Here is a 144,179-nt window from a genome sequence, read left to right on the forward strand (position 1 = left end):
GAAGACAGTCTGTTTTTTTGTTTTTTTTTTAAGCATTTTAAAAAGCAGTGATTTTTTCCAAGTTGACATGAAGAAATCACCGAACCTGCACAAACAAACAGGTTTCCGTCCACACAAAGAAGCTGATAGTCGGCCGACTTTGAGTGTTGGACCCAATGAGAGGATAACCATGTTGCCAGGTTTCTGAAATTACCCCCTTTTGTAGTGTTGCACATCAAATTATAATGAAGCAAACATCAAATATCTGATTTGAATTAAAGCTGCGCTGCCTTTCAAATTTCACAAAACTGAGCAAATTTAGTTTCTACAAAAATCCAAGCATTATTATTGTTGTAAAGTGTTGCAAAATTACAGTTCATTTTAATGAAGCGAACATGTTTACCTGGGGGGATTTTTTAGTGAATATTTTGTTTCTTTTAACGCTGCCTGCAGGAGGAAGTGTGTGGGCGTGCGTGAGGTTTTGAGATTACATATGACGTGATGCACTTGTGTGTAATCTGTATAGGTCACAATAAAGTCATGCAGACTATGCAGCAACATAAAGATAAGTACTTCATAATGCCAACTTGCAAGCTCCTGCAGCCAGATGCAGAATTTAACACTTATTAAGGCATTAAATTTTTAACCCACTGGGAGCATTATTCACGTCTCCGGTTTAAAACATTAAACGTTCGTAAAATAGGTTTTTACGAAACTGCCAGGTTGGGTTTGAACCGTTGACCTTCTAACTATGCTGCAGCACTGCCGATGATCTGCAAACAGGAACTCGTGTGTTCACTTAAAGCTGCACTGTGTAGAATTCAGGATGCATTTATTTTCAGAAATGGAATATAGCATTGACAGCTATGTGTTCATTAGTGCATAATTACTTACTTCGTAAGCTTGGAATGAGCCCTTCGTATCTAGATGGGAGCTGACCTCCTCACAGAGGCTGCCATGGTACCTGTAGCCCAAAAGGGTCATGCATACTGGACCCTTTGTTTTTTTTTTTTTTTTTTTTTTTTTTTTTTGTTGTTTTTTGTTGTTTTTTTCAGGGTGGTAGAAAGCCTGAAGAAAAAAAGAGAAACCATTGATCGTTCCTCGAAACATTGCCTACTGGCTGTTAATGCAGGCTAACAAATTTGAAGACACTCATTTTATGAAATAGAGCTTGAATCCTCATCAAAGAAGCAAAAACATGAAGGGAAACAATCATGACTAATAATAACATAATGCAATGCCCAACCTCGCCACTAGATGTCTCTAAATCCTACAGAATGTAGCTTTAAAGTAGCACACGCATAGAGGTGAAGTAACACTGTAATGTCACACCAGTGTGGTGGGAATCTGGTTGAAATTAACAGCAGCTCCTGAACACTCAACACCAGAATGTGAGTTTGCTGACCCTGAGGTCCATCTGTGTCTGTGCTGGTCCTTAGATTCTGTGACATGAAGCGGATGAGCGTCTGCAACTCTCCAAGGATGGAATGCCAATCTTATGTAGGTTACTTTACTTCTCAAGACAAGTTTGCCCGTTTGCAGGTGGGCAGGTCAAGTGTCTTGCCAAGGACGTAGACGGGAATCGAACCCAGTTTGACATTATTGGAGCCCAACTCATATTCACTGTCAAAATATATATGCAAAATGATTTTAAAAATCATATCGTGTAGTATGAAGGCTGCTGGTTGACCACCTGTCACTGCACTAAGAGAAACATAACCTTGCATTCATTTGTAAAATAACTAACGGATTCCGAGCGAATCTGGCAACTCGGGGGACGCGATCTGTGTCAATTGCGACGTAGCGCGTATAAAGGCCGTGCACTATTTCTGATGATCCCGTTTTCTTTGTAAACGTGCGACGTCGCCTTCTAGCTCCCTTTTCCTCCTCATTGATGGAATAGTTGGTTTGCGCGTTGCCTGTTTGCGCTGCGCCTCGATCATCTTTGCGCCGTTGAAGCAGGTGCGCAGAATGACGCGCGCTCGGTGCGATCCTAGGTGAATCAGACAGCTCTTTTGTTTTCATAGCGTTGATGCAAAACGCTAAAAGCGTCGGCACAAGTGTAAAATGTGACTTTATCTATTTCCAGACGGTGTCATTAATTGGCGGCGGGGTGTTAATTGTTGGTCGAGGAGTTTAACTGCACGCACCGGCGCCGTGATTCCCGCGATGGATCGTGTTTTGTAGCGACGCGCAGCCACGTTAAATGAGAAGATGGAGTTCCGAAGTGAGGAGATGTGTCTGGCCCAGTTGTTCCTGCAGTCTGGTTCGGAATATGACTGCATTAGTGAGCTCGGGGAGCTGGGACTGGTCGAGTTTCGAGATGTGAGTATGAGCCGATGATGCACGAGTCTTTGTGTTTCATTGTTTTATTTTGTGCAGTCTGACAGAAGGGAATGCGTGTATCCCAGCTTTGTGTGTCCACCACAGGGGTGTAGCCAGGAATCCCCCCCCCCCCTTTTTGTGGGGGTTACTGTCCACTTAATGTTAACATTATGGCATTTTTATCATTACAAAGCACTGAATCTTTTTCTGAATCAGCTTTCCCCATTTAGCTTTTTGACCTTTTCAACCCCAGTGTATGACTTTTTACACAGTGATATTCCCCAATTATCACAATGGGCCCTATCTTGACAATCCAGTGCATGAACGAATGCCTGGCTCACAAGGCAAGATTTTAAAATTGTCAGTAGGTTTTCAATACCTGAGAGACCACACACTGTAATTAAAAAAAACATAGAAATAACAGTTTTGGTCGTACAGTGTGAGATGTGGAGCTACATGGTAAAGACGACACACCATCAGAGCTGGTTTAAAAAAAAAAAGAAAAGAAAAATTGACTTTTTTTCTATAAATGATTTTTTTCGATTTAAATCAACTTTTCTCATTTTCATTTATTTCACTCTTCTAAATGAGACAGAAATAATATCTTTATTGACATGTTAAAACATAAAGGTGCACATACAACATGTGCAAGTACCATTAATTAATGGTACTGATTTCATATTTTGGTGATGCTGTACTGAGTTCTAAAAACAAAACAAAACAAAAAAAAGTTGAATTTTTTTGATTTATTTTTTTAATTATTATTATTATTTATTTTTTAATAGCAATTTCAATCATCTGATTTCAATCATACCAGCCCTGCATACCAAATTCAAATTTATTAATTTTTATAGCGCCAATTTGCGATGAGATTGCCTCAAGGCGCTTCACACAACATAACAAAAACAGAGAAAACTGAATTAAAAACTTAAAAACCGAATAAAAAGACAAAACCATAAAAAACCCCCACAAGAATTAAAAACACATCATAACACAATAAAACTAATGATAAAACAAGGAAAACAAATAAGTCTTTAAACGTGATTTAAAAGTCTCCGACCGTCGAATGTGTGCCGGGAGATCATTCCACAGAACTACCGCACAGACAAACAGATTTCACTCACAAACATTCCCAAGTCAGACGGGAAGTCTCACTAAACCTCTCGAGATCAAACGTGAGTTTGGAGTAAACAATTGTGGATTCCCCTCCATACTTCCGTCACCTCGCTTTCTGATTGGCTATACGTCACATTCAACAGGCTGCGTGCTCGTTTGTGCTCGGGGCACACCCCACACGCTGGGATATCGGGCAAAGACAATCCAATATCTTGAGTACTTTGAGTTCTGAGCAATCTCAACGTCCTTCTGAGCAGACTAGAGCACTCTTAACACATCAGACAGAGCAGGAATATTTGATAAGACTATCTTTAGCACCATCATGATAGTCAGAGCTTCCTTAGGATTGTCGGAAGGGAAAGATCGGGCTAGAAATCGGCATAATTATCTTACCGTGTGAACCAAGCATAAGATGATGTGGGGCGTGTCCAAGTTCACATTACTAGTATTTATGTTCCCTGTAGTTTGCAAACCAGGACCAACTCTGATTGCCTTGCACCCCCTGAATTTGACCACAAGTTCTGATGGGTGTTGGGCGTTTCTGTTGTTGCACTTCCAGTGTTGAACGAGGCTGTAAACTTGGCATCTCAGTTGCCTAGAAACATCTGGATTATGATTCAGTTTCATTGTATTTATTATGATAAGTGGAACATTTTGTGCATATTCCTATGAATATAAATGTGCGTGTGCATTTAACTTTTGCTTTTTTAATAGAAAATATTTCGGCTAATTTTTGTCTACATCTTCACCACCTGTAGGCTGATGAATATGTGGCTTATATATGTATATGAATTTTTGTGGATTTTTTTTATCCATTTTTATTTGTGTGTGTGTTGACTAATAATTGCAGTGAAATGCATAAGATGCTTGGAATGTTGAAGAATACTTCCACTTCTGGACCCCAGCTTTGCCCACTTGGGGATGTCTTGCACAGTAGCAGCATTCAGATATGGTCCATGTCCTATTCTAGAATATTTCTGATTTGTAAACTGTGCAGAACATTTACACAGCACAAATGATGGTGCAAACAGTTTACATTTAATCTCATAACTAGTGATGGCATGGGTTTGTTTTGGGCAATACATGAAATAATCCAATCAGAGTGACGTCTGTTTGCCAGGCACACAGCAGTTTAAAAAGCCTATTCACGTCAGGGCTTTGGGTATTCTGGTGACTTAACAGATCTGTGCCAACTTATCACAGCATGCCAGCAGAGCGTGGCCGCCAAATCTCCCTGAGGTGAAGCATTAGGGTGAAGTTTTAAACCATTGCATACCACTGTCTGTTTAGCTTTCAGTTCAGTTTCATTCTGCATACAAGAACATGTATCACGAACCAGTTTTTTTGTAAGATGTGTCTGAATATAGCACCATGTAAGTGCCACAGATAAGCTGCGTATGAAATAATAGCCACGTCTGAAGATGCTAGGGGGTACTGCGGTAGGTCGCTTGTGTGCATGCACCACCAACCTAGCAACAGCCCTGGCCGGGTACATCAAACTGCAACACCATTTGGAATCTATGTTTAGGTCGTTGAAGTAGCGCCATGGCCGAAAAATGCACGATTAGAGTATTTAAAAGATAAGAATGTTTCAACCACATGTTACAGAAAGCTTGCGCTATTAGATTTGGTGGAGACAGCGGGCAAGATTGGCCTGCCGACGAGAGATGACTATCATGAATTGGAATACCAACGACATAGAACTGTTGTCGACAATGGCAAGTTGTTCATATGTAAGTTGGCTCTTTTTTGTGGGCTCTATGACACATCTTCACCCACTGATGTTGTAATTTAGCTTGACGAGTTTTGTGTGGAAATGGGTAAAATGTAACGCCTTGAAGCCATCCATGCTTCGGGAGGCCTGTTTTTGTGTTGATCTTTTTTTTTTTTTTTTTTTTTGGTTCCTTGTGTCCAGTTTGCAGTTAGATGCCCAACAGTTACACCCAGTTATACCCAGGCATGTCTACAATCTAATTCTTTCTAAAGATTGATCAAATTTAAACGTAATCTGTAATTGCAGCAACAAAAATGTCCCACAGCAACAACAAGGACTTCCGAGCTCTGGATAGTCTAAAGCTGCCCAGGTCTCAACTTTTATATCTGGGTATCACAAAAGCTGCACGTGCGCACAAGCGGCCTATGGATCTTCGAATGTGCCAAATCACACCTTGTTTTTAGAACAAAAGAGTGCTGAATATGAAAAGTGCAGCTGTTGGGGTAGAATCTGTGCTGCTTTATGTTGGGTGGAAGATGGGACCAGATTGTACTGTTTTGACCTTTTCAAAAACATGGAAAGCAGTAGGTTCATAGGTTCTGAGTGTTTCAAAATGCTACATCAGTATTTGAACAGAAGATTTTCCTTCTATCTACTGCATAGTAATTGTAATAATTTTGATTGTTTCAAAACACATTTTTAAAGCAGTTGGCTTATTTCCTATCTGAACACATTTCTTGTTATCAACTAGATACTGTGACTGATTATACTGTTTTGATTGTTTCAAAGCTTTAAATCTTTTTTGAAGCAATTGGTTTGTTTAGGATTTTGAACGTTTCAAATCGGTGAGTCTTTTTACAAACAAAGGAATGCCACTAGTCACTTGATGTCATCAATAAAGTGGTTTGACCATTTTGAAACAGTGACTTATTTTCTGAAGCAGTTGGTTTATTTGGTTCAAAGTTTCAAAAAGCCTTTAAAAAATAGCATGTTACTGTGTGTAGTAATTCCAGACACAGGCCTAATGTTACTGTGCCATTTCAATGACGTTATTATTGTTATCATGGTGAACTTTGTTAGTGCACGTGTCCATGGATGCAATATTTTGCTGACCTTGATGCTTCCTTGGTTTCAGCTTAACCCAAGTGTCAGCTCGTTCCAGCGACGCTTCGTCAGCGAAATCAAGAGATGCGAGGAGATGGAAAGAATTCTGGGTAAGCTGTTAGTGCAGCCTGCACCTGGAAACCACCCCATGATTTATCGTTTCATGAAGGACCACCCTGCTTATGTTGATGGAGAAAGTCTGCTTAGTGGCTTAGGCCTCACTGTGGCTCCGCCTTTCTAGGTAGCACTCACAGTAATGGTGATTGAGATAGGAGCACGGAAGCAAAGGTGCATTTCAGGGCATGTAGGTGTAACCACAGACTGTAGGGCATTAACACGGAGCGTTGCCATTTTGAGACACAGAAACAACACTGCACAGAGCGTCAGAGGTAGAAAAACGGGATGCTATAAAATAGGAATAATGCCTGATGGCTGGTACTGTTGTGAAAGTGTAGGAACACGGACCCACAACAGGGGGCGCAATGAACAGACAATGGAGGAAGGGAATAACAAGGCTTACTATTGTGGAATGAGCACAATGAATACAACAATCACAATTTGGGGTTGAATCCGCTGGTGTCGTGTGGGCAGGCTCGAAGGTAGGAGACGTCTGTCTCAGTCGAACCGGAACCACCCAGATCTCCTCTGCCACCGAACCCTGGAAATACTGGAACCGCCAAGTCCCGAATTCCCAGGTGGCCACTGCCTCCGCTCATCGGATCCGGTACTGCTGGCGGGAGAGATCAACAACACACAGGTGTGGATGCGACAGCACCCAGTAACGGAGAGGGGAGAAGCCGCCTCCACCTCTTGTCAATGTATAGCAGGAAGGTGAGTACTTATCCAAGCAATGTAGCTACCAGTAGTCAACAGTCCTGAAAAGGTTTAACAAGCTTTAGCTGGTTGTTCAGAATATGCATGCAGAGAATATTACCTCAGTCTTAGGCGATATCTCGGCACTGAGGTGGAGACGCCGTCCTCCTGATATACCTCTGTGCTGAGTGGAACAGCTGTGTCCGGTGATGGGTGACAGCTGTCACCCCGGCTGCTCCCATAAGGCGGCAGCGCCCTCTGGTGCCTGGAGCCCGCACTCCAGGCAGGGCGCCCTCTGGTGGTGGTGGGCCAGCAGTACCTCCTCTTCAGCGGCCCACACAACAGGACCCCCCCCTTAACGGGCGCCTCCTGGCGCACGGCCGGGCTTGTCCGGATGGCGACGGTAGAAGTCGGCCAGGAGGGCCGGGTCCAGGATGAAGCCCTTCTTCACCCAGGAGCGTTCCTCAGGACCGTACCCCTCCCAGTCCACCAGATACTGAAAACCCCGGCCCATCCGACGGACATCAAGGAGCCGGCGTACAGTCCAAACCGGTTCCCCGTCGATGATCCGGGCAGGAGGCGGCGCCGGGCCCGGGGTGCAGAGGGGTGAGGTGTGAAGGGGCTTGATCCGGGAAACATGAAAAACTGGATGGATCCGCAGTGAGGCCGGAAGCTGAAGCCTCACTGCGGCGGGGTTGATGACCTTGAGGATCTTGTAAGGTCCGATGTACCGTTCTTGAAGTTTCGGCGAGTCTGCCTGCAGAGGAATGTCCTTGGTGGACAACCAGACCTCCTGCCCAGGACGATACTTGGGGGCCGGGGCCCGCCGCCGGTCTGCATGTGTCTTCGCCCTCGTCCGGGCCTTCAACAAAGCAGAGCGGGCGGCACGCCACACCCGACGGCACTTCCGTAGGTGGGCCTGGACCGAGGGCACACCGACCTCTCCCTCAACCACTGGAAACAAGGGGGGCTGATACCCCAAGCACACCTCAAACGGGGAGAGGCCGGTGGCAGATGACACTTGGCTGTTGTGGGCGTACTCGATCCAGGCCAGATGGGTACTCCAGGCCGTCGGGTGCGCGGCTGTCACACAGCGTAGCGTCTGCTCCAGTTCCTGATTCGCCCGCTCTGCCTGCCCGTTGGTCTGGGGGTGGTACCCAGACGAGAGGCTGACCGTGGCCCCCAGTTCCCGGCAGAAGCTCCTCCAGACGTGCGAGGTGAACTGGGGACCGCGATCGGAGACGATGTCTGATGGTATGCCATGCAGACGGACGACGTGGTGGACCAGGAGGTCCGCTGTCTCCTGGGCCGTTGGGAGCTTCGGGAGGGCCACGAAGTGGGCCGCCTTGGAGAAACGGTCCACTATCGTGAAGATGACGGTGTGTCCCTGGGACGGCGGGAGACCCGTGACAAAGTCCAGGCCGATGTGGGACCAGGGGCGATGAGGCACGGGCAGTGGCTGTAGCTGCCCTGAGGTCTTTCTATGGTCGGCCTTGCCCCTGGCGCAGGTGGTACAGGCCTGGACGTAGTCCCGGACGTCGGCCTCCAGGGATGCCCACCAGAAGCGTTGCCGGACGACTGTCACGGTCCTTCGCACCCCAGGGTGACAGGAGAGTTTAGAACCGTGACAGAAGTCCAGGACTGCAGCCCTAGCCTCTGGTGGGACGTATAGTCTGTCCTTTGGTCCGTTTCCGGGGTCCGGGTCACGGGTCAGGGCCTCCCGGACGGTCTTCTCTACGTCCCAGGTGAGGGCGGCCATGATAGCGGACTCCGGGATGATGGGATCCGGGGGATCCGACGGTTCCGTTTTGACTTCGTCTTCGTGCACCCGGGACAATGCATCCGATCTTTGATTCTTGGTCCCGGGACGGTAGGTGATCCGGAAGTCAAAACGGCCAAAGAACAGTGACCAGCGGGCTTGCCTGGGGTTCAGCCGCTTGGCGGTCCTGATGTACTCCAGGTTCCGATGGTCAGTGAAAACCATGAATGGCACGGCTGTTCCCTCCAACAGATGTCTCCACTCTTCGAGGGCCTCTTTCACAGCAAGGAGTTCCCGATTGCCGACGTCATAGTTCCGTTCAGCGGGGGTCAACCTGCGGGAAAAATAGGCACACGGGTGAAGGACCTTATCGGTCTTCCCGCTCTGGGAGAGCACCGCTCCTATCCCTGAGTCCGAGGCATCCACTTCAACCACTAACTGGCGGCTAGGATCGGGCTGCACCAGAACTGGTGCAGACGAGAAGCGCCGTTTCAACTCCTTGAACGCGGCTTCGCACCGATCCGACCAGGTGAAGGGGACTTTTGGGGAGGTCAGGGCTGTCAGGGGGCTAACTACCTGACTGTAGCCCTTAATGAACCTCCTGTAGAAATGAGCAAAGCCGAGGAACTGTTGCAGCTTCCTACGGCTTGTTGGTTGGGGCCAGTCTCTCACCGCCGCAACCTTGGCCGGATCAGGGGCGACGGAGTTGGAGGAGATGATGAACCCCAGGAAGGACAAAGAGGTGCGGTGGAACTCACACTTCTCGCCCTTCACAAACAGGCGGTTCTCCAACAACCGCTGCAGGACCTGACGGACATGCCGGACATGTGTCTCAGGATCCGGGGAAAAGATGAGTATATCGTCTAGATACACGAAGACGAACCGGTGCAGGAAGTCCCGCAAGACATCGTTTACCAATGCTTGGAAAGTCGCGGGAGCATTAGTGAGACCGAACGGCATGACCAGGTACTCAAAATGACCTAAGGGGGTGTTAAATGCCGTCTTCCATTCGTCTCCCTTCCGGATCCGAACCAAATGATACGCATTCCTAAGATCCAGCTTGGTGAAGATTTTGGCTCCATGCAAGGGGGTGAACACTGAATCCAACAAGGGCAACGGGTATCGGTTGCGAACCGTGATTTCGTTCAACCCCCTGTAATCAATGCATGGACGAAGCCCGCCATCTTTTTTACCCACAAAAAAGAAACCTGCACCCATCGGAGAGGTGGAATTCCGGATCAATCCGGCAGCTAATGAGTCCCGGATGTAGGTCTCCATTGATTCACGCTCCGGCCGTGAGAGGTTGTACAGCCTACTGGACGGGAACTCACTGCCTGGAACCAAATCAATGGCACAATCATACGGGCGGTGGGGAGGAAGCGTGAGAGCCAGATCCTTGCTGAACACGTCAGCGAGGTCATGGTACTCCGCCGGCACCGCCTTCAGATTGGGCGGGACTCGGACCTCCTCCTTAGCTTGGGAGCCGGGAGGAACCGAGGAACCTAGACACTCCCGATGGCAGGTTTCGCTCCACTGAACCACTACCCCGGACGGCCAATCGATCCGGGGATTGTGCTTTAGCATCCAGGGAAAACCCAAAACCACACGGGAGGTGGCCTGAGTCACAAAGAACTCGATCACCTCCCGGTGGTTACCTGACACCACCAGAGTTACTGGAGGTGTCTTATGCGTGATTGGTGGGAGTAGGGAGCCATCTAGTGCCCGAACCTGCACAGGCGAGGTAAGAGCCACCAGAGGGAGCCCTATCTCCCTGGCCCATCTACTGTCAAGCAGATTCCCCTCAGAGCCCGTGTCCACCAGTGCTGGGGCCTTCAGGGTTGAATCCTCAAACAGGATCGTGACTGGGAGTCGTGTAGCAATGTGGGTGTGTCCCACGTGAATGTTTTGGCCCACCCCTGGCCCAGTCTCTAGGGGCGGGCGTTTGGCGTTTGACCGCTCGGGGCAGTCTCTCACATGGTGCTCACTCGAGCCACAAACATAACAAGCTCCGTGGGCCCGCCTCCTTTGTGCTCCAGGTGCCCTAAATGTTGCCCTGCTCGTGTCCATAGCTTCGTCAGCAGGGGGAGCCATAGGCGCACGGAGCGCAGGAACAGAGGAGCGTGGGGTGGGCGGAGCTCGATCGGACCCGGAAGGGAGAGGGACGACGCGTGCCTGGCCACGCCCTTCGCCTCGTTCCCGACGGCGTTCTTCTAACCGGTTGTCGAGTCGTATGACTAGATCGATGAGCCCGTCTAAATCCCGTGGTTCGTCCTTAGCCACCAGGTGCTCTTTTAGGACCAGTGACAGTCCGTTTACAAAGGCAGCGCGGAGGGCAGTGCTATTCCAGCCGGATCTCGCCGCCGCGATGCGGAAGGCGACTGCATAGGCAGCTGCGCTCCGACGCCCCTGTCTTATTGACAGTAGTGCGGTTGAAGCGGACTCTCCTCTGTTGGGATGATCGAACACCGTTCTGAGCTCCCGTACAAACCCATCGTACGTATGAAGGAGCCGTGAGTTCTGCTCCCAGAGCGCTGTAGCCCAAGCGCGTGCCTCCCCGCGAAGCAGATTTATCACATAAGCTACTTTGCTAGCATCAGTCGCGTACATCACGGGACGCTGTGCGAAGACGAGCGAACACTGCATCAGGAAATCCGCGCACGTCTCCACACAGCCTCCGTACGGCTCTGGAGGGCGTATGTATGCTTCTGGGGACGGAGGAAGGGACCGTTGAACGACCAGTGGAACGTCACTTTCACACGCAGGGTCCTCAGGAGGGAGAGCCGCAGCGGCGCCCGGAGGGCGCGCCTCCACTTGTGCGGCGAGAGCCTCCACCCTGCGGTTTAGGAGAACGTGCTGCTCGGTCATTAAATCGATCCGAGAGGTGAAAGCGGTGAGGATCCGCTGCAACTCACCGATTACCCCTCCCGAAGCCGCCGACGCGCCTTGGTCTTCCATTGGCCGTTCAACAGCCGGTTGACGCCCCTCGGGGTCCATGACGCTGGCCGAGATATCCTGTTGTGAAAGTGTAGGAACACGGACCCACAACAGGGGGCGCAATGAACGGACAATGGAGGAAGGGAATAACAAGGTTTGCTATTGTGGAATGAGCACAATGAATACAACAATCACAATTTGGGGTCGAATCCGCTGGTGTCGTGTGGGCAGGCTCGAAGGTAGGAGACGTCTGTCTCAGTCGAACCGGAACCACCCAGATCTCCTCTGCCACCGAACCCTGGAAATACTGGAACCGCCAAGTCCCGAATTCCCAGGTGGCCACTGCCTCCGCTCGTCGGATCCGGTACTGCTGGCGGGAGAGAGCAACAACACACAGGTGTGGATGCGACAGCACCCAGTAACGGAGAGGGGAGAAGCCGCCTCCACCTCTTGTCAGTGTATAGCAGGAAGGTGAGTACTTATCCAAGCAATGTAGCTACCAGTAGTCAACAGTCCTGAAAAGGTTTAACAAGCTTTAGCTGGTTGTTCAGAATATGCATGCAGAGAATATTACCTCAGTCTTAGGCGATATCTCGGCACTGAGGTGGAGATGCCGTCCTCCTGATATACCTCTGTGCTGAGTGGAACAGCTGTGTCCGGTGATGGGTGACAGCTGTCACCCCGGCTGCTCCCATAAGGCGGCAGCGCCCTCTGGTGCCTGGAGCCCGCACTCCAGGCAGGGCGTCCTCTGGTGGTGGTGGGCCAGCAGTACCTCCTCTTCAGCGGCCCACACAACAGGTACATTCAGTTGTATAAATTACAAATGAAGTTTCTGCGCCATACGCAGCCCTGTCTTACAGCGGGAGTTCATCATAATGCTGCGATGACATCGTGATGCTGCTGTTGCATTCTTGTTGTTTTAAAGCTCACAGTGGCTGCCACTTTGTTGGTAACGGAGCAGGAACTACCAAAATGTGCAGATGTGTAGACGATCCTAATGAATTATGGTTGTGAACCCAAATTTTAACTCAGTTTTAATCTCTCTCTTTTTGGGGGGGGGGGGGCAGGCTACCTTCTCAGAGAAGTCCAGAAGGCTCATATAGCCATTCCAGATGAAGACGAGAGTCCATTTGCTCCTCCCCCGAGACAAGTCCTTGAAATCATGGTATGTATTAGGTCTGACTGACTACATCTGTCTCCAACCATCCCCGAACATTTACTTAATTTTTTTTTTTTTTAAGATGAATGCTTTATATTTGCATGCGTCCTCTGAATTGAATTGACCTACATTTCCCACTCTCCTGCTCCACACCAGTGTATGTAAGAAAGTCTGAGCAATCCGCCCCTCCCAAAAAAGAATAAACTGATTTAGCCACCCCACACACACACTCAGACACACTTTTTGGGGGGAAAAATTACCATACCATATTTTCCGGAGTATAAGACACGCATGAGTATAAGTTGCACCTTTTTTCTGTATTTTCAGCTCTTTAATTTGGGATTTTTGTGCATTGCTGTCATGTACTTTTCATTATTGGCATTTATTGTTTTATTATTACTTTATTTTGTTTAGTGCTCTGATTCCTGGGAAAGTCCAACATAAATAGTCATTATTATAGTTATTATCAATAATGAATATGTGTTACAGTGCATCCAGAAAGTATTCACAGCGCTTTACTTTTTCCATATTTTATGTTAGTCTTTGTCCAAAATGGATGAGATTAATTTTTTCCTCAAAATTCTACACAATATACCCCATAATGACAATATGAAAAAAGTTTTTTTTTAAGACTTTTGCAAATTTCTATACCCTTTATAAACCCCAACCCTTTATATATGAAAGTTCCACTGGACTATAAGTCACAGGAGCGCTAAAAAAGTGATGTATACGCCAGAAAATATAGTAGTTTCCCCTCTTTGCTTCATCCAGTGTTATTATTTTTTATTTTTTTACCTAAAATAATTTTGATTGTTCAGCAAGTATATTATTATGACATTAATTAACGTGCATGTTTAAACCCCCCCCCCCCCCCCCCCCCCCCGCACACACACACATACACACAAACACACCCCTGAGAGGTGTTTGGGAACGAGGGCTTTAGAAGACCAGTCCTATTCAAACATTTAATTTGTAAAGTACGTTAACCAGTAATTGCCACAATTGCACCGGCTATACAGTGGGGTAAAAAAGTATTTAGTCAGCCCCTGATTGTGCAAGTTTTCCTACTTAGAAAGATGAGAGAGGTCTGTAATTTTCATCATAGGTACACTTCAACTATGAGAGACAAAATGAGAAAAAAAATCCAGGAAATCATATTGTAGGATTTTTAAAGAATTTATTTGTAAATTATGGTGGAAAATAAGTATTTGGTCAATAACAAAAGTTCAGTTCAATACTTTGTAACATAATCTTTGTTGGCAATGACAGAGGTCAAACGTTTCCTGTAAGGCTTCACCAGGTTTGCACGCACTGTAGCTCGTATTTTGGCCCATTCCTCCATGCAGATCTCCTCTAGAGCTGTGATGTTTTGGGGCTGTCACTGGGCAACATGGACTTTCAACTCTCTCAACAAATTTTCTATGGGGTTGACATCTGGAGACTGGCTTGGCCACTCCAGGACCTTGAAATGCTTTTTTAGGGAGCCACTCCTTCATTGCCCGAGCAGTGTGTTTGGGATCATTGTCATGCTGGAAAACCCAGCCACGTTGCATCTTCAATGCTCTCACTGATGGAAGGAGGTTTTGGCTTAAAATATCACGATACATGGCCATGTTCATTCTTCCCTTACCGTGGATCAGTCATCCTGTCCCCTTTGCAGAAAAACAGCCCCAAAGCATGATGTTTCCACCCCCATGCTTCACAGTAGATATGTTCTTGGAATGCAACTTGGCATTCTTCTTCCTCCAAACACGACGAGTTGAGTTTTTACTAAAAAGTTCTATTTTGGTTTCATCTGACCACATGATATACTCCCAATCCTTTTCTGGATCATCCATATGCTCTCTGGCAAATTTCAGATGGGCCTGGACATGTACTGTCTTAAGCAGGGGTACACGCCTGGCACTGCAGGATTTGAGTCCCTCTCTGCGTAGTGTGTAGCCTTTGTTACTTTGGTCCCAGCTCTCTGCATGTCATTCATCAGGTCCCTCTGTGTAGTTCTGGGATTTTTGTTCACCATTTTCATGATCATTTTGACCCCACAGGATGAGATCTTGTGTGGAGCCCCAGATCGAGGGAGATTATCAATGGTCTTGTATGTCTTCCATTTTCTTACAATTGTTCCCACAGTTGATTTATTCACACCAGTCTGCTTGACTATTGTAGATTCACTCTTCCCAGGCTGGTGCACATCTGCAATTTTCTTCCTGGTGTCCTTTGACAGCTCTTTGGTCTTGGCCATGGTTGAGTTTGGAGTCTGACTGTTTGAGGCTGTGGACAGGTGTCTTTTATACAGATGAGTTCAAACAGGTGCCATTAGTACAGGTAACAGGTGGAGGACAGAAAAGCTTGTTAAAACACATGTAATATCAACATCAGTGCTCAGATGACAGTAGCTTGTGGGAAAGGTGCAAATTGCAATAAACTGTGATGCCAAGCGCTAAGGATACATGCTATCCAGTCACAGCAGATGAAACATTTTTTTACTACTGAGCAACCATCATTGTTAGACTTTTTTAGGTTCAATGATTCCACGGCGTGTAAATGTTATGGCGTCAGTGACCCCATGGCCTTGGCTGAGGTTTGCACTCTCTGAGTGCTTCTAGTTAAACATAAAATCGTCAATGTGCTTAACGTCACAATGCAAGCACCATGGTGTGACGCATACACAACAGCATGTATGATGGCACGTAAAGAGCAACAAACAAATCACCTTCCCAGACAAAAACCCCTCTGAAGTGTTCAAACCACAGCGGTCGACTTACTGCATCCCCACAAACATCAGTTATTATTAATTCAGTAGGTGGTAAAAGTTATTCCTATGGAAGGCTAAAGCCGGAGCTGACTCATGTCCTCGCTGGTGACCGAGCCCCTTAGATGATAACCAGGTCACACGCGATTCAATTTCCTGTTATTATCTATATTAAATCCTTTGTTTCTACATTTTATGCATGCACCCGGCTCTTACTGAGGCAAAAAGCAGCTTGTGCTCCCTTTTTATATTAGTACCCAAATCAAACTATCCAGTGTCCAACACAGTATGTCCATCAGGCACCAGTGCGATTAGTGCAGCAGATAATAGAATATTTATAGAGGAATCTTTCAAATGGTGATGCAAGCACCAAAGTCGACACAAATACTCCTTAGACATTATGCTTTTGAAAAAGCAGATGGACCACTTGAAATTTCAAAAGGTGGCCAGGTAGGGGTCAGTGAAAAAATGCTCCAGTCCTTTTGAAAATATACCACATTATTTGACTGATCATAAAGATTCCAAAAAGGTGTAGTTTGGACTATCTATGATGGAATTCTATGGAGTTATGGGGTAAAAACAGTAAAAATGGTGACGAAAGTAAATTTCAGTTTATACAGGGGTCAAAAGTTAAAGTTGCTCCAATTTTATAAAAGTGGTGCAAATTATTGGTTAATAGGGTATTAAAAAGGAATAGTTTGCACCAAATGTCATGCTGAGTTACCATGTTACAGGGCAACATATGTCATAGAATCCAGTGGATGTCAACCTTGGTTGACCTTTACTTTGGACACCAAGGATTCAACACAGTCAAAACTATTCCATTTTTTAAACCTGTTAGCTGAATTCAAAGTTGAACTGGTGGTCGATGTGACGTATAGGAGCAGCTCCAGAGGTTGGAGATGGAGCTCAGCGAGGTAGCTCGGAACAAAGAGAAGCTGCAGAGGAACCTGTTGGAGCTGACGGAGTACACGCACATGCTGAAGATCACGCGGACCTTCATGCACAGCCGCTCAAGAGTGAGTGCGATATTTCTCTCACTTGCTCTCACCTTATTTATTTACTTCTTATTTCCACTACGGTCAGATTAGCTGCAAATGAGGGCAACAAGAAGTTGGCATTTGGTGCTTTCTGGGTGTGGTCAACTCGTATTTATTTGTGGAGATTGTTTGATGAAACCCGACACTGTCGCTATGAGTTTTTTCTCCACGCCTCCCTGCTTAACACAACCAAAGCCCACTTGATTTGTTTCAGTCTGTCTGTCATAGACATTTCTGTATCGCCAGTTAGCATGCTAGCATCTCTGTAAAATGTGTTGTAAATTACTTCAGAGGTGTTACCTGGTTACAAAAACAGCATTTTTAAATTTACAAGCCTTTATTTCTCTAACTTTTATTTTGGCCGGTGTCATAGGGACTGTGGCTATTGTCACGGCAGAACGCCCGCTATGATTGAAAATGAATGCCCCCTCTGTCATGTGTGGTTGCTTGTAGCTAATCTGACCATAGGGTTAGCAAAAATGCTAAGCATTTGTCACATAGTGCCTTTTCAAATCCCAGTCTGTTTATGTCATAAGCAAGATGTTTCTCTCAGCAGAAAAATGGTGTTTTCTTGTCACTGACCTATTTTTTTTTTTATTTTTTTTTGTGGGTGACAAAGGTGGAAGCACCACTGACGTAAATAGGCCATTGTTACATTGTTTTTCGCATGCGCACTGAGTACTCCGCAAGTCGCTCATGTAGAACACCGTGGGGAGCAGAGACTTTTAATGCCGGTGTAGCAGACCGAACGGTCTGCCCCTAAAAATCTATCTGCCTTTTGCATCTGCGCATGCGCCATTTCGGACCACAGGAGCACGTCTGAGACGGCGTCTCTTCACCCAAAGCAATCAAATGGATTAATGGGATTATTAACCATCAGATGATAAAGTTAAAACCTCTTAAATCATTCTAAAGTCAGTTTTAAGCAGAAACAAGGCTGTTTTAAGCAGAAACTAGGCGAAATTCTGTGACGCTTTGAAATGTCTGACGCGCGGTGAACGCATCAGCTAGCAGCTTGTTTAGCTGCGGCGCTCTGATCGCTTCCGCTGCCTTTTATGATGAAATAATGTTGAATTTATGTGGAAATGATTGTCGTACAAAAGCTTCAGATGTCTGTCGCTGAGATAGATGATGACTGGAGTGCAGTTTGAAGCAGAAACGAGGTGTTAATCCGTGAACTGCGTCATCAGCGGGGATGATTTTTAGGGGTACCATTCGATCTGCGACACCAGCATGCGGCCTCCGGACATGACTGAATCTGTGGATAACACTGTGACAAATACCTGCCTGAAGAAAGGTGGATGAAGTCCCTTAAACATGTCCCAGTTGTGACAATCAGAACAATAAGACAATATTTAATAGATAATAGAGAAGCTTGAATCTTCGACTGGACTGGGTTGCTTGACGTGAGGACATTTCGCTTCATATCACAGAAGCTTCCTCAGCTAAAATTCTTGCTCTGGTAGTCTGACTTCTGTCTTGACTCTTGTAGAGAAGAATAAACCAGAAGCCAACAAAAGATGGAGTTTTTAACCTAACCAGACCCCTCCTACCGAGAGGCCGACTGCTATAGGCTAGTGACTAAACAATAGCTCTAATTAGCACCTATTGTGCACTCTCCTAATGATGGGATGGAAGCCTCCCCTGATGGCTCCCTTGACGACTCTCCTGATGACGTGAATGACTCATTACCATGAACAAAAGACTGAAACTGCTTAGACCTGAGTACCCCATTGTAAACAGGGGACAAAGCGTGTCTGAGACCCGCCCCCCGGTTAAGGCTGGGTTTCAACTGTTTTACAAAGAATGCTTCCTTGACACCTCTCTCAAACCATTTCTTCTCTCTGGCTAAGATTTTAACTTCCTTGTCCTCAAACGTGTGGTTAGTGTCTTTCAGGTGGAGATGAACTGCAGACTGAGGTCCACTGGTGACCTCTCTGCGGTGCTGGTATAGCCTCTTGTTTAAAGGTTGCTTAGTCTCACCTATGTAGTGTTCATTACAGTTTTCCTGACATCTGATATAATACACTACATTGCTCTGTTTGTAACTAGGGATCCTGTCCTTAGGGTGAACTAATTTCTGTCTCAGGGTGTTAACCAGTTTAAAGTAAACTGGGATTTTGTGCTGTCTGAAGATCCTCTGTAGTTTTTCCCCTACTCCTGTAGGGTAGAGACACATCCTCCAGCAGTCTCTGCCTCACAGCTGAGATGGCCTCAGCGGTGGGGATGCAGGTGAACAATGAAGTCACATCAAATTGGAGAGAACAGGCAGCTCCAGACAGAGGTTTACAGAAAACCCACTCACACTGACCAATATCTGCTCTTTGGCTCAAACCACCCCCTTGAACACAAGCTCAGGGTGATCAGGACTGTTCAACACAGAGCCCTACAGGTGCCCACAACTGCAGAGGGAAGGGCTAAAGAACAACAACTTGTACGGAAAGCCCTCACAGTATATGGGTACCCACGATGGTCCCTGGACAAAGTGCAGAAGTCCCAGAAAACAAAGAGACCAGATAGACAGGAGAGGGAGACAAGAAGAAGAGGAGTGTCTCTCCCTTATTTAGCAGGAGTAGGGGAAAAACTACAGAGGATCTTCAGACAGCACAAAATCCCACTTTACTTTAAACCGTTTAACACCTTGAGACAGAAATTAGTTTAATTAACAAGATCCCTAGTTACAAACAGAGCAATGTAGTGTATTATATCAGATGTCAGGAAAACTGTAAAGAACACTACATAGGTGAGACTAAGCAACCTTTAAACAAGAGGCTATACCAGCACCGCAGAGAGGTCGCCAGTGGACCTCAGTCTGCAGTTCATCTCCACCTGAAAGACACTAACCACACGTTTGAGGACAAGGAAGTTAAAATCTTAGCCAGAGAGAAGAAATGGTTTGAGAGAGGTGTCAAGGAAGCATTCTTTGTGAAACAGTTGAAACCCAGCCTTAACCGGGGGGCGGGTCTCAGACACGCTTTGTCCCCTGTTTACAATGGGATACTCAGGTCTAAGCAGTTTCAGTCTTTTGTTCATGATAATGAGTCATTCACGTCATCAGGAGAGTCGTCAAGGGAGCCATCAGGGGAGGCTTCCACCCCATCATTAGGAGAGTGCACAATAGGTGCTAATTAGAGCTATTGTTTAGTCACTAGCCTATAACAGTCGGCCTCTCGGTAGGAGGGGTCTGGTTAGGTTAAAAACTCCAGCTTTTGTTGGCTTCTGGTTTATTCTTCTCTACAAGAGTCAAGACAGAAGTCAGACTACCAGAGTAAGAATTTTAGCTGAGGAAGCTTCTGTGATATGAAGCGAAAGGTCCTCACATCAAGCAAACCAGTCCAGTTGAAGATTCAAGCTTCTCTACTATGGAAACCACCTGGACAACTGAGAGCCTACACAGAAACAATTTAATAGATAACTTGGCACCATCAGCTGTAATCCTGTACACACTGCACACATTTTTGTCACGGCTTCATTCATAAAAATCATTTAGTATTACATCAGTAAAACTACTTTGTGTGAAACTACATTTAATGTCTTGATTCAAACGTGCTTTGCACAAATGATAGCTGTACTTGGAGAGTAAAGCCAGAAAAACAACTGACTTTTACATCAGGAAGCGTTGTCAGGGAGATTGCAAAATGCTATAAAAATGCAGTGTTCCATTCATTCATCAAAAACTTTAGTGTACTGCTCCAGTTGTCATGAAAAGAAAACATGAACTTGATATTTTGCAAGTGTTTAGAAACAGTGAAACATGCACTGAAAGCAACTGAAAGTCTGCCTGTGGTAGCAGTTTTCTTTCATTTTGAGGCGGGTCACCAGATCTGCACTTTATAAACCAGCCTGTTAGGAGGCAAGCCGGATTAAGCCATTTTAGCACTCTCTTGGATCATAGGCGATCATAGTACAACAGCGCCTTGTGGAATAAGCTGCGAGAGCTGCTACCCGTTCGTGTTTTGGACGACTAGTCGATTCACTCCCCCATGCTGACAGCAGAGGTGGGCGCTCACGCTTAGTGACCATGTGCATTGAGAATGTACCAACAGTCTATTAAAGCTACAGTGTGTTGGATTTAGTGCCATGTAGTGGTGAGGTTGTGGATTGCATTATACAGTGAAAAGAAAGTGTGGCTTAAGTATGTAAATCAGTTGCACATGAACAGAAATCACATAATTTTCTTCGGTTTCTCATTTATAAGTAAGACCCTTCGGCTGCTCCCTTGTTTTTACTTGGGGTTGCCACAGCAGATCCAAGGTGGATCTACATGTTGATTTGGCACGTTTGACGCCGGATGCCCTTCCTGATGCAACTTCACATTACATGGAGAAATGTGGCATGGACGGGGTTGGAACCAGAAACCTTCCACACTGAATCCACTTGGTCACTACCCCTGGCAACAGAAAATTATTTGGACACGTTCTGTTCATGTGCAGCTGATGTAGATCTTTAAATTGTATAAATCCAGGAGACTTTTCTCAGTGTGTCGTCATTGACCACAGTTTCATTTCAGGTTTTCACTTCTTTGGCTCGGAGTATTTACCGTATGTTGCCTTATCGTGTCGTTCCATGAACCTGTAGGTTCTCAAACTTGTTAGCCTGCACTACCAATCAGTAGACTGTTTAAAGGGGCACAACCAGTGGTTCATTTTCTTCATCAGTCTTCCACCCACACTGCGAAATACAAAAGGTAGCATAATTATGTCCCTTTTGGGCTACTGTATCAGCATTCTGTTGCAATATAGTGGCCTCCACGAGGGGGTACGCTCCTATATAAATATGAAGGATACATTCTAAGCTTATGAAAGCACATTGATTCATACATTAATGAACAGATGTTATGAATGCTGTGTTCCATTTAAATTAATAAGCGCCACTGAATCCTACACACTGTAGCTTTAATGTCAGGATCACAATGCAGCGCTTTACAAGAAGCAGCTGAGTCATCAGGACTGCAACATTTAAACAGGCTACAGTGAAGATCAGCAGATGTCAACAATAAGACAGGTAATAAAATAAGCATCACAAACCAATTCATGAATATCATATGAGGTTTTTGGGTACAAGTTTTTCAGGAACAGCTAATGCAAACTTACAAATGAAACATGCTCTTTCCATAATTAGCATGAGGCTCTTGGTCCCCAGTATGAAGAATTTCCCACGATGGAGACAGACTCTGTGACAGGGAGCACCGGTATGCAAAGACTTGGAGCCAAGCTTGGGTGAGCCACAAGATGCCTCATTCAGTCATGAACCAGGAAGATGCTTTGTAGCCAGTGCCTTTAAGATATGAATTATAACCTGCATCCTGTCCTCCTTGTAGTTTTGTTTCAGGTCTTATCCAACGGGTGAAGGTGGAGGCGTTTGAGCGCATGCTGTGGAGAGTGTGTAAGGGTTACACTATCCTCAGCTATGCAGAAGTTGACGAGAACCTCACTGATCTTGACACAGTAAGGGGAATTCACGACTCAGAAATGACAAAAAATAGATTTTATGCTTAAGTTTGTGTAAAAGCCAAAAGCTGGAAATTGAAGGTGTGTTGATAAATGTCATCAGTACATATGCCCTGCAAGTGGAGTGTGAGTTAGATGAGGTGGTGGACAGTCTACCTCAGGAAGAAAGAATAGTGACTGGAGCAGACTTCAGTGGGCATGTTGGGAAATTAAACACAGCTGACAAGTTGGTACGATGTCAAGGAGAAGTAGAAGGGTAGCTGCTGGTGGATTTTGCAAAAAGGATAGAAATGGCTGTGTTGAACAAATTAAGAGAAAGGAAGAGCACATGGTGACATTTAAGAGTGGAGAAAGGCACTCACAGGTGGAATATGTCCAAAGCAGCACATGCAACCTGAAACATTGTAGAGTGGATGGTGGTGTCACGGAGAATGTAGTTATAAAGCTGCCCACGACAATTAAAGCTGTATGGTTTTCCAGTTTTACAAAACTGGCAAAATGTACTTTGTACTGAAATCCAAGCATTATAAATTACATTTATTTTTGTACCTTGTTGCAAAGTCACAGCTCATTTTAATGGAGAGAACTTTTTTGGGGGGGGGGCGAAGTTCCATAGAGAATATTGTCTTTTCCTTCTAAGGCCATCATTCAGCCAAATTGCAGGAGGAAGCGCGTGTGCACATGCATGAGGTTTTGAGATTACCTGTGACCTGACCCACTTGCTTTGTGTACCTTCCATGTGAACATCCGTTAGATGTCACTTCAGAGGTGGTATCTGGTTAAGCCGTGGTCACAACCCGCCGTACTTGCACGTGCGTGTAGTCTACTTCCAAAAACGTGTGCTAAATTTGGAGATCCGTACTTCGAAAGTACTGCCTCAGTACGAATTTAGGAGCACGCAGAAACACGCAGACACGCCGTAGAGGTTTTAGTGCATGCAGAACTTTCGCTGCGGTCAGGCTGCGGATTCACCAGCAGTACAGATGACGCACGTTGTGAGTACTGCCTCAGTACGGATTCAAAGCAGCATATTTTCATTCAATTACTATTGAATTAACCAAATCCGTACGTAGGCAGTACGGATTTGGAGGCCGACAGACTTGCATGCACAACGCAGCTTCTCACTTTAACTTGGACTTTATTTCCAAACGTCAGCAACACACACTCCACAGCTTCAGTCTGTTAACTAGCTGTAACTTTTCGAGACAAGTAAACACTCGTACAACTGACCGCTGCAGGCTGAACATGCTCATGCATCGCCGACGCCGAAAAACACCTGCCGCTCCGGTCCCGCTCATAAAAAAAGAAAAGCGACACACACACACACACACACACACTGCATTACTGTCATCTCTCTTTATCGTTACACTCCTAGAGACGTGCGTTGAACGTACTCCCTCCCTCCTCTTGCTGCTGCCTCCGTACGTTTTCACAAAAACGTAGTGGCCGTGGCATCCGCAGAAAACGTACGGCGAAAAAAAACGCACGGTGGGTTGTGACCGGGGCTTTACAAAAACAAAGTTTTTAGATTTTGAAGTGTTTCTTTCTAGCTGATCTTTAAAAAATATATGAGAAGCATATTAGATTTTTACAGAAATAAGCTGTTTCAGAGCTTTTTTCATCATCTTGGTTCATTGTGTTTGAAGCAAGCAGCCAGATGATGTCACACTGCCTTTCTTTACTCCAAATGGCAGCTGCTGTGTCCTTCCCAGTGCCCCTTGTGCAGCTCAGGAGAAGCACCCATGTGATCTATAACATCACTACCAAATGTAGGTCATGGCATCTGATTGCTTGAATTTCTACCCATCAGGGGTTGAAATAATAAAAAAAATTTCAGACAGCACAAATTTTGGTATACTGGCAATATCATATTATGAAACCCTTATTTAAATGTTAAAGAATAAAATTAGTGTTGCCAAAGAAAATTATTTTTATGATTTAAATCTTTAAAAACCCAAAGGCCGTACACCTTTAATCTGCAATTTTGGTAATCAGTGAATAGTTTTGCATCTTTTTTTATTCATTTAATTATTTAAAATTCTCTATCAGCTTCTTAAATGTGATGATCTTTTTAACAGCAAGCTGGTTATCTTCGGGTTGTGTACAACACATGATGTCAGAGGATGTCATCTTAGCCTTTAATAAACAGTAACTGATGTTTTTCACCATTTTATGGACCAAACTAATGGATTATTACAGAAAGTAATCAACATATTTATTGATGATGAAAGTAACTGTTAGCTGCAGCCATTGCTACACTGTCTACAGTTGCCTTAAACACCGTCAAAAAACCATATACCTCACCCTCCATGGAACACACCTGGTTATCGTTCCTGTCCAAATGCTGTCACATTATCAGTCACTGCCTCCTAGTGCACATAAAGTGTATTACACCAAACTAACATGAAGGCACTGAGACAATTGCACTGCCTCAATGTTGGTATTTTTTGACTTCCCTTGTTGACGTCATTGGTATCAGAGGTCTGATACAATTGTTAGCGCCAGGAGAGCAGAAGTCTGCCAAAAATGTTGCAACATCTCACGTAGTTCCTGAACTATCAAATCATTAATATATTTGAGATGATGACATCTGATTTGAGGTTGACCTTAACATTGCAATTGTTATAAGAGTACAATCCACAGAGTTGATCCTTCAAGTTTGATTGAAGTTGCATTTTGAAGATACTGTCACAGACTTAAAGTCTAAGTGACTTAAAGTTAAAACCTGTTCTAAAGCCATGTAGTTGAACATGTCGTGTAAGAGTTGCTTTATTTTGGTTGTGCTAACTAGGTTAGCATGCAGGGTGGTTAGTGTCCTTGCTTCCAAAGCAGAAAGTTCCAGGTTCAAGACCACTCTCACAATGAAAAATTGGAGTTGAATCTGGTGTAGAACCTGTGCCAAATAAGCATATGGCTGCTTACGCTGTTGTTAGCTAGGTTAGCATGTAGCTGGCTCTGACATTAGCCTATTCAGATTGTTTGAATGTTAATGTGTGGTCACTGAGTAATATTAAGCTGATTTTCAATTAGCGTCTTTACTAAACAATTTAACCTTTAATATTATGCATATGCTTGTATGATTGATGCCATACTGCAAAAAAGTAATGTTATTTTCTTTTATTGTGGTGAGTGATCTGAAGAATTGGACAGGAAATGGACTTCAAAGTTTAGATGTATTAAAAAAAGTTCAAACCCTGATACAGAGAGCCATGTAACAGCGCTGGGTCTTTGAACCAGCTCACATGCAGACACCTAGGACAAAGAGCCCAGATCTCCTTTCTCCTCTAACTTTTATTTCTGTGCCTAAGCCAGCCCCCGTGTGGGCGGTCCTTAGCCTGTCGTGAATCATTGTCTATGTGATTGGCTGCAAAGTGAGGTGAAGTAGACGGGTGTTAGCGGGTGTCTGCTCACATTGCGTTCAAGGTTGTTATGTAAAAATCTTATAATGTTTGTGTATGTCTACAATATAGTGTAGTGTCACGCAATAACTGAGTGTTCCATCATGATGTCCAAATAGATGTGAATACTTTGGTTTTATCAATTAGACAGCTCTAAAAATATTAGATGGTTTTATTAATTAGAAAGCTTATAAAAGGATCAGCCATTTTGGAAACCAGTTAGGTTAAGATCAGATGGTTACACGGACATTTTGGATGTGCGTCGGCCATTGTGATGTGCATCATGGAACACTCTGACAGTAACATTAACATCAACCTTCCAGCACCACTAATTTCAATAAAACAGTACTTCTATTATTGCTGTAAGCTTTGCTAATAATAATATGTCTGGTTTTGTCTTATTTTAGGGGGAGAGCAGTAAAAACGTTGTCTTTCTTATCTCTTTCTGGGGAGACCAGATTGGACAGAAAGTTCAAAAGATCTGTGATTGGTAAGAGCTTTTTTCATTTTTGTTATTTTGTTTCTTTTTTCCCTCTTCTAGCTGCTGATCATCATCCTGTTTGACTTTGTTTCTCAATCCTTCAGCTACCACTGCCATCTTTACCCGCACCCAGAGAATGACGAGGAGAGGGCAGACGTGCTGGATAGCTTAAAGACGCGCGTTCAAGACCTTAACAATGTAGGGCCGATAAGGCTGACGAAGTGGAAAAGCATAGATTACCTCCCTACATAATGAATGAGTTAGTAATAACTGGTCTTTTTTCCAGGTGCTGCACCGCACTGAGGACTATCTAAGACAGGTTCTGCAGAAGGCCTCCGAGTCGGCCTATACTTGGGTGATGCAAGTGAAGAAGATGAAGGCTATCTACCACATCCTCAATCTCTGCAGCTTCGATGTCACAAACAAGTGTCTGATTGCTGAGGTGTGGTGTCCTGTCAGTGACCTCGCAAACTTACGGGTGGCACTAGAAGAAGGCTCCGTAAGTATAAAGTGCAGGAGGAAACCTACCAGCACTGGCTATTTTGATAATGGCATCCAGTTTACAGCCTGCATACATTACAACTTAAACAGTGACATTAGCTACATTGAAAGCCCCCCCGTGCAAACAACGTTGTAACAGACTAAATTTATTATGCAGAATGGATTTATGGATTGTTGCTGCTGTTGTTTGAATATAGCAAATGATAAAGGTTTTCAAATTTGCCATTTTCTTCATTATGGCTCAGGATTTGCAAACTAGTCACATCAACGTAACCACATCTGCTATACATAGTGGTAGAAGTGACATCCAGAAACCCAGTACTTCTTGGGAAATTTTTCTCTTGTCTATTCATGTGCATAGATTCTTGATTTTTATTTACTCAGTTTGATTCCGCTGATTGCATGTTGAAACATTACCCTTCTTAATTTTTATGCTGCAGTTGAATGTGAAATTCTTGTTGTTGGCACCTTACTGCGACACACGAATGCACCATCCAGAATCATGCACGCATCACTCCACAGTTTAAGCTTGATTAAACACTGTTTTTAGGTTGACAGGAATGTGCACAATCCTTTATCCCAACAATGGTTTGAGCATCTGGTAAGATAATGTGGAAATTGTACATACAGAACTCAACTATGAAATAGTTGGTATGGTCCTTTAACCCTTAAACACAAGTGTGTTGCTAAATATAAGGGTAAACCCTGTTCACACATAATTTTTTGGTTTTTATAATATCAGCTGGTTTGTATGTTTTATTTGCATATGTTTGGTTTTAATTGGTAGGCATGCAGTTTTTGTTTTTTTTTTGTTGCCTCTGTTTTATTATGTACAGCATTTTGTAGATTTTTTTTCTACTTAAAAGTGCAAAATAAAATTATGGGTGTAAGTCACACCTGTTAAAAAAGCCTGTTGAAGAGGAAAAACCCATATATGTCACCTTTTTTATATTATCAGCTCTTTAATTTGGGACTTTTGTACATTGTTTTAATGTACTTTTTATTAATATTATTATTTTTGGTTAGTGCTTTGATTCCTGGGAAAACTCTAGATAAATTCTCTTTGTTATTATTCGTATTATTATTAAGGAATGTGTGATTATAAGTCACAGGACGTCCCAAGTTAGCTTAAAAAAATGTGATTTATATTCTGGAAAATAGTCTATGATATGCATTTAAGGGTTAAAATGGCATAATGGCCGATGTAGAATTATGGGGTCCAAGCTCGTCTCAGGGATGCTACAGGTCAGAGGGGTACGCAACATTTTGTCTGCTCTGAGGTTGTTAAAATTAGATGTGCACAATTAATAAAATCACAACACACTTCAATCAAAGCTAGTTTAAAAGATGAAAGAAAAAAAATCTTCAGATTGACTAAGGAGAAAAGGGGGAAGTCTTGTAGATTTGGAATGAATGACTTTTGATTCTTTTGGTGTTCATGTGCAGGTGTGTATGCATAGGGTGGATTGGGGGTGGGGGGGGGGGTCCAGCCATTCTTACAGACAAGTATGTTTGTGCCAAAGGTAGAAGGTGGGAAGTGATCAGTGGAGAATGCCAACTTTTTTCTTTTTTTAATTACCCAAAAAGCAATAACAGTTGTCTGAACATAGAATCACTCAATCTAGAAAATTCAGATTGCATCAGGAATTCTTTTCTGCTTGAACTTTTTAATTTTACAACCCTGTCCTGAGTTTGAAGTTGACCTTTGAAACGCTTGCTTTCAGTCCCCGTTTGATGCTTTGTCAATTTCAGAAGCGTCTTCTTGTCTTATTATCAGAGAAAAGGTGATGCCACCGTACCGTCGTTTGTGAACCGTATCCCAAGTACGGACACTCCACCGACTCTGTTAAGAACAAACAAGTTCACATGTGGCTTTCAGAGCATCGTGGAGGCGTACGGGGTGGGGGACTACCGCGAGGTAAGCCCAGGTAAGAACGCATGTCGCTATGCCAAAGGAATCCCTGAACGAGAGCAACTTTCTAAAAGTTTCAAAGCACGTGTATTGAAGTAATGTTTCTTGCTGGCAGCTTCCTACACCATTATCACATTCCCCTTCCTGTTTGCGGTAATGTTCGGGGACCTCGGACATGGCCTGGTGATGAGTTTCTTTGCTCTGTGGATGGTGCTGACAGAAAAAAAGCAGAAGAAGAAACGCTCCAATAACGAGGTGCAAATGAATCCTTCGCTCATAGATAGCACAGAGGGTTTCCATTAGATTTGACTAATGGTTCCTGTTGCCTACAGATATGGGTAACGTTTTTCAGCGGACGTTACATCATCCTCATGATGGGCCTTTTCTCGGTGTACACCGGGTTGATTTACAACGACTGTTTCTCCAAGTCTATCAACATATTCGGCTCCGGTTGGAGTGTCAAGGCGATGTTCACGAATCAGCAGTGGACGTAAGTTATCAGTGGTGGGCACAGTTCAGCTAATGGATGAATAGTGAAGCAACCTTTTTTGTTAGCATATTAGCTTTTCAGCTAACTTTTAAAATCATGAGCAGCCCAATTATTCCTTCATTCATTTTCTATACCTGCTTCCAATTCATTCAATTTCAGTTTTATTAATTTACCGTAATATAGCTCCATCTTACGACAGTCGCCTCAAGGCACTTCACACAACACACAATTCATAGCAGTGCAAAATGAATTAGAATCAAAAAGGGCACAGTAAAAAGGTAAAACTTAGTAGAATAAAAAGAAATTACAAATCAAACATTATTATTATTAGAGCTAACTTTGAGGTTAGCTGTGCCTGCCACTGGTTGTCAATATAAATTGAGCAACTTATAATCATTGTATCTTGTATATCAGGAATGATTATGTGTTTCTAATTAATACCTTTTTACACTGCAGAAATAAAACTCTCCAAACGAATGCTGTGCTCACACTAGACCCTAACATCAGCGGTGTTTTCAGTGGGCCATACCCATTTGGCATCGATCCTGTAAGTAAATGCACGAAAATAATACCATAGACGTACATAACCATATCCTCGTAATACTGTTGACTCATTTTAACTATTTAAATTTTCCAACAGATATGGAACTTGGCGGTAAATCGTTTGTCCTTCCTCAACTCTTACAAGATGAAGATGTCAGTTATTATTGGCGTCATACATATGACCTTTGGAGTAGTGCTAAGTGTCTTCAATCATTTGTGAGTTCCTGGTTGTGAATGAATGAATTATGTGTTCAGTGTGAATACAACAAACAACATTTTCATGTTACAGTAAAACATGAAGATTTCAGGGGGAAAAGACACCTTTGTCATGAACAGCCAACACATGGGGCATTTGCTCAGTTTGAAAAGCAACAAACAGAAGTTTCACCAAAAGTCAAACTCTCTTACCCAAATGCGAATCCAAACCTTTAACCACGACAGTAAGGAACACCCCCTTAGATGACTCCAAATACAGTCAGGATGTTCCCAAAAATATAAATGGGTCGCATGCCAAATATTCAAGATGGCACTCAAAATGGATGTTCTGTGTATTTTATTTATTTGTGTTATTTTAATGAAAATCTGTGATTTTTTTTTTTTTTTTTTTTGGCCATTTTCTTACAACACACGAATAACATTATTTCAGCACAAATGCATTTATGACCTAAAACTTTCTTCTCATAGATTATTTTTTATTTTAGTTTTTAATGTCAACTGCATTTGAATTGGGGGGAGAGATTTTTGTTCGCCATTTTTGATGCCATCTTGAATGTCTAGCTTGAGGCTTGTTTCTACATTTGGTAACATCCTGATTGTGTTTTTGTGACCACCTAAGGAAGCTTAAAATGAATTATTAAAAAGTTACTTAGGCTTAGTTCTGGAGGGCGTGCAAAGCGAGGGGTGGGGGTGGATCCCTGACTACTAGACTCCAGAAAATGTGACAGTTTCAAGGTGCTATAGACTGTAAGATATGAATATACGAGCCATGGGGAATACATAAAATCACTATTGAGCTAAGTCATGTTATACATTTTTGGATGGGCTCGCAGGAAAGCCCCAGAGTGCTATTTTTGTTGCCTGTATTTGGACTTGAGCGCAAAACAAAGGAAATAATTGATGACCATTACTTTATTGTTCAATCAAGCAGGTGGTCTGCTCTGTGTAAGCCTGATCCCGTCAGATCTCAGAAGCTAAGCAGTGTGGGACCTGGTTAGTACTTGGATGGGAGATCTCTTTGAAACACCAGTGGCTGTGTGTGTTTCTCCAGGTTATACTGGAGTTGCATCAGGAAGTGCATCCGGCGTAAAACTTGTGGATCTGGCTGTATCCACTGTGGGGACCCCGAACAAAAAATGGGAGCATCCGAATGGACAACAACTTTATTGTTCAACTAAATTCGACCTCCCCATATGGGTTTAAGGCTCTCAAGAGTGGTGCTTTCAAATAACACAACTGGAGTTGTATTTATTGAATAAATTAGCAGTTTAGGAACATGGGTTTTAAATGTAACAGGCTGGGACACTACGGGTTAAATTCAACGCCACATTTTTGACATGCTCTCTGCAGCCATACCAAGTGATTAAGACACTGGTTTATGGAAGGAAATTAATTTTACTGTATGCCCATAAAATCTGAAGTAAATTCAGATAAATTAGTTGAAGTGATTTATGTTTATTTTTATCAAAATTATACTTAGGTGCTGTGTGTCCCAAATTTGGTGTCCCCCTTTTCAGATAAATAAAAAAAAAAAATTCCAAGATTATGTCCTCCTCTGTTATCACAGTTATTTAATCTATCTGCATATCTATCTATCTATCTATCTATCTATCTATCTATCTATCTATCTATCTATCTATATATATATATATATATATATATATATATATATATATCTATATATATATATATATATATACGTATATATACGTATAGCTTTGTTGATCAAGTCAGACGAGGTCCCGGATCAACAAAGCTTTCACGTTGGAAATGATCTGGTTGTTTGTGCGGGATGTCAGCCTGTCCATCGGCGCTGGGAGCGTGCTGCGCTCTCAGCAGTTGTGGGCCGTCCTTAAAGGGGCAGTAACACCCCGTAATCTGTTTAATCCCCATAAAATCATCCCTGAAAGCCATATAAATTTTTCGAACGGTGTCCACCTGGAGGTCTCTTACAGTTTCTGGAAAAAAATTGATGCAGCAAAAATCCAAATCGTTCAGACATTTATTCACAATAAAAAATAGACGAGAGGGGTGGACCACACCTCACTCCAAGCCTGCTCACAGGCGAATGAAGCAACCAACAGGCATGAAAAAACTCAACGCATGCGCACGAGGGTTCAAGCTTGTCTGACGCAATCACACGTGATTCAAATCCATATGGTTTTTGAAAAAAATAATAAGGTCGGATACTTTTCTAACAGACCTCGTATGTGTATATATATATATATATAGAGAGAGAGAGAGAGAATTATTTTATAATTTTTCCCCTGCACATAGGGTTTTTTCCCCTGCACATAGGGCTGTTCTGTTTTTATTGACCAATAATGTTGACTTGTGTAATGGTGACCTCTTTTCATGAAGTGACTCAATAACAACAGTGTATGAAGGCTTCTACTGTAGCGTGCAATAGTAGCATTGATCTGACTTCTGTAGTCAACCACCAGTACATCAGTACTGATGTCACATGATGCAAGGGGAGGTGATGGTCTCCAAGGGCACAATTTAGAACTACAAATTGGGGGGGACATAGTGCGAGGCCCGCAGGGCCAAAGCCCATAGGCCGGGGATCTGGGGGCTGCTTTAGGCCCCCTAGAAGCCAACGGTTTCTCAATAAGCTCAGATGTTCTGAGCATCCAGAACAGTAGTTTTAATGTTTTGAGAAGACCATAAAGTGGACACCGTGCAATTTGAAACTGTGGATAAAAGTACTTTATTCTGAGAATAGCCAGCATTGATTTTATTAATATCGTGGTGTAAATAAGGTATCACCACGTGTAGAACTCAAAAAGAATGATAGGTTGAATTTTCATTTAAAAAACAACTGCAATGTGGTAAAATGTATTCATAAATATGAAAGAACAGGCTCTTAATAATTATTAACTATCGCATACTGTATTTTTTTCTCAAGATTTGTTTTTGCATAAGTTTGAAAAAACAACACATAAGTTTAGGATAAATTACTTATCATTAATTTAATTTTTGAAGTGGCACTAATGACAACACTCATACTGAACATATACTCAACAAAAATATAAACGCAACACTTTTGGTTTTGCTCCCATTTTGTATGAGATGAACTCAAAGATCTAAAACTTTTTCCACATACACAATATCACCATTTCCCTCAAATATTGTTCACAAACCAGTCTAAATCTGTGATAGTGAGCACTTCTCCTTTGCTGAGATAATCCATCCCACCTCACAGGTGTGCCATATCAAGATGCTGATTAGACACCATGATTAGTGCACAGGTGTGCCTTAGACTGCCCACAATAAAAGGCCACTCTGAAAGGTGCAATTTTGTTTAATTGGGGGGGGATACCAGGCAGTGTCTGGTGTGACCACCATTTGCCTCATGCAGTGCAACACATCTCCTTGGCATCATCCGTGAAGAGAACACCTCTCCAACGTGCCAAACGCCAGCGAATGTGAGCATTTGCCCACTCAAGTCGGTTACGACGACGAACTGGAGTCAGGTCGAGACCCCGATGAGGACGACGAGCATGCAGATGAGCTTCCCTGAGACGGTTTCTGACAGTTTGTGCAGAAATTCTTTGGTTATGCAAACCGATTGTTTCAGCAGCTGTACAAGTGGCTGGTCTCAGACGTCTTGGAGGTGAACATGCTGGATGTGGAGGTCCTGGGCTGGTGTGGTTACATGTGGTCTGCGGTTGTGAGGCTGGTTGGATGTACTGCCAAATTCTCTGAAACAACTTTGGAGACGGCTTATGGTAGAGACATGAACATTCAATACACGATCAACAGCTCTGGTTGACATTCCTGCTGTCAGCATGCCAACTGCACGCTCCCTCAAATCTTGCGACATCTGTGGCATTGTGCTGTGTGATAAAACTGCACCTTTCAGAGTGGCCTTTTATTGTGGGCAGTCTAAGGCACACCTGTGCACTAATCATGGTGTCTAATCAGCATCTTGGTATGGCACACCTGTGAGGTGGGATGGATTATCTCAGCAAAGGAGAAGTGCTCACTATCACAGATTTAGACTGGTTTGTGAACAATATTCGAGAGAAATGGTGATATTGTGTATGTGGAAAAAGATTTAGATCTTTGAGTTCATCTCATACAAAATGGGAGCAAAACCAAAAGTGTTGCGTTTATATTTTTGTTGAGTGTAATTTCGCTTGCATAGACTGATTTTGGAGATCAAGCAATAATTGCAGCTGGGCTTTCTGAGGTCCCAGATAGCTTTTCTGGTTTCCTTTTCTAACTTTCAGAATTTAGTAAATTGGCATATGGTCCATTGATACTTATGTGTAGACACTAGTCCCTAGAGGCAACTATTTTTGGTTTCAAATCTGGGCAAATGCAGTCCCAGAAAATTCCGAATGTGACAAACAAGAAATAGGTGTTGTAAACAAGTCAATGCTGCTAAAAATACAAACTTGCAGAAACAAAGATACTATTCTGACATGGGTTTGCACATAAGACTGGCATAGCATGTGTCAAGTACACACATATATGTCAGAAGGTGGGGGAGACATACCATATTCTGTCCCGCCTGGTTGAAAAGGTGGGGGGGACATGTCCCCCCATCCCCCACCAAATTGCGCCCATGAATTGGTCTCATGGTTAAAGTGTTGGGCTTTGGACCAGAGGATCCTCGGTTCAAATCCCAGCCAGACCGGGAAATCACCAAGGGCCCATAAGATCCTTAATTCCCTACTTGCTACATGGGGTGAATGTGAGGCATTTGATGTGTAAAGCGCTTTAAGCATCTGATGCAGATGGAAAAGCGCCATATAAATGCAGTCCATTTACCATTTATGCACAGTAACGCTGAATCTAGTGTTTATTGTAATCCAACCCTGGTTGTTCTAGAGTTTATTGTATTGTAACACGGGTTGTGCTGCCTTCACGTTCCTACAACCCCTGGCAAAAATTGCGGAATCACCGGCCTCGGAGGTTGTTCATTCAATTGTTTAATTTTGTAGAAAAAAGCAGATCCCAGACATGACACAAAACTAAAGTCATTTCAAATGGCAACTTTCTGGCTTTAAGAAACACTATAAGAAATCAGGAAAAAAAATTGTGGCAGTCAGTAACGGTTACTTTTTTAGTCCAAGCAGAGGGAAAAAAATATAGAATCACTCAATTCTGAGGAAAAAATTATGGAATCATGAAAAACAAAAGAACGCTCCAACACATCACTAGTATTTTGTTGCACCACCTCTGGCTTTTATAACAGCTTGCAGTCTCTGAGGCATGGACTTAATGAGTGACAAACAGTACTCTTCATCAATCTGGCTCCAACTTTCTCTGATTGCTGTTGCCAGATCAGCTTTGCAGGTTGGAGCCTTGTCATGGACCATTTTCTTCAACTTCCACCAAAGATTTTCAATTGGATTACGATCCGGACTATTTGCAGGCCATGACATTGACCCTATGTGTCTTTTTGCAAGGAATGTTTTCACAGTTTTTGCTCTATGGCAAGATGCATTATCATCTTGAAAAATGATTTCATCATCCCCAAATATCCTTTCAATTGATGGGATAAGAAAAGTGTCCAAAATATCAATGTAAACTTGTGCATTTATTGATGATGTAATGACAGCCATCTCCCCAGTGCCTTTACCTGACATGCAGCCCCATATCATCAATGACTGTGGAAATTTACATGTTCTCTTCAGGCAGTCATCTTTATAAATCTCACTGGAACGGCACCAAACAAAAGTTCCAGCATGCACTTGGTGCAACAGCTCTCCAAGGTGTGATCACTGCTTTTTAGATGCAGACTAACAAGCAGAACAGCACCAAACAAAAGTTCCAGCATCATCACCTTGCCCAATGCAGATTCGAGATTCATCATGGAATATGACTTTCATCCAGTCATCCACAGTCCACAATTGCTTTTCCTTAGCCCATTGTAACCTTGTTTTTTTCTTTTTAGGTGTTAATGATGGCTTTCGTTTAGCTTTTCTGTATGTAAATCCCATTTCCTTTCGGCGGTTTCTTACAGTTCAGTCACAGACGTTGACTCCAGTTTCCTCCCATTTGTTCCTCATTTGTTTTGTTGTGCATTTTCGATTTTTGAGACATATTGCTTTAAGTTTTCTGTCTTGACGCTTTGATGTCTTCCTTGGTCTACCAGTATGTTTGCCTTTAACAACCTTCCCATGTTGTTTGTATTTGGTCCAGAGTTTAGACACAGCTGACTGTGAACAACCAACATCTTTTGCAACATTGCGTGATGATTTACCCTCTTTTAAGAGTTTGATAATCCTCTCCTTTGTTTCAATTGACATCTCTCGTGTTGGAGCCATGATTCATGTCAGTCCACTTGGTGCAACAGCTCTCCAAGGTGTGATCACTCCTTTTTAGATGCAGACTAATGAGCAGATCTGATTTGATGCAGGTGGGGATGAAAATTTACAGGGTGATTCCATAATTTATTCCTCAGAATTGAGTGAGTCCATATTTTTTTTCCCTCTGCTTGGTCTAAAAAAGTAACCGTTACTGACTGCCACAATCTTTTTTCTTGGTTTCTTATAGTGTTTCTTAAAGCCAGATAGTTGCCATTTGAAATGACTTTAGTTTTGTGTCATGTCTGTGATCTGCTTTTTTTCTACAAAATTAAACAACTGAATGAACATCCTCCGAGGCCAGTGATTCCATAATTTTTGCCAGGGGTTGTAATTTCCACACTTTGCTCTTTCTCTGCAGACACTTCCAACAGAAGTTTAACGTCTATCTGCTGTTTCTTCCTGAGCTCCTCTTCCTGCTTTGTCTCTTTGGCTACCTGATTTGTATGATTTTCTACAAGTGGCTTGCGTTCGGTGCACGAGACTCCAGCCAGGCTCCGAGCATCCTCATCCACTTCATCAACATGTTTATCATGCAGGGAAAGGATATCGTTCCTCTCTACCCGGGACAGGTATGTGCCGTTGACTTCGCTCTTAAATAATAATTCTTACAACCTGTGGGCGTAGTTGATCTTGGTGCGTGCACGTGTGTCTTTATGTCACAGACTGGTCTGCAGGTTTTCCTTGTTCTGGTAGCTGTCCTGTCGGTTCCTGTGCTGCTGTTAGGAAAACCTCTTTACTTGTTGTGGCTGCACCGTGGAGGCAAAAGCCTGCGTCGAGGCAGAGTGAGTGTCTTGGACAACATCGCATCATCAGCTCCATGTATCTAAATGAGCATTTCTGGATTAATTTGCCCATATATAAGAAAAAAATGTTGTTGACTTATAGGGTTATGAGAGGGTGAGGCGTGTTAGTGAGGACGACGGTTCCACAGTGCCATCGTATGATGATGAAGAGGAGGCAGGTGATGGAATGACCATCAGAGGAGCTCTTTCAAAAGAGGTCAGGAGCTGCAAGTGGCCTACAATTGATTTTTTTTTTTAATGTTGTGATGTACTTTTAACATATTATTGGACATCTATTATTGGACACATTGTAGAGGTTGGCATTGCCCATGTAGAAATTGCATGTGCGACCATTTCGTAATCACACGGGCTGGAGATGGGGCGAGTGGAGAGAGGCACATTTTCCCCAATCTGGCAACGCTGATGCGTGCCATTAAAGCGCGTAGCTTCTACGTCTTTTTGGTTGCGTCTTCTGAAACGCATTAGAGAGTCGACATACCAGTTTGAGAAGAATAAGTGTGTGTGTTTATTGAGAGATTTACAAGCATTTTTACACAGTCAGTCCTCCTGACAGAAGAAGCATTTACAGCAGGAGGTCGAGCAAGCTTTTTGTCTTATTTACAGCAGGCGAAGCAGGAGGCGTTAGTGTATGAGCAGCTGGTCAGGAAGGAGCCTTATTTGTATGTGCAAAACAGAGATTTTGTATACACATGTGAAACAGGTTTGAACACCTTGATGTACGAGTCTTGGCTTATTACAATAAATACGAGTATATAGTATTGCCTTAAGGTGCCCTGACACTTGCACAACTTTGATCCGCGCACTTGCATGCATTCTGCCATGCACTCTGCCATGCAAAGAAAATTTGGAAATGTTCAAAATCTCCATCACACAGTAATTACTTGAACATTACGCAAACAATTCAAAAACACTGCGTGAGTGCAAGTGATTGCATCAGCACATCACAGCACATCTCGTCTGAACGATTATAACGAGATGCTAAATCTATCATAAACATACTTTTACAGCTACTCACAAGAAGGAATGAACATGCAACTGTTATAACAAACCATTACAATATAAACATGACACATAATTATGACATGACACATGACACAAATTACCTTTTTAGATGGTTCCAAATGTGTTCTCCACCTCATTATGCGCGCACAAGAGAGAGAGGAAAAAAGCTGCTGCTGTAGCGCTCCTCTGTGATTCCAGAAGCGATTACAGGCATTTTCAACAGCCAACTCTGAGGAAAAAAAAAGATTAATCTGCTACAAAATAATTATTTTATATACACAGCATCCAGAGCACAACATGTGGCAGCCAATGGAACAAAGCACGATATCCAACTGGGAACACAGCAGGTGGGATCGTCACGGATCAAAGTCGTGCAAGTGTCAGTGCACCTTTATAATATTGCCTATCTGACTCTGTTTATTTCTTAAGGTGCCCTGACACTTGCATGACTTTGCTCCACGCACTTGCATGAACTCTGCCGTGCAGGAGAGTAAACTTGCCGCACACTCACTGTAAACTGTGCGCGGCTTTGTGCAAGTACGCAAATAAAGTTTTGAAATGTTCAAAATCTCTGTCACACATTAATTATGTGAACTTCACGTGAACATTGCGCAAACAGTTCAAAAACACTGCGTGTGAGTGATTGCGTCAACGCATCACGGCACAGCTCTTCTGAACGATTATAATGAGATGAAAATGAGATGAATATGATAAATCCATCATAAACATAAGTTTTACAGCTGCTCATAAGAAGGAATAAACATGCAACTGTTTGACCAAGTTATTACAATATAAACATTACAAATAATTACCTTTTAGACAGTTCCAAATGCATTCTCCACGAGAGAGAGAGAGAGAGAGAGATCTTTTCTTGCACCAGTAACATCAGATCAAATTTGTACTGGATCGAGATGGACTGTAATTAACACATGTAAGGCGGAGTGCTCTGTGACCGCCAGTGGCAAAGCTCATATGTGCAGGGCAGGAAAAACACCCTGAAATCACAGATGATACTTGTGCTTGGTGAACGTGATGAATTCTGCCCCACGTGTGGTGATTGATCACCACAATATAATGATTATAAAATGATAAAAATGTGGTTAACTTTGATGCACCGGATCAATACAAAAAAAGTTTGTTTTGCTTATGTCATATAGTGCTGGACGTGCCTAGCACTGTTGTAGACAATCTTATCATCACATGCATGATGGAAATAATTAGTAGCAGGTGTAGTTCAGGTTTCATGCAGCTTTAAATGTCAGTTTCTTTCCAAAGCCACTGCTGCTTGTTATCAGACAGCATAAAGATACTAATCATCTATCTTGCATGTAATTTTTCCCGTTTTGTAGTTTGACTTTGCAGATGTGCTGCTGCACCAGACTATTCATACAATAGAGTACTGTCTAGGCTGCGTTTCAAACACTGCATCCTACCTGCGTCTCTGGGCTCTCAGCTTGGCTCATGCCCGTAAGTATGACATGGAGGCATCTTTACATCCTGAACAGTTTTAATCTGCTGCTTTCCACCACTTTGTACTTTATTTATTTTGCATTTTGCTCTTTTGTTTTACTGTGTGTGCTGCTATGCTTTGTTTTTATTGGTTCTTAGAGCTGTCAGAGGTGTTGTGGGACATGGTAATGCGCCTGGGTCTGAAGGTCACCACCAGACTCGGTGTTGCATTTTTGGTTCCTGTATTAGCCATCTTTGCCATGCTGACCACATCAATCTTACTAGTTATGGAAGGCTTATCAGCATTCCTCCATGCTCTCCGCCTCCATTGGTGAGTCTCATCTATACCACATACTTGCTTTCAGATACACCTGCCATTCCTGCTAAAGACTTATATGACGTCATATATCACCTTCTACTGGTCACATGAACTTTAAATCTTGGTTGACCGTGAACAGTCAACTTCAAGGTCATAATCATTTAAATCAAAGTGTTTGGAGCTAATGGCTCTGCAACTGCTCACTGAATGCAAGCACGTGTATTGACAGTGCTTCTTTGCAAATGTAAATGTGCAGATTTTTGCAGAGAATTCGATTTGGCAGATCGGACTGCTCTCTAGGACATCCTGCAAATTGGTGGGATCCCCAAGAAGTTGCTGGACATCATAGTTAGCCTATACACAGATGCTGACCAGAGGACTCTAAATTATTCCCGGTGAAAACTCGCATTCATCAAGGCTCCCACACTGTTCAGTACTTGCATGGACCGGATGTTGGGTTGGGTTGTGGAAAAAAGCAAAAACGAGGAACAATTCCATTGTCATTCAAAATAAATCACTAACACATATAGAGATTACCACACAATGGTGAAATGCAACACATACCAAAATGGTAAGGAATCAAGTACCAAACACAAAACTAATACCGAAAGATGTACATACATACATCTAAACATACATCTAAACTCTACTCTCTCTATATTCTGACCAAACAACATCTTTATATAAGAACTTAAATTTATGAATATTTTGACATAGCTTCTGCTGAAAATCCAGAGCATTCCACATTTTAACCCCACATACTGTCACACACAAACTTTTACGAATAGTTCAAACATTAGGTAATATAAAATTTCCATACCCTCTCAAATCATAAATGTTGTCTTTACGAGTAAAAATTTTTTGCATGTTTTTAGATAGTTGATTATTAAATGCTTTGAATAACATAATTATTACTGTATAATATTTTCCAGGTCATGAAATTTTAATAATTTGGAATGAATGAAAAGATTGTGAGTATGATTTAAGAAGCCAGCTTTGTAAATGATCTGCACCGCCCTTTTTTGCAATAAAAATAATGGGTTTGTTGAACATTTAAAGTTATTTTCCCATACTTCAACACAATATGTGAAATAGGGGAGAATCAATGAACAATATAAAATATGAAGTGCATTATAATCAAGGTATTATTTAACTTTATTTATAATTGAGAGGCTCTTAGCTATTTTAGTTTTTATATGCCTGATGTGGGCTTTCCAGGATAATTTACTGTCCGTAATAATAACTAAAGCATTCTGTCATAGATGGTCCACATTATACTTTTTGGAATCTTTATGATCAGACAGATTATTCTATAAACATTTCAATATGATTGGAATATTTTTAACTGTTGACCCCTACCTGGCTATAGCTACCACCATGAGATGACTATTCTACATTTTTATCCCCCGCTGGCCAAAGGCCCAAAGGGGGGTTATGTTGTGGTGATTTCTGTCTGTCTGTCTGCGTGTCTGTCATTCCAGAATGGGTATAAGCATTCTGAAATCAACTCCTCTCACATTTTTAGGAGGAATTTTGTGAAACTTGGTACAAGTCATAGTTATAGGTCGGTAATACGCATATTATCATATTGTTCGAGTTGGGCCCATTTTACCAGAGTTATAGCCCTTGATTAACAAATCTAGACTCATGAATCTAGTCAGTTTCATGAATGGGTGCCCACATTCTGAAATCAATTAGTCTCACGTTTGTAGTTGGAATTTTTGGAAACTTGGTACAGTTCCTTGTTATAGGTTGGTAATACACATATTGTAATGTTGTACAAGATTGACACATTTGAGCAGAGTTATAGCCCTTGATTATCAAACCTAGACACTGCCAGTTTCACGAGTTGGTGTCTGCATTCTGAAATCAACTATGACATACCTTGAAATGTTATCAGAATGTAGCAAAGCAGCATTTGCCAGCAGGGAATATTGTGCTCTCAGAGCACGCTTGTTGTGTGGGCTGTGGTATACTGAGGCTGGATTATAACTGTTGTTTAGGCAACGTATGTGATTCCAATTCAGTCAAAATTGACTTTGGGCTCATGGACTGGGTACTTTAGAAAGGTGGGGATAGACCGGTTGTATGGCTGCAGACTTTGGGTTCATGGTGTGGTGGATGACCTGACTGAGCTGATCTGCTATGATTACAACCCTTGGCAAAAATTATGGAATCACCGGCCTCGGAGGATGTTCATTCAGTTGTTTAATTTTGTAGAAAAAAAGCAGATCACAGACATGACACAAAACTAAAGTCATTTCAAATGGCAACTTTTTGGCTTTAAGAAACACTATAAGAAATCAGTCAGTAATGGTTACTTTTTTAGACCAAGCAGAGGGAAAAAAATTTGGACTCACTCAATTCTGAGGAATAAATTATGGAATCACCCTGTAAATTTTCATCCCCAAAACTAACACCTACATCAAATCAGATCTGCTCATTAGTCTGCATCTAAAAAGGAGTGATCACACCTTGGAGAGCTGTTGCACCAAGTGGACTGACATGAATCATGGCTCCAACATGAGAGATGTCAATTGAAACAAAGGAGAGGATTATCAAACTCTTAAAAGAGGGTAAATCATCACGCAATGTTGCAAAAGATGTTGGTTGTTCACAGTCAGCTGTGTCTAAACTCTGGACCAAATACAAACAACATGGGAAGGTTGTTAAAGGCAAACATACTGGTAGACCAAGGAAGACATCAAAGCGTCAAGACAGAAAACTTAAAGCAATATGTTTCAAAGATTGAAAATGCACAACAAAACAAATGAGGAATGAATGGGAGGAAACTGGAGTCAACGTCTCTGACCAAACTGTAAGAAACCGCATAAAGGAAATGGGATTTACATACAGAAAAGCTAAACAAAAGCCATCATTAACACCTAAACAGAAAAAAACAAGGTTAAATGGGCTAAGGAAAAGCAATCGTGGACTGTGGATGACTGGATGAAAGTCATATTCAGTGATGAATCTTGAATCTGCATTGGGCAAGGTGATGATGCTGGAACTTTTGTTTGGTGCCGTTCCAATGAGATTTATAAAGATGACTGCCTGAAGAGAACATGTAAATTTCCACAGTCATTGATGATATGGGGCTGCATGTCAGGTAAAGGCACTGGGGAGATGGCTGTCATTACATCATCAATAAATGCACAAGTTTACATTGATATTTTGGACACTTTTCTTATCCCATCAATTGAAAGGATATTTGGGGATGATGAAATCATTTTTCAAGATGATAATGCGTCTTGCCATAGAGCAAAAACTGTGAAAACATTCCTTGCAAAAAGACACATAGGGTCAATGTCATGGCCTGCAAATAGTCCGGATCTTAATCCAATTGAAAATCTTTGGTGGAAGTTGAAGAAAATGGTCCATGACAAGGCTCCAACCTACAAAGCTGATCTGGCAACAGCAATCAGAGAAAGTTGGAGCCAGATTGATGGAGTACTGTTTGTTACTCATTAAGTCCATGCCTCAGAGACTACAAGCTGTTATAGAAGCCAGAGGTGGTGCAACAAAATACTAGTGATGTGTTGGAACGTTCTTTGTTTTTCATGATTCCATAATTTTTTCCTCAGAATTGAGTGATTCCATATTTTTTTTCCCTCTGCTTGGTCTAAAAAAGTAACTGTTACTGACTGCCACATTTTTTTTCCTGATTTCTTATAGTGTTTCTTAAAGCCAGAAAGTTGCCATTTGAAATGACTTTAGTTTTGTGTCATGTCTGTGATCTGCTTTTTTTCTACAAAATTAAACAACTGAATGAACATCCTCTGAGGCCGGTGATTCCATAATTTTTGCCAGGGGTTGTAGCTGAGAGAGGAGTGGAAGATGTGTAGAACATTTTGTCCCAATTACCAGGATAGGGAAATGATGTATTATCGTAACACTGACAACGAATGAATTTGCATGACTCTGTATCATACATATACGGTACTGTTGTCTCACTCTCTGAACACCCGTCTTCTTCCCTCTGAGATATCTGGTTAAACTGTAATATGCTGTTTCTCAAACACTGTGATTAATTTGTTGCTCCCATACTGCCCAAATCTGCCTGCGGTGTGAATGTCTGTTTCTGACTTACTGCTTTCAGTGGCCTATTTGCATTCACCTGATCCATGTATTCCTCCTTTATTGAAGTGGCTTGTAACTATGAAACACTTGCTTTCAGGGTGGAGTTCCAGAACAAATTCTACCACGGGACCGGCGTCAAGTTTGTGCCCTTTGACTTCACCCTTCTGCCCTCTGTTTTTGAGCAAGATGGCTTGGTTTAAAAAACAAAACAAAACTGGATTTAAACACAATATGAGTGGGGCTTCATAATTTAGGATACCAGAAATCGGAATAAATCACACTGTGATACAACAACAAACCTTGAAGACATTGGATTTGAAGCTCACTCTTGTAGCAGCATTTTAAAATGTTATCGCTGTGCTGAATGCCTTACTTCTGTACCCAGCGAACTGCTGACTCTATAGATGGTCAGTTTGTTTGTTTTTTTAAAGACATGGCGCTGCTAAGTTCTACTTGGTGCACTGGTTGGGTGGGTTTAAATATTTAATTTGCATTGTGCTGTGCAAACTAGATTTGTATTATTTACAACACTGTTTTTAAGATGATAAAATGTAAAGTGCAACAAAAGAAGCAAAAGAAAAAAGTTGCATCAACTTCTACCTGTGACGAGCATCCTGATGTAGTGCCATACAGATTTATTTCTTATGATAATATGAGGGTGCCGCTAACTTTAGTCTTTCATAACTGTTCATACCAAGTGATTGAAACAATGCTGTGGACAGTCTTCAAGTTTTCTCTGATTAAAAAAAAACAAAAACTTAGCTTTTGGTTTTTTTTTTTGTGAGGAATACTGTCACAACGCACTTTGCAGAAATGATTGTACGATAAAAGGGTTTAAGTGATGATGCCAAATGAAAACGTATCTTTTACTGTTTGCTTATTCGCTTATTGATGCGTATTTAAATTAGCACCTCTGCAATATAGAAAATGAATATGTCAGGAAAAGGTTGACACCTTCTGTCTTTCTCTGATTCTGCTTACTGCATTTATTCTGATAATTTATCATGTTTATTTAAATTGTCTGTATAAGAGTAATATTTTAACATTTTGATGTGTTTAAAATAAAGGTTTCAAGAATGCAATTTCATGGTGTTCAATGTGTTTTTGTAAAATTCTGTAGGTTGTAATGTATTTATTTCATAGTTGACTTCATATGCCTCTGCAAATTTTGCTTGTAAAATGTTTTTTGAATAACAACAAATGCATTTTGAGAAGAATCAGGGTCACAATGCGTGTGTGTTGGGGGGGGGGGGGGGTAGAATAACTGTTTTGAGGAATTGGTTCAAATACACTTATATTATTAAACACAAATATGAAGTCATATCACCTTTCTGTTGTCTCATGAAAATACAGTAAGGTATGTCTTTCTATAATATATTCCAGTTCTAAGGTAGAACTTTACTAGTGTATACTAAGGTACAGTAGTGTTCAGAATAATAGTAGTGCTATGTGACTAAAAAGATGAATCCAGGTTTTGAGTAAATTTCTTATTGTTACATGGGAAACAAGGTACCAGCAGATTCAGTAGATTCTCACAAATCCAACAAGACCCAGCATTCATGATATGCACACTCTTAAGGCTATGAAATTGGGCTATTAGTAAAAAAAAAGTAGAAAAGGGGGTGTTCACAATAATAGTAGTGTGGCATTCAGTCAGTGAGTTCGTCAATTTTGTGGAAAAAACAGGTGTGAATCAGGTGTCCCCTATGTAAGGATGAAGCCAGCACCTGTTGAACATGCTTTTCTCTTTGAAAGCCTGAGGAAAATGGGACGTTCAAGACATTGTTCAGAAGAACAGCATAGTTTGATTAAAAAGTTGATTGTAGAGGGGAAAACTTATACGCAGGTGCAAAAAATTATAGGCTGTTCATCTACAATGATCTCCAATGCTTTAAAATGGACAAAAAAATTAAAAAAAAGACACATGGAAGAAAACGGAAAACAACCATCAAAATGAATAAAAGAATAACCAGAATGGCAAAGGCTCGCCCATTGATCAGCTCCAGGATGATCAAAGACAGTCTGGAGTTACCTGTAAGTGTTGTGACAGTTAGAAGACGCCTGTGTGAAGCTAATTTATTTGCAAGAATCCCCCACAAAGTCCCTCTGTTAAATAAAAGACATGTGCAAAAGAGGTTACAATTTGCCAAAGAACACAACTGGCCTAAAGAGAAATGGAGGAATATTTTGTGGACTGATGAGATTAAAACTGTTCTTTTTGGGTCCAAGGGCCGCAGACAATTTGTGAGACGACCCCCAAACTCTGAATTCAAGCCACAGTTCACAGTGAAGACAGTGAAGCATGGTGGTGCAAGCATCATAATATGGGCATGTTTCTCCTACTATGGTGTTGGGCCTATATATCGCATACCAGGTATCATGGATCAGTTTGGATATGTCAAAATACTTGAAGAGGTCATGTTGCCTTATGCTGAAGAGGACATGCCCTTGAAATGGGTGTTTCAACAAGACAATGACCCCAAGCACACTAGTAAACGAGCAAAATCTTGGTTCCAAACCAACAAAATAATGTTTTGGAGTGGCCTGCCCAATCCCTGGACCTAAATCCAATTGAGAACTGGTGGGGTGACATCAAAAGAGCTGTTTCTGAAGCAAAACCAAGAAATGTGAATGAATTGTGGAATGTTGTTCAAGAATCTTGGAGTGGAATAACAGCTGAAAGGTGCCACAAGTTGGTTGACTCCATGCCTCGCAGATGTGAAGAAATCATGAAAAACTGTGGTTATACAACTAAATACTAGTTTAGTGATTCACAGGATTGCTAAAAAAGCAGTTTGAACATAGTTTTGAGTTTGTAGCATCAACAGCAGATGCTACTATTATTGTGAACACCCCCTTTTCTACTTTTTTTTTACTAATGGCCCAGTTTCATAGCCTTAAGAGTGTGCATATCATGAATGCTTGGTCTTGTTGGATTTGTGAGACTCTACTGGTACCTTGTTTCCCATGTAACAATAAGAAATATACTCAAAACCTGGATTAATCTTTTTAGTCACATAGCACTACTATTATTCTGAACACTACTGTATATCTAAAAAAGGAAGAGTAGAATAAAGCAGAGTAGAGCCACTTAGGTGCCTGGTCTTGAGAACCAGGGATGGTTCATGAAAGCCTTACCTTGAAAAGTCAAATTCGGGGTAACAACCATTTAACTCTAACAGTTTGTAAACAATATTGATTAAAAATGGTGGACATGCAGGTCCACCTTGAATCTGCTGTGGTGACCCAGATGAAAACAAGGGAGCAGCCAAAGGGACTTACTTATTATTTGCATAGCTATCTGATTTGAATCTCATCCCATGTTGCAACTACAAACAGTCACAAAATCACATAAAATCCTTCTTTTTTCCCAAATCCATTTTGAGACGCATTCATAGTTGGTTTGAAATGTGATTCAAATTACATTTTTACAAATTTGTTTTGGTCTCAAATCAGATTCCGGGTGTTTGCTTATGCCTGTAACACAGGCAGCCCTGAAAGTGCATCTCCTGTTAAACATTCTACTCTCCTATTTTACTCTTCCTTTTTAGATATTTAGATATACCTTTATATACTAGCATAGTCCCACCTTAGAATTGGAATATAATATATAAGATATACCTTACTGAATTTTCTTGTGTGTTAGTAGCTGATAAAGTGGTTCAGTTTTGGACATAATTGATGAAATATTAATCACTGCCACATTTGCTGAATCACAAATAATTTGCATGACTGCTGCACTTTGAACTCGTGTTTTGCAACTATGGGCCACCATACATATAAAGGTTTTCTTTCTGCAGGCTGCTTGTGAAATTCTACAGCTATTTTTACTAACGGGGGTGGGGGGCACTATTTCAATGCAATTTTCATATAATTCACGATTTATTAAATATTTTTAATTCATTGAGTTTTTTTTTATAGAATATCTTTCCAAATAGATTTTAAATTGTGTTAATTCATTCAAACGGGACCGTCACTTGAACTCTGCGCGCGCGCAAGCCTGCACCCATATGTGCGCAACGTCACTGAGCGCGAGCGCCCCTTCCATTGGTTTTTAAATAGACAGCGGACGCAGTTAGTTTCGTGCAGTAATGTATATTATTAATGCGGCAAACATTTAGCTTAGTCCATATTTATTTATTTATTTATTTGCGCATATTTATTTAAGTATACCGCGGTGTGTGGACCTGACCCAGCTGCGGGGTAGTAACATTAGACCGCGCGGAGCAGCTGGACCGCTTAGCCGCTAGCGGCTAAAGGCGCAGCTGCTGCTGACCGGCGCGAACTGTCCCGACTGTCCGTCCACCGTGTCCGGATAAAGAGGAGCAAATGAACGAGCTGGTGAAGAGTTTGCCTTCCCCGACTCTCCCGGGGCTCACACTGCCGTGCCTGGACAGCGTGACCCATAAAGGCTGGCTCTTTAAATGGACCAACTATCTGAAGGGCTACCAGCGGCGGTGGTTCGTCCTCAGTAACGGCCTCCTGTCCTATTACAGGTAACTCTACACCGGCCACCCTCACGGTCACGGGTTTACACCTTGTATTGGACAACGACGTGATACTTAACACGTTCTGACGGGAGTTATGTGTGTGACAAACGCATACATTGCCCCTCTATGTTTTTAAAGTATTTGTTAACTCTACAGAGGAAGGGAATATCCAGGGGCGTAGTACACGAAGGAACTGGGTGTGGGTGGGGGCAGAAAATTCGGCTTGGTCCATCAAATAATATGCAAATTATTTTACATGGTCTAAATTATTCAGTCTTTTATTTAGGATTAAGTATGAAATTATTATTGTTATTTGGTGCACCTGACATAAATACATTTTTAAAGGGTGACAAAGTTCCTACAAAATATGCAAAAAGCTTTCATCTTTGCTTGCTTGCTAAGAAATGTAAATTATTCAGACAAATCAAAATGGAGAATAATAATTTGCATATTGTCTTATTATCCTACATATTTGGTCAGAACTTTGCCTTGGTCTATGGGGAAAAAGTAGTTTGTAATGAATACAGAATACATAAAAATAGAATAATTTATTCAGTATTTTAAAATCTTCTGTATAGTCAAAATCTCTTACCAGGCATAAAATAAAACTGCCTAAATATTTGTAGTCAGTGTTTTTTTTTTTCCCCACCACCTTTTTTTAATAAGACAAGTATCAAAATGGAGTCACTGTTATTGTGGTAATAATTTGAGAGTTTACATCTGATGCTTATTTTTGCCATGCAGCTCTCATTTAGTTCATATTCTAGTTTTAATCACTAGAGAAAGAGTGAGGGAGAAAGCGATCTTATTGCTGAAGCAGTGGATGATTAATTATTGAACAACTGACAGGAAAGTAAAAACTGGCTATTTTAGTCATAAATCATTTCTGGAAAGCACAGGCTCCTTGCCAGTAAAAGTAAGGGGCACAACCCGTATCTGATTTTTTTAGATTTTCTTTTCCTCCTGTAGTATTCACACACACACACACACACACACACACACTCATCTTCAACCGCTTAGACCATTTAAGGGTCGCGGGGGGCCGGAGCCCATCCCAGCAGTCATAGAGCGCGAGGCGCGGTACACCCAGGACAGGACAGCAGTCTGTCCCTGTAGTATACATCACCTCATTTATATCTTAGGATTTCTATTTATTTATTTATTTTGATTGTATAAATTGTACCTTTTTTTAAAACACCGGGTGACCTTCGTTAGGTTGCTGAAAATATGTGTACCGTATTTTGATTTCTTCAATGCGACAAATCAAACGGCATCCCAGCACTGAAACAAAAAACAGCAGCTTTAGCTTCTGCGAATATTTTACATTTCTGATGCTAGCGATGCTGCTTACAGGACTCAGGCAGAGATGGCACACACTTGCCGTGGCACTATTCCTCTGGCCACAGCAAACATAGCGGTGGGTGACACGTGCCACTTGGTGTTAACCAGCGGAGGTCGAAGTTACCACCTGAAAGCCACCTCTGAGGGGGAGTGTCAACGCTGGGTGTCGGCCCTGCAGCAGGCCAAGGCCAACGCCACTCTGCTGATGCATCACTCAGGTGAGGCATGTCAACCATACTTTCAAAATTTATACATACAGTAGGTTTAATGTTCCTTCATAGAAATGGATTTATGAAGTGAATTGGAAATCCCACAGACTGGTACTACTTTAAAGAGACACTAATGAATAAAGAGCTTATAGTCAAAACCTCCTACAACCCAGTCCCATTGACCTGCATAAATGCACCATTTTATTTGAATTCTTAAAATAAAGAAATTCCTATGTTGGTGCTAATGCTGAGCTCCTTTATAGAAGGACAACAAATCAGACCCCCAACCAGCACTTTCCAATTAATCAGTTCATTATGAAGTAACCTTTATATTGCTGGACAGACCGTTTTAAGTCAATGAACAAATGAGAAGTGGAATTTGAAATCTGCAAAGTTGGCAGTTTTTAGATGTAAAAAAATGTTATGCTAAACTGATTTGAAATCCCCAGGTATAAGATCAGATTCAGTCCATTTGGGGGTTTGACAGTTTTTCTTTTCTTCCCCCTGAAACATCTGCTCATCTTGCATCTAAAAAGGAGCAACTCTAAATTTAGTGTAAACAACCGGCCACAAGAGGGCAGTGTGATTTTTAGAATTTTTCAGATGGGGCCATTTCATTATTTACAGTGCCGACAGTCATCATTCATTCATAATCAGTCAGTTCAGAAGTTGACAGCCATGTTTAGCTCTGTCCCTGTGGTGCTGACACATAACACCTGACCGGACTCTACCTTCATGTAGTTTAAAACTGGATGAATGATTTTGCAGTGAAAAGAGCAGTGTGCAAATCTTGACTGAGTTTTTCCTGACTCTTTTGTTGAACAGCCGCTCTATTCAGTGAGCTACTGTCTGCCCCTGTGTAATAGAGTAGAATATAGGGCAGTGCAGCCATGCAATGCTTAGCAGGTTCAAAGCCCACCATCCTCATTCTTCACTGTACAGCTAGAGTTGAGTCTGCAAAGGCATCTGGTGTAGCACCTGTGCCAGATCAATGTGCAGATCCATACCAGATTCAACCTTGAGCAAATGGGAAAATCCAGAAGAAATCCTTCGCTCATAATGTCTTTGCTTTGGAAAATTTGAGGCACGTATCCTGTAAAATGCAGTGAGTGAATGAATAGATGGATGGATCAATGAGTCCATCCACTCCAGGTTGTTGACACAATGATGGTCTAGTGGTTAAGGCATTGGGCTTGAGACCAGAAGATCCTCGGTTCAAATCCCAGCCTGACTGGAAAATCACTAAGGGCCCTTGGGCAAGGTCTTTAATCCCTATTGCTCCCAGTGTGCCGTGAGCACCTTGTATGGCAGCACCCTCACATCGTGAGGCATTATTTGTAAAGCCCTTTGAGCATCTGATGCAGATGGAAAAGTGCTGTATAAATGCAGTCCATTTACCATTTATGATAATGAAATCAGCCTTTTTGTAAGCAGGCTAAGTGGTGTGATACCCAACCCAAAAGACATACAGTAGTGTTCAGAATAATAGTAGTGCTATGTGACTAAAAATATTAATCCAGGTTTTGAGTTTATTTCTTATTGTTACATGGGAAACAAGGTACCAGTAGATTCAGTAGATTCTCACGATTCCAACAAGACCTAACATTCATGATAGGCACACTCTCAAGGCTATGAAATTGGGCTATTAGTAAAAAAAAGTAGAAAAGGGGGTGTTCACAATAATAGTAGCATCTGCTGTTGACGCTACAAACTCAAAACTGTTATGTTCAAACTGCTTTTTTAGCAATCCTGTGAATCACTAAACTCGTATTTAGTTGTATAACCACAGTTTTACATGATTTCTTCACATCTGCAAGGCATTAATTTTGTTTGTTTGGAACCATGATTTTGCTCATTTACTAGTGTGCTTGGGGTCATTGTCTTGTTGAAACACCCATTTCAAGGGCATGTCCTCTTCAGCATAAGGCAACATGACCTCTTCAAGTATTTTGACATATCCAAACTGGTATGCGATATATAGGCCCAACACCATAGTAGGAGAAACATGCCCATATCATGATGCTTGCACCACCATGCTTCACTGTCTTCACTGTGAACTGTGGCTTGAATTCAGAGTTTGGGGGTTGTCTCACAAATTGTCTGCGGCCCTTGGACCCAAAAAGAACAATTTTACTCTCATCAGTCCACAAAATATTCCTCCATTTCTCTTTAGGCCAGTTGATGTGTTCTTTGGCAAATTATAACCTCTTCTGCACATGTCTTTTATTTAAGAGAGGGACTTTGTGTGTGACTTGCAAATATATTAGCTTCACACAGGCGTCTTCTAAATGTCACAGCACTTACAGGTAACTCCAGACTGTCTTTGATCATCCTGGAGCTGATCAATGGGTGAGCCTTTGCCATTCTGGTTATTCCTCTATCCATTTTGATGGTTGTTTTCCTTTTCCTTCCTTCCTTTAATATTTATTTCATTCATTTAAAAGAAAAACAGAAAAGCAAAAAACAAAAGCACCACAATACCAGAATGAAAAGGAGCAGAAAGAAGAACAAGTCTTATGATTTCTGCCCCTTTTAACAATACAATCTTTCAATATACAGCATCATAGTCAACATTATTTAACAGATTGCATTTCTTTAACTTGTCACATACCACTGATCCATTTCATAATTATGACCATTAATTAATAGATTACATCACTGACAGGTTACATTTAAACTTAAGACACTCCAAACATTATTAACAGTTTACTTTTTTTTTTTTTTTTGACTTTCTTGCAGCCCACTGACTTACTTCATACTTTCATACTTACTTAATACATCTAATTTAATATGTTTTTTAAATAATTTAAGCGACCTTAATTCTTTAATTTCTTTATTAAGATTGTTCCATAATTTGACACCATTTACTGCAATACTCCTTTCCTTTACTTTGGTTCTAAATCTTGGTTTTTTAAAGACTTCTATTCCTTTCAATTTATAACTACTTACTCTTTTTTCAAACATATTTTGAATGTTTGTTGGTAAAGTATTTTTATTAACTTGGTACATCGTTTGTAATATTTTCAAATCAACTAAATCATGAAATTTAAGTACCCTATACTTAATAAACAATGGATTAGATGAATCTCTAAAACCACTGTTACTAATCACTTTTAAAGCTCTTTTCTGCAAAATAAATAAAGGTTGTATATAGGTTGTATATGTTGATCCCCAGATTTCTACACAGTAAGTTAAATATGGGACAATCAATGAATTGTACAATGTTAATAAACCATAACTATTTAATGAATATTTTACTTTATGCAAAACAGCAATGGCTTTCGCTATTTTTCCTTTTATGTAATTTATGTGTGACTTCCATGTAAGATCTTCATCAATCATGACTCCTAAAAATTTCATTTCTTTTACCCTTTGTATATCCATTCCATCTATTTGTAATGACACATTATTTTCTTTCGCTCTATCATTAAACAATATGAAATTTGTCTTATTAATATTTAGTGACAATCTGTTTATATCAAACCAATGTTTAACTTTTTCCAACTCTGTATTTATCACTTGTGCTACTTCCTGTATATCTGATCCAGAGTAAAACAGCGTTGTATCATCAGCAAATAAAATGCTGCCAAGCACATTGGATACATTCACAAAATCATTGATATACAAAATAAACAGTTTGGGTCCAAGTACCGATCCTTGTGGTACTCCATAAATAATGTTACACAATTCTGATTTGGTATTATTTATCTGAACAAACTGTTTTCTATTTTCTAAGTAGCTTTTTACCCACTGATGTGCAACACCTCTTATTCCATATTGTTGTAACTTGTGGAGCAATCTTGAGTGGTCTATAACATCAAAAGCCTTTTTCAGGTCAATAAAAATACTTACAAAATAATCCTTATTATCTATTGTTGTTGATATTTTCTCTATTAGTTCCATAATTGCCATAGCTGTCGAATGTTTTGTTCTGAATCCATACTGAGCATTATTTAAAATATGATGTTTCTCAATAAATTTATCCAATCTTGTTACAAAAACTTTTTCCATAATTTTAGAAAACTGTGGAAGCAATGATACTGGCCTGTAATTAGAAAAATTATGTTTGTCTCCATTTTTATATAATGGGACTACCTTAGCAATTTTCATTTCATCTGGAAAAACCCCAGTTGACAGAGACAGATTACAAATATAAGTAAATGGTTCAATAACAATTTCTATTATACTTTTTACAGTCATCATGTCTAAATCTTCATGGTCAGTTGATCTTTTGCTTACACAGTTTTTTACAATATTTCTTATTTCATCTTTTTCCACATTGTCCAGGAAAATACTATTGACCGTATTTACCAATGTACATAATTTATCTTCTATTATTGGTTTATTTCCCACCAGACTTGACCCTACATTTGAAAAATAATCATTAAACCCATTTGCAACTTCTTTTATATCATATATCTCTTTATTTTCCTTAACAAAGTAATTTGGAATAGTTTCTTTCGTTCCATCACTATCAATCACACTTTTTATAATTCCCCATGTTACCCTCATATTATCTTTACTCTTATTTAGTTTTTCACTGTAATAATTTTTTTTTGTTTCCTAATTATTGTTAATAGTTTATTTTTATATTTTTTGTATTTATGTTCTGATTCCTTTGTTTGCAATTTTAAAAAGCACCTGTATAAATAGTTTTTCTTTGCACAAGCATTTTTTATTCCCTTTGTCAGCCATGGTTTATTTACTCTTTTCTTACTAATTTCAATTAATTTACAATTTTTATTGTATGATTTCATCAATATTTTCATAAATGAGTTATATGCTACATTAACATCACTGACATAAACTTCTTCCCAGTTTTGATTTTTAAGGTCATATTTTAATGCCTCTAAGGCTTTTACTGACTTATCTCTTTTAAAGTTTATAACAGTTTTTTTGTTGTACCTATTTTTATATTTAAATATTGAAAAAATTGGTAAATGGTCGCTAATATCTGTCATGAAGATCCCATTCTTGATAATTTCATCTGTTCTGTTTGTAAATATATTATCAATTACCGTTGCACTTTGCGATGTAATTCTGGTTGGTTTTGTTATCAAGGGGAATAACCCCAAACTATACATTGTATTCACAAAATCACTTGATCTTTGGCAGCTGGAGCTTTCTATGTTAATATTAAAGTCCCCACACATAAAAAGCGTTTTGTTTTTAATTTGATGGAATAATTCAATTATTTTATCTGTAAATTTCACAACACAAGAATCTGGTGCTCTGTATACACAACTAACTAAAATATTCTTAGATGTTTCATGTACAAGTTCCACTGTTACAATTTCTATGACATCATTCATAATTGTCATTTCTTCAACAATTGTACACATCAGATCTGTTTTTGTATACAGAGCAATACCACCGCCTTTTTTATATCTTCTGTTTACAAAATACAGCTCATATCCCTCCATTTGAACTTCATCCATGAGATCATCTTTAAGCCAAGATTCAGTGATTGCAACAATCAGTGATTTCCATTTTCTTCCGTGCGTCTCTGGGTTTTTTGTCGATTTTAAAGCATTGGAGATCATTGTAGATGAACAGCCTATAATTTTTTGCACCTGTGTATAAGTTTTCTCCTCTCCAATCAACTTTTTAATCAAACTACGCTGTTCTTCTGAATAATGTCTTGAACGTCCCATTTTCCTCAGGCTTTCAAAGAGAAAAGCATGTTCAACAGGTGCTGGCTTCATCCTTACATAGGGGACACCTGATTCACACCTGTTTGTTCCACAAAGTTGACGAACTCACTGACTGAATGCCACACTACTATTATTGTGAACACCCCCTTTTCTACTTCTTTGTTTTTTACTAATAGCCCAGTTTCATAGCGTTAAGAGTGTGCATATCATGAATGCTTGGTCTTGTTGGATTTGTGAGAATCTACTGAATCTACTGGTACCTTGATTCCCATGTAACAATAAGAAATATACTCCAAACCTGGATTAATCTTTTTAGTCACATAGCACTACTATTATTCTGAACACTACTGTAACTATTGCAACTCTGCACATATAATTGACAAGTTTCTCATCAAAGAGTTCAGTATAAGTCCTGCCTCTGACTTAGTTTACAATAATGTAGTGGCAACCTGGGTTGGCCAGTCAAATTCCTGGGGTGGCCTGTGCCACCTAAGGCCACCCTTTGTACCAGCCCATGATGAACAACATTAAAATTTGGAACTTTGGTGCAGTACATCAATTCAAAAGCCAACTCTGTTTTGCTTAATAGACACACCCTACAACTGGCTGAACACTGCAACCTGCTGGATGGTAGTGGATGCTTGATGAATGATGGAAATTAGGAGCAAGTGTGGTTGAACTTACCTGTAGCTTCTCCACAACCTGCTGTACCTGTTTGGGCATGTTGTGTAAAGTAGGCTAATCTGATTATCATGTACATGATGTGGAGCAGGTGTGCTTGATGTTACCATATTTTCCGGAGTATAAGTTGCACCTGTCAAACAATGCCTCTTGAAGTGAAAAAAATAAAAAAAATAATTATATATATATATATATATATATATATATATATATATATATATATATATATATATATATATATATATATATACTGTAAGTCACACCTGTGTTATGAGCTGTTTAATTTGGGATTTTTGTGCATTATTGTAGTGTATTTTTTATTACTGACATTTTTTATTATTATTATTGGAGTTCATTTTGTTTAGTGCTTTGCAGTCAGTCTGCTCTGTGTAAGCCTGATCCCGTCAGATCTCAGAAGCTAAGCAGTGTGGGGCCTGGTTAGTACTTGGATGGGAGACCCCTTTGGAGCACCAGTTGCAGCTGTGTGTGTTTCTCCAGGTAAAACTGGAGTTCTGTTAGGAAGGGCGTAAAACGTGCCAAATACCAATGCTAATCTGGCTGTATCCGCTGTGCCGACCCTGAACAAAAAAACAGGAGCAGCTGAAACGATAACAACATTTTGTTTAGTGCTTTGATTCTTGGGAAAGTTCTATATAAATACTCATTATAATGACTATTAATAACAACATTGTCAATTTTCAGTATATAAGTTGCACCAGAGTCACAGGGCTTCCAAAACTAGTCAAAAAAAAAAAACAAGACCTATACTCTGGAAAATATGGTACATGAAATGAACTTGTTTGTTTCCTTCATTTCCAAAGCCTCGGTCTGATGATCACAAAGGCCGTTGGCTTGTATATTATAATATAAAACATTGTCTTGTATGTGCTTCAAGGCGTGTGCCCGTGCACGCACATGCACAGATGCGTAGACACATGCATCCGCCCACTCTGTCTGCTTTGTCCCCTGTGTGAAGACAGTCAGAAGATGAATAGAATGACCTTCCGTTTGACTCCTCCTCCCGTTGTGGTAGCAGTAGGGCTAAAAATCTTGGAAGGGAGAGAGAAAAAGAGAGAGAGAGAGAGAGAGAGAGAGAGGAGGGAAAAAGGTTCCTCATTGAAAGTCTTTGTGTGCGTACACTCTGGACTGTGGTGAGAGATGCCTGCAGCCTTTTCAGTGACTGTCACCTTGTGAGTAACCTGTTTATTCAGCTTGACTTTATTCAGGAAAAAAAAATAAGCTCAAAACGGAAAGTTGCATGTCTACTCAAAATGTTATGTTGATTTACCATGACAGATTAATAGTATGCAGTTGTTTTTTTTAATAAGTGCCAGATTTGTCTCCTTTGTTACTGAGTGTTTAAATATTTCTGCAGAATTCGGAGAGTGTGACCCACCGAATAGTGGAATCCTATGTAAATTTCATTTGTGTTTATTAAATGTACCACATGCTGATCATTACACTACACCTGGACAGTGTTAATTAATGTTCTCTGTTATAAATGCATAAATGTCAGGTGTTTGTATCGTGTCTATTAGTGCATGTTTTTGTCTTTGCATAGCAGCAACTTTTGCTGAGCTTTAATTGCTCTTAGTCAAAACTACGTATAATTACACAGACAAAAGGCAGCAGCAGCATTTCCTGCTCTTTCAGTTGTTTTTTTTGTTTTGTTTTGTTTTTAAATCTCCTGTCTGCTCCGCCCGATTATAAAGAGTCTTGCTAATGTGATTATGTGCATGTGCGTCCTTGTCTATTTTGGTAAAGCTTGTCTGCTGTGATTACACATTTAATGCTATCCTGGGGATTTGGTTACAGGCTTAGAGGCAGTAAGAGCGGGTAAATTAATTGGTTGAAACTGGATTAGAACGGCAATAATCAAGTGATCAGGTGCTTATCCTTTAGTGGATATTACATCGAAAATGCAAGTTTACAGTTTTCTCTTGCAGTAGTCTGTTTAATGTGACGTAAATCTGTGCAAGTCTGAGTAACTCTCAGTAAATGATGCAATGTAAAAAAGAGGAAGCTTAAGTTGTTGATTAAAAACTGCAGAGGCTTCCTCTGCATCAACTTTTTTTTTCCACCCCTCCCACATTATGTCCACACTGGTGCTCCTTCTGTCACCTGTGGGTGGCTTTTTATGACTGAACAATGAGTCACCACTTTGTCTCAAACTCTCTGATGTCCAGTTTGTTAAATAACAAATTATAACTCAGATCAGACTGAAGTGCCTTTCTCAAATATGATGCCTGTTACAGTCTCTGTAAGGACAGAGGAGACTTCATATATAAATACATTGGATGGCAGATGGACTCGCATATGAAATTCATAATCTCGTCTCGTAATACCTTGAGTACTACAAGTCATGTGACATCATTTTCTGGGTCATGAAACTCACGGCTGAATTAGTTTTCATGTTCTCATTTTCAGTTTTCATCTACTGAGATTTTATTTATCCACTGTGCTCTGATAGTTTTATTATTATTTTGTTTCTCCTCTGATATTTTGTAGGAAATTCTGTGACTAATTAGGTTTTCACATTCAGTGATGGCACTGGCTGAGTTTCTTCAAACCTTCATGGCAGCTTATAGATATTGCAAGTGCATTTTATTTTTTTCAGTAGAGAACAAAATGAGGGTTAATGTGTTTTACTCATAAATGTGCCACTGTATAACACAGGTGGTTCTATTCAAATGTGGTTAATATTATGTTTTTTATTGTTTCAGCTGCTTGTGTATTCAGAATGCAGTTCCATCAAAATTCTGACTAATCTGTGGAGCTTATTTCTTCCCAAAACTTGATGCAATGATGAATGTTAGGAAGAAGGAGAAACTAAATTTTGATGTTGAAGGACCTGGATGCAGATTCTGGATTATGGTTATTTTTAACCTCTGTCACAAGAGAATAATGTTTTTGAGCCTATGTTTGACCAGCTTTGCTGAAAATAAATAGATTTAAAATAAATGTAGAACTGATTTTTCATGATTCTTGCTGGAGTGTTGGTGCATAACACAAAGATGAACCTATTAAATTTTATAGTGGATCAGGATAATGGGTTGGAACCAGTATTTTTTATTTATTATTACTTGTTTTACTTTATTTACTATTGCAAAGTCATTCTTTTTCTAGAAACTGCTAGGTTTGGGGGCTTATATTGTAATCCCCCTGTCTCCAGTCATACAGCAGGTGGCAGTGTTCAGCACGTGGCAGGCACGTATATGAGGTATTACAAAAGCAAAACAAAGTTGCTTTTTGGATTTTTTTGGATCATCAAAGTTAATCAAATTTTAATCAGTTCTTCTTCTTCTGGCTGCTCCCGTTAGGGGTTGCGTTAGATCATCTGTCTCCATCTCCTGCTGTCCTCTGTGTCTTCCTTTGTGACACCAACCATCTGCATGTCCTCCCTCAGTACATTCATAAACCTCCTCTTTGGCCTCCCTCTTTGTCCTCCTGTCTGGTGGCTTCATCCTCAGCATCATTTTCCCTATATATCCCGGGGTTCTCCTCTGTACATGTCCAAACCATCTCTGTTCTCTCCTCTCTGTCTTTGTCTTCAAACCATCCTAAGTGTGCTGTTCCTCTGATATGCTCATTCTGAATCCTATTTATCCAGATTTCTCCCAAGGAAAATCACCATCTTCAGCTCTGCCACCTCCAGCTCTGTCTCCTGTTTTTTTTAAGCACCACCCCCTCTAAGCCGTACAATGTAGCTGGTCTCTCTACCGTCTTGTAAACTTTCCCTTTAACTCTTGTAGATACTCTTTTGTCATAAATCACTCCTTCCACTTTTCTCCACCCACTCCAACCTGCATGCACTCTCTACTCTCTACCACACTCTCCATTCCTTTGGACAGTTGACCTCAAGTATTTGAACTCATCTACCTTCACCACCGCTACTACTTGCAGCCTCACTTTTCCACACTGCTACATTGTACTTCTCATTCGCATACACTCCAGGTTCATCTCAACCTGCTGTCTACTCTCACTATAGATCATAAGGTCATCTGCTAACATCATTGTCCAAAGAGACTCTTGTCTGATCATGTCCATCGCATTGCAAACAAGAAAGAGCTCCTAGCCAATCCTTTATATAATCCTACTCCACCTTGAATGCATCTGCCATTCCTGCGGTGCATCTAACCTCTGTCACACTGTCCTTGTACATATCCTGCACCGCCATCACATACGTCTCTGCTACTCCAGATTTTCTTTGACCATATCACAACTCTTCTTTTGGCACCCTGTCACAAGTTTTCTCTAAATCCACAAACACACAATGCATCTCCTTCTGACCTTCTCTGTATTTCTCTATCAGCACAATCATGCCTAAACAGTGCATATGTTGTCTTCTTTCTCAGCAAGAAACCATATTGCTGCTTGCAGAGCTTCACCTTTTTTCTAAGCTTAGCTTTCACTACTCTTTCACATAACCTCATAACTCCACTCCACAGGCATCCTCTCACTTTCCAAGATTTTTTTTAAACAATCTGTTAAAAACTATACTGGCATTTGTCCTAAACATTCCATTTTCCACTCTTCATCCTCGTCATAATTTATCCTTATAGGCATAAAAGATGATAGCTTGTATTTATCTTGAGTATTTCAGTTCAATTTCAGTTTATTTCATTTTATATATTGCTAAATCAGTATTTATGTTAATGAACTGTAGGTGATGGACTCATTCATTTATCACTGTTTTCATTTACTCACTGCATTTTACAGGGTGCACAAGGCTTTTTCAAAGGCTTGGAAAAATATAGTTAAAGCAATACAACCCCTGGCAAAAATTATGGAATCACCGGCCTCGGAGGATGTTCATTCAGTTGTTTAATTTTGTAGAAAAAAAGCAGATCACAGACATGACACAAAACTAAAGTCATTTCAAATGGCAACTTTCTGGCTTTAAGAAACACTATAAGAAATCAGGAAAAAAAATTGTGGCAGTCAGTAACGGTTACTTTTTTAGACCAAGCAGAGGGAAAAAATATGGACTCACTCAATTCTGAAGAAAAAATGATGGAATCATGAAAAACAAAAGAACGCTCCAACACATCACTAGTATTTTGTTGCACCACCTCTGGCTTTTATAACAGCTTGCAGTCTCTGAGGCATGGACTTAATGAGTGACAAACAGTACTCTTCATCAATCTGGCTCCAACTTTCTCTGATTGCTGTTGCCAGATCAGCTTTGCAGGTTGGAGCCTTGTCATGGACCATTTTCTTCAATTTCCACCAAAGATTTTCAGTTGGATTAAGATCCGGACTATTTGTAGGCCATGACATTGACCTTATGTGTCTTTTTGCAAGGAATGTTTTCACAGTTTTTGCTCTATGGCAAGATGCATTATCATCTTGAAAAATGATTTCATCATCCCCAAACATCTTTTCAATTGATGGGATAAGAAAAGTGTCCAAAATATCAACGTAAACTTGTGCATTTATTGATGATGTAATGACAGCCATCTCCCCAGTGCCTTTACCTGACATGCAGCCCCATATCATCAATGACTGTGGAAATTTACATGTTCTCTTCAGGCAGTCATCTTTATAAATCTCATTGGAACGGCACCAAACAAAAGTTCCAGCATCATCACCTTGCCCAATGCAGATTCGAGATTCATCACTGAATATGACTTTCATCCAGTCATCCACAGTCCACGATTGCTTTTCCTTAGCCCATTGTAACCTTGTTTTTTTCTGTTTAGGTGTTAATGATGGCTTTCGTTTAGCTTTTCTGTATGTAAATCCCATGTCCTTTGGGCGGTTTCTTACAGTTCGGTCACAGACGTTGACTCCAGTTTCCTCCTATTCGTTCCTCATTTGTTTTGTTGTGCATTTTCGATTTTTGAAACATATTGCTTTAAGTTTTCTGTCTTGACGCTTTGATGTCTTCCTTGGTCTACCAGTATATTTGCCTTTAACAACCTTCCCATGTTGTTTGTATTTGGTCCAGAGTTTAGACACAGCTGTCTGTGAACAACCAACATCTTTTGCAACATTGCGTGATGATTTACCCTCTTTTAAGAGTTTGATAATCATCTCCTTTGTTTCAATTGACATCTCTCGTGTTGGAGCCATGATTCATGTCAGTCCACTTGGTGCAACAACTCTCCAAGGTGTGATCACTCCTTTTTAGATGTAGACTAACGAGCAGATCTGATTTGATGCAGGTGTTAGTTTTGGGGATGAAAATTTTGTCATAAAGTTATACTGTTTGGACAGTCATTGTTTGGAGCTGCAACAATTTTATTACAATCACATTGCAAAATTTCCCAAAAAATAAAGAATGCCAAATTCCTGCAGCAAAGTGCATATAAATTCATGCACAATGTGTGTCTGCAGTTTTTGCGTTTGACATCATGATGCAGAGACACAAAAAATACCTTTTTGATGTCGTATCTTCACCCATTATGAATGTGTGCATATTCAGTGAAATGGCAGAAGTGTGATTTTTGAAGCTTCTATGTTCAGTCTAAATTTAAATCTCATGAAATAATTACAGGGTAGAATTGGCATTCTCAAAGTTGAAGAACAGAAATATTTATTATTATTTTTTGACTAACAGGCTAGTGTCTCTGCTTTCCTTCTCAATATTCTGTGACTGATGGCTGAGCTCATGTCAGTAAACAGTGAGAGAAGGAAAAAAGTAGTGCGTCATCATTTTTTTCACTCTCATCTTCTAAAAATAACTTCTGATTGCAGAGGCCCACGTTTCCAAGGCAACAATTCTCATTCACACTTTTTCGATAAGGGGGGTAGGGATCAGGGGGTGAAGAGTTATTGTCTTCCTTCCTCCTTTGCTTAAAATATCTTTGCATCAGTGTGAAATTGTCTAATGATACATTAGTTTGCCACTTAATCTCTTTATAACCTCTGCCAGGGAGTTTATGTGAGTGCCAGTGTTTGTTTGTGTGTTTGCCATCATTTAAGCACAATATTTAAGGCAATGGTCAATCTAATCAAGAGAAATAATCCATGGATTATTACCAATATGACTGCCCTGGTTGTCTCTGTGTCAGATTGTGTCCATGATAACCCCAACTGCAGATGATAGATTTCAATGACATTTGGTGGTGAGATGTCATTGGCTCAGAGAACAGTTGATTAAATTGAGAGGCAGATCTTCGCCATTCCAACATCCTTTCGTCTGTTTTTGTGTGTCATGTGATTTCACAGTGATGTTTATTGGGATGTTATAAGCCCTCCACTGGATACTGCAGCATCTTGTCTCCTTTGCATGTTTCACAATGTATAGGTAAATGTTTTGTAACACTGGATTACTGATTTGCCCTTCTTCTTTAACTATGAGAAGATGACTCAGGAGATGAAGGCCCAGGTCCCCAGGAGGACCGTGCCCTAACCCAAGGGGTGCTCAAGACTCTGGCCACCAAGCTAGATGACCTGAGCACCTGTAATGAACTGATTGGCAAACACGGCGCAGCCCTCCAGCGCTCTCTCAGTGAACTTGAGGAACTGCGTGGTCCCGCAGACAGCACAGACAAGCTGAAAACTGTGAATGAGCGGGCAACACTCTTCCGCATCACTTCCAATGCTATGATCAATGTGAGTTCACACACTGCAGCCGTCTTCTGTCGTTGGTGTAACTGCTGTAAATTGGAGCGTGATCATTAGCGAATGCTATGCTTTTGATGTCTGCTATGCTCACGCTTCAGGCTTGCCGTGACTTTCTGGATGTAGCAGAATGTCACAGCCGGAGGTGGCAAAAGTCCCTGCAGCATGAACAAGAACAGCGTCACCATCTGGAGGAGACCATTGAACAGTTAGCCAAACAGCACAACAGCTTAGAAAGAGCCTGGAGGGAGAATCCCACCACATATACAGGTGAGACGCATGACAGACAGAGAAATCTGTTTATCAAAGTGTTTGTTTCTGTGATGGTGATCTGATATACTGGAGAAGGTGATGATCTAGAGCAGTGGTTTTCAAACTGTGAGGCGTGCCCCCAGGGGGGCGGCAGAGTTCTTCAGGGGAGGCACAAGGGATGGGTATACATAATACATAGTGTGAAGTTTGATCGAAAGCGGAGAAACAGCACAGAATATTTCGAATTAGTATACCATGAAACATCGCGCCAACAGGCAGGTGTGCACGATCCTGGTGTGAGAGTTTGTGCACTCTGTGTCTTTTGAGCAGGAACACAGTGCTAGGTGCACCACATCACGCCGCTGATGTGGAATAAATAAAAACCAGCTGGTACCTGTGGGACCACATCGCACTGCTTATGTGGAATAAATAAAAAAAAAAAACAGCTGATACATGTGGGACCACATCGCGCCGCTAATGTGGAATAATTAAAAAATAAAAACCAGCTGGTACTTGTGGGACCACACCGTGCTGCTTATGTGGAAAGCAAAAAAAAACCTTCCAAAAGCTCTGATTGCCAGTCAGAAACTTTACCACTGAGCTACGGAGATGTCTTTTGAAACCTTGGGGAACCTGCCTCATATCAAGAAGGACATGGAAGTATTCCAAAAAAAATTAAAATCACACACCATATAAAAACACCACATTTATCAAGCGAACAATACAAATATGATCTGTCTGTTCCTCTGTAGATGACCCATGGTCACTGACATACAGTCATGAAATGACAATGAGAAGAAGTGTGCTCTGATCATATCCGGTCACCCTGTGCGCGTCCTGCCCGACACGCGTGTCTTGTGGACGCACAGACACCACGTCATGTGGAACAGAGCTCACGTGACAGTCAGATCACCCGCTGCGTGTTCTAATCGGACGATCTGTTTCAACCTGGGGGTAGCCTGTCAATGGGCTGCAGCGTGCGCATGCTCACTCACTGCAGCCTGTCACCACGTCAGTATATGTTTTTATTTATGTCCACGTAAGGGCAGCAAGCAGACACGCGCGTCACAGTGGGCAGTTGTTAGTTCATGTCTGTCCAAACACAGTACCTGTTGTCCAGCTGGGATGTCCAGATCCAAAGATCTCCACAGCTGCTTCTGTCAGTGGCCACACATCCTGTCAGTTCAGCACACACACCAAAGCCACAATCGTGGGGCACTTAGACAGATTTCACTGCCACACAATGATTGTCTGCAGACTGTTGTCGTCTTAATGCTGCGAATGACCACACATTTTCTAAGTGCCATGCGAGCGGTGTTACATGTTCGTGCGTGTCACCTGGAATTTGGTCGACACCTGCCGCGAGAGGGTTCGATGGGCTCGCACAACACACACTCTGTTTTTCAGCCGCTGGTGTTGCGCAAACAGTTGTAGCAACAGGTGTAGGAGGCGTTCGAGGCAGGGACGATTTTACACGTTTTGCACACGATTCCTGCGCGCTTTGACCAAACTTCGCACTATGTGGGAAGGGGCCCTAAGAAATTATCCGATCCACCAACATCAATAGCCTTTTTGTTTAACGATTCCCTTATCGGTTCTTCAAAGCGGCTGTTGTTTTTGAGGGAGTTTTATCAGGAAAATGATCATTTCGTTACGTTGATTGCAGACCTTGCAGCGGGTCTGTAATCAACCGCTTCTGCAGAGGCTGTTCTTAAAGCTTGAAACAATGAAGCAGTGCTCTGACCCACTGCTTTGTTGGTTCATTGCTTTGCTGCTTTTCAGAAGGGACAAGTCCGCTTCTTAACCCCTCTCAAAGCCATTTAAAAATGTCAATTGTGAGCCATTTTTGTGCAGATTAAAGTCACTAACTGGGACTCTTGTCTTGTTGCGAGCAAGAAAGGAGCATCGTCCTCCGTTGTGTTCGCACAGCTCCAAACACTGCATTGCTGTCTGCCGAGTCAAGTTAGAGTCCGGCCAGAATTAACAACTTCAAGCGAATCACCGTTTTAAATCAAATAACACCTCTTTCCAAACGTCGTAACACAGCCAATAAACTATAACAGACTAAAATGAGACATCCTGCATTCTTTACATATTATATTGATGTTGACTTGAAGACACATGAAGATGTTGAAATTGTGTCAGTTGGGGGGGTTGGCAGCTACACATTTGTTCTCTGAGGGGGAGCTCACTCTCCCACACTTTGAAAACCCCTGATCTAGAGGATTAAATAATGGACTTGGGACCAGAGGAACCTCACTTCAAATCCCATGTCAAGCTCCTTGCATGGCAGCATGCTAACACCAGTGTGTGCATGAATGGGTGAATGTCAGGCGTCATTATAAAGTGTTTTGAGCTTCTGCTTCAGATAGGAAAAGTGCTATAGAAATACAGTCTATCTGTTATACTTTGTTTGTGCTATTATACCATTAGTAATGTAACAGTAACTATATTTCTTAGTCACTTCCTTCATGAAATTATATTGTTCTGCTTCTTGCTTCTTTTTCAGCACCATGGATAAAATATTTGCTGCCTTAAAATTTCACTATTTGTTATACAGATGGCATTTAAATTTTGTAATCTACCTGCTTTTCTCCTACTTGGCTCATAATGTGGAGGGCACTACAGTGCTGTCTTGCAGAAAAATATCATGAAGGCCCTCTTCTGGTCATTAATAGTGATGCAGATTTAACCAAAAGATGTACCTTGGTTACTTATAATATCTGTCTTTACACATAAAAGAAACTTCTCTTTGCAACATAACCAAATCTTTCAGGTTATTTACTTTAAATGATGTAAATGGAAATGCTGAAAATGTATTCATTGCTTATAGTGATTAGGCAAGAAATATTTAACTAGGCCATGATTTATCTTTATTTTGGAATCCATTGATGGGAAGCATTTTATTTTGAAATCCAATAAATGATGTGTTGGCTTCATCAAATCAGGACCTTCAGCGTGCACTGGGGCGGTTTGCAGCCGAGTGTGAGGCGTCCGGGATGAAAATCAGCACCTCCAAATCCGAGGCCATGGTTCTCGACCAGAAAAAGGTGCTTTGCCCTCTTCAGGTCGGTGGAGTGTCCTTGCCTCAAGTGGAGGAGTTTAAGTATCTCGGGGTCTTATTCACGAGTGAGGGACGGATGGAGCGTGAGATCGATAGACGGATCGGTGCAGCGTCTGCAGTGATGCGGTTGCTGTATCGGACCGTCGTGGTGAAGAGAGAGCTGAGTAGGGGGGCAAAGCTCTCGATTTACCGATCGATCTACATTCCGATCCTCACCTATGGTCATGAGATTTGGCTCATGACCGAAAGAACGAGATCGCGGGTACAAGCGGCCGAGATGAGTTTCCTCCGCAGGGTGGCTGGGCGCTCCCTTAGAGATAGGATGAGGAGCTCGGTCACTCGGGAGGAGCTCGGAGTCGAGCCGCTGCTCCTCCACGTCGAAAGGAGTCAGTTGAGGTGGCTCGGGCATCTTTTCTGGATGCCCCCTGGACGCCTCGCTGGAGAGGTGTTCCGGGCACGTCCCATTGGGAGGAGGCCCCGGGGAAGACCCAGGACACGCTGGAAGGATTACATCTCTCGGCTGGCTTGGGAACGCCTTGGGGTTCCCCCGGAGGAGCTGGGGGAGGTGTGTGTGGATCGGGAGGTCTGGGCGGCTTTGCTTGAGCTGCTGCCCCCGCGACCCGACTCTGGATAAAGCGGAAGAAAATGGATGGATGGATAAATGATCTGTCAGTTTTATTGGTAACTTGACTAAGGTTATCAAAAAGTGCCATTCTACTTTTTTCCCTTCTTTTTTATAGTTAATAAATGTTCACTGCAGAAGACAATTAATTTGGTTATTGTTTATGAAGTTTCCGTTTAAGAATATTTATCAGTACATTCAAACTTACCATTAAGAGATTTTGCCTGTACAACACACAAGAGTCCAAAAAAATGCCATTTGCACTAAGCTAATATTTTAGTCTTGACATCTTGTATCTAACCAACAGTCTGAAACTCGAAGATATTCGGTTGACTGTGACATAAAACAGGGAAAACCAGACCTGACCTGACCTACTGCACTTGAGTTTTTTAGGAGAGCAAGTAATGCATTTTCCTGATCTGTGTTTTGTTGCCGTAGGTGTGGCGAGGCCTCAGGAGGGGGATGCAAGTGACGAAAATGAAGAGGCTGAGTTCTTTGATGCCATGGAAGAGTCACCTGCATTCATAACTGTGACTGCCAGCAGCAACATACAGCACAAGTTCTGCATCATTTATCTATAACCAATAATCTCAGTACTGTGACCCAGCAGAACTATTACTGTGAACTGTTTTTTAACGTATGCTGCTTTCTTTCAGGCGCTCAGGGAGTAATCAGAGTATGATAAGTGGAGGAATGCCCAGTGACTGGACTCACAATGAAAATGTAGGTGTATGCTGATGGGCATCAGATGTAATATTTTATACATGTCAGATTCCGGTATATGATTAATGTACCCCATGCGTGACACCCTGACTGCATTAGAAAGCTTCTTCAGTGACAGGCTGCTCCACCCAAAGTGCATGAAGGAGCGATACTGCAGGTCCTTCTTCTGTCACACTCCACAACCAGCACTGTTCCCAGTAGACTACTCAGATCATTAATATCATTATAGTAACAATTGGTCAGCCATTTGCAACAATACTGCACATTCTGTGCAGTAATACTTGTACACTGTTGAACATCTCTTGAACACTTGTGCAATATTACAGAACATTCCTTCTGCTTGTATATAGTCTAATCTATTCTACTGTATATATTGTTGTTCCGTACAGAACTTGAATTCCGTATTTGGTAATTACTTTTCTTTTACCTTATTTTTGAATACTTGCACTGTTGTTCTGTGACTGTCCCTATGCTGCTGTAACATCATAAATTTTTCTGCCGTGGGACTATTAAAGGATTATCTTATCTTATCTTAAGCTTTTCCCAAAGCCTATGAAATTTTAGTGGGCATGCTGCTGCTAAAAATAAAGTGGCTGTGGTGTTTTTATTTTATTCCAGGATACCTCAGGCACAAACCACCTGCAGCTTCAGAGAACAAGACGCAGCCGGATTCCTGATAAACCCAATTACTCTCTTAATCTGTGGAGCATCATGAAGAACTGTATTGGCAAAGATCTGTCCAAGATACCCATGCCTGTAAATAAAAAAACTCCTAAACTAGCTGCAAAATGCTTATTATTTCATTTGAACTGAGATAGGGATCAGATGTTTCTCCATTTCTTTGTTTCTGTTGTAGGTAAACTTCAATGAGCCATTGTCAATGCTGCAGCGCCTGACAGAGGATCTAGAGTACAGTGAGCTTCTGGACCGGGCAGCTCGCTCTGACTCCTCCCTTGAGCAGATGTGCCTGGTAGCTGCCTTCTCTGTCTCCTCCTACTCCACAACAGTCCATCGCACAGCTAAACCCTTCAACCCTCTGCTAGGGGAGACATATGAGCTAGATCGCTTGGAGGAGTATGGGTACCGTTCCATCTCTGAGCAGGTGAGACCGTTGTCCATGCAGGTCAAGTATACATAACACCATGGTGTTCGTACTCCGTGTGGTGACGGAAAATGACTGTCCTCTCTCAGGTCAGTCATCACCCACCAGCTGCTGCCCTCCACGTGACGTCACAGCGAGGGTGGCGCTTATGGCAGCATATCACTATTGATAGCAAGTTCCGTGGGAAATATATTTCTGTTATGCCATTAGGTGAGACCAACCACAACACTATAAGTACCAGACATACCCACACGATACTGAGATTTACTGTATTTTAGATGACCAAAGTGCATATTTTTGCATATTTGTGATGTGTTTATCTTCACTGTAGGAAACATTCATCTGCAGTTCCACTCAAGTGGGAATCATTACGTGTGGAGCAAAGTGACTTCAACGGTGCACAACATTATTGTTGGGAAGCTTTGGATTGATCAGGTGTGTTCTTCTCATACTCTGTGCTGCATGTGTGCAAGTCTTATTCTAATTTGAAGATGAGGGTCAAAAGACAGAAGGTGTCACGTGCTGTCGAGATTTTAAAAAACTGAGGTTTTTTTATTGACATTTCAGGCTGTACAACCTTGTAATGTCTTAGGATCCAATCAGCACGGTTAAAGACAAACCTGTATTTAGAATAAAAATAAAAATAATAATAATAGTAATAAGTTAAAGCAGCATGGCACAATGTTCAGCAACATCTTGTGGTTCTATTTATGCAAGCTGCATGCTTATGGGCGCTCCTGAGTGAAGCTAGCAAGGTTTGTGCAGCGTACAACACTGATTATCTTGCCTGTATTCATGATGCCAGTCATTGCTACAGTCTACAGTGTTTCATTCTCTTTTTCAGCTTTGTTGTAAGCACAAGTGCAGAAGGGGTAAAAGTGCAATGATTTTGGTTACAGTTTGAAATCTTAACACTAGATGGCATCAAAAACTCCGTCATGCCACTTTAAATGCATATAGCGCCTTCAAGCTACCCAAAGACATTTTTCACAAAAAGTAATATGGGGTTAAAGATGTTGGGCCTTAGTAAAAGTAAGACTTCCAAAGATTCATAAAAATGTCCATAGAACAAACATCATGGATTAGTTTTGGATGAGTTCCAAAGAGTGGGGGTGCCACATTGAAGGTTTTGTCCTCAAATGTTCGCAGTCTGGTGTTGGTGGTGGAGAGCAGACCCTTGTCTGTGGACTCCAGTGTCTGCATGGGGCACAAACATGCTGAAAGTCCAATAGGTACTGAGGAGTAAGGGCATGGAGGGATTCATGAAGAGGAAGATTTTATAGGACATGTGGGACTAACCAGAAAGCCGGTGGAGGTGATATTCTGCCAGGGCTTAGTATGAGGGAGAATCCGAGCATCTGAGAAATAGGGTAGACCAACTAGGACACCACAGCAGTAATCCAGACAGTAGCAGACAAGGAAATGGTTGACAATCTCAGCCACACAATCAGAAAGTGAGGGCTGGAGTCTGGAGGTGTTTCTGTGATGGTACAAAGCAGATTTGGTAATGGGTTTGATGTGAGTAGAATGATGACATGTTGTCTACTCTATATGCTTATTTTATTGTAGTTACTAAAAACATTTATATATCTATGTAATAATTATATAATGTAATATATGTGACCCTGTGATGGACTGGCATCCTGTCTAGGGTGTACCCTGCCTCTCACCCTATGGCTGATGGGATAGGCTACAGCTCCCCCTTGACCCTTAACTGGAGTAAGTGGGTATAGAAAATGAATGAATGAGGACAATATGGCATGTATATCCAAAAATACAGGTCCACACGTGCTAGAACCTCTAGAATGGCCCGCAGTCTGTATTCCCAGGCCGTGAGGCTGCTAAACCTGCAGTCTCTCCCTCCCCTTCCTTCTCTGTCATCGCCCGCCATCACTACACGTCACATCCCACCATTACAATAAGTGTGAATTGGTCTTTGCATTGCTGCAGCAGCCACTCGACACTCCCCAACATCCCTGTTTACTGGGACCCCCCCGTTACATATACGCACTTTACTCTGTTATACTGTGCACTAAGATGCTGAACTGTCTCTCTGTGCCTTACTTGATAATGAAGGTTTACAAACATATTCATACCCACGAATAAGTTATTATGTCATGAATAAGCTACTATGCCGTTGTTTGAGGCTCCATCGAAATTTCGTGTCATTTATAACTGTTGTTATTATGCCAATGACAATAAAGTATTGAAATTGAAATTGAAATTGAAAAAGCTTATAAAATTTTTTTTGCTGAAGACACCATTTAATAACAGAAACAAAATGAACATTATGAAAGACAGAAGAATGTGTTAACAAGCAAAGAGATTTAGGTCATCAGATACTTTTGTGATGTATTTCTTATGCAGTTTTTGTTCTTTCTTTGTTGTTGGCAGTCTGGTGAGATTGAAATAGTGAACACCACCACCAAAGACACCTGCAACCTCAAATTCTCCCCTTATAGCTACTTCTCCAGAGAAGTCCCACGGAAAGTAAGTCTGCTTTCTCCTCTTTAAAGGCTAAAAAATGTTTCCCCATCTGCTTGTGTTTGTCTCTTCAGGCCTTCTAGATGTAACAAATATGCATAAAGACAGACTTCTATAACAACAAATTAGCTTGTATCATAAAGTCTAGAACATTAACAGCATTCCTCTCACCCAGCAGCAATTTTTTAATGTTTGTAACACATCCTCTACTGTATTGTTCCATGACACGGTAATTCCAAAAACTAAGAATGCCATCGCTTTATTATTTACCATGTCACGTATTGGTATGTAACACGGTGTGATTACCATTTGATCAGTTCAAATATTAGTGGACTGATTTTAAAAGAACCTATTGCCAACCAAAGCAGATCAGCGACCAACTACATATGCCCATATTATTTAACTACCCTGAATTATAAAAAGAAAAAAATATACAAGACCTGTACTGCTGATAGGCCTATGTGTGAGGTGTGTTTTTATTTATTTAACCAGGTTAGTCCCATTGAGATCGAGACCTCTTTTGCAAGGGAGACCTGGACAATTATAAAGTGTAATTTGGCCCCTTTAATGTCTGCTATTCTTTCTGGGTGCTCTAGGTGGCAGGTGTCGTAGAGGACAGAGAGGGTACAGCTCATTACATATTGTCCGGAACATGGGATGGCAAAATGGAGAGTGCTAAAATAGTGGACAGCAGCCAAGGATGCAGCGGATCTGAAGGCAAACAAAAGATGGTTTATCAAACTCTTCCACCCAAACTGTTGTGGAAGAAATATCCCCTTCCGTACGTTCAGTTCCATCATAGCTGCCCCTTATTTTTGCCCTGTCATATTTCACTTTTGCCTGACCTTTTCTCTGGTTTTGTTACATCTCTCTTTCACTTTGCAGGGATAATGCAGAGAACATGCACTTTTTCTCCTCACTAGCTCTCACACTGAATGAGCCTGAAGAGGACGTTGCACCCACTGACAGTCGTCTGCGTCCAGACCAGCGGCTAATGGAAGCAGGCCTGTGGGATGAAGCCAACGCCGAGAAGCAGCGTCTAGAAGAGCATCAGAGGCTGGAGAGGAAAAGGAGGGAAGCACAAGCCAATCAGGCACTGGAAGAAGGTGAGAACAAAGGGGCAAGAAAGTTGGCTGCTAGCTTTTATACGGCAGTCACGTGAACCTGTGTGTTATACCTTGCTTAAAAGCTTTGTTAGTTGTTAGCAAGAGCAAATGTCTAATTTTTCATTGTTCTGAATACTGCCCATTAAAGAATTTGCAGGGGAAAAAAAATAAGTACCTTATTTTGTGGACTATAAGTTGTGGTTTATTATTTATTACTAGTTTGGAACATCCTGAGACTTATATATGGAAAAAAAACACTGCATTATCATCTGTGACTACAAGATGGCACTGGCTATATGTGTGATAAACTGCTCCTGTATACTGAATCAGATCCTGTGAATCACACTAGGGCGCAGTTGCGGTGAGGCACCATTAAGCTGATGCCAACTGCCATAAAATGAAAAGAAAAAGATCTGAAACAGAGAGATGTTCTCTAAGACATAGAACAAGTGGCTTTAAAAATCATGCTCTCAAACTGAAAGACTACACTCTTGAATAACAGCAGGCAATATAACTTTCATACTATCTGACACTCCACTTTGAACTGTGACAACAAGAGCAGCAATGATAGGCCAGCTAAAATAAGATAAATGGACTGCATTTATATAGCGCTTTTCCATCTGCATCATACGCTTAAAGCACTTTACAACAATGCCTCACATTCGCCCCGATGTGAGGGTGCTGCCATACAAGGTACTCACTACACACTGGGAGCAACTAGGGGATTAAGGACCTTGCCCAAGGGCCCTTAGTGATTTTCCGGTCAGGCTAGGATTTGAACTGAGGATCCTTTGGTCTCAAGCCCAGCGCTTAACCACTAGACCATCACCTCCCCTAAGATGTAAGGTAAGGCTATTATCTTTCACAAATGTTTTCCAAAGGAGTTTTATGGCATGTTTACCTCACTCTTCTGTGCAGTGGCCACAGGAGGCAGTTTAGTTGAGTTTTGTGCCATGTACACTAACATTATTTAACCCTTTAGTTTCTCACTCACTAACATGATGTTTGTGTTAGCACCATGTTTAAAAAAATTAATTTGACTTGTATGTTTTTTCTTATTCATGAAGCATTTTTGGAGTGCTGCGACTAATGCTCTTGTGCAACTTGTAGTCTGAAAAATATGACACATCAACTCTATCATCACTTGTGAGGATGTAGAACTCCTGCAGTGGTTTGGCTTTCAGTTGACTGTGTGCCCAGTGCCAGCCCACTAGATAACTGTATAGGCCAGGGGTCTTCAACTCCAGTTCTTGAGGGTCCAGTGTCCTGCAACTTTTAGATGTGTCACTGCTTCAACACACCTGAGTCAATTAATGAGGTTATTTGCAGCCCTCTGGAGAACTTGACTGCATACTGAGGAGGTAATTCAACCATTTGATTCAGGTGTGTTGGACCAGGAACACATCTAAAAGTTGTAGGACATTGGTCCTCGAGGACTGGAGTTGAAGACCCCTGGTATAGGCCATCTGATCTCTCACCTCACTCAAAGCACTCTGATGAAATGCTGACAGTGCAGGCTGCTGGACATGCTGTCATTCACTGTTGTAGACTCTTGATACTTACATCGTATATACCTCTTGGGGATAAGATGCGCTGACTGCATTTCAGGGTTGTTTGGTGCATATATCTGCATATTAATGAAGTTGAAGTGTTTAGTGAATCCCATGACTCACTAACACTTGCAAAGGATAAGCTAATTCCATTTTATGTTGCATATGTTTGTGTATTAATTAGATGAAATTATTTGTCTTGTGAATATAGGATGGCACACACAAATATGACAAATTTTATCAAACATTCCAACAGCCATAACACATGAACACTTGATGAGGGTTGTCACATTGAAAATATATACATACATCAGATATTCTGACACAAATGTGATGAGTTGTGTGGATACACTAATTCAGGTGCAAGTGCCACATTTTTGTTAAAATTCTCAGGGTGCCTCAGACTTGACTGGACTTTAGGCACATTATTGTTATGCATGTCAGGGAAGCAACTTCTTTTGGCTATCCATCACATACTCATCTTGACCTTGTGGTCCATCACCTTCCCAAAGACAAGATGCTTCATATCACGAGGTGATAAACAACATCATTAAAGCTGTTCATTGTAACATGTTGTGACAGGAGCGATAAAGAACCTCAGAATAAGTGGAATCAAAAGACAGAGAAAACTTGGATTGTTACCAAGAAAGGACATAGTTGTCACTTAGGAGAAGTAATAGTATTAGAAGTAGTCTCTGAAATTTCATATGGTACTAATAGTGTAGCAGATAAAAGACAGTTTCAGGGGGAATCTTAAATGGTGGTGCAAGCTCCAAATTTGGCAAAAATTCCCCTTTGACATTTTCCTTTGGAAAATACCCATGGGCCTCTCACATTTTTACAGTGGCAGCCATTTTTCAAGCTGTATGCTGTACTTGCCATGGCTTGCCCATTATTGATGATCCCAGCATCAGATCATAAGCTATGTTTTTAACCATGTGGAATGGCTTGTGGATTGCCAAATCTGGCAATCCACAAGCCATTCCTCAAATCAAGCAGGGTAGCATTCCAAGCAAAGTCCACATAGAGCCAATTGACAGTCAAGCAGGTGGGTCTATGGAATAGGAGTCAGACTATCAGTATTTAGACTTGAGTTTGATTCCTGTGTCCTTGGACAAGACACTTTATCTGTGTCATCTCAGTCCACCCCAACTGGTACTCACCTTGGCTGGGGAACTAACTTGTGATGGACTGCGGTCTCATCCAGGTGGCATTTGCTTCACACTGTGATATCCGGGGATAAGCACAGGCCTGGTGAACCTGAAGAAGACTTACTTACACCAAGATTATCCAAACTGGTCCACATACTGAGATTTTCTGCAATGCAGTATGACAGAATGGCAGCCATTTTTTCAAGATGGCAGCCTGTTAAAAATTCAAATGACCTTTTTTTCAAACTAGTAATGTCTATGGGCAGAAATATACTTGCTTTTTGACAACCAACTGTGTCATGAATGTAGTTGTACACAGACTTGCCTGGGGATTACACATGTTACTGGAGTATTCAGCAGACACACCAGGATGTTCAGAACATGTAGACCAGGGGTCACCAACCCTTTTCCTGGAGAGCGCCTGCTCTGTATGTTTTGCACATCTACCTACTGAAATCACACCTGATTTTTTAAAGCTAGCGTTTTCCAGCTCTTGATTGGCTGAGCACACCTGATAGAGTTAATTGCCTGGGAGTGGAACAGGGAGAGTTGGATAACATGCAGGGCAGGTGCCCTCCAGGACAAGGGTTGATGACCCCTGGTGTAAAACATCCTGATTTGTATGCTGTAATCAAATTTTAGATTTCACGGGTCTTTTTTCAGATGTTCTGACAAACACATTGTGTAGCGCCAATCATGTGGACTTGGTCACATAATTTCTCTTAAAGACTTTCCACCACTGTTTGTGGCTGCCGGTCATCCAGATGCTGCCTACCCCCAGCGTCACATTAATTTCTGAGGAAATGCAGAACCAACTCACCAAATGAACACAGAATATGTGAGGCAGCCTACATGCACTAGTTATTTCTGCTTTAAGGAGTATTTTTACTATATTTGGTGTTTGTACCCAATTAAAAAAAAATTCTATTACTTGCTGCTCTGAGTAGTGAGTACTAAAAAAATCAGAAGTAGGAAAAAAGTATTCCCACCTCATGAAATCATCATTTTTTCTTAATCTTAGGACAAGATATCGAGGGTTACCAGCCACTTTGGTTTGAGAAGAGAACAAACGACTCAACAGGGGAAAGCACCTACATCTACAGAGGGGGTTACTGGGAGGCCAAAGAGAGACAAGACTGGAGCATGTGCCCTGAGATCTTCTAGGGCCAGATTTCCTCTCAGACTTTAGCATCGATAAGTCAGAGCGGCTCCTCGTGCTGTGAAAATACACGTGAAGGACAAGTGCTAGCTTCCTGTAACTAGCTGTTCTACCACGTGTTTTCAGAATGCATGGCCTGTATGTTGTGTGTGTCTATGTAGCATTGTAGATAAGTTATTTTGAGAGTTAGCACAGTAAAATTCATGCAGGCGTGTGTGTGCAAGGGCATGCGTGGATGAAACGTTAAGATGAGGTTTACAGAAAAGTTATTTTTGCATTAAAACACGTCAGGATTCAGACGTGTCACAGTGACAGTTTGGGAGATGAGGGGCATGTGGAGATTCTGGTGCAAGCGGTGAAGAGCTTCCCCTTCTGCAAGCTGAAACAGTGTTCTCCTCACACTCAGACACCAGAGTTTGAAGCAACAACAAAACAATCTTCTGCACTAAAATATTTTTCAAAAAAAACTTTAAGTTATTGATCTCTCTTGATTCAGGGAGAATTTTCAAATTCTGTAGCTTAAAAGTTGCACAATGTGTATTTTGAATGATTTACACTTATCTGTGTGCCCGGCCTCTGCAGAGCAGCAGGTGGCCACTGAAAATCAGGTTTGATATCAGCCTCTCTGAATGCACAACTTCAGTAGCTGTTTTATACGTGATTTTAAATTCTGTCTGCTTGCATAAAATAACATTGTAAAACAACTCCACTAGAGTAGTTAAATGTTCTAAAAGTAAGTCCCTGCTCCCTTGTTTTCACTCGTGGTTGACACAGCAGATCCAAGGTGGATCTGCATGTTGATTTGGCTCACATTTTATGCCGGATGCCCTTCCTGACGCAATTCCACATTAAATGGAGAAACGTGGCAGGGGACTTTCCACACTGGAACCAAGCACACTAAAAACTTGGCCATCACCTGTGCAAGCAGTTAAATGTTCTAAACTTTCTGAATTTTAGCCTTAATTGCAGGGTTGCTGGAAGTCAGAGTTGGAGGAGCTGAGAGAACATCTAGGCTATATAACGATGTTATAATAATTGCTGAACAGTAATGCAACATTCATGAATTTACCATTAATTTATAGAGCCAACAACCCTTTTCACCAGTTTTAGAACATTTTAAACTATAGCAGAGAGCACACTTGAACATAAACTTGCTATATATCATGCAGGTTTATTCTTCAACAGAAGTTGCTTTATTGTTGACTAAGCCACAGAAAACACTGAAGAGTAACTGAACAGGCCACAGGCACTCCAGAGACATTTTGGGGTTTGTTTCCCCCTCCACAAAAGACTTCAGTTATTTGATATCTTTTAGTTATTATCCTGTCAACTGATTAAATGTTTAGTCACTACACTCTAAAAAAGTAACTGTTGTCCCAAGGAGAAAAATTGATGTAACAATTTGCATAGATTTTTTTTAAAGTTATTTCAACTTAGTTATTTCAACTATCAACTGAGTTAATGCCACAAGACAATTCTAGTTAAGATGAAATAACTTTTAAAAAAGCTATGCAATTTATTACATCAGTTTTTCTCGTTAAGATGGGTTCATTTTTTAGAGTGTAGAAGAAAACAATAAAAAAAGCTTTGTTTGATAAACTTTTTTGCTTCGCAGCCACAACCCCTCCCCAGTAAGGGGCGCTGCAGCCCCCTCAGCATGTCTACTTCCACCATCCCTCTTCAATTATGCAGTGAAGTAATACCAATGGTTTAAACCCACCCTGCTCAGAGTACTGCTCTCGTTGGAGTGACATCTCTGCTATTTTGGAATTGTGGGATAGCTCACGCCCACAGATTGAACTGTAACTGTAAATGGTATTCAAATCATTCCAATCGTATCTTTCTGAACTCTTCCGCATCAAACTCCATCATGTCAATGTTTACAATGTGCTTGAGCGATAACAGGTGAAGGTGCTCATAAACTTTAAGTTTCTTAAATATTTATTATGGCCACTCTTAAAACTTCAGTTGTCTTTATAATTTTATTACTGGTAAATTTTAGAATTGATTTAGATGAGATATACTCATTATCTCACAGGAATAAATCACAATTATCTGGGAACTACTTTTTGCGCAGGAATTCATCAAGCTGTCGGCCGCGGGTGCGTATTAACACAGAATACCCAAAAACTGGCTAGAAGTTCAGCCAAAACGAGTGTCCACTTTTAGCTTGCTATAAGCTAAGCTAGTGGTGCTTGCAAGAGTGTGGGTTTAAACCAGGCAGTTACTTTTCTTCCTTGCGTGTACTTCATGGTGAATTTTATTTTACTTTACATTTTCTTTAAAAAAATGAAAGGTAATTCTTATTGCTAAACAGTAACAAATGTCTATCTCTGAGTTAAAACGTTAAGATTGAATGTGAGAATGCATGTTGGTTTATCGTAATTTCCGGACTATAAGCCGCGACTTTTTTCACACGCGTTGAACACTGCGGCTTTTACAGCGATGCAGCTAATTTATGGGTTTTTACAGGCTTTTCCATAAGTCGAAATACGTCAACTGATGCTGTCAATTGATTTCCTGAAAGCTGTGCTCCTCATGTGGTGTAAATTCACACACAGTGTTTTAGTGAAGAAAAGTCCCTCTGCGGCATTTTGCGCCACGGTCACACTGGATGACGTGCGCATCAATATTTACGTGTTACCTTCAGGGAAAAACATTTACGATACATATTTAATTAAAAGTTTTAAAAAATCTTTCTAACATCTTTCTGTGTAAATATCTCATGTTACAATGTGGAGACCCGCAGCTTATAGACAAGTGCTGCTTATGTACAATTTCTTTTTTCTTTTTAAACTTGGTGGGTGCGGCTAATATTCAGGTGTGATCTATAGTCAGGAAATTACGGTATTTGGATATGTTAGAAATAAAACAACAATGCAGTCACTTGAAAAACTGCTCCCAGGCTAGTAAGCACACATATTACAATTCAGCAACAGCAATCCATTTGTGCTACATTGAAAATATGATAAATGACAGTAAAAGTTAGTGTTAAAACATCAGTCATAATCAGATTAGTGAAGAAATAACCAGTGCAACCAGTCAGTGCCATACATTGTAGTATTGTAATATTCGCTCTTTGCTAAAGAATAATAAGCTGCTGATTTATGGTTTCCATCACACGGTATGATGTAGTATACAAATATTGAATGTTTATGAGTGCAATGGTAAGAATATTTCCTGGTAAAAAAAAATATCCTTTCCATTGAACGAATGAAAAAACATTCATTATTTGTTTTATATAACGCTTAAAATAGATCCTTGTCATTTGATATTTTATTAATTTAGAAACAAGAGGGACTTACGCCCTTCCCGATCCTAAGGTGTCTGCCAAAGCTCGGTAGCGACTCTGAGATGCCCTGTCTCACTCAGGTGTCATCTGACAGAGCCTGCTGTGCCCCAGTGGCTCCCCTCAAGCCTTGAGCTGTGGCAGCGCCAACCCAGTCTGAGGGACTCTGCCTCCGCCAAACACTGCTTTTTCAGAACCCCCCATCCTGACATGTTCTTGAGCCCCCTCAGCGCATTGAGCCTTTCCGTCCGTTACCCAGCGAGTCTGGGCACTGTGTAGGGCCGCTGTTTGTTTTTAAGCTAAGCACCATCGCCACTAGTGTGAGCATGTGGCGGCGTGCAATAGCACACAACGTATAGCACCAAAATTGCACGCTACATAGAGCCAAAATTGCATGGAAAATGGAACACAATGGCAAATGGTATGAATAATCCATATCACATGACATACAAACCAGCAATCAAATGGCAAGGATCTATTCAGGCATTATATAAAAACGATTATTGCACAGATATGGCTACTTTATTGTATAAAAGACACATCTGGTTTAGCTTGTATATAGCAAATATCTATATTGTTTCACATTATGTGAAAACTTATATAGTGGGCATATACAAATGCACATATATATTTCAAGTGAATTCAAGATTGTATAGCAGTTTATGATATGTAGGTATGGAAGTGATATGGAAATTAATGTGAGTTTACAAAATCTGTATAAAATATTGCAATTATGCAATTAAGGTGTTGTTAATGAAGCACAATTTAACATTTATCTGCAGGTAATGAAACTTGCTATATAACTCAACCTAGTTTCATGGTTACTTGTAGCTATGCATGGTTTTAGAGTGGTTTACTGTATCTCTAGTGAGGAGTCTCTTCTAGATAATTTGTCTGTGGACTTAGCACAATGGGGACTCACCTTTTGTGCCAGATGATCTCGAAAATGTTGCATTTTTGAGCTCAAATAAAAATGTAAATCTGTCACTGTGCTATTATTCAGAACTACACACATGGTTAAGTCTTCGAAGTGAACAGGAAGAAATGACACAAGACTCAAATCTTGAAAATATTGTGTTATACTAATGCCAACTGGCATTATGTGGTCAAGTGCAAAGTAGCATAGACAAAAGAGACATAATTCACCAAAAGAAAAATAGTTACAGACTCCAGTTAAAACTTTTATGGGAAATCGGCTCTTATTTGTATTTCATTAGAATGTGGCCTTCCTGCCGAGAGTTGTATGCTAACGTTACTATTGACTGTTATTTAAAAGGAAACAAACAACTGTCTTTAGAAGAACACATCTTTTTATACTGAGTCATTCATTTTTGTTTAGATTTTTCTTTCAGTAATCTTTCACAGAATATTTAATTTGAAAGTAAATTGTGCATACGGTGTCAAACTGCAGTTTTGAAAATTTAATTTGAACTTTAAAAGGTGAATGATATCAAAGACTGCACTTCTTGGTCACCTTTATAAGGGAACAAAATAATTGGACAGACGGCTGCTGTGATGTAACGTGGCAGGATGTGTGATGTTACATTTTGTATTTCATTTTCCGGTAAGCAGATTAGTTGTACTTCATTTATTTGGTACAATCTTAACAACAAATAAAGACTTGCTGAGTTCAAGGAAACCAAACGGTCTAGAAAACCACTGAAGTGGATGAGAAGAATTTGTGCCCTGGTGATATAAACATCCTTCACAACAGTTGACCAGATCAAGAACACCCTGTCAGCCCAAAAGGCTAGTGTGACAAATGATTGAAGAATTTTTTTTTCCCTGATGAATAGAACTCATTCCTAAAACATGGTCAGATCAAGAACATCCTCCAGGTGGCCTCATCAGGCCTTTGCTTCATCTCTGAGATTTCATGGGATCATGTGCACACAAAGCAGCATGTGTACGGATTGGTAACCAAGTATATGTAGTTTTAACAGGAAACAACATAGTGTTTGAGTAGTGTTGAGACTGGTACTTGTCATCACTTACACTCATCTTCAATGCACTTGTCATCACTTAATTTTATAAATCCTTTCCTCTATGATGTCAGAGACAAACACAAGAGGTTCTTCTCTGTACTAATATATGCTGACTGTGAAGGCCATTGCATGCTAGATCCTTTCTTCCTCATCTACTCAGTTATCCTAAAACAACGCTGCCATCAGTATGGAAGTTTCCATCATAGAACAGAGGAGACGATCCAGTCCTCTGTTTCTGACAGTGGTTCCAATTTGATGAGTACCTTTTTCAACACCCTAAAAAAAACCTACCGGTATGTACCTAGTATAATCCAGCTATCTGAATCACCATCTTGTAAATGAACGAAAAGATCTGAAACTTTCCTGTCAAGTATTGTAATCACACTGTGTGTGACTGTGTACAACATAACTTTGGTGAAAACATGCTCACCTGTTTCAAACTCGGTAGGAATATTCCTCAGATGACTGCCTACAGATGCTTAACTTTTGGAGCAGATCAGCCAAAGGTTAATGTAAAAAATACAGTCTCAAAAATACATTTTTCTGAACAGCTCCATAAACGAGTTAGTCATGATTTAAAGTTTATACCAATCAGTAAATTATTTGCAAACAAATGGCACGACAAGAAAGACACCATGAAATAACGCCATAATTCGCTGAAAAATCACATTTTCTATCTTATCTTCAAGAACAACAGGCTGAGAGAAATTATCTCAAGCTTGCATTGATCAACTAATCTTATAATTATGTGGCACAAATGATGTCATAATTACGACATTAAGAGGTCATGAAATGAGGTTACTATAGTCTGAGAAGCACAGTCATTATGTGCTCGTACAGAGTGCCTTTAATTCACAATGGTTTTAACAAGCCAAAAGAGCCGGATCCTTCAGATGAGCACTAAGTTACCAGTGCTTGTTTGCGTTTTTAAATGTTAGCTATGCAGACTTTTTAGTTTTTAGCGCTATGTTGTGTTTGTCAGACTCGGCATTTAGGGGTCAAAAAATTGTTTGTCATAACAATGACACTAATTTGACATCGCAGTTACGTTCAAATTGCACCACGCGCTAAATGAGTGGCTTTGCTCTTTAAATGCACCAGCCAATCACACGGCAGTGCGTCGTCTCGGTCAGCCAATCAAACGGCAGCTCTTCCGTCTCGGGGTGACCGACAGACGGGGGGTACGCGGATGCTGTCGGAGCTCCAAAGGTACTCGTCAATAAAGGTAAAACAACAAAACATGTTTATTGAAGAAATATACCTTTCTACAGTAGCGGTGTGCCTACAGCTGATGCTAGAAATGGATTTTGGTCGTTCAGTGTAGTGTGATAGCGAAATGAACCTTTCTGAAGCAGTGTATCGACAAAAGATTTGTTCATCGAATCCTCATTTGATTGCTCTCTAGTGACATCTAGTGAAGACAAATGAGAATTAGATATGTGTTAGATATTATGTATTATATTATTATTATATTATTATGTATTATTAGATATTATGTGTTAGATATGATGTATTAAATATTAGAATTAGATATGTGTTTATTAGCTGTGATTGAATTATATTTGTATAAACAGTGTAACTAAAAAATAATACAAATACATGTATTAAATATAAATACATTAAATATACAGGCTAACACAAAAAGTGTAAAATAATAATAAACTAGAAGCACTCAGATAGTGCAAACCTCCGCCAAGGCCATAGGGTCACTGACCCTAAAGAGATTCCCTCCTTACACGCCGTGGAATCATTGAACCTAAAAAAGTCTAACAATGATGTTTGCTCAGTAGTAAAAAAAAGTTTCATCTGCTGTGACTGGATAGCATGTATCCTTAGCGCTTGGCATCACAGTTTATTGCAACTTGCACCTTTCCCAGAAGCTACTGTCATCTGAGCACTGATAATTGATATTACATGTGCTTATAGACAAAAACAAATAGACAAAATTCAATTTAATATTCAACTAAACTGCAAATATATATATATATTTTTTTTTTAACATTTATGAAACACTTCTCTAAACAAGGCCATAGGGTCACTGACCCTAAAGAGATTCCCTCCTTGGCACAGTGATCTATTCAACAGTTCAGTGTTACAACCAAAACTATGATACATACACTTTTCTTTCCTTTATATTTGACATCTTTGACCATGAAAACATACCACTAGAACTTGGTATCACTTTTATGTCTTTATTAGTTCAAAAGTTATTGTATAAAAACGATTTTTCAGTAATGGCAGTTTTCTTCTGGATCTAGCTCCATAACATTTGAAGCTACATCAAATCTGATGACACCTTACTGAATCAGTACAGATTCAGCTACAATTTGGTGTTAGTTGTGCATCTCTAGCTTCATTTGTCACCTTACACTGACTGACACATTTTCTATTTTCCCTATATTTTTGCATATTCTGGATCACCAGATCCGGAATCCGGATCCAGTCATCACCAAACTTTGTTGTTTGATAGAACATTTGACTATGTTACACCTTAATTTTTTTCAAGCCTTTCTGCCTTGTTTTTGTGGAGTTAGAAACTAGAATGTCAAAATTCCCCCTAGCCCACAATGGTGGAGAATCCTTTAAAAAATTCCTGGATCCGGATCGTGATCCGGATCACCACTAAAATTTAATCACTTGTTCCTCTTGTCATTTCCAACCACTCCACAAAATTTCATCAAAATCCATTCAAAACATTTTGAGTTATCCTGCTGACAGTCAGACAAACAAACAAATGCGAACGAAAACATAACCTCCTTGGCGGAGGTAAAAAAACAGCAACAACAAAACACTTGTTTCCATTGTTGCCCAAATTTCCATTGTATTTAAAACCTCAATTCCAATGAAGTTGGGACGTTGTGTGAAATGGAAATAAAAACAGAATACAATGGTTTGCAAATCCTCTTCAACCTATATTCAATTGAATACACCACAAAGATAAGATATTTAATGTTCAAACTGATAGACTTTTTTGTTTTTGTGCACATATCTGCTCATTTTGAAATGGATGCCTGCAACACATTTAAAAAAAAGCTGGGACAGGGGCAACAAAAGACTGGGAAAGTTGATGAATGCTCAAAGAACACCTGTTTGGAACATTCCACAGGTGAACAGGTTAACTGGAAACAGGTGAATGTCATTATTGTTGGGAAGGTGTCGTAGCACGGACCCACAACAGGGGGCGCAAATGAACGGACAATGAGTAAGCCAAAAGGTAACAATTTACTGTTGTGACAATACACAACTAAATATACAGAAATTGCAAAGTCAATTAACACCAGGTGACGTGTGGGCAGGCTCGAAGATAGAAGACCCCGACGAGAGAGAGGCCGCGTCCCACACGGCCTCCACCACCAACGGTCTGAAGAACACCGGAGCCGCCAAGTCCCGAATCCCCAGGTGACCTCTGTCTTCGGCTGTCGACCCTGGTACTGCTGGCAAAAAGCAGAGACAAGATGAATGAGTGTAAATCCTTACACTCAGTGGTCTACAGTCTGTACACAGTTAGGAGGAGGACCTCCACCTCCGAATCACACACTCGTGCAGCTCCTAGTGTAACCACTTATCTGTAGCGCAGTCGTCGTCGTCACGCTACACGCCAATTCCCAGATAAGGGCGAACACCACAGGATACCGGCTGCAAAAGAAGTTCAGAATCCACTCAATGATATGAGTCAGCAGAGAAGTTACCTCTTGGTAGTCGATTTCTCGGCGGGGAGGTGGAGTTGCAGTCCGGCTTAAGTACTGGTGTAGATGAGTGACAGCTGGTGTGATGAGTGACAGCTGTCACTTCCTCTGGGTCTGGCGCCCTCTCGTGCTTGGAGCCCGCACTCCAAGCAGGGCGCCCTCTGGTGGTGGTGGGCCAGCAGTACCTCCTCTTCAGCGGCCCACACAACAATTATTGGTTATAAAAGGAGCATCCTCAAAAGGCTCAGCCATTCACAAGCAAAGATGGGGCGAGGATCACCACTTTGTGAACAACTGCATGGAAAAAATAGTCCAACAGTTTAAGAACAATGTTTTTCAATGTTCAATTACAAGGACTTTAGGGATTCCATCATCTACAGTCCATAATATAATCAGAAGATTCAGAGAATCTGGAGAACTTTCAACATGTAAGCAGCAAGGCCAAAAAACCAACATTGATTGCCTGTGACCTTCGATCCCCCAGGCATTAAAAACAGACATCATTGTGTAAAGGATCTTACCGCATGGGCTCAGGAACACTTCAGAAAACCATTGTCAGTTAACACAGTTTGTTGCTACATCTACAAGTGCAAGTTAAAACTCTATCATGCAAAGCGAAAGCCATACATCAACAAAATCCTGAAACACCACTGCCGTCTCTGGGCCCGAGTTCATTTGAAATGGACAGACACAAAGTGAAAAAGTGTGCTGTGGTCTGATGAGTCCACATTTCAAATTGTTTTTGGAAATCATGGAAGTCGTGTCCTCTGGACAAAAGAGGAAAAAGACCATCCAGATTGTTACCAGCGCAAAGTTCAAAAGCCAGCATCTGTGATGTTATGGGGGTGTGTTAGTGCCCATGGCACGGGTAACTTACACATCTGTGATGGCACCATCAATGCTGAAAGGTACATTCAGGTTTTGGAGCAACACATGCTGCCATCCAAGCAACGTCTTTTTCAGGTACGTCCCTGCTTATTTCAGCAAGACAATGCCAAGCCACATTCTGCACGTGTTACAACAGCGTGGCCTCGTAGTAAAAGAGTGTGGCTACTACTGCAGTCCAGACCTGTCACCCATTGAAAATGTGTGGCGCATTATGAAGTGCAAAATACGACAACGGAGACCCCGGACTGTTGAACAACTGAAGTCATACATCAAGCAAGAATGGGAAAGAATTCCACCTACAAAGCTTCAGCAATTAGTGTCCTCAGTTCCAAAACGCTTCTTGAGTGTTGTTATAAGGAAAGGTGATGTAACACAGTGGTAAACATACCACTGTCCCAGCTTTTTGTAACGTGTTGCAGGCATCCATTTCAAAATTAGCAAATATTTGCACAAAAACAATAAAGTTTATCAGTTTGAACATTAAATATCTTGTCTTTGTGGTGTATTCACTTGAATATAGGTTGAAGAGGATTTGCAAATCATTGTCCATCCATTCCATCCATTTTCTTCCGCTTTATCCGGAGTCGGGTCGCGGGGGCAGCAGCTCAAGCAAAGCCGCCCAGACCTTCCGATCCACACACACCTCCCCCAGCTCCTCCGGGGGAACCCCAAGGCGTTCCCAAGCCAGCCGAGAGACGTAGACCCTCCAGCGTGTCCTGGGTCTTCCCCGGGGCCTCCTCCCGATGGGACATGCGGAACACCTCTCCAGCGAGGCGTCCAGGGGGCATCCGGAAAAGATGCCCGAGAGTTGCAAATCATTGTATTCTGTTTTTATTTATATTTTACACAATGTCCCAACTTCATTGGAATTGGGGTTGTACATTCTTTCACTGAAACTGATATTTAATTTGTAAAGTAAAATAAAATGTGCAATAAGAGAAAAAAATGTGCACAACAGACATGCAGATTGAAGTTAAGTTGTACATGAGGTATATGAATTAGTGAGTTTTTGGCAGGTTAAATTTTATTGACTAAAATAATTCATATCAAACATATATGCACACATACAAAAATCATATTCCAGTAATGAGATACCAAGTAATGATGATGATATACTTGAGGGTTATGAGATAGTGGAGTTGACTGGCAGAAACTATATCATCTCGCAAGAATGTGAACACACCTGAAAAGTCCGTCGGATAGCAGAGCCCCACCGTCTTGGTTTCATCTTCTTGGATGCACATGTCTGGGCACGTAATTCTGTATTGTTGCAAATGAGCCTCAACTAAAGCCATTTGCCAAAATGTGATGATGACATCATCCACATAGGTGTGCCCATTCAAAACTGACCAATCATGGCTCGCAGTAATCCCTTTTATCTTTAAAAAGAAAGTCATTAGCGGTGAGATAAATGATAAATACCCTGAAAACCTATATAACAAATGTATTCTGATGATACCAATATTTTTGATTTCATGACATTTTAGTGATGTCACATATACCATGCAATAAGAAATTATTAGCTCACCTCTCCAGCCCTATTGGTTGCAGAGATATCCTGTACAATATGTCGTTCAGACTATATTTTTATTTTTATTTATTTATTTATTTTTAACTTTTTTGTACACAGGCATGAGCAATGACAACTATATAGCAAGAGCTCAAATGATCCATATTTTGTTGTTTCTGCTGAGCTGCACCAACTATCTTTTCTTGTCCAAATTCTGTTTTTCTGCATTATGTATATTCATGTTTTCCTGTGTTACCATGACAACCATCTAAAAGCCTATCCCTGCATACAAATTCTCAGTTTGCACTAACGTCATTTAGAAACCTACTGCCCATCCGTTACTGCAGCACATACTAGAAGTAAGCAAGCGAGTAGTAGAGACACAGTCTGGATGTTCTACGCCATCACCATTGTACCTACTTGTTTTCAGACACTTACTGTAGTATTGTGCATACATATGATGTAAAAATTTCTATTTTGCAATGGCAGACCTTTTTTTAAATAGTTCCTGATGCCTAACACATTATTTGTACAATGCCACAACCTCTTGGGTGTCGCTATCATTTTCATTTATCATTTCCATTTATGTTTTCATTATGTCTTAATTTTCCGAAAGAAGTAGTTCTTGTTTAATTAGCAGGCTGCCACGTGAGGCAGAGGGAGGTAGTAGATCCTCCAGGTACTGTTTGAATACTACTAAATGTCTACGGAGTATTTAGATACCTTATGGATTGTGACGTACTGCTTTTTGACGGCTAAATGGTAAATGGACTCTATTTATATATATTTATATACAGTGGGGCCGAAAAGTATTTAGTCAGTCCCTGATTGTGCAAGTTCTTCTACTTAGAAACATGAGAGAGGTCTGTAATTTTCATCATAGGTACACTTCAGTAAGCGAAGTGCGCAATGCATCTGCACATTCGTGGGTCAAATGGGGTCAAAAATTCCAGCTACCAAACATACACAGCTACCATTGAATTTCATATACGGTAGCGTTAGCGGACTGTGAAAGTTAAGGCTTACAGGGATTGTTTCAAAGGCTTTAAGGCTTAAGCGATTCATACAATAATGACAGGTGCGCATTATACGGTTTTCAAATGCTCAGATGGAATTTGTAGGCTTGAAAGGTGGCTGAAAACACACGATTGCAAGGCTCCGCCGAGTCCACCCAAAGACGGAAAGAAGAAGAAATGTGGTTGTAAACCTCTGTTCATTCTACACAATTTCCCCACAGAAAAGAAATATCCAGACGGACGTAAAAGATGGACTAAAATTGTAAGTTTCTTGCACATGTTTATTTTGTCAATATCCTGAAACCGTGCCGAATTATAATCTGGTTGATGGCACCGTTTTCGTGCATCGGTTTATGACTGTAATGTCGCGCCATGAATGACGTGGCGCGTAATATTGTAATATTGACATGTTCTATAAACAAACTGCATGGATGCATATATCATTGTATGTCTGTCAACTTATCAAAACAAACGTGACACCAAAGAGGTTATATGTGAGACCCACCTTCATTATAGTCATTACGAAGCCGGCGGAGTAGCGATTTCTCATCCCTGCTTATTCTTCAGTATCCACAATTTCAGACCCTGGACTTCGTCTAACCATCCCTCAGTTGCCTTCAAGAGGTCAGAAATTTGTTTGTCTCCAACTATCAACAAGAACTATTAGTCATTTTCAACAGCAGCTCTCTTTTCCTCCTTTGTCAGCACCAACGGTAGTTTCTGTACCGATGCAGCACACGCAAGGGCAGCCAGCTCTTCTTTCCGTTTCTGTCTACTGCCGTACGCAGTCCTGGTTGTAACGGCTAATCCGCGGAGCTTACAAAAACGCTTTAAATCATCAACTTTCCAGCAGTTGAAATGGTCCAAATCATAGTACTCCTCGCTGCTTTCTGCCATCTTTGAATGTGGATTGGTATCCGAAAAATTTTGCGTACCCATAATGCACTGCGTGGCCCGAGATGTGCACTTCGCTTATTATGAGAGACAAAATAAGGAAAAAAAATCCAGAAAATCACATTGGAGGATTTTTAAAGAATTTATTTGTAAATTATGGTGGAAAATAAGTATTTGGTCACCCACAAACAAACAAGATTTCTGGCTCTTACAGACCTGTAACTTTTTTTTAAAGAAGCTCTTCTGTCCTCCACCTGTTACCTGTATTAATGGCATCTGTTGGAACTCGTTATCTGTATAAAAGACACCTATCCACAGCCTCAAACAGTCAGACTCCAAACTCAACCATGGCCATGACCAAAGAGCTGTCGAAGGACACCAGGAAGAAAATTGTAGATGTGCACCAGGCTGGGAAGAGTGAATCTACAATAGTCAAGCAGGTTGGTGTGAATAAATCAACTGTGAGAGCAATTGTATGAAAATGGAAGACATACAAGACCATTGATAATCTCCTTTGATCTGGGGCTCCACGCAAGATGTCATCCCTTGGGGTCAAAATGATCATGAGAATGGTGAACAAAAATCCCAGAACTACACGGAGGGACCCGATGAATGACCTGCAGAGACATGGGACCAAAGTAACAAAGGCTACACACTACGTAGGGAGGGACTCAAATCCTGCAGTGCCAGGCGGCTCCCCCTGCTTAAGCCAGTACGTGTCCAGGCCCGTCTGAAATTTGCCAGAGAGCATATGGATGATCCAGAAGAGGATTGGGAGAATATCATGTGGTCAGATGAAATCAAAATAGAACTTTTTGGTAAAAACTAAACTCAATTGTGTTTGGAGGAAGAAGAATGCTGAGTTGCATTCCAAGAACACCATACTTACTGTGAAGCATGGGGGTGGAAACATCATGCTTTGCGGCTGTTTTTCTGCAAAGGGGACAGGACAAATGAATGGGGCCATGTATCGTGAGATTTTAAGCCAAAACCTCCTTCCATCAGTGAGAGCATTGAAGATGGAACGTGGCTGGGTCTTCCAGCATGACAATAATCCCAAACGCACCGCTCGGACAATGAAGGAGTGGCTCCGTAAAAAGCATTTCAAGGTCCTGGAGTGGCCAAGCCAGTCTCCAGACCTCAACCCCATAGAAAATTTGTAGAGGGAGTTGAAAGTCCGTGTTGCCCAGCGACAGCCCCAAAACATCACTGCTCTAGAGGTGCTCTGCATGGAGGAATGGGCCAAAATACCAGCTACAGTGTGTGCAAACCTGGTGAAGACTTACAGGAAAAGTTTGACCTCTGTCATTGCCAACAAAGATTATGTTACAAAGTATTGAGTGGAATTTTTGTTATTGACCAAATACTTATTTTCCACCATAATTTACAAATAAAATTTTTTAAAATCCTACAATGTGATTTCCTGGATATTTTTTTTCCTCATTTTGTCTCTCACAGTTGACATGTACCTACAGTAGTGTTCAGAATAATAGTAGTGCTATGTGACTAAAAAGATTAATCCAGGTTTTGAGTATATTTCTTATTGCTACATGGGAAACAAGGTACCAGTAGATTCAGTAGATTCTCACAAACCCAACAAGACCAAGCATTCATGATATGCACACTCTTAAGGCTATGAAATTGGTCTACTAGTAAAAAAAAGTAGAAAAGGGGGTGTTCACAATAATAATAGTGTGGCATTCAGTCAGTGAGTTCGTCAATTTTGTGGAACAAACAGGTGTGAATCAGGTGTCCCCTATTTAAGGATGAAGCCAGCACCTGTTGAACATGCTTTTCTCTTTGAAAGCCTGAGAAAAATGGGACGTTCAAGACATTGTTCATAGGATAGAAGAATAACCAGAATTGCAAAGTCTCACCCATTGATCAGCTCCAGGATGATCAAAGACAGTCTGGAGTTACCTGTAAGTGCTGTGACAGAAGACGCCTGTGTGAAGTTAATTTATGTGCAAGAATCAGCCGCAAAGTCCCTCTGTTAAATAAAAGACATGTGCAGAAGAGGTTACAATTTGCCAAAGAACACATCAACTGACCTAAAGAGAAATGGAGGAATATTTTGTGGACTGATGAGAGTAAAATTCTTTTTGGGTCCAAGGGCCACAGACAGTTTGTGAGACGACCCCCAAACTCTGAATTCAAGCCACAGTTCACAGTGAAGACAGTGAAGCATGGTGGTGCAAGCATCATGATATGGGCATGTTTCTCCTACTATGGTGTTGGGCCAATATCGCATACCAGGTATCATGGATCAGTTTGGATATGTCAAAATACTTGAAGAGGTCATGTTGCCTTATGCTGAAGAGGACATGCCCTTGAAATGGGTGTTTCAACAAGTCAGTGTCCCCAAGCACACTAGTAAACAAGCAAAATCAGGCCACTCCAACAAAATTAATGTTTTGGAGTGGCCTGCCCAATCCCTGGACCTAAATCCAGTTGAGAACTTGTGGGGTGACATCAAAAGAGCTGTTTCTGAAGCAAAACCAAGAAATGTGAATGAATTGTGGAATGTTGTTAAAGAATCTTGGAGTGGAATAACAGCTGAAAGGTGCCACAAATTGGTTGACTCCATGCCTCGCAGATGTGAAGAAATCATGAAAAACTGTGGTTATACAACTAAATACTAGTTTAGTGATTCACAGGATTGCTAAAACAGCAGTTTGAATATAATAGTTTTGAGTTTGTAGCGTCAACAGCAGATGCTACTATTATTGTGAACACCCCCTTTTCTACTTTTTTTTACTAATAGCCCAATTTCATAGCCTTAAGAGTGTGTATATGATGAATGCTTGGTCTTGTTGGATTTGTGAGAATCTACTGGTACCTTGTTTCCCATGTAACAATAAGAAATATAGTCAAAACCTGGATTAATCTTTTTAGTCACATAGCACTACTATTATTCTGAACACTACTGTATGTTGAAAATTACAGACCTCTCTCATCTTTCTAAACAGAAGAACTTGCACAATCAGGGACTGACTAAATACTTGTTGGCCCCACTGTAGAGGGTGTAAGGGTCATTTAGTAGCATTTTGATTAATTCAAAAAAATCCATATTTTTATATAGTTTAGTGGCAGCACAGTGGATTAGTGGTTAACACTGTTGCGTCACAGCAAGATGGTCACGGGATCGATTGTCACCTGTGGCCTTTGTGCAGTTTGCGTGTTCTCCCCGTGTTTGTGTGGGTTCCCTCCGGGTGCTCCGGCTTCCTCCCACATGCAAAGACATGCAGGTAGGAGAATTGAAAACTTTAAATTGTCCGTAGGTGTGCATGTGGGTGCGAATGTGTTTGTTTGTGTATATGTGACCCTGTGACAGACTGGCATCCCGTCCAGGGTGTACCCCACCTCATGTCCTATGACTGCTGGGATAGACTGCAGCCCCCTGTGACCCTTAACTGTAAAACATTGAAAACATTTTTTAATGAGTGATAAAAAATTTGGTACATAAAAGTACAGAACAAAAGTTAAAAACCATAATAATACTGATCATGCTGTTGTGTTTTTAAAATCATTGACACTGGGTGAATTTACAACATTTTAGTAGATGGTTCCACAGCGACAATTCTATTGCTGTTGTGAAAAAAAAAAATCTAACATCTACTAGCATTTAACATAGTTGAGTAGCCTCTCAAACTTGTATCATGTTTAAGTTGGAAAAATTTATTGCAGTCAATATGACAGTTTAATATTTTGTAAGCTTCAGGGAGGTCCTCATGGACTCTTATATTTTCTTGTGTAGTAAGTCCAAGGTCTTTCAACCTATTTTCATAAGTGTTTGTTAGGACTGTTTTTTTTTTTTTTGGTGGTCTCTCGTGACCTCGCCTTGCCCCGTCCCCTCAGTCCTGTGTGTCCGTTTGATTTGAAAGAAGGATTTGACCAATTATTTAAAATTGACCACAATTACCCTGGTGGTTAGACCACCACACTGAGATTTATTAAACAGAATTTAAATGTAACAAGATGTAACAGAATTTGAATATAACAGAATGATTAGGATAAATCTTATCATACCCAGAGGTTCTGAGGGTCCCAGGAGCTGAGAGCTTCCAACCAGCAGTCTGGTGTTCCAGCAAGCTGACAGCAAAAAGGAACCCTGAGCAACGGGCAGGGACCTCTTTTATACATATCCGACCCCTATACTAATAAAATGATTCATGCTAAACTAGGGTGTTGTCCTTCATCTGAAGTCTTCATCCCTCTGCTTCGGGGCATGGTCCTGCCCACGTGCGCTGTGCAGTGTTACTTCCTCTTTTTCCTGAAGTGACACCTGTACCTAAACTGATAAGGAATTGTTTTGGGCCAAAAACTGCTAACTGAAGGACTGTCAGCAAGTCTTATCACTGCGGTTATACCACAGAAATATTTGCAAAGTTAGACCTTACTTGTGTGAAGTGCCTTGAGGCAACTCTGTTGTGATTTGGCACTATATAAATGAAAATAAACTGAAAATTGAAATTGATATTACATGATTAATAAGCAGTGATAAATGCTGATTACTATGTGCATATGAGTAATACATCCTTTAACAGCAATAATGGTATGTAAATGGTCACTTCTTGAACATTAAAACACACTCATGAATGCAACAAATTATTCTTATAGCTCAATAAAAAGATAAAGCATACGACAGAGTTTTAGGGCCACATTGAATTTCTTTTATTTATTTATTTTTGGACTTCGAGAATAAAGTAATATTACGAGAAAAAGTCGTAATATTACGAGAATAAAGTAATATTACGAGAATAAAGTCGTAATTTTACGAGAAAAAGTAATATTACAAGAAAAAAGTTGAAATATTATATTATGACTTTATTCTCATAATATTACATTATTCTCAGAGTATTACTTTATTCTCGAAGTCTAAAAAAAAAAATCTGTGGCCCTAAAACGCCGTCGTAAAAGCATAATAAAATGGATCTAAAAAGGAAAAAAACACAAATGGTTAATGCATGTTTAAGCACATTTAGGATTATATTCCTTCATGTTCTAAGCAGGAGTAAGCAGGTATGGATGGATTTTTTTTCTCTATTGCGCGGCCATCAGTCACGTGACTGTGTGAAAACGATTCAAGTGTCGATACAGGGCTTCGAAGAAACCCGTCTTTCCGACACAGGCTCCGGAGCTTCAGCTTCGCCGCTCACCGCGTCAAATGACAGGCGAACAGCTTTGCTTCGGTAAGCTAATGGAGACGTTCCGGTGAAGGCTAACTCGCTTACTTAGCCCTCTGTTTTTGCCAGACAAACGAACGGTTCTGCTTCTTTAAACGGCGGTGAGTTCGACGTCAAGAACGAGTCGTCATGCGGTGAAGTCATCTCCTATTTAAAACAGCGACTCCCGTGAGTGACGGCGCTTTCTGATGCTGCTCGGATGTTTACTCCAGCGCTCTTTTTGTGTGCGTCATCCTCTGCTGTCAGGCTCTTGATGAGAACCAATCTTTTCAATCCACGTGTTGAAGAAGACCACGCCCCCTGTCCCCCTCATTCCTTTCTGGTCCGTTGCAGCATGTGTCATTTTGCTTAGTTTCCACTTGCACAGTCATTCAAAACAGGAACACACGTGTGCACGCACAGGCTGTTTTTAAAAAGTCGAACGAGAGGAGAAACAATGCAGATGAGCGTTACCTTCTCCTCATGTGTTTACCTGACAGAGACGACAATGACAAGAACATGATCAACGCTGATGGCTTCTCAAAATGCGAGGAAACCAGGCAAGAGAGAGGCCGGCGGAGGCCCCCCGCAGAGACGCTTCACCTGCTGTCCGCTGTCATTGTGTGGCTGGTGACCGGAACCACCATCTCCAGCCTCAACAAATGGATTTTTGCTGTTTACAACTTCAGGTACCCCCTGCTGCTGTCAGCGTTGCACATGCTGACAGCCATAGTTGTGGACTACGGGCTGATCAAACTGCGGGTGATCCACCACGGAGATCCCGTGGAACAGGATCTGTCCATCAACGCCAAGTGTAAAGTGTTCCTGTTGAGTCTGACGTTTTGCTCCAGTATCGCCTTCGGGAACATCGGGCTGAACTATGTCCAGCTGTCATTTGCACAAATGATTTACACCACCACTCCGCTCTTCACGCTCATCATCTCCACGCTGATCCTGGGGAAGCAGCATCACATCATCAAATACACAGCCATGATGCCCATCTGCCTGGGCGCTTCCTTCAGCATCATGGGAGAAGTCCAATTCGATCAGACCGGCTGCTTCTTTGTGGTCGCTGCGACCATGTTGAGGGGCGTCAAATCTGTTCAACAGAGTAAGTAGAACTTTATCTGTAACCTTTTAAAAATTTTGTTAGCGGAATATCTCAAAAAGACGTGACGAGAATTCAGTAAAATTTGGTGGGAATTCCAGAACTGGAAGTACCGTTAAAATTTCCAGAGTTTTATGTATTTGACAAAATTCTACCTTAACCCAGATCCTTATTCTAATCCTAACTCCAACCAAAATATTTTGCGTGACGGTGGACACTGTTTACGAGCCTCGTTCTAACTCTGGGATTGCTTCCACAAATGGAGGTCAGATTTAGGAGTTTACTCAAATTCCCTCTAAGCCCAGATTTGCAAAATGTGAGGAACATAATGTGTTCAGCCACTGGAAGTGATGGAGTAGCTGGTACACGATACGTCGTAATAGTTACATAATGTCTCCTATTGATTTCCTTGCTTTGTGTATTTTGGCAAAGTGGTGCCCCCACTTGCACGTGACCTCATACAGATTTACAGAATACTATTTACTTAACGCTCCAATTGTTGCCACTATTTAAGGTGAAATCATTGTTGAAGTACTTTGAAGCTGGAAGTTACGCGCCACGCCTCAGACATCGGTTTATTTTGGTCTTTTTGTGTGAATTCTTAATGATTCATTCCTGACTCATCCTTTCTGGTTGCCCAGAGAACATTGAGACAAACACTAACACGTGGGCAGCACGGTGGTTAGTGGTTAGCACTCTTGGCTCATAGCAAGAAGGTTGTTGGTTTGGTTGCACTGAAGCTCACTTTCTTTCTGGGTGGAGTTTGTGGATCTGTGTGGGTTTCCTCTGGGCTCACCGGTTTCCTCGCGCCACCAGCAAACACACATCATTTGCTGACACACATTGCTCGCTCAAAACTCTCCACTACATTTGACTGTCAGTCTAAAAACATTGACTCAGTTTGAAACTTGATAATAGTGGAGACGGGGTTGTGTTGAGGTTTATCCCTGTAGGGGCGTGGCAACACACTTTTCACTCCGATGTATTGGTTTGTCTGATTCATTATCCGTCACCAAATTCTGTCATTAGCAAAAGTACTCAAAACTAATTCTGAGATTTGCCACAAAATGTTGTTGACAAGATGCATTATGTCTGCAAGAGATACATGCACATATTTGAGAGTGCAAATCTTATTAGCCAGGAAAAAAATGGCAGCATGGCCTCGGTGAACATCAGGACTCGGTGTTAGAAATGTAATAAACTGACAAACAAGCTCATTTCATGCCACATGTCAGCTTCAACTGCACCTGCTCCTAATTGTTATCATGCATGTCATGATAAAATTCATATGGGATATTACATAAGCAAATTGTATTTGCTTTTTGAATTGATCTGGTACATCAGTGTTAACCAGAATGTGATCAGTTTTTCCACACTTTGTGCCCTTTAAATTTGATGAATTACAAAATGATAGACTATTTAGATTTTGAGTTGTCATGTTTGATAGTTCAAGACAACAAAAGGAATTGGCTTCAAATTAATTGTTTTATTTTAGTTTCATTTTTTAAATACAAACCATAAAAGTCTTCCTTGGGTATTTGCCTGTGGATTTTGTTTTTTAAATAAAAGGCTACAGTTCAAGTGAACGTGACCTGAAATGCCAACAAATTCCCTCCTTAAATTATTGTCATATGGTTTTGTAATTTGGTAACTGAATTTAGCAACATTCCGTGCATGATTGGAATCAGAGAATTTGTGGTTCCCACAGTTGAAGGCATTGTGTGCTGTGGCCTCTGATGTAATTGGTCCATATAATATTAGGATTATCAGGGAAGGAGAATGCATCAGAAAGTAATAAGAAGCCCACGGTCCTATATAGGCCCCAAGGCCCATTGTTTCCCTTGCTTATCCCGGGATGGATGAGCGTCTACAACTCCCCCTGGATGCAGGTTACTTTCCCAGCCAAGGCCATTACCCATTTATACTTGTAGTTTGTGGCCCGGGACAATGCGCCTGTAGTGTCTTGTCCAAGGACACAGACAGGTAGCATGACTGGGAATCAAACCCCGGTCTCCATATTGTTAACTCATCTCCACTGAACTACCTGCTGTACAGAAGAAAGTAATGAGCTTCTGAAAAGATTTAGTGAAAAAATAATTATTCAGGTGTGCAGATGTTTAGAAATATGCAAATAATTGGATTGATACAAGGCTAACAGAACAGAATTTACCTGCACGTTTCAAGTTGTAATTGTCAGCTTGCTCCATCTTGAGCTAGAAAAGTGGGTAACAACAAGCTATTCTCAGCCTGTCTCATTAGAGTGTTTTCTCAATGGTTTTACATAATTCTGGATCAATCATCATCTTGTTGTTGCACTGTTTCAAAGCTTATGGTTTACTTTTGAGTGGCGGCCTATTAGGAAACAAAACTAAATATGCCCCTGGAATTGTTTAAAATGTACTTAATTTATTTGTAACACTTGTGAAACATGACAACCTAAACCACAACTTTCTGCCGGTGTCACCTGACATGCACATCAACGAAAATAGACTGCGCATGCTGACAAAACAAATGGAAACACCATTACTACAACGCTGATACAGTTCAAGTATACGTGGTCTGTCCATAAATTAACGGTCCTTTTTATTTTTTTAAAAACTATATGGATTTCATTCATATGTTTTTACGTCAGACATGCTTGAACCCTCGTGCGCATGCGTGAGTTTTTCCACGCCTGTCGGTGACGTCATTCGCCTGTGAGCACGCCTTGTGGAAGAAGTGGTCCCGCCCCCTCGTCAGATTTTCATTGTCTGGAAATGGCGGAATGAATTTTTTCAGAAGCTGTTAGAGACTGGCACCTAGAAACCATTCGAAAAATTTATCTGGCTTTCAGTGAAAATTTTGCGGACTTCACAGAGAATAAGGACTTTAACTACAGGTTTAAGGATTATTGCCATTATTGACTCACCTGCTCAGAGATAAGTTGTGGCACTGACAGTGAAATGCTCACAGATGGTGGTGGGGGAAGAGATCCAGTTGGATTATGTCAGAAGGGACATGCATGCTGTGCTTAAAATGGCTCAAATCTGGTGTAAAACTCAATTCAGTTTATTTAAATTTAAATGTATTTAATTTATATAGCACCAAATCACAACAAAGCAGCCTCAAGACACTTAACACAAGTAAGGTCTAACCTTACCAACCTCTAGAGCAAGCACACAGGCGATAGTGGTGAGGAAAACTCCCTCTGATGATATTGAGGAAGAAACCTCAAGCAGACCAGACTCATAGTTACATTCTAACATTTACAAGGTTTTTACAAAGTTTTACAAAGCAGAAGAAACAGAAAATAGAAAAATAACGCAATGCTAAAACACCTTCGGCAGTATGAGCATTGTGTTATTTATAATTTGCAGTTGATTAGTTAATTATTACGATCCCATTCTCTTGAACATGTTCAAATCAAATCATCATTTATTCATGTTGTGCAAATCAAGGAATATTTGTAGATCACCCTCTGTGCATTTGCATGTATTAATATTAATGAGACAAATTTCACTCCATAGAAAGTTAGCTTTGAGTTAGCTAAAGTTAGCTTTGCAAGCTAACATCCACAAAATGTCTTGTAAATGACACCAGAGGTGTTATCAGGTTACAAGAACAGCGTTTTCAGTTTTAGAAGTGTTTATTTTTTGCTTGCTTTTACATAATATACCAGAAACAAAGCAGTTAGCAAGTTGCTAAACTAGGATGTGATGTCACCATGTTAACATCCGTAAAATGTCTTATAAGTAAGTTCAGAGGTGTTAATAGGTTCTAAAAACAGCATTTTCAGTTTTAGAAGTGCTTACTTCTTGCTAGCTTTTACATAATATACGAGATGAGATGAGAGACAAGTATATAAAGACACAAAATGAAGCGGTTTTGAAGAAACCAGCAACTGACATTACAGTGCAGCTCTACTCTGACTGTCACCCTGGTCACTCAAGCACAAAACGGATCAGATTATAACAGAGTGCGACTTTTTAAACCTCTTAAAATATGTCAAGGTTAGCCATCTTTGAACTTGTCCAATATCTGTGTCCCAAGAATGTTCCCTGTGAATTTGAAGACTTTGGCAGTAATAGAAGTGGACTTAAGCTGTACACAGACAGACAGACAGGCAGGGGTCGTCCACGCCGTCAGTGACAGTGAAAACTCAAACACAACTCTGAAAATAATCAGAGCTATTATATATGGGGGAAAGGTCACATCTGTGCCACTTTGGACTATAAGGTGAATATTTGCTAAAATATGGTATGTCGCTCTAAATATTGATGCTAATGCACAAATGTTCATCTGGAATTGGATGGACTTAAGCTGTCTGCATCTAAAAGCAGCTTAAAACACCTTCCTGTAAAAAAAGTAATGTCTTCTGGCTTCTCTAATGTTTGCTCGCGATTGCCACATGTTGATTACCCGGTGCATCAGCAAAGCGGTGATAGCAGGGTATTGTTTTCCCTGTTGTGTGTATGTGTGGGAGTCTGTGTCTCTTTGGACAAGACAACTCAAAAAATTCCTGGACAGACTTCCTTCAAACTTGGTGGGAATATTACTTCGATAGACATCTAGAGACTTTTAGATTTTGGAGTAGTTCGGTCAAAGGTTGAGGAAAACATAGTCAAGAAGACACTTTGTAAATGACTTCACAATGAAGTCATACAGGAGTCCTATGATGAAGTCATACATAGTCAAAACAACATTACAGATATATATATATTTACTTTTACATTTATATTGTGTCATGTAGCGCATACAGGGCATGCATCAGCGCTCTGACACCGTTCATTTGGCATGTTTTACACCAGTGAAGTTCCTGACACAACTCCAGATGTACAAGCAACCTGGGTCACATGTTCTGGACCTTCTTCATGGAAAGCAAACATACTAACCACAAGCACTACTGTGCTGCCTGTCGCTGGAAATGAATACAAAAAAATAAATAGACTAGAATAGCAGATTACATTCATTGTGGCTTCATAATCTCTCTGGGCTTTTGCGTTATGTCCAAGATCTTATGTCCCAACAAACATACGTAATGTGTGTGCCATTACTTTGTCATTTGTGCATGTTTGCATGTGTGCACTTTCCCATGAATATGATAACTCATGAACAATACATGGTGCCATCTGGATACTTACATCATCAGCTGCAGAGTACAATAATACACTAAATAAATAATAATAATAATAATAATAACTAAATAAATACACAAAAAATAACTGATTACATTTTACAGATTGATTACATTTGTGACAAACATGATATGATAGTTGGTTATGTATAACACACATAATCAGTGTCATCGCAGTATTGCCGTGGTTGGTAATTGCTGACGGTGCAGCTGCAAAAAAAGCAATGGCATAATTTTGCTGTCATTTTTGTCCTTTTTTTTACTTGTCTGTCTGTATTTCCAACAGTTTGCAACAACCTTGTGGTAAAACTTACATGTAGTTTGTGTTGCTTTTTTTTTTTTTATTCAGCTATTGCCCTGCACTTGTAGCTTCATTGAGATGTAAACGATTATGTGTGACAAGCAGCTTGTGGTTATTTACGGTTTATATACCCCAAATAACCACAGGAATTTTGTCACACATAAGAGGGCTGTTTGATGTCTACATTTGCATATTAATGAGATAACTGAGTTTTTTTGTGAACAGGATAACTTGGTAACAATAACTGTAGGCACTTGATGCCGGTACCATAAGTACACCCTGCAGAGTACATCAGCTACTAGCATTTTCCAGTTCTTTGTTTTTTATATTTGTATATTAATGAGTATTTATTGGTTTTTCCTTCTCAGGAAATTATCCAGTTCAAGTGTTTTAAAACCATCTCATATGTTTTTTTTTCTCTCTCTCTCTCTCTCTCTCTTTTTAATCAGGCATTCTTCTTCAGGAGGAGAAAATCAACTCTGTTTTCCTGCTTTACCTGATGTCCATTCCCAGTTTCTGTATCCTGGCTGTGGCCGCTCTGGCTTTGGAAAACTGGGCCTTGCTTGAGTCGCCGTTCCATTACGACTGCCACCTCTGGGTGTTCATCGTGCTCAGCTGCCTGGGCTCGGTCATGTACAACTTGGCCAGCTGCATCGTCATCACCCTTACCTCAGCCGTCACGCTGCACATCCTCGGCAACCTGAACGTGGTGGGAAACCTGCTGCTGTCTCAGCTGCTCTTCGGCAGCGAGCTGTCCACGCTGAGTTGCGCCGGCGCTGTGCTGACGTTGTCCGGCATGCTCATCTATCAAAACTCCGAGTTTATCGTCAGCTACCTGGATGCACGCCAAGCTAACGCTAAAGGGGCAGAGCGGCTGGATTTTCACAATCCACAAAGCGAGAACTTTGGTCACGCTCATGGTTCTGAGATGTTGTGTCCTCAGGGAAGTACAGATGGGACGCAGAAAGACAAGACGGACTGAGCTGGAAGGGTGAAGGGGAGAGTAAACTGTTGAACTTTCAAATTGTATACTCCGAGTGTTCGAATCGCAGAGCTCATTATGACCTTGTGAGGTCAGAGTTTGTGTGACCTTGTGAGGCCATCCTTACTGATGATGTGCCACATCTTTTAAACCTCAGTTTATTATTATTATTAATTTATTTGTTTAGTTACCTTCACACTCTGCCATCTTATTTCTGCTTTGGTCACAAAGTCTTCACTTATTTCAGTGAATGATAAATTCTCTCCTGTGTGTGTGTGTGTGCGTGCGTGTGTGTGCGTGCGTGTGTCACACCCGCACAGCCTGGAGCAGAATATGCATGCATGAGCACACTTTAGCTCTCTGATACCTCATCAGGTGATCAAACTGTCAAACTATTTCACTGTGAAAGTGTCCTCTTTGTCATAGGGCTCAAAATGCAGTTTTAAACAGGGGGTGTAGGTTTTGTAGAATATTATAATGTGGTGGTGGAGGAGGAAGCACTCTGCCTGAAGTTGGAACAGGCACAATTTGTATTTAAAAAAAACCAAACAATTAAAAGCTATATTTATGGTACTAATAACTGGCAGGCACCTGGTCCTGCTATAGGAAATGGTTTTTGGGCAGCTTTGTTGTTGTTGTTGTTATTTATTGTGTGACTGCCAGTGGGGGGCACAATTCAGCTAACCAGCTAACAGCTAATTTGGGGAAGCTAGCTTTTTCAATAATGGGTTAGCTTTTCAGCTAACTTAAAAAAGCTTAATGGACCAGTTAGCTTCCACAAGATTCATTTCAACTAAGTTTAAGTGAGCTAAAGTTTAGTTGTCAAAAATGTTTGTAAGCTCTAAAATCAAACATATTTGTTCCTTGGTTATCATTTTGTGGAACCTCCATGATGACACTTCAACATATTAAAATTTCAGCCCTGTAGTTTTTCAGTGTTTTAGAGAGAGAGAGAAAAAAAAGCCCAAGCTAAATTCATATAATAAAAGTTAGCAGTAGCTTGAGCTAAGTATTTTAGCATCTGAGGATTATCACAGTTAACATTTCAGTTAGCGGGTTAGCAGTGATTGAAGCTAACTTTTAGCTTAGCTGTGCCCACCACTGGTAACTAGCTTCTTAAATATTCGAGCTGTTGTGTTTGTAGGGGATAATACTTTTGTTAAAGTTCTGGACACATGCAGGACAACATTTCTGTGCAATAGCGTGGTTTGCCAGTCCTCCTTCTGAGTCCTGGGCTCAGTTATTTTGTCTTTGTCCCATTGTCGTCTCACTTTTTGACTTTTTCAGTTAAGTCCTACATTTTGTTCTCATACCAACTTGAAAAACCTCTGTGGAATTGATCCAATTATTTCAGCCTCTCTGCAGCGTAGCTCTATAATTAGACTTGTATGCTCTGTAAGGAGTGCCACTCAACTTTAACCCCGTGGAAGACATGAGCTGTGTGTTCTTGTCACATCTTAAAAATGAAAAAAACTGGTGTCAAAAGTTAATTCACCAGCACGTATAATTTCTGCAGGACAGTATTTTGTCAGTATTTTTGTTTGAGTAAAATATTTATTTTTGGGTGGCCATAAGATCCAACAGTTTTCTAATATTTTTAGACTTTAACCCTTCGGTTTCTTGCAACCTTATTACTGTATGCTAGTATAAATAGTCTCCTGCTGGAAAGGGGACTCAGAATGATTTTTGAATCTTGCATTCAGGAAATGATTGTGGATTCTGTCCAGGCTGTAAAATGTCGTACAAGGTGGATCCTGTGTCAAGGATCCTATGAGTCTAGAGCAGGCATAGAGTCAAGACCTTCACATTATGTGAGGGTCTTTGTTATCTGATCCGTGTATTACTGTAGTGAGAGGTACATCCCAACATGTTCCTGGGTGTTGGACTCAGTCACTGAGTGCCTCACCCCTAATTCAATTTGGGATTTTCATGGACAGGGTCTTAAGTGAGTAGCTGTTATTTTAGTTTCAAGCTTGCACTAAACACTTTTTGCAGGGGATGTAGTTCTGCTGGCTTAGAACATGGAACGCAATGGAAATAGTAGTTGTCACTTCAGATGGATGTGGTAAGAGACAGATTGGATAGTTAATCACAGACAGAAGTGGCACAGTGTCCTTCTGGACAAGATGTTCTAGGAAGCTCCAAGTGGACCCAGAACACACTGGCGAGATTACATGTCCAATTTGGCCGTGTGAGTCTGCGCTTGCTGAAAATATCATAAATGTTCCGGAATACCGCTCAAAACTCTCAGCTGTGTGTACATTAGCTGTATCAAATGTTTACACTGGAAACTTGTTTCTGTCACACTGTTAAGCTGATTCTCTCTGTGAACCTGACACCATCTGTTTCATCGTCTCATATGCTCAACTCTCAGTCAAAAACAAAGCAATACGGAGGATTGTATGGCAAAAGATTTCACTTGATGTGTCTGCGATTTCAAATTTCAAGGGTGCCATTTATAGCTCAGATAAAATGTCTTGCTGTCTTTGTTGGAGTTATGATTTTGAATACTCAGAAGGGCAGATTTCAACCAGGTTTAATCATTATGGAGAGCAGAATGTGTCCCTGGTTATCCAGTGCTGAGTACTTCAACTGCTTTGTGTTTATTGGGTTGAGTCATCTCGTTTTGCATTCTTAGTTTGGGCAGTTAGACAAGTTTATTTGCACTGACAAGTTAGAACGCCCTTAAATCTGATGGTTTCTGTGTATAGTGTGGATTTTTTTGCAAAGCTCCTTGGGTGTAAATATTTTTTATTTATGGATTTTATCATCATAAAGGTGGAAGAATGAAATGTTTGCCTCATGCCTTATTTTGACACTCTGTAGATGGAGGAATGACTTGTCATTCGTCAGTAATTGAGACATGTAAATACCAATAGGGAACATAGAAAAGCTTCTGTTCAGGGATGCTGATATGGACATGTCATATAAATACAATCAGTAGATGCATGGATGGAAAACAATATGGACATACTCAAAACAAATGAAGCACCTCATTACATACTTTTTATCGCCATCAGTTTAAATAAATCCATGGTAACACCAACATGTTTCAGCTGTTATTGAAGTTTACTTGTCCATTGTGGACATTTTTGGTTAGAACGTTCATGTTAATATGAAGCTACATATATGAACCATTTTCCCTCCTGCAGAGCACACCAGTCATGAGCAGTCAGCCTGAGAGTCAACACGTGTACTGAGCACCCGTCGGATTCTAAATTGCTGTAAGATGACTGAATGAGTTGAGCAAAGCTGTTGCATCAAATTTTGCCAAAAGCTTGGTGATACCCAAGCGGAAACAGTTCGCAAGATACAGCAAGCTTTTGGCAATGATGTCATGAGCATAACTCAAATAAAAAAGTGGTATAACTGCTACAAAAATAGGTGCACATCAGTGGAGAGAAAAATATGTTTGCGTACGTCAATCACAAGTCAAAATGACCAAGTGATTGACGAAATATGAACTTTCGTCATTAATGACCGTAGTCTCACCATCCAAGAACTAATGGATGAGGTTCGGAGAAGCACCAGTTCGGTACATTCCATTTTGACGAAGTATTTGGGCATGTGGAGAGTGTTGGCGAAATTCACGCTCAAGCTGCTACTGGTGGAGCAAAAAGCAACTGTGGATGTCTCACAGGACATGCTGGAACGCGTAAACAGTGACCCCGACGTCCGGAACACCATCATCACTGGTGATGAGGCATGGGTTTATGGGTACAACCTGGAAACCAAATTTCAGTCATCGTAATGGAAGCATCCAACATCACTGAGGCCAAAGAAAGCACAGCAGGTGCGCAGCAATGTCAAAGTCATGCTGACCGTTTTCTCTGATGTTTGTGAGGTGGTGCCTTGCGAGTATTATTGGTAGGTCCTGCGTCGCTATGTTTGTGATGCTGTGTGCTGCTAACAACCGGATCTGTGGGCAACAAAAAGTTGGCAGCTCCATCATGACAATGAACCTGATTCAGGCTTTCCTGGCCAAACACAGCACACCTGTGATTCAAGTTCCCTCTCCTGACATGGCTACCTTTTTATTATTTATTTATTTATTTATTTTTGCTGTTCCCCAAGATTACAACAACACTAAATGGGTCTCACTCGATCTGACTCGCGGGAAGACATCATGCTGAACACGACAGCCCAGCTGGACAACATTCCAAAAGAGACCTTCCAGAAATGCTTCCAGCAATGACAGAACCTCTGGGAGAAGTGTGTGTCCGAAGGAGAATACTTTGAAGGGGATTAGGATTTCAGACCCCAGGTGAGTAATTGCACTTTTCGCAGTCAAAGTATGATACTTTTTGAATGCACCTCATGTTTACCTCCACCTGGCCAAAACACCCCACCTTGCAATGTTCCTGACTGCGCCTTTTTGCAAATTATGTCGTGGGTGTAACAGCTTGGTCACTTAATTTTCAGCAGCCTTTTTGAAAATAAATTCTTTGGTAAAACAACTTATTCCCTTAAACGCAGTTAATCGACCCTTTGAGAACCTCTAGAAGCACTACTGCTGGTGTGTATTTCCATAGTGTGTGGAGGTTTTTTTAAGCTTTAGTGAGTATTCACCACTTGGTGGGGCAGTTTGTCAGTATTCTGATTTCTTTCAGATGATCACTGATCTCATCCATGTGTTCTCTCTGTAAACAGCACTGCTGGTCAGTCTTGTGCCCGAATAAGGCATTGCTGCTCACTTGAGCTGTTACTGATAACTCTTCATTTTCCCACAAAAGGCTTTTGCCCCACACAGAAAAAAAAAGATCAAATAAAAGCAGGAAATACACAATAAGGTTGTGCGCAACATCATCCAGGATGCAGTTGGCAAGATGGATTCATTGAAGGTAAATACTGAAGGTGACAGGAGGCCACTACATCAAGATGTGGTGGTGAGTCCTCCTTCTGTCTTCCCATATTGGGTGGTTTATGTAAGCAACATCCAGTCATTCTCCAGACGTCCATCCTTCTAATGTACTGAGGTGTAAAGTCGTGGTTCAGCTCCCATAGTTTTGCAGAGGAGTTTAACGGAGGATCAAGGATCGCCACCGCCTGCAGGAGACTGCAACACAGGTGGGTGCCTCAACACCTCGAAAGAGACAAATAACACTCATTTCATAAGTCTGCACATATGCATAAATTCTGTGGTTTTGCTTTTTGTATCTCATCCTCACAGGCTGATTTGGACAGCTTATTTTCATGTTTGATCTTTTTTTTTCCTATCACCAGAGCTTTTCACAAATGCTCCTCCACATGACTATATATGTACTTGTTTTAGTTGTTTCTCTGCTGCACTCAGCCTGTTGCTCAGATACAAAGAAGGGAATATCAGGAGGGCAAACGCTTTCTGCACAGCTGCATGCTTTGTGTCTGCTAAAACACCACCCTATTTATGTTTGAATTAATTCACAGATGCTGGAATTTCAGTGGTGTGCAAAAACAGATAAAACCTGATTCTTACAATTACAACATTAAAAAGTCGTGTTTCTGTAAAAGGTGTAAATATTTGGAATAACTGTCCTGATAACATTAAATTATCTGGTACTTTAGTTGGTTTAAAAGACTTTATAAAAACAATATAATAAGTTGTTAATATGTATATGTCGCAGACATGAACACGTGAAGGTCTTCAGCATCTCACCATGTCATTTAGGTCCTTCAGACTTTTTTTTTTTAGCAAATGCTTCAGGGGAGCATTAGCATGGTTTAAAGCATTTTTCTTTTTTTGCCTTTCAGCTTCTAGGGCCTCCACCTCCAGACCCCCTAATTAATTTTGTTTTAATATAGATGTAAATTAATATTCAATATTCAAAGTCTTCAGCTAGTTGACAGTAGAGCTGTACAATATGTCCAAATTATCATATCTCAATATTGTCATATCAGTATAATATATGAAATCACTATGATTTCACACAAAGTGAAAATTAAACATTCTTAAACAAAACAGTAATAATACCACATTCATTTTGCACTCATCATAAGGTTAGGATACAATGCCCTCCAAAAGGATTGGAACACTTGGTATTTCACTCTTGTTAATTTGTTTATGTCATTTCAAATACAAGAAATACAATAAATATAAAGAATAAAAATGTCTAAAATCATCTTCTTCAAGCTCAAACTGAAAACAAATCTCTAAAACTAGGGATTAGGGGTGAATGTGAGACATTATTGTAAAGCACTTTGAGCATCAGATGCAGATGGAAAAGCGCAATATAAATACAATCCATTTACCACTTAGCTTGATTATACCTTTAAAAAAGTAATCAGTTTTATTGCCGGTTTTCTTCAGACAAGTTAGAGGATGGAAACATGAACATTTCCAAGTCACTGCTTATGTGTTGGAAACCATTCGGCTGCCCTCTTATCTTCTGCCCTCCCCGAAAGTCTGATGTTGTCAAGACAACTCCAGACATTATGCACACACTGACAGAAACTGATAAAAATTCATCTGACTGAACTCATCTCATCTGCATTCATGACGCACGCCCCATCTCTCAACCACCCCCACCCCTTCCTCCACCCTGACACTCCCCCCGAGCTTGTGGCTGTGTGGGACACTGCTGCAGCCCCCCCACATTCACATTGCCTCAATTCAGATGATGGACTGTCTTAAAGTTTAGCGTACATAAACAATCAAATGTATATGTATGATTTTTCTAATTCTGATGTGTGCTATTATTACGTTCAAATTTCAAATCTGAGTCAAAGATTTTTGTTCTTCTACTAAGCTGGATTTAGTCCATGAGCCAGTCATGAATTTTGACCTAATCGGTACCACTTAATGGGAAAAAAACGACACTTAGAATCCAGCCTCGGTGTATCATGGCCTACACAAAAATGTATGATAGCCATCCCAGGGTGGTAGCTGTAGCCAGCTAGGGGTCAATAAAGAATTACACAGAGGTCAAACTTTAAAAATGCTCCAATCATGTTGAAAACTATATCACATTATTTGTCTGATCATAACAATTCCAAAAAGGTATAGTTTGGACTATCTATAATGGAATATTCTGGAGTTATGGGGTAAAACAGCAAAAAATGGTGACAAAGGTCAATTTCAGTTTGTGGGGTCAAAAGTTAAAGTTGCTCCAATTTCAGCAAAAAATGATGCAAATTATTGGTTGAAATAAAAGGATCAATAAATGGAATAGTTTTGACTGTGTTGAATGCTTTGTCTCCAAAGTAAAGGTCAAACAAGGTCAATATCTATTGAATTCTATGACATGTGACATATGTTACCCTGTAACATAACTAAGCACGAGAGATGGTGCAAACTATTCCTTTTTAGAACCCTATTAACCCAAACAATAATTTGCAGAAATTCTTTACTAAAATTGGAGCAACTTTAATATTTGACCCCTGTACAAACTGAAATTTACCTTTGTCGCCATTTTTGCTGTTTTGACCCCATAACTCCAGAACATTCTGTCATCGATAGTCCAAACTATACCTTTTTGGAATCGTTATGATCAGACAAGTAATGTGATATAGTTTTCAACATGATTAGAGCATTTTTAAAGTTTAACCTCTGTGTAATTCTTCATTGACCCCTATCTGGCTACAGCTACCACCCTGGGATGGCTGTCATACATTTTTGTGTAAGCCATGATCAAGGTTGGGTAGGATTACTTTGAAAGAATACATGTGGATTACATGTATGTATGTATGTATGTATGTATGTACATACATTTGGATTACTTGTAATCTGATTACTTTTGGATTACATTTCAAAGTCAATCAATCAATTTTCAATCAATTTTTTTATATAGCGCCAAATCACAACAAACAGTTGCCCCAAGGCGCTTTATATTGTAAGGCAAGGCCATACAATAATTATGTAAAACCCCAACGGTCAAAACGACCCCCTGTGAGCAAGCACTTGGCTACAGTGGGAAGGAAAAACTCCCTTTTAACAGGAAGAAACCTCCAGCAGAACCAGGCTCAGGGAGGGGCAGTCTTCTGCTGGGACTGGTTGGGGCTGAGGGAGAGAACCAGGAAAAAGACATGCTGTGGAGGGGAGCAGAGATCGATCACTAATGATTAAATGCAGAGTGGTGCATACAGAGCAAAAAGAGAAAGAAACAGTGCATCATGGGAACCCCCAGCAGTCTACGTCTATAGCAGCATAACTAAGGGATGGTTCAGGGTCACCTGATCCAGCCCTAACTATAAGCTTTAGCAAAAAGGAAAGTTTTAAGCCTAATCTTAAAAGTAGAGAGGGTGTCTGTCTCCCTGATCTGAATTGGGAGCTGGTTCCACAGGAGAGGAGCCTGAAAGCTGAAGGCTCTGCCTCCCATTCTACTCTTACAAACCCTAGGAACTACAAGTAAGCCTGCAGTTTGAGAGCGAAGCGCTCTATTGGGGTGATATGGTACTACGAGGTCCCTAAGATAAGATGGGACCTGATTATTCAAAACCTTATAAGTAAGAAGAATAATTTTAAATTCTATTCTAGAATTAACAGGAAGCCAATGAAGAGAGGCCAATATGGGTGAGATATGCTCTCTCCTTCTAGTCCCCGTCAGTACTCTAGCTGCAGCATTTTGAATTAACTGAAGGCTTTTTAGGGAACTTTTAGGACAACCTGATAATAATGAATTACAATAGTCCAGCCTAGAGGAAATAAATGCATGAATTAGTTTTTCAGCATCACTCTGAGACAAGACCTTTCTGATTTTAGAGATATTGCGTAAATGCAAAAAAGCAGTCCTACATATTTGTTTAATATGCGCTTTGAATGACATATCCTGATCAAAAATGACTCCAAGATTTCTCACAGTATTACTAGAGGTCAGGGTAATGCCATCCAGAGTAAGGATCTGGTTAGACACCATGTTTCTAAGATTTGTGGGGCCAAGTACAATAACTTCAGTTTTATCTGAGTTTAAAAGCAGGAAATTAGAGGTCATCCATGTCTTTATGTCTGTAAGACAATCCTGCAGTTTAGCTAATTGGTGTGTGTCCTCTGGCTTCATGGATAGATAAAGCTGGGTATCATCTGCGTAACAATGAAAATTTAAGCAATACCGTCTAATAATACTGCCTAAGGGAAGCATGTATAAAGTGAATAAAATTGGTCCTAGCACAGAACCTTGTGGAACTCCATAATTAACTTTAGTCTGTGAAGAAGATTCCCCATTTACATGAACAAATTGTAATCTATTAGACAAATATGATTCAAACCACCGCAGCGCAGTGCCTTTAATACCTATGGCATGCTCTAATCTCTGTAATAAAATTTTATGGTCAACAGTATCAAAAGCAGCACTGAGGTCTAACAGAACAAGCACAGAGATGAGTCCACTGTCCGAGGCCATAAGAAGATCATTTGTAACCTTCACTAATGCTGTTTCTGTACTATGATGAATTCTAAAACCTGACTGAAACTCTTCAAATAGACCATTCCTCTGCAGATGATCAGTTAGCTGTTTTACAACTACCCTTTCAAGAATTTTTGAGAGAGAATTTTTTGAGAGAAAAGTAATCCTACCCAACCCTGTCCATGATACACTGAGGCTGGAGTCTAAGTGTTGTTTTTTCCTCTTAAGTGGTACCGAAAACCTGCTTGGCCCATGGACTAGTTAGAATTTTTTGTGGTACACAGCACCAACTACTGGACAGGAGTGACTTAGCAGTCAATATGTGTCACCGATTTTAGAATGGCTCTTTTCAACCAGCCATGTGGTGCCGTGACATGCCAATCATCCAGGTGTCCAATCAGATTCCAGGGAAGTTCAGCGCAACCCGGCTCCACCCATGCCAGGAAGCGTTCAACATTTGACATTTCCTGTTTCACTGTGGACTCAAAATTTGGCACTTGTTGTTTGGGACTCCCTGTACCATTAGTGAGCTTCGTGGTGCTTTGCTCATAATAATATGAATAATTAGGTTTATTGATTTTGTTGTTTTTTGGATTGTGCGTTGTGCACGATTGTTTGTTTTGTTGTGTTGAGAAATTGTAGTTCATTGATTAATCTATATGGTCTGTGCTTGTTTCTTTTGTATTTGTTCTTATGAGTATATATATATATATATATATATATATATATATATGGGGTGGGCGTTTATAAGCCTTTGCTTCTGTCTACACCCGTTCGGCCAAGCAAAATTGTGACATATAATAAATTCATTCATTCATTCAAATATATGTGCAATATATATGTGCAACCCCAAATAAATCAAGAGTGACATGCTATGGAAAATGCATAATAATAATAATAATAATAATAATAATAATAAATAAATAAATAAATAAATAAAAATACTATTACATTAAGTGGGTCTTTTATTTTATTTCAGTAATACCCAAGATATTTCATGGTTTTTTTATTCAACTTTATTTCATTTGTTAATATACACTCAACAAAAATATAAATGCAACACTTTTGGTTTTGCTCCCATTTTGTATGAGATGAACTCAAAGATCTAAAACTTTTTCCACATACACAATATCACCATTTCCCTCAAATATTGTTCACAAACCAGTCTAAATCTGTGATAGTGAGCACTTCTCCTTTGCTGAGATAATCCATCCCACCTCACAGGTGTGCCATATCAAGATGCTGATTAGTCACCATGATTAGTGCACAGGTGTGCCTTAGACTGCCCACAATAAAAGGCCACTCTGAAAGGTGCAGTTTTATCACACAGCACAATGCCACAGATGTCACAAGATTTGAGGGAGCGTGCAATTGGCATGCTGACAGCAGGAATGTCAACCAGAGCTGTTGCTCGTGTATTGAATGTTCATTTCTCTACCATAAGCTGTCTCCAAAGGCATTTCAGAGAATCTGGCAGTACATCCAACCAGCCTCACAACCGCAGACCACGTGTAACCACACCAGCCCAGGACCTCCACATCCAGCATGTTCACCTCCAAGATCGTCTGAGACCAGCCACTCGGACAGCTGCTGAAACAATCAGTTTGCATAACCAAAGAATTTCTGCACAAACTGTCAGAAACCGTCTCAGGGAAGCTCATCTGCATGCTCGTCGTCCTCATTGGGGTCTTGACCTGACTCCAGTTCGTCGTCGTAACCGACTTGAGTGGGCAAATGCCCACATTCGCTGGCGTTTGGCACGTTGGAGAGGTGTTCTCTTCACGGATGAATCCCGGTTCACACTGTCCAGGGCAGATGGCAGACAGCGTGTGTGGCGTCGTGTGGGTGAGCGGTTTTCTGATGTCAATGTTGTGGATCGAGTGGCCCATGGTGGCGGTGGGGTTATGGTATGGGCAGGCGTCTGTTATGGACGAAGAACACAGGTGCATTTTATTGATGGCATCTTGAATGCACAGAGATACCGTGACAAGATCCTGAGGCCCATTGTGCCATACATCCAAGAACATCACCTCATGTTGCAGCAGGATAATGCACGGCCCCATGTTGCAAGGATCTGTACACAATTCTTGGAAGCTGAAAATGTCCCAGTTCTTGCATGGCCGGCATACTCACCGGACATGTCACCCATTGAGCATGTTTGGGATGCTCTGGACCGGCGTATACGACAGCGTGTACCAGTTCCTGCCAATATCCAGTAACTTCGCACAGCCATTGAAGAGGAGTGGACCAACATTCCACAGGCCACAATTGACAACCTGATCAACTCTATGCGAAGATGTGTTGCACTGCATGAGGCAAATGGTGGTCACACCAGATACTGACTGGTATCCCCCCCAATAAAACAAAACTGCACCTTTCAGAGTGGCCTTTTATTGTGGGCAGTCTAAGGCACACCTGTGCACTAATCATGGTGTCTAATCAGCATCTTGATATGTGCATCTTGAAGTGCTCACTATCACAGATTTAGACTGGTTTGTGAACAATATTTGAGGGAAATTGTGATATTGTGTATGTGGAAAAAGTTTTAGATCTTTATAGAAGTCAACGCCACTTCTGGACAAAGTTAACACAAGGCTTCTTTCTTGCAGAGCAAAGCTTTAAATGGCATTTGTGAATGTAACTCTGTATTTTAGTGCTAGACAAAGATTTCCCAAAGTAATCCCTTGTCCCCATGTGGTTATATCAGCTATTGATGAATGATGGTTAGTAATGCAGTGCCATCTGAGGGACCAGAGATCATGAATGTTCAGCTCAAGCATGCATCTTTGCCCTTTATGCACTGAAAGTCCTCTATAGATTCCTTGAATCATTTCATGATATTATGTCCTGTAGAGGGAGAAATATGAAAATCCATTTCAATCTTTCTCTGAGGAACATGGTTTTTAAACATTTCAATGCTTTTGTTATGTTATTGACAAATTGGGATTTTTTGCCTATCTTTGCTCCTTAAAGACTCGACTTTTCATGGATATTACGTTTGTGTTACATCATGATTACAATCACCTGTTAACATCTCCCATTTGAAATAACATCATTTGTTAAAGTTTTTAATATTTTTACCCCATTACTAGCCCTAAATTGCCTTCTCTAAACTTTTTTGGAATGTGTCGCAGGCCTGGAATGCAGGAATGGATGTGTATTAACAAAATGAAGGTGACCACACAAAACACGAAAAAGTTTGGGTTCATACTGCCTGCAATGAAACAGAAGTCAAAGTAAATGTATGAATCACTGCATTTTATTTGCATTTTCCAGTTTCCATACTGTCCCACACTGCGCACTGAGCAGGTTTGAGACAGAGTGTGAAGTGACTGGGGTGAGAATCAGCACCTCCAAATCTGAGACCATGGTCCTCTGTTGGAAAAGGGTGGACTGTCCCCTCTGTATCAGGGGGGAGTTACTTCCCCAAGTGGAATAGTTTAAGTATCTTGGGATCTTGTTCATGAGAGGGGGTTAATTGGAGTGTGAGATGGATTGGGGCGGCGTCTGAAATCTTACAGACGCTGTACTGGACCGTCATGGTGAAGAAGGAGTTGAGCCGGAAGGTGAGGCTCTTGACTTAACAGTCAATTTACACTCCTGTCCTCGCCTATGGTCATGAGCTTTGGGTAATGACTGAAAGAATAAGATTGCGGATACAAGCGGCAGAAATGAGATTCCTCCATCGAGTATCTGGGCTTACGCTCCTGGGCAGGGTGAGAAGCTTGACTATCCTTGAGGGACTTGGAGTAGAGTCGCTGCTTCTTCACATCGAAAGAGCCAGTTGAAGTGGTTCAGGCACCTGAAGAGGGTGCCCCCTGGTCTTTCTCCTTAGGGAGGTCTTCCAGGTGAAGACCTAGGACATGCTGGAGACATTATATTTCCCAAATGGCATGGGAACGCCTCGGGATCCCCGGGAAGAGTTACAGGACTTGGCCAAGGATACGGCAGAGTGGGATGAGCTGCTTGCTCTGCTGCCACCATGACCTGGACCCAGATAAGCAGTTAAAAATGAATGAATACTGTCCCAACTTTTTCTGATTTGGGTTTCTACTTTTACAGTTGCATATGGTTGAGATTTTGTATTACAAGTCCTCAAATTCCCTTAATGTTCAGCAAAATTTAAAACTGAAATGATTTGTTTGTATTTCTACAATCTATGTAAAGTGTATCTGTTGGAGAGGGCTGCAGCGCCTTTATCTTTAAAAGGACGTGCAGAGAAAACATTCTTTACCTTTTAAGACCAGTTATGAAATTGTTGAGCATATGTAAAATGTTCACTGTGTAAATGCTCCCTTCCTCTCGTTGGAGAGGGGCGTGGCAAGCTGCTGCTCTTTTCTATTAAAGCAGCATGGCACAAGATGTTTATTAGAAAACTAGAATGACTTGTTTTAGAATTGTTAATAACGTGTTGTGAGTGATCGTATTTTCCATTTTTTGCACTCTGTAAATGCATCCTTCTTCCCTTTGCAGATTGGCAAGCTGCAGCTTCTTTCTTTTTAAAGCACAGAAAACAGTTGTTTATTAGAGAAAATAGCCTTAAAATGCCCTTTTCCCCCTGCTTTTTTTTTTTTTTTTTTTTTAAAAGAATGCATCACCTTGGTGTCTCTGGTATTTCTGACTTTAAATAATAAAATCTGTTTTTAAGACATAATTTGCTGATAGTTGAATAATATGACCCATTTAAACCACCAAAGATTCATTCAATACCTTCCTGTGTAGATTCATACAGTTCTCTTATATACATTTTAGATAATTCTGTAATTGGAGTTGTGTTTTCACAATATTTGCTCAGGACCATCAGAAATGGAGTCGAAGACTGACGGCGGGCCACTGACCAGCGAGCAGTTAGCTGCTATTGAGGATGAAGAAGTTCTCAATAAGATGGTGAGCCCAAAATGAATGACTCTGAATCTGATGGCATCTCATGGCATAAATCTGATTTACATCAAACTGTTTTCTATCTGGTCCAACCCACCTCCAAGAGCTGAGTTGAACAGGATTCACCAAGGTCTGAATGCAAATGTGCCCAGAATTTGGCTAGCTCAGGGATCATGATGTCATACATCTTCACTACGTTGGAGTGCTCTCCAGTAAAGCGCCCAGTAACATGTGAAAGATACAACAGAGTTTGAATGGTGTGCACAACATTCTATTAAAACAGGAAATCCTGGCTTTGATGGCAGCTTAAAAAGTTACATTTTTATGAGGGTATAAATAGATTTGCTGAAATATCACACAAATTAATCAAGTTTGCCTGTTTAAAGCCAGATGGCTCTCTGCACTTAAATAATCCATCTCTCACTGTTCATTATTCCTCCTCATTAAAGATAAAATATCATCTATTTTGTCTTTGTCACTTGGGTAAGCAGTCAGAGTTGAACGTTTTTAACTTTTGATGGCAAGTTGTGGTGTGAGGCTGCTGCATCACAGCCAAAGCTGACAGCTGGTTGTGTTATGAAAAATGGACATTGAATGCTGGATTATTCAAGTGCAGTGAGTCACGTGTTTTTTTTAATATAATATTTAAGAACAAGAATATATAAATGCAGCAAAGCCTCATTGAATGGTATGTTCCAGCTTTCACCTCAAAAATCTTCGTACCATTGAACTCATAAACATTCATTATTTGTATAATACAAAATATAGATCAAAAGTGCTTTTTGATGTTAAAATCAAATATCTGCTAAATCTGCAATATGGATCAGATGCATATCAAACTTAGTGTATTTATTAAGAGTGCCAGTTTACACCTCACTGTTACAAATGAGAGTGATTTTGATTGAGATATAATGCAAAATGTACATCAAATGAACTTTTCATAATTAAATTCAAATGTCCACTAAATCCACAATCCGGATCAGATCTGGATCAAATGTTATCATGCGATAGTGAGTGCCAGTCTGCACCTCACTTTCAAATATGAGAGTGATTGGGGCACGTTTGTTTAAGATATAATGTAAAATATACATTAAATAGAGTTTTCAATGTTAAATTTAAATGGCCACAAAATCTGTAATCCGAATGAGATCCAGATCAAACTTTGTCAGTCAATAAAGGATGTGATCCTTCATAACGCTGTCAAATATGAAAGAAATTTTATCTTTTGTGACAGTTATGAATTTTTGAAAATTTGTTCAATGTTAAAGGATAAGGATTTTTCCAATTTTCCAAGACTTTTCCTGACTGTGACCTTTGACCTATGCCCTTGAAAATTGAATCACTTCTTGCCTATCAGGATGTTAATCCTCTGTAAATTTCATAATGATGTATAAAAATTGTGGGTTAGAGGCTGTTCATAAACAGACAAACAAACAAACAAATCAGGGTTGGAGGAGGTAAAGATGGCAAAATTATTCAGACAGTGCAATGGTGCTCTTAAAAGGTGTGTTGCATTTTAATCTCTCTTTTTTTAATGGGATTTATCCTTTAAGTTGGACTCTGCAGCAGATTTTGAAGAGAGACGACTGATTCGTGCTGCGTTAAGGGACCTGCTGAAGAGAAAGAGAGGTGACAGCTGAACATTTTCACACGTGCAGCATCAGATTGTCATCACAGCACTAAGTCTCCTGTCTGCAACTTCTCCGCCGTCTGTCTTCAGACAAACGGGAGCATCAGCGAGGGTGCAGGCAGCAGGACTTGAGAGAGCAGGGTTTGAGCAAAGGAGGGACAACGGGCGTAAACGTCGGCAGAGCTTCAATGAGCCAGCAGCCAGCAGCAAACAGTAAATCCTGTGCATTTTGTTTATCATTTGTGAGCTTCTTGATTTGATTCCGATTCTCTGCATCCTCTTAGAGCCTCAAGGTCGGCCTTCTCCATCAGTCTCCACTCCATTAAACCGGACAGCAGGCAGGTAAGTTCCCTTATTGACCAGGAGACAATTGATGATCTGTCTAATTATCTGATATAATTTTAAGGCCAAATCTATTCAATTACCATTTTAAATTAATTTGCAAATTATTATAAACGAGTTCAGTGTTCTTGAAAATTTTGTTTATCCAACGCTTATCAACCAAGATTTTTAAAGAAAATAATTATTGATGCTTGATTTTATTTTTTATTTTTTTGTATTCATTTTTATTATTTTATTTTATTTATTTATTTTAATTTTTGTTTTGTTTTATTTATTTGGATTGAGGTAATCAGTTGCATCAAAATATTCCAGTTGGACTGACCTATCAGTTTTTTAATGGTACACAGTTCACTGAAGGTCAAATGAGCCACAAAATCTTCTGCTTCGGTTGTTCGTATTATTTTTAACTTCTTGTCGCTACAAGCAACTACCTTCATATACAGATTACTCAATTTTAAAAAAGTGCTACATTAGAATTCTAGTGTTAAGCCATGTTTGATCTGACAATCAAATGTCTATCCATACATTTTCTATATCCACTTACTCCAATAAATATTTTTCTAAAGGTCCTATGTACATGACATTTTCACAAGATGTCAGTAACAACCCCAAGTAATCCAGAGATACAAAGAAACCAAAACAAATAAGCACAGAAATTATGTGTAATAAAAAACACACTTACTGATATTTATTTAATACTTTGTACAAAAGTAGTGGTACTGACACCTTCAAAACACCACCTGTATGAAGAAACTAGTCTCACGCATTGCTCAGGTGTGATTTTTGACCCATCCTTCCACACAGTCTTCAAATCTTGAAGGTTCCCTGGACCTCTTCTATGAACTCTGATCTTTAGTTCTTTTTTATAGATTTTCGAATGGATTCAAGTCACTTGATTGGCCGGGCCTTTGTAGCAGCTTTATTTTCATTCTCTGAAACCAGTTGAGATTTTGGGGTCATTGTCTTGCTAAATGTCCACCCTCATTTCATTTTCATCATCATGGTAGATGGCAGCAGATTGTTATCAAGAGTGTCTTGGTACTTTTTCCATTCATCCTTCCTTCAGTGATGTGAAGTTTAGCAGTGCTGTACGCTGAAAAACAGCCCCACACCTTGATGGTCCCACCTCCAAACTTCACTGTTGACATGGTGTTTTTGGGGTGATGTGAAGCACCATTTGACCTCCAAACATGGTGTGTATTATGGCATCCAAAGAGTTCAGTTTTTGTCTCATCTGATCAGACTATATTCTCCCAGAATTTTAAAGGCTTGTCTAAATGCTGTGCAGCAAACTTTAAATGGACTTAATCCTGCTTTTTCTTCAGCAATGGAGTGTTGTGTGGTGAGCGTGCATACAGGCCATGGTGAATGAGTGTATTATTTATTGTTTTCTTTGAGACAATTGTTCAGCTGCTCTCCACAAGTGGTCCTTGGCTCTTGGACAACTCTTCTGATAATTCTTTTACTTGGTCATGCCCAGTTTATGATGAAGTTATGTTCTTTCCACTTCTGGATTATGGCCCCAACAGTACTCACTGGAACATTCAGAAGTGTAGAAATCCTTCTGTAACCAACACCATCAGTATGTTTTCCCACAATAAGGTTGTGAAAATCTTGAGAGAGCTCTTTGTTTTTACCCATCATGAAATGTTTCTAATGTGACACCTTCGTAATAAGACCATAAAAATAAGCAAAAACCAAATCAAGCAAATCCAAGCAGAAAGCTAACATGAAACTCAAAAGAGAGCTCAACATGAAAAACAGGTGACAAAACCCAAACAGAGGACTGATCAGGAAGATGATGAAGAGACAGACCACAGACATGGACAAACCATAAATAGGACACACAGGGATGACTGACAAAGACAGGGACGTATACACACAATACAAAAGGGCCACAGGCAGAAGACAATAAACACACAAACATAGATACCACACCCATCCAGAGATGGGTCCTGTGCACCGGCAACTTTTCCTGTATGTTCGCTTTGTGAATTGTTTTGTAATTTATGTTTGTAGCATGGCCCAAGCAGAGGGTCACCCCTTTGAGTCTGGTCTGCTTGAGGTTTCTTCCTCAGAGGGACTTTTTCCTTATCACTGTTGCTCTGGGGGTTAGTAAGGTTAGACCTTACTTGTGTGAAGCGCCTTGAGGCAAACTTGTTGTGATTTGGCGCTATATAAATGAAAATAAATTGAAAATTGAAATTGAACATAGACACAGAAGCAGACAGGGGGTCTGGACACCGAGAACACCAACACAGAACAACAGGACAAAGACATGAATGAAGGACACACCACAACATGTTTAAAAAATTTGTGACATCGGGATAGATTGTGACCCCCCCAAGAAAAGCAAATTATTGGAGTTAATTTATGAAGATCATTGGTACTTTTGTGTAAAAATAAGTTGAAGTGGATGAGTGGATACAATGTGCAGTAAACGGGACCGAGCGTTCTCTGAACAGAAGCCTCCTTCTGATCCTCCTCAGAACCCATGAAAAACATGTCGCCTTCTTCTACAGAAGACAGTTATGAGATTTTAACAGTCGAGAATTTTAGGTTGATGGAAAAGTGAGGGGAAAAAAGTGGAAGTAGCATTTCTGTTCGTGCGCTGCAGCATGCACAAACACAGTTCTTTAATGGGATACACATGTAATCAGCCGTAATTGGTGACAGTCGTATGTAATCGGATATAAAGTCGTAAGTAATACTAAGCACTGCAATTACATAAGAGTTTCGTGTTGTTCCACATACACCACACTACAGAACCTCCTTGTATCCTGGATGAGGGAGACTGAACAATGAGGATGATGATGATCATGAGCCAGTATGAGACAAACAGTGAGTTTGACAGAGGATACTAGAACTGGCACTGTCAGCTCAGCATTAATAAGTGTGATTCATTTTAACATTGTCAATTCTCAGTTGTGTACTTCAGATAGAAATGTGTGTTCTCTAACTTCACCTGTTATACAGTCAGTATCGTATCTTCTAGTGGGAGGCCCAGCGCTGTGGAGCAACATCTGATGCTTGTCAGCAGCACCCGTCAACATTTAACCGGCTTTTTTCTGTACACCGACTGTGTTTCTGTTTCTTCTCCACAGTAAAGTTAGTCCTGTTGTTGCCTCAGCCCAGAAAAGTCCTCCTGCTGGACCACCCAATCCTAAGAATGTCAAACAAATGCTTTTGGACTGGTGCAGGGCCAAAACTGAGCCATATGAGGTAAATACGCACTGCGCCTCTTTGTCACCGTTATTGCTTTGTGAGGTCATACAGCTCTGCCTTCTATCTCACATTCTTCAACCATCTTCGCTGCGTTTCTTTTTAATTCGGCACAGGGTGTTGACATTCAGAATTTCTCCTCAAGTTGGAAAGACGGCATTGCCTTCTGCGCCCTGGTTCACCGGTTCTTCCCTGATGCGTTTGAGTATTCCATCCTCAACCCCAACAAGCCCAGGGAAAACTTCCAGCTGGCTTTCAGCACTGCAGAGTGAGCTTTTATTCCTTATATGAAGATTCTGTTCGAAGCAAGCTGCAGATAAGAATGAAGCCACTTTAACAATGTGGACAGTGTACTTTGTGTTGCTTTTGGTGATGCTCGCTTTCCCGTTTCATTTATGTTTTGTGGTGCACAGGAGGCTGGCGGGCTGCCCCCCTCTGCTGGATGCTGATGACTTGGTCCGGATGAATGAGCCTGATTGGAAGTGTGTTTACACGTATATCCAGGAGTTCTACCGGTGCCTGGTGGAAAAAGGCCTGGTCAAAACCAAGAAGCGAGTCTAGACTCTCAAGCAATCATTTAAAATAAGTAAATAAATACATAAAACCTTTTTCATTGACCATGCACACATTGACACACTTTGAGGCCAAAAGTAGAGTGGCCATCTACAACACTAAACACTTCAAAATACAAAAAAAAAAAAAAGACAAAACAAAACACATGCATCAAGTCCATAACAGGTAATTGCATAAAGAAATTGTGGCAAACTGAGAAAACTCTTGCAAACACAGAACACACATATCACATACAACATATATAACAATTTAATTTGATGACACATCTGCTGCAAAACACTAACAACACATAAAAAAACAAGAGCAATCTAAGATTTCTGATGTCCGCCAATCCAGATCCGGATCACCTCCAAAATTCAGTGGAGACTTTAATGACCTAATATCTATTTGTGGTACAAATTTGGTGAGAATCCGTGAAGTAGTTTTGACGTAATCCTTCGAAGCCTATATAAAGTGAAATCTTGATCCAGAATCTGGATCAAGATCACCTTCAAAATGTAATGGAGTCTTCCATGGCCTAATTTGTATCTGTGTTGAAAATTTTGTCCGTGCAGTAGTTTTGACATAATCCTGCTAACAGTAATCCTTCAAAGTCTATATAAAGTGACAATTCATCCAGAATCCGGATCTGGATCACCTCCAAAATTTAATAGATGCTTCCATGGCCTAATATGTATCTATGGTCTAAATTTTAATAGAGTCTACCATGGCCTGAATTGTATCTGTGTTGAAAATTTTGTCAAAGTCTGTGCAGTAGTTTTGATGAAATCCTGCTAACAGTAATCCTTCAAAGCTTATATAAAGTAAAACTTCATCCAGAATCTAGGTCCGGATCACCTCCAAAATTTAGTGGATGCTTCCATGACCTAATATGTATCTATGGTCAAAGTTTTGTCAAAATCCGTGCAGTAGTTTTGACATAATCGTGCTAACAAACAGACAGACAAATAAATAAATAAATATACGCCAATGATTTTATTACTTCCTTGGCGGACATTAAAAAAGGTTTGTGCCCTGTGTTTTATTGATTTGTACTATTCAATGCATTGCAAATAAATAATAAAATATGAGAATACAGCTATTAAGCATAAAATCACCAATAACATAAATAAGCTTCCTATAACCTCTTTTACTTGCAGTGCATCTGTGTTTTTTGCATGCACTCTGTGATTTTACAGCAGACAGGATATCATATAAAATTGTTACATGTGCTGTAGCTTGTGTTTATTGTCTCTAAGTTAGCAAGCGTTTTCTCCATTTTTTTTTTTTTGGTGCACCAACCTACTGTTGAATTGATATAGGTGATTTTGTATTTGCATTTGTTGGTGTTGTCTTAATTTGGAAGTGTTATGGCCTCTCATGGCCACCATACATGCATAGCTTGGGCATCTTAAATGCTGCAGTTAATTTTTGCATGTAATCCTGTTTTTTATGAAGGAGAATACTGAAGATTTAATGCTGTTACTGGATGTAATATTTATACATAAAAGCACTGTGTATTGTGTTCAAGGACTTATTTCTGCTTTTTGGGGGGTGGGGGGCTGGTCCTGGAGATTATAGACAATTTTTTACAGTTCTGCTATTAAGGTCTGCCACGACTATGAACTGATGGGAAAACATTAAAACGAAACACAGTAGACAGTTTTGTTTACCGCAGCAGATACTAAACAAAAGTGAAACAGTAAAATGAACACTGCTTCAGAAAACAATTAACTGTTTCAAAATATTCAGAACAGTGAACAGAACAATTACTTCAGAATACAATTCACTGTTGCTAAATCATAAATTAAATACTTGTGTCAGAAAAAGAATAACTCTTAAAGTGGTTGAAATAATAAATGAAACATTTACTGAACAAAATCTTGCCTGTTTCAAAATGGTCAAAACATCAAAGAAAACAATGTCCTCACTTGAAACACTAACAATTCCTTACGAGAATGATTCATTGTTTTGAAACATTTTAAATTGAATCAATAAAAAGCTGAAGAAAAGGAGTTTCATTTCAAAATGCTCAAAATGGCAAATGAAACATTTGCTGTAATTAATGTAGCAAAATACTGGAAATACTAAATGAAACCCTTGCTTCAGAAAATGAATTGCTTTGAATAGCTTGAAATGATAACTAAAACATTTGTTTCAGAAAATGACACACTGTCTCAGAAATGCTTGAAGACATTTTTTTTTTTACAGAAAAGAACTGAAACATGTGAAACAGTTCCTTGAGCAAGGGATTCACATCTTATTTTTTCCAAGAAAGATTCATTGTTTAGAGGTGGTTTAAGGCTAAAATAAATGAATGAATGAATGAATGAATGAATGAATGAATGAATTTTCTTATAAACCCTGTAAACTCTGGAACTCATTGCCCACAGAAATTAAGTCCAACAGCAAGTTTAAATTGTTCTCATCAACTTAAATCTTGGCTTAAAATAAACCAAAACTGCACCCATGTGTGAGAGTGTGAATGAATGAGATGGGTTAGTGATGAACTTTTGTATTGCACTCTTATTTATAAATGAAATGTTCTCATGTAAATTAATTTGTATTTTAGATGATGTCTTCTTAGTGTAGAAAAGCTCAACTAGGGACGGGAGTTGAAAATTAGCAGTAGCCACGTATACTCTGTGTGCATCGCATCAGCTGCAAGCTTTGTTTTGTAAGTATGTTTGATTGCATTGTCCCTATCAAATAAATAAATAAAGATAAAGATAAAAGCAGTTTAAAAAAGATTCCCTTTGAATTGGAGCTGCAAAAAATTAATTGATTTGGACTTCCTATTAACTGGAAACACAAAACTGACTAAACAGACATTAAATTCAACCCTTTTGAAAGACAATTATTCATTTTTAAAATGCTTGTGACAATAACTTAACATTTTCTTCAGAAAACTTTCAAAAAGCTTGAAACACATGCAAGTTTCTTCAGAGTTTCACTGTTTAGAAATGGTCAAAACACCATCAACTTTTTAAAGCAATACAAAGGTGACATCTAGTGGCGAGCTCACCGCCCCCCCAAAAAAGAAATTCTGGCTACGCCCCTGATTGTTAAGCTGAATGCCACATTATACAGCACTTTGTAAATAATACACATGCTGTGTGACCAGAGAGCACTTAGTGCGCAGCTGTGATCAAAACCAACACCGGATTTCAATTATTGACTGATTGGCTGATCAATACTTCACTGATACGATAGATATTCAATTATTCTTTTGCGTGATGCACTTAGCTGCTGTTGTATTAACCTTGCTGCCCCCCTCCCCCCAAAAGAAAGAGAGAGAGAGAGAGAGAGAGGTGCTCTCTGTGGGGTGTCTGCGTGCAGGCGGGTTGCTGGTTAAAAAGCGCACAGCTGATCCGCGCAAATGCGCAGCGCCACAAACAGAACAACTAGCGTGAGGTTCAATCAGCCGTCCGGTTGTAAGGTGGCGTGAACACCAGGATCCCCACGGGAGGCGTGGACACGTGAGGCATGAGTTCCGGCGGCGCGCGGTGCCGCCTGCGCGCTGACCGGGGCGGTCGCTGTCCGCGGTGCTGACGCCTTCCTGCGGGCTGCTGCACGCACGCACGCACGCACGCGTCCGTGGGGCTGCACGCAATCCACGCATATGTGACAGCGCTTTGAACCTGTGACATCACCTTTGCAATTCACCTTGGGATTAAAACAAATAAAGCAAAAGACGCATAAAAGGTAAGTGTGTGTGTGTGAGTGTGTGTGAGTGAGAGAGAGAGTTGCTTCTGAAAAACAAACACACACGCAGTTGCAGCAGCTGCGTGTTTTTACTATTGATTGCACATGCAGGATTGATTGTCTCATGAAGCTTTCACGTTTTTTTGTTTGTTTGTTTTTCTGAGTGAGAGCCATGTGGGTAATGTCGTTTAGACCAGCCGGTTTGCAGGCTCGAGCTGTAAAAGAGCCACTTCTGCTTTAACCTATTAAAACACTCATTAAATATAAAACTTTTAACATGTACTTGATGCAGCCCCAGTGTGGGCACTATTACTTTTAGATCTCAGGCTACTTAATTTGCATGACATGAATATTTAAAGCTGGTGTATCATTTCAGTGTGGGAGGGCACGTACAAACAAATGTAGAGAGGCCCATCTGTGCCTGATACTATTCTGGATGTTAAACTGACACAAGCTGTTGCACATTTGTGTCCCATTTTACCAAAATGCACTTATCTGCAGTGGCACACAAACTTATGTTTGCTGCACTTGTTGATGTTTTATTCTGCTGTTTTCTGAGCTTGCATGCCAATGTTTGTCACATCAGTTTGAGTAAAACAAAATGCATACGTGTAATGCAGCACATAATCCAGGACAAGAGGTCCAAAGTTAGCTCCTCAATCTAGTTGCCTTCCTACGATGAGGTAGTGCAAGGGTGATGCATTTCTACACAGTAAGACTCGCTGGGTTTAACGTGTATGATGTCCTCTGTCACAGAAATTCTTCATCAGATAAAGAGAAACACATAAACATACCATATTTACCAGAGTATAAGATGCAGACTTTTTATGACTGTAGTTTGGAAGGTCCTGCTGTGATTTATACTCCTGTGTGACTTACGTATATGGCAAAAAAAAGAAAAAAAAAATCATCATGCATTTGTTAATAATAATAATAGCTATTTATATAGGGCTTTTCCAGGAATCAATGTACGAAACAAAATAAACTTGAATTATACAACAATGTGCAAAAATTCAAAATTAAAGACAATTATTAAAAAAAAAAAAAAAAAATCAAATGGACTGCTGTGTTTCAAAAGCTATGGGCCAGCAATCTGTGTTAACCTGCATTTAAAAAAAAAAAGCCATCCAAAATGTTGTCCATTGCATGCATATTTGTCCAGCTTGCCTATTTATTTGGAATTTAAAAGCCCTTTTGGCACACACCACTAGGTGAGGGCTTACTGCAAAAATCCACTGTCAACATCTCCATCCATGTCCATGTGGCATTTTTTGTTGTTCATATTACATCATATACTGTCCAATATGGTGTCCATTGCACATTTATTCAATCATCTTGTTTATTTTTGGAACGTCAAAATGTCTTATGTTAAGTAACAGTACACACTGTCGTGTGCACATGTACCAGTTGTTAAACTCATCCACAGAGAAAAGCTGTAAAAATGAGTTCTAGATGCAGACAAAATGTGTGACTTATACTCTGGAAATTATGGTAAGTGGACTGTGAAATAAAGCTTTAACGTGAGAAAGACAACAGCGGGATAAATGTTTCCACCTTCTGAGGAAGAGAGTCCTAATTAGAGTCAACAACAAATAAAAATAGTTAATAATGCACAACACTTCATAATAAGTTAAAGAAAACAGGTGTGTTTTAAGTCTAATTTAAATGACTAAACAGCACAAATCTTATTGCAGCAAGCCAGTTATTCAGGGAACACAATGTGTGACCTGCTGACTTCTTTTTCACCGTTGGGATACAAAGTATAATAAGCTCATGTGTTATAATTGTCCACAATCTTTACAGGCCGATGGATCAGATCCAGCAGCAACAGATCACCATGGATCCATCTAGTCCCAAAGTGCAACCTAGGTTTTCTGGATTTACAGAGGCTGGTCCTGGATTGCCTTCACAGCACGCAGATAAGGAGCCACCTCTCTTCACCCAGTCAGGGAGGCTCAAGCTATATTCTGGGTTGAGTCAGTTACAGACTCCACCTAAATTCACAAACCACCTGCAGTTAAGCCAGATAAAGTCCTGGTCCACTTCAACACCACCACCACCAACAACAGCAACAACAACAACAGGTATCAGCCGACCCAGACCAACTGCTCTAGGAACTAAACCTGCTCCAAAACCAGACAGGATTTCAGTGGACCCCTGCAAGGAAATAGATTTGATTCCAGTGTATATCCCGGGACCTCAGAGTGCTAACGCCTTGCCCCACTCCCCAACAGAGTCCTCATTCCCTCTTCATAGTCATCATAGTCCCCACAGCCCTCAATCTTACATGAACCAACCTTCCCTGAGCCCACATCCCAGCCTGCCCTTCCCTCCAGCCAACTCCAAACCCTGCACCAGCCCTCAGGCTCAGAGTACACTGTCTCCTGGGAACACATCACAGAACCAAGCTTACTCAGAAAAGATCAGTGGAGACGAGTTCAGGTGAGACAAAACCCTACGAGAACGTCCTTTCACCTACTGGACTCTGAAGGATTCCGTGCTTGTTGCTGTGAATATTCTGTCCGTCTGTGGGCACCTCAGTGTTTACAGTCAGCAGCTCGTAGAAAGCTGATATATGCCAGACTGTGTCACAGGAATAAAAGCTGTGAATCTTAAGTGCATTCAGAACCTGGCAGGGTGGTACAGCCACTTTTCAATTTGGCAGACATCCTAGACGGGCACGTTTCTCTTTCATTATTTTGCCTCAAACTGTGTTTCTGTGATGGATAAACTACAGCAAAAGCTCTCAACTACAATCTTGCATTTACGTGTGATGGAAGCAGCTCTTATTGTCCAGTGAACACGGTAAATACTTAACCATCTAAGTTACATTTGCAGCTCTGATGGATTTGACTGCTTTAAAGCTACATTCTGTAGGATTTGGTGTCATCTAGTGGTGAGGTTGCAGATTGCAATATGCAATTTTGTTTCTCTTCACAGTTTCACTTCTTTAGCAATGGGATTCATGCTCCTTACCTTCTCCTGTGATAAGCGATTTGCATGATCCTCCTTTATACAAAAATGAGGGATCTTGTTAGCCTGCACTAGCCTCCTTAGGCAACCACTTATTCCTCTTTATTTTTCTTAAGTCTTGTGGTTGCTGCAAAATGCAATAGGGTACCTTGTGGCTACCAACATGGCCATGAGGGAACTCGCTCTGATTTTATTTTGAATTTGATCTGAAACATGTTTTCTAGAATATATGTGTAAAACTTAGAATGAAACATTTGGTCCAAACTTACTCATTTTTGGGGACATTCTGGGAGTGAAATATTTGAGTTATCCTGCTAACAGACAATAAAACAAATATTACCTCTTTTGTAGAGGTAAAAACACATCAAATCATTGTTGAATGTCATTATATATTCCATTTCTGCTAGCAAACACATCTAAATCCTACACACTGTAGCTTGAAAAGGTCATATTATAGGGCTGAGGTTAATCAAATTTTGATTGCAATTCAAATTTTGGCTTCCAACAATTATTAAAATAACATAATCAAGATAAAATGACTGTTTTGACACATTCAGATTCACGACAATGTTCTCCTTTCACCATGTGTGATAAATCAAAGTGGCAACCTCCACTGTTAGCATGCAAGTTGCAGACAACCACTGCTAGCGGTAGTCTCTACTAAGCTAGCGTGTGCTAGCTGCTTTAGACTTGACCATGTTTGCCCTTTCTGCACATTTTATTACAAATATCAGTCATAGTGTAGCTTGCTGTGGGCTCTAGTATTTTTGTTGAGTGAAATTTCTGTATTATTTAATTTGTATGTTAGCACCATTAGCACTAATTAGCAGGTATTGATAACTTAGTGATGCTTCCACACTTTCTACTAGCCTATAAAATTTTTCACGGACTGGCACCTCCCTAACTAGATGACCTAATTAAACCCTATGTACCGGCCCAGGCTTTGCACTAGCAGGATGCAGGACTACTTAGTGACCCTAGGGTGAATTAAAAAGTCTCAGGTCATAGAGCTTTCTCTTATCGTGCTCCTGTTCTGTGGAATGATCTCCCTGTATCAATAAAACAGTCAGATTCTGTAGAGACTTCCAAGTCCAGACTTAAGACGCACTTATTTACCCTTTCGTATGGCTTGCATACTGGTATATTATGTTACTATGCTTTTTACTTTTTTACGTTTTACTTGCTTTTTGATCTTTTAATTAATTTTATTTTATTTTGTTTTCTGAATTATTTTGTTTTCCTAATTGTTTTGTGTGAAGCGCCTTGAGGCGACTCTGTCGTGATTTGGCGCTATATAAAATTAATAAATTGAATAAATTGAAATTCTGAAGCAATAAGCCGGACACAGTTTTTTAAAAATACCGTTATAAAAACCACTGTCCAGTCCAAAAAAGTATGCATTAATCAAACACACAAGCCAAAGTTAGCCTGTTAGCTTGGTAATGAGATGGGATCAAGTTCAGGTTTCGCGCAGGTTACACCAGTCTCGCCTATGCTCCACCTCTCTACCCATTTATGAATTGGCCAAGAGTTAAATTTTTACTTTATTTGTTTCAAGTTCTCAAAAGTCAACAGTAAGTCATATTCAAATAACCACGATTTTAATTTTACCCAAAATAATGGTTTTTTTTTGGGGGGGGGGGGGCACTATTTCCAACTTTTCAGCAACAAAACACCAATTGTACAGTGGGCGTGGCTTACAAAGCACAAGCAGGTTTTGTGACATATGTCACAGAAGTCTAAAACACCATTTCAGTCATAAATTCTGCTTATAGGAAGAATGATATCATCACAGCCTAGTGGAACTAAGGATATTTTATATGAGATACCAATCTGTAAAAAAAAATGGACACAAAACCATTTTTGCACATTATGACCCAAATTCATTTAGGTTTAAAATGTTGCTGTTTGGAAGATGACCATCACTTTTTTCTGTCTTCAGAAATCCATTGTGAGGACAATAAAACTATCACAAACAATTTTTTTTAAGTTGACTACTCACTCTGATGATTCTGTCTCAAACACATCTTTCCAGTAGATTTTAATTATTTGCTGGGATTATTAGAAAGTGTAAAAACATATGACCAGCGGACCGTGCCTCTATAGTGTGTTAAAACGTGCACTAACACCAGCATGGCTGATTACAGTGTATATTATAGTGCAGCCTGTCAAACTACTTGATGCTTTCATGTAATAATTCCTATGTTTACTGTCCTTTGAAAGTGTGTACATCATCACGTGGAACGTAGGGTCGGCTGTTCCCCCAGATGACATCACATCTCTGTTTGGACCAAATGTTTCAGATGGGAGTGTTGACATGTTTATCATCGGGTAAGTCAGCTGTTCTTAATCGACGGTGCCAGAGTGACAGCAGCGAGTGCCCACTCAGTCATCTGCCTTCATGTCCATTCATTCTCTCATATTACCATAATGTTATTTGCTAACTTTTTAGCACGTTTCATGTAATACACATTATTGTAAGTTACAGCTCTCATGTTATTATTTTAAAGGTTACGTAATACTCATTTGTGCATCGTGGTGTTTGGGTACGATTTTCATTTTGCTATTTTCGAGGTTATGTCACACTTGGCATCATGTTATACTAGGTCATAGTACCTGTGGGCATGAAGGCAGTGACATTTGACCCCAGTAACTGACCTCTGGCTGACATTGCCAGAGCAACTGTAGCATCCACCTGTGTGCCACATTTGGACAAATCAGGTTGAAAATGCAATTCTTTGACTTTGACCTTTGCCAAAATGAATTCTTTAAGGGCAGTTTTGGGGTCAACTTTCACTGACATGCCAAGTTTGTTAGAAGTCAGCGAAAAGGCCTGAGAGGAGTAGACCAAGAAACAGAGAGGCCAGAGTTGCTAGGTTACATTTGATTTGTTGGCAGCAGGTTGAATTTTTCTGTCTGCTGGTTTGGTGTGATATCAGTGCTGTTGGACTTTAAGAAACACTCTATATGGTTGCCAGGAGTACTAGATTTTGACTTCTGGTACTGAGCTGGTTTTGTTACAGACCTGGCACTCCTGAGACTGACAGACATGACCTTGTCCCCAGTGATTGACTTTTGGGAATTGACTTGGGCAATTCTAGAACCTGCCTTCATATGTGTGTCAAGTGTGGTGCAAATCAGGGGAAAAACTATATCAGTTTTGACCTTTGACTCCATAGACCTTGACCTTTTCTGAAACTGACCCTTTAAGGGCAATTCTGGTGTTGACTTTTATCCACATGCTATAGTTGGTGGAAAAAGACAAAGGACCTGGGAGGAGTAGGGAAACAAACAAACAAACAAACATTGCTATAAAATCACACACTATTATTTATATGTATATGGACAAGCAAGTCTGACATAAAATTGATGATGGATGGATGAGATTTATTGTCATTGTCATTACAAGTGCAACAACAACAAGATTACGTCTACGCTCACATTTCCGCAGACAAGATACAGCAATTAATCCACAATTATTACTTGTTTACCATAATAATGGCACACATCAGAATTAAGACAACACATATACATTTGACATTGTTTATGTGCACTAAACTTGAAACAGTCTGTTTTCCAAATTGGGGCGATGTGAGTGTGTGGTAGCCGCTGCAACAGGAGTCACGCCGCCGCTAGCTTGGGGGGGAGTCCCAAGCGTCTTATTTTATTACCCATCACTTTTCTTGAAGAATTCCACTGAATTTGATATGTGTATTTTGTGGCTGCCTCCAGGCTTCAGGAAGTGAACTCTATGATAAATAAGCGGCTGAAGGATGCGCTCTTCTCAGACCAGTGGAGTGAACTTTGCATGGATACACTCAGCCCATTTGGATATGTTCTGGTAAGTAAATTAATCAATACTCGTATGTAAACATTTCAGTCTTGATGGTGCCCGATTTATTTCTTATGGAGCGGGGAGGGCCATGTGCCAAAACTAAATTTTAGTGTTGTGTGAAAGTCCATTATAGCATATTTTATACCAAACTAAATTTCAGTATGATAAAACAATTTCTCTGTAATCTCCTTGCAGTATTTCATTAATATGCAGATTGCAGTGGTAATGAAATGTCCACATGCTTCTCTTTGCGTGATATATTTCAAAGGAAACACACCTTCCTGACAGAATGTGCATGCAAGGCGCCTTGGAAAAGTACATTGCAAACAGCTGAATTGTTCACCTTTGTAATGAAAAAAAAAAAATGTTTTCATTTAATCTTGAAAAACTGACCAAAATGATACCACCCAGTAACAAATCATTATTGTATACGATGTTTATAGGATTTAAGTGGCACATCACAAAGCACCCTTAGACAGAACTTGCATAACATTCTTCATTGACATAGTGATGGCAAAACATGATCTCATGAAGAATGTGGTGTTTTTTTCTGAGCCCACTAGATGGCAGTGTTCAGATATGGAACTGCATTCATCCATAAAATGCCACTATTGGGATGGAAATAAAATAATAATAATAATAATAATAAATACCTATTTTGCTGTAAACATCATGCTGGGCAACATACTCGGCCAAATCAAAGGGAATGGGGGCCACACATTGCCTGCGGGCCCCAAATTGGGTGGCACTGCATTTAAACGGAAAGAGCTGCTGCTAGCCACACCCTTTATCTGAAGGAATGGAGGTAGCAATGCAATGGCTGCGAGGTGATTTTTACTTCTGCACTGCTGCAGGCATTATGGGTAATGAAACCACACACAGGAACTTTAAATTATCCGTAGGTGTGCATGCGGTTGTGAATGTGTTTGTTTGTGTATATGTGGCCCTGGGTACCCAGTCAGGGTACCTGTGTAACCCGACTCACGCCCTGTGACTGCTGGGATAGGCTCCAGCCCCCCCACCCGACTCATGTGATTCTTAATTGGAGTAAGTGGGTAGAGAAAATGGCTGGATGGAAACCACACACAGGTGTTTCTTTTCTTTTGTTTTTTGTTTTTTTTAGACTTTGCTGTCCAACTCACCCAAGTGTCAACGGTATGCTGTCTATATGGCAAACTGTCTTCCCGGTGGGTCTAGATCATCCAGCCCCTCTTTTTACCTCCATCCACTAAACAGGAGGTCTAGATCCAAGCATGGTTATCGATTGTTAAGCGGTGTGGCCTATAGCAGGGTGCTTGTTTGTCTGGGAGCTCCTACGCCATCGTTGCGATCGAGATGCTGCACAAGCAGGACAAAAAACAGCCAAATAATTTTGTTGTTCATAAAGCAAGAATCCATCACCAAGTTGCATATGATGTAAAACAAAACACAAATACTTAAAACTTTGGTTAAAGCTTTTGTCTGGCAACTGCATCACTCTTATGCAGCGCCCTCTGATGGTCACAATAAAACAAAATCAAAGCATGCGTGTCATCATGTCGGTTGTGTCCGTCTCCTGTGGAGGAGAGGGTTCAGAAACTGGGGGTGAGTTTAGCTTGAAGTAGAAGAGAGAACAACAGTAATGGAGCACTTGCAAGAAACTGTTCCCACATCTGGGTTTCTTTTCCATTTTCTGGTACTGTATGTGACACTGCCCTCTGCTGGTGGTGTAGAACAGCCACAAGGCTCAACCTGAATTCAATCAGGAGACGTCACCAGTGCAGAAGCAAAAACCAACCTGGAAGTCAATAAACAAGTTGTTTTAGGTTAGAATTTTGCTTATAGCAGGAGGAGTTCTATGTTCTATGTACACAAACAGAATTATGAGGCTGAATGAAACCCCAACTAAAAAAGCTTTCCATAATATGACCCCTTTAAATGGTCTCAATTCACAATGTAATGTTTCATCACTTTTTATGACACTTTTCTTCTATTATCAAAGCTTGTGATTAAAAAAAATTCCTCACATATATTTGGATCTGTCTCTAAGTTGTAGCTTTTCCAGGCCTGGATCAACCTTTTCACCAAATTTTGTGAAATGTAAACCTTCCAGAAATGCACCTAGAATTGATTTAGTTTTTGATGCTGAATTTTCAGGTGGTGGTACTTGATTTTAATGCTTCGTGAATAATGAACGACCGAGCTCCTCACCCTATCTCTAAGGGAGCACCCAGCCACCCTGCGGAGGAAACTCATCTCGGCCGCTTGTACTCGCGATCTCGTTCTTTCAGTCATGAGCCAAATCTCATGACCATAGGTGAGGATCGGAACGCAGATCGATCGGTTAATCGAGAGCTTTGCCCCCCTACTCAGCTCTCTCTTCACCACGACGGTCCGATACAGCAACCGCATCACTGCAGATGCTGCACCGATCCGTCTATCGATCTCACGCTCCATCCGTCCCTCACTCTTGAACAAGACCCCGAGATACTTAAACTCCTCCACTTGAGGCAAGGACACTCCACCGACCTGAAGAGGGCAAAGCACCTTTTTCCGGTCGAGAACCATGGCCTCGGATTTGGAGGTGCTGATTTTCATCCCGGACGCACTCGGCTGCAAACCGCCCCAGTGCACGCTGAAGGTCCTGATTTGACGAAACCAACAGAACCACATTGTCCGCAAACAGCAGAGACGAGATTCTGTGGTTCCCATACCAGACCCCCTCTACACCCTGGCTGCGCCTAGAAATTCTGTCCATAAAAATAATGAACAGAACCGGTGACAAAGGGCAGCCCTGGCAGAGGCCAACATGCACTGGAAACAGGTTTGACTTACTACCGGCAATGCGAACCAAGCTCCTGCTGCGGTTGTACAGGGACCGGATAGCCCTTAGCAAAGGACCCTGGACCCCGTACTCCTGGAGCACTCTCCACGGGGGGTGTGTGTGTGTGTGTGTATATACATATATATGTGTGTATGTATGTATAAACCAAACAAAATAAATACATAATGATCAACATTTCATATTTCTGTTGTGCCTGGTTATGCAGGTGAAGGCATACGAGTACATTCCTGCAACAAAACCATCCATTTTTACCCGATGGACATTGGTATTGCAAAGACTTTGCGTCCGTCCGTCCGTCTGTCTGTGCTCACCATAACTCCAGTCCTATTACTGCCAGGGTCTTCAAATTCACAGGGAACATTCTTGGGATACAGACCTTGACAAAGTTCAAAGCTGGTGACCCTAAACCTCTTTTAAGAAGTTAAAAAGTTTCATTCTGTTCTGTTTTTTGTTTTTCTTTTGAGTGGCAAGGGTGACAGCCAATCAGAGTAGAGCAGTGCTGTGATGTCAAATGCAGTGCTCTATAAAACTGCTTCATTTATGTGTTTATATAACGTGTTTCTCATATATTCTGTAAGAGCTTACGAGAAATAAACACTTCTAAAAGTGAAAACGCTGTTTTTGGAACCTCATCACATCCTCTGAACTGATTTACAAGACATTTCATGGACGTTAGCGTGGTGACGTCACAGGCTAGCTGCAAACCATTTTGTTTGTGTGTAAATATAAATTCTTTGTCATATATTATGTTAAAGCTAGCGAGAAATAGACACTTCTAAAACTGAAAACCCTGTTTTTGTAACCTGATAAAACCTCTGGAGTGATTTACAAGACATTTTGCAGACAATAGCATAGTGCTGTCACAGGCTAGCTGCAAACTGTTTCCTTTGTGTGTAAATATAACCTCTTTGCCATATATTATGTAAAAGCTAGTGAGAAATAAACACTTCTAAAACTGAAAACGCTGTTTTTGTAACCTGATAACACCTCTGGAGTGATTTACAAGACATTTCGTAGACGTGAGTGTGCATGCTAACTTCCGCTAACTCAAAGCTAACGTCCGCTCTTGTCAAAAGCTCATAAACGCAAATATTGTTTATGATTGATTGATAGAGGGGCTTCATTGAACATGTACAAATTGTAAGACAATAGGATCTTAATAATTAATGTAAAGAACAATAATTTTATATATATACTCAACAAAAATATAAACGCAACACTTTTGGTTTTGCTCCCATTTTGTATGAGATGAACTCAAAGATCTAAAACTTTTCCACATACACAATATCACCATTTCCCTCAAATATTGTTCACAAACCAGTCTAAATCTGTGATAGTGAGCACTTCTCCTTTGCTGAGATAATCCATCCCACCTCACAGGTGTGCCATATCAAGATGCTGATTAGACACCATGATTAGTGCACAGGTGTGCCTTAGACTGCCCACAATATAAAGCCACTCTGAAAGGTGCAGTTTTGTTTTATTGGGGGGGGGGGATACCAGTCAGTATCTGGTGTGACCACCATTTGCCTCATGCAGTGCAACACATCTCCTTCGCAACATCTGTGAAGAGAACACCTCTCAAACGTGCCAAACGCCAGCGAATGTGAGCATTTTCCCACTCAAGTCGGTTACGACGACGAACTGGAGTCAGGTCAAGACCCCGATGAGGACGACGAGCATGCAGATGAGCTTCCCTGAGATGGTTTCTGACAGTTTTTGCAGAAATTCTTTGGTTATGCAAACCGATTGTTCCAGCAGCTGTCCGAGTGGCTGGTCTCAGACGATCTTGGAGGTGAACATGCTGGATGTGGAGGTCCTGGGCTGGTGTGGTTACACGTGGTCTGCAGTTGTGAGGCTGGTTGGATGTACTGCCAAATTCTCTGAAACGACTTTGGAGACGGCTTATGGTAGAGACATGAACATTCAGTACACAAGCAACAGCTCTGGTTGACATTCCTGCTGTCAGCATGCCAATTGCATGCTCCCTCAAATCTTGCGACATCTGTGGCATTGTGCTGTGTGATAAAACTGCACCTTTCAGAGTGGCCTTTTATTGTGGGCAGTCTAAGGCACACCTCTGCACTAATCATGGTGTCTAATCAGCATCTTGGTATGGCACACCTGTGAGGTGGGATGAATTATCTCAGCAAAGGAGAAGTGCTCATTATCACAGATTTAGACTGGGTTGTGAACAATATTTGAGAGAAATGGTGATATTGTGTATGTGGAAAAAGTTTTAGATCTTTGAGTTCATCTCATACAAAATGGGAGCAAAACCAAAAGTGTTGCGTTTATATTTTTGTTGAGTGTGTATATGTATATATATATATATATACACACACACACACACTTTACACTGGGATACCAATTAAACAACTGTAAATTATAAAGAAGACAATGCTCATACGGCCTAGGTTATTTTAGCATTGCATTATGTTTAACTTCTACACGTACTTTTTTCTTCTGTTCTTTCAGGTAGCATCCCAGCGAATGCAGGGAGTGCTGCTGCTGGTGTTCTCTAAATTCTGCCATCTTCCCTTCCTGAGGGGCGTGCAGACAGAGCGAACGCGCACAGGACTTGGGGGATATTGGGTACGTGCTGTGCATTGATAAGTGCTGCTGTGAACCACAGATTAATTACTCAGCCACGCTGTGGCAGACTTGCAGCCTGTAGCTTTGAGGCCTGTGCGATGGCGGGTTGTACGTGCTACCTGCTGATGGATGCGTGCATGCGTGGGAGCGTATGTCAGTACTGCACGTGACCTTCCCATGTGTGCTGACGTCAGCATCACCTCTGGCTGCTGCTGGTGCAGTCTCCTTCTCTTTGAGGTCAGTGCAGCAGCAGACTGTCTGGCAGGGGAACAAAGACAAAAGCACTATGAACAGACACATTTTTTTTTTTTAAACCTACAGATGCGTAAGAAATCCATTTCACGCTGTGACCCCTCTTTGATGTCCCCAGGGCAATAAGGGGGGTGTGAGCGTGAGGATGACTGTGTTTGGCCACACGGTGTGCTTTCTCAACTGTCACCTGCCGGCTCACATGAGGAACCTGGAGCAGCGCGTGGAGGACTTTGAAAGCATCCTGCAGCAGCAGCAGTTTGAAGGTGGAGCTGCAGCTGGTGTGCTGGACCACGAGTAGGTGACAGGATGACGGAAAAAAAGTTAAAAAGTCACCATGCAAATAGAATCAATTCATGTGTCTGATTCTTATTTAGTCATTTGCACTGCATCAGTTAATCACTTAGTAAGCAAAATGTAAGAAAGTAGTTACAAATTTGTTTTTTAAAGGACAAATACTTTAAAGCCCAAATATGCTGCATTAGCAACTAGAGTGGCACTCAGCCAGCCTGTCCTTCTGCCAAAGAACAACACAGGGTCACAGTCGTGACCTTTTCCCCATTTAGCCTGAAAGCACAAAATGTCATCAAAGTTCTTCCACTGCTTTTTGAGACATAGTGGACAGACAGACGTGCAAACACACAGGGGTGATCAGGTAAACTTCACCCTCCTCTGTCAGCTGGCACAGTAATAATCATTATGTATAAAATAAAAATAACAAAATAACAAACCACATTAATCTGCACTTTTCAAAGTTTCTTGTGCAATATCTTTACCCATGTGCAATATTTTCCCATGGAATATCATTCCACAGTTGTACATAATTTGTCATTTTACATTTTATATTTTGTCCACGTTTTATTTTTAGTGTGTGTGTGTGTGTGTGCGTGCACGCAAGCATGCGCACACGTATGTGTTTTGGCATCTGCAACCCCATGAAACCTTATTTAAAATCTAAATTTGCAACAGGTGTTTTTCTGCAAACAAAATATTCCACCTTCACGATGTTTTAATTTGGCCAACATTTTATTTTGTCTCATTTAAAAAAGTGTTGTAATTATGATATTTATGGAATTGCACACTGTTCATAAATCTCTCATATCATTATTCACTTCTTTTTGTCATCTTAGTGTCAATGAAAGGCCTGTGTCTTGTGTCCAGTGTCCTGTTCTGGTTTGGAGATTTGAATTTCCGTATTGAGGACTACGACATCCACGTGGTGAAAGGCGCCATTGATGGAAACAAGCTGCCCCTGCTGTGGGAGCGAGACCAGGAAAGACATCGCCATCTAAAAGCATTTTCAAATCTAATATCCCCCCCCCCCCCCCCCCCCCCCCCCCCCAAAACTGTTAGACTTTTGATTTATGACACCAACCAGCAGATGGCAGTATAGCATAAAATGAAGGTTGTTGGAAATTCACGTGGCCTTGTGTGTGTTTTTCCATTTTATTCACTTAACAGCTCAACATGGCCAAAAACACAGAATCCATCTTGGCAGGCTTCGTGGAAGGTCCACTCAAATTCCCACCGACGTATAAGTTTGACGTTGGCACTCATACGTACGACACCAGGTTCGTATGGAGCAGGTTCGATAAGGCTAACAGAGGTTTCTTGTTTTTGTGGAGGGCTATAACTTTGTGTTTCACTATACTAGTGCTAAGAAAAGGAAGCCTGCCTGGACAGATCGCATCCTTTGGCGCCTACGTCGCACCGGCTCGCCTGTTCCTACCCACAATGCAGCACTGCAACGAGGTTTGACCTCGTGGTTGGGTGGGGCCACCAGAGTGACACAGCATTTGTACAGAAGTCACATGAACTACACCATCAGTGACCATAAGCCTGTTTCGGCGCTGTTCTCGCTACATGTGAGTTCAATGTGAACCATTTTTGACTGAATCGAACTGTAAGCCAACTTTAGCTTGCGCCCTTGGTTCTTTCTTGCTCTTTCTTATTCTAGTTCCCATTCAAAGTTGAGATGCTGCTGATCGAGTTGCAGATGAACAAGGAGTGGTGTCAAGTCTCTGACGCTACCGTCAGACTGACTGTGGCGTCAACGTACCAACGCAGCTCGTGGGACTGGCTGGCCATATACAAGGTCGCTCTGTTTACTTCACACACGCCATGTGATTCACGTCACCTGTTTCCTCACTTTCTGTTTTTTCTCCACAGGTTGGATTCAGACATCACAAAGACTACGTCACATACGTGTGGGTGAAAGGGGAGAAGGTAACACAGGTGTGCCACATAACGTTGCACAAGTTCAAGTCAAATAAAACACAAACTGCTGAGTCACCACAGCCACATCAAATTACATAACTTGAACGCCTCGCTCACAGAGTGCAAACCTCCGCCAACACTAGTTTCCAATTCCATAAATTTTTACCTTGGAAAAAAATTTCAAGGTCAAAGTCCTCTTAGAAATGCCTTTTCATAAGCTAAAATATAATACAAAATATAGATCAAAAGGGATTTTCAATGTTAAAATCAAATATCCACTAAATCTGCAATATGGATCAGATACAAATCAAACTTAGTCTTTTCACTGAGTGCCAGTTTGCACCATATTGTCACAAAAGAGACTGACTGAAGCACTTTTGATTGCGCTATAATGCAAAATGTACATCAAATGGCCTTTTCAATATTAAATTCAATGTCCACAAAATCCACAATCCAGATCAGATCTGGATCAAACTTTGTCATGCAATAGTGTGTGCCAATCTGCACCTCACTGTCAAATATGAGAGTGATTGGGACACATTTGTTTAAGATATAATGTAAAATATACATTAAATGGGGTTTTCAATGTTAAATTCAAATGGCCACAAAATCTGTAATCTGGATCAGATCCGGAACAAATTTGTCAGTCAATAAAGTATACCATCCTACATAACGCTGTCAAATATGAAATAAATTTGCTCTCTTTTGACGGAGTTATGAATTTTTGAAAATTAAAGTTAGTTCAAGTGATGTTGAATGAATGAATGAAAACTGTTTATTTCGAACATTTGATACAACAACAATTACAAGATAGATCAGTAAAGACAACAACAAAAAAGTTCCTACTGTGTACCCAGCATGTCCGAAAAGGGGTAGGGTGAAGCATCAGCTTATTTATCCCTACCCCTTCTTCCCCACAACCAGTAATACCCTTTGCCACATATACACATAGATTCCTACACACCTAAACCGATATCTATCTATCTATCTATATATATATATACCTACACATACCTACTTACATACAAAATACTATATATTTACAAGCCAAAGCAAAAAACAAAAACACCCTAACCCTCATTACCCTTCCTCCTCCCTATACCCAGAAAAAAACATATTTTTGTACCGCTGTTTGAACTGGTTCATGCTTGGACATTGCTTGAGCCCCACTCCCAATCTGTTCCACATCCTCACCCCACAGACAGAAATACAGAAACCTTTTAATGTTGTTCGTGCCCACTGATGTTAGTTCAAGATGGGGATTTTTCTGATTTTCCTAGATTTTTTTCCTAACTTTGCCCTTTGACCTATGAAAATTGAATCACTGCTTGCCTATTAGGATATGAATCTTCAGTAAAAATGTCATAACAATATATGAAAAATTGTGGGCCCCCGGCTGTTCATAAACAGACATACAGGGCCGAAAATATAACCTCCTCCAACTTTGTTGGCAGAGGTAAATATGTGCTGAGTCATCAGAGCCATACTGTTGTTGTTGGTCTTTCAGCTAGTCCCATTTGTAGTGTGTCGCCACAGCAGATCCAGCACAGATCCACATTGGTATTTGGCACAGGGTTTACACCGGATGCTCTTCCTGACACAACTCTAGTTGTACCTGGAAAAACACACACAGCCTCTGGTCTTCCGAAGAGGAGCAGATCCCAGTAGACACAGGGTGAGAGGCAAGGTTCACCCTAGACAGGATGCCAGTCTATCACAGGGCCACATGTAGACAAACACATTCACACACACACACGTGGCCAATTTCCAGTTCACCTAACCTACATGTCTTTGGAAGTGGGAGAATGTCGGAGCATCCAGAGGGAACCCACATAAACATATCACTAATCATAAACATCACTAACTTATGGCAAGCTAAGAGTGGACGCTCTTGTTTTGGCCGAACAACTATACAATTTTTGTATATTCTACGCGCCCGCTGCCGATGCGCTTGATTAATTCCTGCACAAACAATGCTGTGACAGTGCGTTTTCATGGGTAACAAAAACATAAGGAGTATATTTGGCACAAGAACTTGTGTATCTCATGTGTTTTTACGCCTAAATGATCGTAACTCAATACTCGCACTCATCCAGCAGCATCTTTTCATGTCGGCAAATTCAGCGTTGGGTCAGGCAAAAGTAGTCGGCGAGCTATCCCACAATGCCAAAATAGCAGACATGTTGCTCCAACGAGAGCAGCACGCTGAGCAGTGTGATCATCATCATCATTTCTTTGTTGTTGTTGTTTTTATTTCTACTCCATTGTGTCTGTCCGCCTACATGTGAACAAAATACATTGGAGTGGTTTGATCAGAATGAGGCCAAGGACTAATTTGATTTTGAGTAAAATCAAATAAACATCAATGCCGCAGGCTAAAGTCAGATTATTTTATTTATTTATTTTGGCCAAGTGCTTTGGGGACAGTTAGAAATACAGATACGTATATGATTACTTTTAAACACCAGTGAAGCCATCTGTTAATGTTCCATCTGCTAATGTTCTCTTGTTCAATGAAGTGTGACCTTGGGTCAAACTCACAGAATGTCTTTTTTTTTTTTTTTTCAGGAATTAGTTATAGACACAACTACGGTTGGTATTAAACACTAATATAAAGTCATATATCACTTTATTATTCTGGATATGTGACCTTTGACCTTGGATGGCCTTGCCCTTTTTTTTTTTTAGTAACTGGTTGTATATATAACTACGGTCACTATTAAAGTCATATATCAACTTTCTGTCACATAACTTGTGACCTTGAGAGGTCAAACCCAACATCATGTCTGTTGACAAAACATTTGCAGCCAAAATGTAGTAAATATGGTGGAAGGGTCGTGTGTTACTCAAGGATAAAATTTATCCATTTTGGTCAGAATTGATCAAATGTCGAGGCCACACAGAACCTGATATTATGTTATCATTGAATCACAAATAAATAATTTACAGAAGGTGTTGCACTCTCTGAGTACCCACTCATTATTACATATACTTGTGTGTATATATATATATATATAGTCTTTGTGCTCAGGAATCACAGATGAAAAATAAGATTTAAAACTTGCTTCTACAGGTCTAAAA

At 40.7% G+C, this 144,179-nt stretch overlaps 5 protein-coding genes, 2 long non-coding RNA genes and 1 pseudogene across 10 annotated transcripts in view; 6 read left to right on the plus strand and 2 right to left on the minus strand.

Annotated features, from left to right (window-relative positions):
* Nucleotides 1-2,079: 2,079 nt before the first annotated feature.
* Nucleotides 2,080-44,744, plus strand: atp6v0a2a (ATPase H+ transporting V0 subunit a2a). Of its 2 annotated transcripts, none has more exons than XM_034193114.1 (20): nt 2,080-2,304; nt 6,270-6,348; nt 12,812-12,909; nt 16,537-16,674; nt 21,838-21,914; nt 22,016-22,142; nt 25,951-26,033; nt 26,129-26,222; nt 26,311-26,523; nt 28,303-28,453; nt 28,553-28,692; nt 28,770-28,927; nt 29,384-29,474; nt 29,568-29,686; nt 36,368-36,578; nt 36,672-36,791; nt 36,895-37,008; nt 39,164-39,281; nt 39,423-39,594; nt 43,760-44,744. In XM_034193114.1, the coding sequence occupies exons 1-20, from the start codon at nt 2,194-2,196 to the stop codon at nt 43,860-43,862; spliced, it is 2,517 nt and encodes an 838-aa protein (XP_034049005.1). In that variant the 5' UTR covers nt 2,080-2,193; the 3' UTR covers nt 43,863-44,744. The 2 variants fall into 2 exon arrangements, with proteins under 2 accessions (XP_034049005.1, XP_034049004.1); XM_034193113.1 differs by having other exon boundaries at nt 2,081-2,304; nt 21,817-21,914.
* A 3,149-nt stretch (nt 44,745-47,893) lies between these two features.
* On the plus strand, nt 47,894-77,483 carry osbp2 (oxysterol binding protein 2). Its single transcript, XM_034193115.1, has 14 exons — nt 47,894-48,158; nt 49,506-49,711; nt 63,347-63,597; nt 63,708-63,876; nt 67,983-68,103; nt 68,201-68,267; nt 68,886-69,023; nt 69,124-69,369; nt 69,459-69,579; nt 69,701-69,804; nt 71,764-71,859; nt 72,450-72,634; nt 72,739-72,959; nt 76,682-77,483. The coding sequence occupies exons 1-14, from the start codon at nt 47,992-47,994 to the stop codon at nt 76,822-76,824; spliced, it is 2,235 nt and encodes a 744-aa protein (XP_034049006.1). The 5' UTR covers nt 47,894-47,991; the 3' UTR covers nt 76,825-77,483.
* LOC117530162 lies at nt 56,405-56,523 on the plus strand (annotated as a pseudogene).
* Nucleotides 64,655-79,947, minus strand: LOC117530156. Its single transcript, XR_004566198.1, has 4 exons — nt 79,797-79,947; nt 68,710-68,714; nt 67,125-67,133; nt 64,655-64,665 (listed from the first exon to the last, which is right to left on the minus strand). It is a non-coding gene; the product is annotated as an uncharacterized LOC117530156 (long non-coding RNA).
* A 3,275-nt stretch (nt 79,948-83,222) lies between these two features.
* Nucleotides 83,223-105,545, plus strand: slc35e4 (solute carrier family 35 member E4). Of its 3 annotated transcripts, none has more exons than XM_034192071.1 (3): nt 83,223-83,302; nt 95,753-96,363; nt 102,224-105,545. In XM_034192071.1, exons 1-3 carry the CDS (start codon nt 83,283-83,285, stop codon nt 102,754-102,756), a joined length of 1,164 nt encoding a protein of 387 aa, XP_034047962.1. In that variant the 5' UTR covers nt 83,223-83,282; the 3' UTR covers nt 102,757-105,545. The 3 variants fall into 3 exon arrangements, with proteins under 3 accessions (XP_034047962.1, XP_034047963.1, XP_034047961.1); XM_034192072.1 differs by having other exon boundaries at nt 83,275-83,318; XM_034192070.1 differs by lacking the exon at nt 83,223-83,302 and adding an exon at nt 95,226-95,301.
* Nucleotides 102,549-116,953, minus strand: LOC117529325. The gene is made up of 3 exons (XR_004565993.1): nt 116,872-116,953; nt 105,438-105,440; nt 102,549-102,625 (listed from the first exon to the last, which is right to left on the minus strand). It is a non-coding gene; the product is annotated as an uncharacterized LOC117529325 (long non-coding RNA).
* Nucleotides 107,554-122,743, plus strand: smtna (smoothelin a). The gene is made up of 8 exons (XM_034192074.1): nt 107,554-107,823; nt 116,869-116,960; nt 118,508-118,583; nt 118,675-118,797; nt 118,869-118,926; nt 122,031-122,148; nt 122,265-122,416; nt 122,562-122,743. The coding sequence occupies exons 2-8, from the start codon at nt 116,880-116,882 to the stop codon at nt 122,707-122,709; spliced, it is 756 nt and encodes a 251-aa protein (XP_034047965.1). The 5' UTR covers nt 107,554-107,823; nt 116,869-116,879; the 3' UTR covers nt 122,710-122,743.
* Nucleotides 122,744-126,090: 3,347 nt separating this feature from the next.
* The window catches only part of LOC117529638 (inositol polyphosphate 5-phosphatase K), a 19,284-nt gene continuing 1,195 nt past the window's right edge, over nt 126,091-144,179 (plus strand). The window contains exons 1-11 of the mRNA XM_034192476.1: nt 126,091-126,405; nt 128,209-128,847; nt 131,602-131,709; nt 133,111-133,219; nt 138,516-138,632; nt 139,003-139,178; nt 140,043-140,154; nt 140,343-140,452; nt 140,536-140,746; nt 140,839-140,976; nt 141,051-141,116. Of these exons, the coding sequence (XP_034048367.1) occupies nt 128,213-128,847; nt 131,602-131,709; nt 133,111-133,219; nt 138,516-138,632; nt 139,003-139,178; nt 140,043-140,154; nt 140,343-140,452; nt 140,536-140,746; nt 140,839-140,976; nt 141,051-141,116 (1,782 nt within the window). The 5' untranslated portion in view covers nt 126,091-126,405; nt 128,209-128,212. The remainder of the gene's footprint in view (nt 126,406-128,208; nt 128,848-131,601; nt 131,710-133,110; nt 133,220-138,515; nt 138,633-139,002; nt 139,179-140,042; nt 140,155-140,342; nt 140,453-140,535; nt 140,747-140,838; nt 140,977-141,050; nt 141,117-144,179) is intronic.

Source organism: Thalassophryne amazonica, chromosome 17 (assembly GCF_902500255.1).
Source record: "Thalassophryne amazonica chromosome 17, fThaAma1.1, whole genome shotgun sequence".
In the NCBI taxonomy this organism is placed as follows: Eukaryota; Metazoa; Chordata; class Actinopteri; order Batrachoidiformes; family Batrachoididae; genus Thalassophryne; species Thalassophryne amazonica.

What these genes read in the sequence shown, in the direction of transcription:
- smtna (XM_034192074.1), top strand. Translation starts at nt 116,880, where the DNA reads ATGGAGTCGAAGACTGACGGCGGGCCACTGACCAGCGAGCAGTTAGCT. An exon ending in CCAAAACTGAGCCATATGAG is followed by an intron (nt 122,149 to 122,264) that starts GTAAATACGCAC and finishes AATTCGGCACAG; the next exon opens with GGTGTTGACATTCAGAATTT. An exon ending in CTGGCTTTCAGCACTGCAGA is followed by an intron (nt 122,417 to 122,561) that starts GTGAGCTTTTAT and finishes TGTGGTGCACAG; the next exon opens with GAGGCTGGCGGGCTGCCCCC.
- atp6v0a2a (XM_034193113.1), top strand. Translation starts at nt 2,194, where the DNA reads ATGGAGTTCCGAAGTGAGGAGATGTGTCTGGCCCAGTTGTTCCTGCAG. An exon ending in GGAGATGGAAAGAATTCTGG is followed by an intron (nt 6,349 to 12,811) that starts GTAAGCTGTTAG and finishes GGGGGGGGGCAG; the next exon opens with GCTACCTTCTCAGAGAAGTC. An exon ending in ACCTCACTGATCTTGACACA is followed by an intron (nt 22,143 to 25,950) that starts GTAAGGGGAATT and finishes GTCTTATTTTAG; the next exon opens with GGGGAGAGCAGTAAAAACGT.
- osbp2 (XM_034193115.1), top strand. Translation starts at nt 47,992, where the DNA reads ATGAACGAGCTGGTGAAGAGTTTGCCTTCCCCGACTCTCCCGGGGCTC. An exon ending in CTTCCAATGCTATGATCAAT is followed by an intron (nt 63,598 to 63,707) that starts GTGAGTTCACAC and finishes CTCACGCTTCAG; the next exon opens with GCTTGCCGTGACTTTCTGGA. An exon ending in CAATCAGGCACTGGAAGAAG is followed by an intron (nt 72,960 to 76,681) that starts GTGAGAACAAAG and finishes TCTTAATCTTAG; the next exon opens with GACAAGATATCGAGGGTTAC.
- slc35e4 (XM_034192070.1), top strand. Translation starts at nt 95,255, where the DNA reads ATGACAGGCGAACAGCTTTGCTTCGGTAAGCTAATGGAGACGTTCCG. An exon ending in AAGCTAATGGAGACGTTCCG is followed by an intron (nt 95,302 to 95,752) that starts GTGAAGGCTAAC and finishes TTTACCTGACAG; the next exon opens with AGACGACAATGACAAGAACA. An exon ending in CGTCAAATCTGTTCAACAGA is followed by an intron (nt 96,364 to 102,223) that starts GTAAGTAGAACT and finishes CTTTTTAATCAG; the next exon opens with GCATTCTTCTTCAGGAGGAG.